Source organism: Haemaphysalis longicornis, unplaced genomic scaffold (assembly GCF_048455015.1).
Source record: "Haemaphysalis longicornis isolate Haplotype H1 unplaced genomic scaffold, Haemaphysalis longicornis Haplotype H1 scaffold_1, whole genome shotgun sequence".
NCBI classification, from domain to species: Eukaryota; Metazoa; Arthropoda; class Arachnida; order Ixodida; family Ixodidae; genus Haemaphysalis; species Haemaphysalis longicornis.
This window is the reverse complement of record NW_027526203.1, coordinates 50,946,125-51,083,240: the sequence shown is the minus strand read 5'-3', so window position 1 is coordinate 51,083,240 and position 137,116 is coordinate 50,946,125. Positions and strand designations below refer to the sequence as shown.

At 49.0% G+C, this 137,116-nt stretch overlaps 1 protein-coding gene across 1 annotated transcript; it reads left to right on the top strand.

Annotated features, from left to right (window-relative positions):
• Positions 1–15,621: 15,621 nt before the first annotated feature.
• Positions 15,622–76,469, top strand: LOC144169643 (calcium uniporter protein, mitochondrial-like). The gene is made up of 7 exons (XM_077698945.1): positions 15,622–15,660; positions 30,998–31,076; positions 54,738–54,908; positions 56,322–56,426; positions 58,754–58,914; positions 68,429–68,632; positions 74,397–76,469. The coding sequence occupies exons 1-7, from the start codon at positions 15,622–15,624 to the stop codon at positions 74,607–74,609; spliced, it is 972 nt and encodes a 323-aa protein (XP_077555071.1). The 3' UTR covers positions 74,610–76,469.
• The last annotated feature ends 60,647 nt before the right edge of the window (positions 76,470–137,116 follow it).

Genomic DNA, 137,116 nt, shown 5'->3' with positions numbered 1-137,116 from the left:
TACAGTCTATCCCAACTATCATGCACCTCTTAAAAAAGAGCAGTGGCGTTACTCCAAGAAAACCTGTCGCATAATGTTTGCAGTGCAGTGGAGTAGCGACCACTATTTTGTTTGTTCATAAGTTTTAATTAGGTTATTGCAATTAATTATCTAACTCGAGAAGTACAGTACCAATCAATAAAGTGCCATTGAGACACTTGTATAAAGTGTCATTGAGACCCACAAGCGCCTCTAACTGCGGTATTCTCAACTACTAACAAATTGCGTACTCGTTTATTCTGACTGAGCAGGAAATTCCGCGGAATATGAAAAATACCACGTGACGGCGCTCCCGCCCGCATCATAAACGAGCGCCCTCAAATAAGTTGATTGAAAGCGACTGCTTTGCCTGTCACACGCCGAAAATACAGCGCATCAACTTCATATTGACATGGGTGGGGCAGCAACAGCCAGTTTCGCGGGCCTCGTGTGGCCACAGAGCTTATTACTATACGCATACTCAGATTACGCGAAAACTTGGCAGAGATTTCTTCTTTCTTTCTTTGCTTTTTTTTTTTTTCATTCTGGCTAACTCAGAGGGAGCCTGTTCGAGGGCACTACATTATTATGCGGGCGGGAGCGCCATTGAGTGGCATTTTTCGGCTTTTGCGTGTTTTTTTTTTATCGGGGAGAATAAATATGTACGCGATTAGTACGTCAACGAAAATTCTGCAGTTCGGTGACCCTCGTGGGTACCTACAAGTGCCTCATTGACTCTTTCATGATTGGGACAGTACTTTTCGAGTTGGGTAGTTAGTTAACATCAACCAATTAAAGTTATTATGTGCAAAAAAAATTGACGATACTCCGCTCTACTGGAAAGATTATGCACTAGGTTGTGTTCGAGTAACGCCATTGGTATTTTTTAAAATCGTGGTGCGTGATAGTTTTGACACCCAGTATATACCGTATTTATTCGATTTAACGACCCCCCGATTCTAAACACCCTCCCCTACTTTCGGGGAAAATTTTGAAAAAAGAAAATGTTTGCATGCGAATCTAAGCACCCCATTTTCTAAACAACTATCGCAAGGTGGATTCCAGACGCGTGCAAGCGGGCTCGAGTTTACGCAAGTCATTTATTAAGCTTTTAATATTATGGTAGTGAAGGTGAAGGGTATCATAGGAAAGCGGTGGGTTCACTGTATGTACGTATTTTTCGGTGGAATATTGGTCAAATAATATATTATTCCCTTGCGGCCGCCTCGGCGAGATACGGCCGGGAAAAAAAGTGGCGGGGAAGGGGGGGGGGGGGTGTAATTTAGGTTTTTCGAATCTAAGCACCCTCCTAACTTTGGGCATCGCGACCTTAGGAAAAAAGGGGGTGCTTAGAATCGAGCAAATACGGTAATCGCGTTTTGTATGCGCGTGATGCACTGATAGATGTGTGGATATATATGTGGACCCAGAAAAACACACGCACACGTAGGCACACGGTCGCACGCGCACGCACGCGCACACGCACAATTATACATTGAAGTCCCGTAACTATCCTTTTTCATATTCCAAGCACGTTCCTTGAGTTGTCCCCGGTAAATCAATTTTATGTGTTATTTATTGTCCCTCAGGCTAGAAACATTTGTTACGGGAAGGTAGCAACAATACAGAATTATATTGTACTAGCACAAAAAATGAAATGGTGCTAGTGGAGATAGTAATTACATTATCTTAAACGTAATGCGCATATGAAACAGCAGCCACAATAGCACTGGCGAATACCACTTTCATTCCTTATTCTTTTGCCTTATATTGAATAATAACCGCGAAAATTACGCAAGAAACACACACAAAAAAAAACATTTTTCCTCACTCGCAAAGTATAATTATGGACGCCCGCAAATCGTTTTATTGTGCAATTCCTGGATAACTGCGACCGCGAAGTGTGCTCTGCTCGGACAGTATTACAGGCGTACGTTAAGCAAAATTGCATGAGCCTTTTTTTCAGCAAGCATTTTTTTGGGCGCACAACTATTCGGTTGTCGTTCAATCATACCCATAGTGCCTAATCGCTTTGGAACCGGCTGCGCGCTCGGTCGGCGCACGAGATGAGCAGCGAGAATCTCTCCACGAGTTTTACGAGCAGTAAATACAGTCGTGAAAGAATACAACAAAGTTCGCGGAACTTGGGCACAGGTACGTCACTTGCTCCTGACGTCGCCAACCCTCCATCCGGCCCATTTACTGCGCCCAGAGCGACGAATAAATGTTAAGTGTACCTGCATGATTGCTGTACTAAAACCAATGAAGCTGGGTGCTGCAATTGAGACGCCTGTGGGCTCCATTGACACGTCCGGGCACATCACACGCAAGATGCACAACTTCTGCAGCAGCATGGAGATGTGCAGCAGCGTGGCGACGATCATGATGATGATGATGATGATTGGGCGGTTTTACCCTTTGCAACGGGCGGGTGAGATATCTCTACCCTAACCAAAAACTGAAAAAAAGAAAAAAGAAAAACAACAACACAAAACAAAAAACAACACAAAAGGGGGGAGGGAGAGAGAAAAATCCACACGCACACTCTATACGCAGAGTTCAGGATGCGTACGACAGCGCTGTCCGAATAATTACTACAACGCTTTCGAGTCCTCCGCCATGCAGCACACCTGTACCTCCACTGCTACCGGTCTAGGGTCGCCCTCTTCCATTGTTCAAGACGGCGCTTCGTCAGTGCCACAGCGCGCATGCTCACAGACCCCCCTTCCCCCAACCCCAGTGCAACATGCAGCGGCATGTTGCCTTCACTCTCCCTGTTCGGTCCCAGCTGGGCACGCTGCAACACCACATGCTCAACTGTTTTGTCAGCTTGCGCACACGCACGACACCTCACGTTTTCCACAGAATTGTCCATCTGCTTCTGCCGCGTCAACGTGCGCAGTGCCCCTCCCCGAGCTTCGAAGAGGAGCGTGCTTCCAAGGCTGTTGTCGTACAGTTGTACTGCGCCGATCGTGGTTTTGTGTGCTCTGTACAGGGTTAGTGATGACTTTCCGGCGCACGCACGGCGCCACTCCTCCTCTTCCTGCTCGCATATCCTCCGCCGCACTTCACGTGTCCACACTGTTGCCGAGGCCGCCTCCACAGGCTCTCGGAAGAGGCCGTACTTTTTCTCCAGACTATGTAGTCTGCGCGTCCACTTTGTGTGCAGGCATGTCGCCGCCAGGTACTCAAACACACGGCGTTCCCAGCGTTCGCGCTTCATCCACATCAGGCGGCCCTTGAACGCCAGCTTGCTTCAGGCTTCCCTCGCTTCAAAGGAGGACCAGCCCAGATCGCCTTGCACAGCCTCATTGGCCACCGTGGCATGGCACCCAACGGATGTTTAGCCAGCAAAACGGATAATTAGCTAGCAAAACCACGCAACGCAAGAAACGAAAAGTATTTCAAAAATCATAATCCGTTCTAATCTGTGAAGGTGGAGGGCCAACAAAGCTTAGGGGCCAGACAGTCTTAAAGAAAGGTCCTCGCCATCAATCAATTTCGTAAATTGTCTGTAAAGGAGCGTTCGTTCTGGAGAATCGTAGGACGTTACCCTTGAGCGCAGAGTCTACGTGTTCCGCGTAGTCGGATATTTCCGACGCCCTCAGCGCCCTGGGATCCGACCCTTACGGAATACGACGAGACAGAGAAGGACAATGCAAAACGCAGGACGGCGTCTTTTTAATTTCCCCTCACGTGCTCGTGCTGCAGAGAACGTTTCTGTCCCGGCGGACATTCACCCCCCTCCAACTCTCCTTCCCCATCTCCCCCTGCGGCGATTACAAAGGTCGAGGCACGAATTGTTGTATTGAGTTTCATAAATGCATGTCACAACAAGAACGTATAAGTAGGGTTCTTCGTTTTCGGGTACACCCAGATTTTGCGCGATTTTTACGTCTCTAACTTCTGTCAGAAGGATTTCTCCCCGAATTGACCTTTTCAAAGTAGCGATCTGCACGATTGTCCGCTGACGGTTCGCCGTTCTCAACCAATACTTGCTGATAACAAGCTACTACTTCTTAAGCGCCAAAAACTACAGGGACATAGAATGAGACAGGGACACGCGCCAACTTCCAACTAAATTTTATTGAGCAAGCGTGAAATATATACATGAAAAATAGTCGATAGGAGATACAGAAAAAAATTACACACAAGAGATAACAGATAAACTCGGTGCTGTTCCACACGTGTCAGGCACTACCATGACCAGTTCTTTTTCAAGAACACTGCTTTCTTTACTGACAAGGCTATCGACGTTGTGCTGACGCATTCGAAATCACCTAATTGCATCTCAGCCGCTTCAACTATTTCACGCGTGCGTTGATCAGGATCATGAAACAACGTGACTAAATTGGAATATGGTTCGCACCCCTGGCATTCAGCACAGTGATTTGAGAGGTTCCCATTTTTTCTTTTTAGTACGTTATTCTGGTGTTCACGTAGCCTTGAGTTGATGCATCTGCCAGTCTCACAACACCAGTCCATCCATCTGCCAGTCTTACAACAAGCCTCACAAACACAGCACTCGAAGTCATTGAGTATTGGCATGACACTACCGCTCGCTACCTCAGGCTGGGAAAAGCTGCACTGACATTGTTGTTCCTAGGAAATGGAAGCCTGGATGTCGAGAGAACTTCTCCCAGCTGAGATACGCTCAACGATCGAATTTGTATCGAATCGAGACAGACACGATGCGCATACAGGTAGTAATTTGTGTAAACAGGGACGTGTAAAAATCGATGACTTGCTTTTCGTGAATAAAGTGTTTCAATTCTTAGAAGTTACCACTTCTCTGTTCTGTCATCATATATCGATTCATTTCTAAGCAAACGCCACATTTCGGAGAGTATTTGCTAGAAAATCTGGATGTCCCCCCGACTACCAGCTTGAAAGAAACAATTTTAATGTTTTAGCATTAAGTTCGCAATACCTTCTGCTTAACTAAAGTTATTGTATTACTTGTAACGTCTCTTGATTTAGCCAGTAAGAAGCCGAAATTTGAAATGGATGTACAAAAAAAGAACCCGATTTTTTTTTCCGGATTATCAGTTTGAAAAATAGCATTCGATTTTTACCCTCCGATTTTTAAAATATATAAAACCCGAAAACGAACAACCCTACATATAAGCAAGAAAGCACGCAAACGAAAACAAAGGCATATCCACGGACATTTCAGAGACTCGTGGGAAGGGTTGGCTTTGCCGCAAGGCGTATTTTGAGGATGCACAACGAGGATGCTCGGGACCCTAACCATAAGCAGCTCCGATGTAAATGAATGGACCGAACGTCACCTTCCTCAATGTCCTTTGTTCCTCCGCCAATACACCCTCGGGACTGAATGCCCTCTGTCATGAACGCGCAGGTCATACCAGGGGTTTGGTATCAAATACATACTTACATTTGCCTTTCATCATGGCCTAGCAAGTGTAGCTGTATTATACCTCCGGAAAAAAATTGTTTGCGACCTTATGGGAGTTACGAGATGACGTGATCCTAGAGGCAAGAATTTGAGCACTCGAGTTTCAGCCCGTAGGATTCGTGAACACGCGTGGATTTTGAATTTTGAATCCACATCAATTTTGAGTCCGTCTGAGTTCTGAGTCCATTTGAGTTCTGAGTCCATCCGAGTCCATCTGAGCTCTGAGCCTGGGGAAGTTTTGAGTCCGTTTGAATTCTGATCGATTTTGATTTCTGAGCCCGAGTGAGTTCTGAATCTTGCGCTTTCTGTAAGTTTGAGTTATAGTGGGCGTGGGTGAATTGATCAGCAGTGACTAAGTTTCAGGGAGCGGTGATTCCAAAAAAAAAAAAGCGAGCGAGTTTGAATGAGCCGGTTTGAATTTGCCGCGGAATGGTTGGCTGAACCTTATCTGACCACTTTCGCCCGTCGCAGGGGCTCAGTTGCTAAGCCGTTGTGCTGCTCAGCCCGAGGACACGGGATCGATCCCGGCCGTCGCTTCTGCAAAACGAAAAACCCGTCGTGTATCGAGACTTCAGTGGACATTAAAGGTGCACGTAATGCGTAGGCCTCCCCTACGACGTGGAATAGGGGACACCATTTGCAGCGAGATAGGGGCCACTTCTTAAATATTCTTATTAAACCACCATGTCCAGCGAGGTCATGACTCGTGTAATCCTCTTTGCAGAACTACGAAAAAAAAGCATGTTGTTTAGGCGAGGATGGGATTGAACAAAAACATTGTTGGAGTCAGGCATGCAGAGTGGCAGTATATATTTGCATGACTGGTTTATGGTCAGTAGTAAACCTTTACAGCGCTGCACCCATGAGCACGCACACGAGCTCCTAAAGGGAACAGCGCTCGCAATTTTCTTGGCCGTCATTTTGTGCCGTCTGAGTTCCGTTTCGTTTACGAGCCAAAGCTCTAACTATACAGTCGGTCAAAGCAAGGAATTGCACGGCCCCCCGGCCCCTGTTTCTTTTTGCGCACCCTAAATCTCCTGCTAGTACCCTGTAATTTCGGCTACCGTTGCCAAATGCTCGTATACTGCGACGGAATAATAGCGATTTCTGGCGCTCTGCGTCGCGTGCATTGTTTGTCAGTGTTGCAGGCAGTGTAGGGTTGCGCGGCCTGTGCGTCCATGTCTGCCTGCGACCGGAGCAGCTCAGGCCTTCGTTGTTCTCCGCCATTCCTTTGTGCGAGGCGAGGTTGCGCGGGTTCAGTTTCTTTGTCCGAAGCCTCTGTTTCCGAAGCCCACTGCTCTCCTGAGTGGAAGTAACCGAGTTAAAATTGAATTTCTTTCTTTTTTTTTGCCGTTGGCTATTCAGGGGTCGCTCTTTTCAAGTCCAATTCTTCTTGCCTGGTATTGAAATATGGCGGCGACTATAATTGTTCTGCAAATAGCCTGACAACAAAGTAATATTTTGAAGACACCGGTCTATAACACCGATGGATAACGGTGGGGGCTCGATACCGCCGAAACCACCATGTACAAGCTGCTGCTTATATTCCAGGCGCTCGTGTCATGTACATGCCTCCCCCCCCTAGGTAATTCCTTCGGGCCTTTAAGGAACTAATAAATGAAAAAAAAATGAAATGAAATTTCGAATTCAACTGCGCATATCCAAAAGTGTTGACGCGTACTCTTCAAACAAATGTTGGGAACTGAAGTAGTCTTGCACAAGCTTCAAAATGTTTCTGAATTTCTTCAGGCTATGGCCGCAGAATACCACAAGTACGAAAAGCTCTTTAATGGACAAGTTTCTTGACCTCTTTACACTACGTTTGAGTGATAAAATCTATAATATGGCAAAATTTTAATCATCTGGGTGCGCTGGAATTGCCTATAATCGCAGTATGAAAGCGCCGCACAAATGCGAATTCTACTTCACTGGCTTTAAAGGGAATGGTAACGGTTCGGGAAGGGCTAGCGCGGTCATTAATCTAAAACATCACATTACGTGCGTTTCCTCCTAAAATATTTCTGAGCATGTGAAGCACTATTAACACGGCTAGGTAAGCTGGTATACCCCCCAGGTAACCGGTAATTGCGCCACTAGCGCCAATTTGTCCCTTGGTGCTTGGTAGGCCAAACTGTCAAACCAAAAACAACAAAAAAATTAATGATGCTGCTATGGCAACGCTTTAGTTAATGCGCGAGGAGGAAACGCCGTGACGCTTATCGTCTGATATATGGGCTCAGCGAGCGCGACTATATTTGTGTGCCGCAAGCGTGAACAAACACCGCTTGCATTTTGCTTTTCAGGTTGTGTCGCCGCTGCACATCTTGTTTTCGACAGCTTTCAGTTGCTAATTTGCTTGGACTCTCAGCACGTGCACAAAACATCTGTTTGGATATCTCAGCGTGACAATTTTGTTTGGGGCAGAAAAAGTAGTAGGCGGGAAATGTGGTTTATTCACTGATTTTATTAGCAGCTTATCGCAAGGGAAGTTCAATACATGCCACAATAGCACAGAGCTGTGTATCTCGTATATTAAGTGCAAATGTCCGCATTCTGTGTTGGTTGCACAAACATAAGAGACATCTTCGTACAATTAATCGTATACAGAAAATTGCTACAGAGGTCACCACGTTCGTTTGCTGTACACAATGCAATTCTACAGAAACGATGTTTCATGAAAACACATGTTTGTGAATAATAAAAAGATTATGAAGTGAGATTACCAGATGCTTTCGCCACCATTAACAACCACTCGATATTGTTATTCTCATAAAGTTCCTAGCCCAAAAAAACCTTTTATAGCTAGCGCGTTTTCTCGTAATGTCGCCATACATCACACCTAGTAAATTGAAGAAATACCACCATGGATATCAATAAACAACACGTAAAAGTGAAACAAATATTGAGAGTGCAAACACGGTACAAAAAATGTGTCCTAGCACAGGTTGAAAAGCGAAGCGCCGCTCGGTCGTGGCGACGGCAACTAGAACTTCTCGTAACACGGAATGCAAGCGGTCAGCTGCCACGTAAATAATTCTGGGGGCTTCTTTCGTGTTTATAAGCATTCAAAGGTGGTAATGCCACTATAACAAACTGATCGTATACAAGTTCTAAAGCCAAACCAGTTCGTCGAAGATGCATTTAAGCACATTAGGCGAACATAATTTCCAAGCTTTTCTCTGGTGGAAAGAAAATGAAGAGCAAACGCTCACCAAACCGATACCGAAGCGAAATTTCCGTCTGCGTGTCCGCTGGCATCAATCGGCTCATGAGAAACGTCAAGTAGCTTCAGATGCTTACAACATTACTCACAAATGTGTTGTAGCAAACAAAAACAAAAAAAAAACATCACTGTAAAGCAACAGCAGAAGATTTTGCAGTGTGCCCTGGAGCTTTTCTGATAAGGATAGCGTTTGCTTCTTGATAACTTCGACTGGATAGAAAGTGTGCTGACCTGCCGTCCGCTGGGAAGCGGAAAATTTCGCTGTGCTATTCCTTCCGGGGTTGCCGCACCGCACAGTATCGAAGCACACGTTGTGTCCTTTTCTCAGTTTCCCTGACATTTTGAGCCCGATTGCACTCGCAGACACCAAAATTTTCACCTTCAAGGTGTACTACAAAACTTTCCTACACGTGCACTCTGTGAAAGCGGCAGGAGCAGACAGACAGGATGGCAGCAGAAGAGATAAGGGCGAAAGCGCCGCCCGTCGGCGCAGCGAATGAAGCGACTAAATAAATAACTAGGGTGCCAAAAAAGGAAACAGCCATGAACACATTTTATTTCTACGCATAATGACATCGCTTTACTTTATTGCTGCGTATGGTGGAAAGATAAAGCCACATATGCAAAGTTGCTGAATTTTCGCTTGGCTACCAGCGTCATGGCGGCACTTTATTTTGCGATAGCGAAACTAGCCGAAGTGTCCGGCCCCTGCTATTAAGCTGCGGAGCTGGGCACGGCGTTTATTCGCTGCTCGGTTTCATTTCTTGTTGGACAGATCAGCAGTTTGCGTCCCCCGCTCGGAGTGCTTAGGCTGCAGTGAGCGCGAGGATGCGGGTTTGATTCCTTGCTGCGGCTGCTTTTTCTGGTAGAGGCGAACAGCGCCTCTGTGTGTCTATACTCGGGGACAACTTAAGAACGACAACGGAAGTTGCCCCTGCGCCTCATCACCGCAGCTGGCTGTTACTCCGCGCGGCGCAAAAAGTGCCTTACTGCGAGCATCGTAAACGTGACACAAGGCGTTTTAGCCATTTCTCGCAAGTAATCTTCTTTTAAATTCCTGCAGCGACTGCAAAAAACTACGTATGCAAAAGAAGACGATGTTGCGCATTAAGCGCAATCTCGTTTCAAAACGAGCGCGCGCGTTGACATCCGGGTCCGTCGCTTCGGCGGAGCGGCACACTACATGAGCGATTGCCGTTCTCAACTTGAACGCGAGTAAAAAACAGTACGTCCCTGCCGCTGGTTGGTTGCGTAAAAATATTTTATATACAACCGTCCCGAGCAGCGGTTGAGCGAAGTGGGGTGGTGAAATAGCGCCAGGCACCCCGTTGGAGCGACCTCCTGCTTAACACCTGTTCGTGAGAAATCTCCCTTCTGAATACCGCGCTAGCCTGTCCTAAGTGGATGTCATTCCAGATGATGTTGTCACTACCGAAAGCTGGCCGGAACTGGCCACCTTCGGGCGTGCAAGTGCGGAATAACACTGTAGCCGCCTGGGGCAGCTCAAGAGGGTTCGCCTGTGTACGAGAGATGGAAGTGTTTGGGCCTGTTGGTTCATACTTCACACACACACACACACACAAAAAAAAGTACGAGAGATGGTATCCGTGAAATGGGTCGTTGGAAAAAGCAGCGCGAATTACGGGGACAAGTATTGTGAGCGCGCTGTCTGTCAACTGAGGTATGTACTGCGACGATCGCTGTGCAAGCGTACCGCTTCATCTTTGGTAAGTATATATCACCTGCATCGCAATAAATACACTCGCTGCAGACAGCCTCGTGCAGCGAAGTTTGTCATTTCTGCGGCCACGCACACGAAGGAAGAGCAGTGGCCGCCGCGGCATCTTTGCAATGGACTCAGCACTACAACGCATTATCCACTGGTGGAGTTGTGGTGGCACGCATGCAATCCTTCGCTGTGTTGGAATCGAGTAGAGCAAGGTTACAGATGTCGTCGCCTTTAAGCAGCCTCGACGCTTTCCAGACAATTAACTGGGGCATTTCGTTGCTAGTTTCTCTTGGAGTGGAATCGATTCCGGCTGGCGTTCCAGTGGAACCAGCCAGGAAGTGCGAGCCAGGCGTCGCCTCTCTCCGACCCGGGCTCAGCCTTATTCCTTTGCGCTGGGGTCCTCGACACTCGTGCTTCTCCTTTTCCCCCAAGTGGACGACACACATCAGTGATTCTGCCTAACCGTTTCGCCTTTGGCCTTCAGAGTCCTTTTACGGGCTCAGTGTTTTTAGTCCTATCGCATTATCAGTTCGTATTTTTACTGTTCGCCGTGCGCCGTCACGGCGCTGTGGCAGCGACCTTCGGTGCCACTGCAAATTTTACCTGTGCATTCTAGTCGTCTTTGTTTAGCGCGTAATCGATCCGTATTTTAGGATGCGCTTCTTTTAGAGTTTTGCGATGTAATAAAAATGTATGAACAATTTTATCGCGACAGTCATAACCGCGCACTTATATGACCTGCATTCTTTTCTGACATTTCTTTTTTACTCCAGTTTGCACTGTCGCTCTGTGCCATTGCTACACCACAGAGACCACGTAGGTGCGTTGGTCGCCGTGAATGATGGCTCGGTTGCCACATTGCGCGACACTGTTGACCCTCAGTGCGTCTGCTCATGCGGTCATGATTTTTTTTAACCGTAATTTTTCTCAGCCTTTTCTCGTTCCGAAAATGTACTCCCAGGAACACAACGGAGAGCAGGGGGGGGGGGGGGGTTCGGTATTTTCGCATTGTCGCGCTCGGGCGTCCGCAGCCGCTTCTTAAAAACTCCGAGACAAGTTCCTTTGTGGTTTTCCGGACTGTACAAAGGAGACCCGTTGGTCATGAAAGGGCTATGAGTGGCTGCCGCAGCGGATCAACGTAAACTTCCTAAAAGCACTTTGCTAGCTCAGAAACTGATCTGCACTATTTGAGGCGGGCAAGGCTTAGCACGAGCACGGGCGGCCATTTTGCTCGCCCATCTGAGAAAAATGGTCGTTTTTCGTTCTCCTGAGCATTATTTAACAAGAAAGACGTAAGAAACAGCATCAAGTAAGATTACTTTTATCGGATCTACCAAGCATATATAATACGCCGAGCGCACTGCATTTGCTGTAATCAATATGCGAGGGGAGGTACACTTCGTCTGCTCAGGAAGCTCGCTGACTACGGTAAAGCCTGTGCCGCTAAGTTCCTGTTCGCGGTAACTCTCGCGCATGCGCAGTCGTCTCCCGCAAACACGGTATACGGTAACATAAACACGGTAACGATATATGCTAAAACTCGCAAATTCCCCATCACCTTTTAGTGGGCTTTGCTCTTCTCTCCCGCCCCTGCGGGGAGAGACGTTGAAGTCTTCCTAATCGGATCCGGAAGCGGCGTCCCGCAACAGCCCAACAGCGCTTCGTTCGGAGTTTCGTTCGTCGCTGCTTGACACAGCGAACGGTGGGATCGTCGGCGCGCACTGGGGAGACCGCGGCGGCTTGTGTACGCGCCCTTCGGTCCAAGGAAATGGGCATTTTGCGTGCTGCCTGTACCGCATTTTGTCGCCCGATTCGGGAAGTGCTGCTGAGGTTAAATGCGAGAGTGTGTTGCTTCTCCCGCGAATCAGCACCAAAGGCGGGCCCCGGAAAACGGCGCTCCATCGCTTTCGCCGCGAATGCTGCGTGTGCACGGCACGGCCCTCCGGAGTGTGCCCCAGCTGGCTATTGCCTAATGCGTTTGCAAGATGTTCGGGTATTGCGTAGTGCTCCGCCAAATGCCTAATGGAACAACCCATATCAATCGGCAATCAGGTTCACTCATTCAGTTTCGACCGTCCTATAATTTCAATCAAATATGACTTAGCCGACGCTGAAATTCGAAGCGCTCGCCGTCCGTCGTATTGATTTTAAAAGTCAAGATGCTCCTGCCAATATTTCATTCTCGTGTGAGTTAATATGTAGTGTGATTTTTAAATGCAGAGCATTTCAGTAACTCACGATGTCACCCGCGTTGGCGTCCGTAGTCCGCACGCTCACTGCGCATGCGCGTCGAGTCGAGGCGATAGCGAACACTCACGCGAGGGGCATTGGATTGGATTCGAACACTCTCTCGCGAGGGGCATTGGATTGGATTCGATTGGCATGGATTGGATTGGCTTGGCTTGACTTGGATTGGATTCGGATTGGATTGGATTGGATTGGATTAAAGTGGATTGTGTTGGATTGTGTTGCGTCATAGCCGCGGCACGTTGCGTCATAGCCGCGGCAGACGCGCTGGGGCTGGCGCATGTGCAGTACTCTCTCTTCCGCGGTTTCCTCTCCTTCGGGCGCGCTGCGCATATAACCGGTGTGCCGTTCTCCGGCGAAGCAACATCCGCTCTTGGCTCAAACACCTAGAGTCCACGCCGCTTTACAAGTACGCCGACGTCGTCGACTGGGACCGGCTTACGCAGTCCCCTCAACGTATATAAGCGGCGGAGCGCGCGTTCGGAATTCAGTCAAGGGCGTCTTTGCTTGGCTTTCGCTTGACGTGACGCTTTGCTTGATTCGAGTAGATGCGACGCATTTACTCGAGTTCCCCCTGTGGGAAGATGCGGGCGGCTTTTTTAACTCTCTCTCTCTTTCTCTCTCTCTCTCTCTCTCTCTCACTCTCGGCGCCGGTAAATACTCCATTCGGGCATTTGAGACCATCCTTTAAGTCGCTACCAAGGAAACTACCTTGCGGAAAGCAGTCTAGTTTGCTTATTCTACCCGTAAGTGCGCGCTTTCATTGCGGCAAGGTGAAATTTCTCTTCACAGAGCGAATGTGGCGTCCGTTTTCACTGTTGCATTATTACCTTTCCTCGTCTGGTGTGTCAAAGCTTCGCATCAATGAATAATTTGAGGCGCTAAACAACGGGGACAAGGAGAAACACGTAGACACAGACAAGGCGCCACTTTCAACTAAACTTTATTAGAGAAAAACTATAGGTTAAATGCTGTTTTGACGTCATGAAAACGTCACTCCAAGAACGCGTGTAAACCCACACGTGTCCATCTAAGAACTCTAGTTCTTCAAATGAGTATAAAACCATTATGTCAGCATATGCATTAAATCTCGACGTGATCATGTGTTGGGTTCCAGGCCACTCTGGGATTGCGGGAAATGAGACCGCTGATCAGATGGCCGCTGCTGCTGCACACACAAATACACTGGACATAGCAGCAGTACCCTACACTGACCTCAAGCCACACATCAAGCAACACCTTCGCGAAACATGGCAAGCACTCTGGAATCAACAGACAGACAACAAGCTACACATAATAAAGCCACTCTTGGGACCATACAAGACTGACGTACACACACAAAAGACACACTGAAGTTGCCCTTTCTAGGTTACGGATAGGCCACACTCATATAACACACTCCCACCTGCTCACAGGATCTCGAAGACCTCTGTGTAGCAGGTGTGGAGAGGCCCTAACCGTGATCCACATCCTTATACAATGTAAGGCACTCGACATTACACGACGCAAACACTTCCCACAACTACACGCGCGACATATTCAACCACACCCGTCATACTTCTTAGGAGATGAAGCCATGTTTTCAATCAAACGCGTTTTCGAGTTTCGTACCGACGTAAAATTTTTACATCTCATTTCTTATCATGCATGTTGACAACCTGGCCCTTTACACCAGTCATCTTCATTACGTTGTGTTTTACTTTGTTTATTTTTACTGAATTGTTCTACTTTTACTTCCATGCCACTTTCATGTAATCACTATTGTTTGGCGCTCTTTGCCCTTAGTCGGCCTTGCGCCATTAAACTCCAAACATCATCATCATTAGTTCTTCAAATGAAAATGCGACCGACGGTGTACTGATGCACTTGTTTCCCGCCTTGTGAATGAGGTACGCCTCCACAATCTCTTTCTTGCCTATATGTGGCCCATTTTAAAAACGTGGCCTGTTTGAAGAGCGGAGTGCAGTACTTACCTTGCAGAGTGCACCTTTTGCAGTGCTCAGCCATGTGGCCACCAGCGTTGTTTGTTTTTACTGTCCAACAGTGCTCGCGCGCTCTGTCGTTGAAACATCTGCCTGTTTGGCCAATATAAGACTTGTTGCATCTCTTGGGAACTTCATAGGCAACTCCCATGGTGCATTCTGTGTAAATTCACCGTGCTTCTTGAAGCACGATGGCCGTTCCCTGGATTTCATCATAGGGCAAACCTTCGCCAATTTGCAGGGCGCGCTGAATACAACATTCACATCGTACCTTTGAGCAACTTTTTTGAGGTTATTTGAGATCCTGGGCCAATAAAGAATAACATAACTTTCTTTTTTTTTCTATTTTCTTTTGCACGTCACCTTCCTTCGATTTTCGTTTAAATTTTTGCAGAAGGGCTTTGCAAACGCCAGAAACAACTGCAGATGGGACTCCCGCATTGCCCACCCGGGCAATCTGCTTATTAAAAGCATATGGTACCTTGTGTGCGCACGACTTGTTTAAGGTTGCTTTGGTACATGTCATGGCCACAACCCTTTTTATTAATTTCGAGTGAGCGCTATCAAATGGAATCAGCTGCTTATTGGCGCGCAGCTTGTATTGCCAACACAAGTGCGTGTTCTGAAAAGTCAGGCTCAAATCTAGGAACCGCATACTGTTATCGCTTGGCCGATCCCATGTAAACGTAAGCGATTTAGAATTGCTGACAAATCTCTCAATGACGTCATTTACTACATCATTCAAGCTGGTTCCAACAACTTAACCACAACAAGATAGTCATCCACGTATCTAAGCATGGTGAGGTGATGCACATCTTCCAGTTTCGTCTTTACGCACTTATCAAAGGAACTCAAATAGATGTCGGAAAGAATGGGGGCTAGCGACGAACCAATACAAATTCCATGCCTTTGAACATAAACCCTGACTTCAAATTCGACCACAGTACTCTGAAGACCTCCGAGGCGCTTTGGGGATCACTTATCAGAGTACCCTAATTGCAGCATGGAGCGCGCCCTGTTTGCGTGCGTGGACGAAGTGCAGGTCTCGAAGTGCTCAACCGCAAGCCACACCGCCATGGAGGCGCACATTCCTGCTGGATTCGAGCCGGGGTGGCGAAACACTTTCTCCGATTCAGAGCGCTGGAGATTGGCCGCGCGTGCTGCTCCCTTGCGTGAATAAACGTCCGCCCCCGGCCTGCATAAATGGGCTGCGCTCCGCTCTGCCGAGCTGGGGTGATCAGCTCTATAGGGAGAAGGCGGGACACCCGTGAACCAAGGGCTGCCGAATCTCCCGTTTTCACTTGGGACTGACTCACACGGCAGACACGCAGACGTTGCATTAGCAAGGTTACGGACAGGCCGCACTCTTGCAACACACTCACACCTGCTCACTGGATCTCCAAGGGAGCAGGAGAGGCCCTATCCGTAATACGCATCCTCGCTCAATGCAAAGCACTCGACACTACACGACATAAACTTTCCAGAGCTGTACAGATGCAACATTCCGTTGCACCTGTCATATTTTTGCACCACGATCCCTGTTAGGCGTGTTCTTGAATTTTTGGCAGCGATTCAATTTTTATACCTTGTTTTGTATCACCCATAAGCATAACCTGGCCCTTCACTTCAACTCTTGATTACCCGTTTCAGCATTCGCTTTTGCATATCTCCTGGCCACTTTTTGGCGCTCTTTGCCCTAGTTGGCCTTTCGCCACAAGAAACGAACCGTCATATCGTAGCTTGGCTTTTGACCGCTCATACGGCACTTCGTCGGGAACTGTTTACTCACCTCCTTAGAAGAGTAGTGAATTACTCGGCTGGTTGGCTCATGCATGGAATCAGCGAAGAGGACGAACAGCGGAGGTACTCCGACAGCGTTCCGCCTTGAGAAGACTGTCCAAGTTGGCGGTTTCTGCCCAAGTCATTCGGCGGATCGGCTGCTCCTAAGCGGCAAGCGGTAGTGAGTGTACCGCACAAATGTCCGGCGCTGCACCGGAAACGTGCGCCAGCATGATTGGACGGCGAATGTGGCAGCTGTCAGTGGGCATCGTATGTGGTGACGGCCACTCTTCTCCTGCCGCACCTACTTTGAAACAAGCTTGTCCTGTTGCCAGTGTTCGGTTTTGTCGCATGGTCCTGGGATATACATGTCGGGTTTCCCCGTCGATCACCTACATTCCTGTCCTCACTTGCTACCTATGATGCGCCGCTGGGAGTTTGCCAATTGTTAGTCTCCACGGGAAAAGAACCCGTTTCTAAGCGGCCGGAGCACGCTGGGGCATAAGAGCCAAAGATGGTCTTTCTAAATGAGAATTCCCAATAACTGCGAGCAGAGCTTTTCACCTAAGGAAGTGTGTTTTGTACACCTTTGGGTGTTCCGCCTTCCACCTAAGATGCGTGAACAAAGCGCCTCGCCCCTGCGTCGATTGCACAACTCTCCAGACGAGCACTCGCTCCCGTCGGCACTGCGCATTCCCTGTCGCGGCGAAAGGATGCGACTGTTTTTGCTCGCCGCACCTCCGTCAAGTGTCTCGCGCATGACACGAAAGGGCCCGCGTTGGCACACGTAGCAAACGTTTATAGAACCAAGCGGCTTAAGCGCCATTTTCCCTGGCCCCGTTCCGCTCGGGCGTTTCGCAGGCCCGACAAAGCTTGAGCCAGCCTTTGTCCCTGGTCGAGTTGTGCCCGCATATGCCCGACGTGGCAGCGTGAAGAGCGCCCGCTACGTGAACGCGACCGGAACTTGAGGTACGCCTCAGGAGACACCGTCCGGAACAGGTGCCCGGAAGCGATTGCGCGCGTCGCCTGGCGCCACCAGCACTGTTCGCTTTTTGTTCATCCCCTTTTCTTGGGAGGCGCTTTTGCTTCGCTTGCGCCGCCATCACCGGAGCTCCGTTTTTTGCGAGAACCAGTCGACGAGGCTCGCGCTTTGGCTCGAGCTGCTTTCCAAACAGGCCTGCCCGACTCAGATTACTTTCAAGTGGGACACCACCTACTGCCGCCGTACTTGGAGACGGATTCGAAAATACTGCTAGCTGAATGGAAGGCGAAAACCACCGCGTCGTCCTCGGTATTCGTTGCTGCATCGGGCGGGGAGAAAGTTGTTGTTTCCTTGTGTCCTCGCAACGCCCGAAATATTGCTTTATGTGCCACGAGTCTCGTAGGGTCCTCCACTCGTGCATCAATGTGGTTGCGCGCCGAGCTTCGTTAATGCGTGAGGGCGACGAAGCATTTGCTGCGTCATCAACACCACCTACGCTGTTTGTCTTGGAGCGTCGGTTGGCTATGGGTTGACCGCGCTTCGAATGTTTTGTCGCATGTGCAGAACATTTACGCACTGTTGTGACAATTTATTTTTTAAAGAATAATGAAACGATTAAAAAGCGTTTTCGTGAGGTATCGCGAACGTTGAGTATTTTCTAACAGCTGACCTGGACCGTCAGAATCGCAGACGATCGACAGACCATCGCACACGATAATACGAAAGCAAACAGAAAATGCAAGAAAATGTCTTACTGCTGCGGCGTGTTTTTTAAATTCTGTATCTGTGCGAATAAACACTTTTCTCGTCGATTTTGGCGTACTTTACGTATGCTCACATTTGTTGAAATGTTGTGAAGCAAAGCGGAAAAATTTACGGCCACTTAAGCGTTTCAATCGAAGCCAATGACGAAGCTAAGGCGAGCGCGCAGCATGATGGAGGCCCATGACGACACAGACGGCCTTGATGTTAGCCGCATAGACGCTAGCGCCAGATTTCTCTCTAGTGTATATACAGTTAAACCTGCATGTGACTAACCTGTACGTAACGCATTCCCGGATTTAACAAAGTTCTAGTCGCTCATCTCCACTGCTTTCTGAGGTATAGGTTCGTCGGTGATGAGTTCTGCTGCCAGAAAACATAGTTTTGTCTGTTCAAGAAGAGCTGGAAATTTCAGGTGCCGTCTCCGCCGGAAAGAAAGATGAACGTTGTCCTCCGATACAGTATCACAGCTAGCACCTAGCAGCTAGCACCTTCTCAAAATATTTGAGTGAGGCAAAGAGCATCACGTTCGCGGAAAGGCGCCCTTTCAGCTTATGTTTTGGTCCTTGAAACTGGTTAAGGCACTGAAGAGGGTCAAAAGGCAAAATTGCAAATACAGGGGTAAGTGACCGTGATTTTTTTGAGGTCCGTGTACTGACTAACTTCGTGGGAAAGCAGAAGGCTCAAAGCGGGTACTTTTTTAACTGTAATAAATTCTCAAACGGAGGGGTCACTGTCCATCATGTCTAGCAGTTTGGCTTGGTTTCTGCTTCATTTACGGGAACCTTAACTTAAAACCTGCATGTAACGAAAAATTGCGAATTTTTATCAAGTTCGTTACATCCAGGTTTAACTGTAGTAAGGAACTCTGTGGCGGCGGCATGGCCTCCGAGATCACCCCGCGCGCGTTAAAACGGGCACGGTGTGATCTCGGAGGGCACGGCTGTAAAGACGAGACATGTCAGCCGCTGTTCAATGAAACTATAGAGTTCTGCCTCCCGAGAGTTCATAGAGGCTTTTTTTATTCCCAAGAACCGTGGAAATCATGTCAGCGAGCCTTCTGTTACTTTGTACGACAATGAGTTTGAATTTTTAAACAGGATGGTGCACAGAAAAAAGAAAAAAAAACTCGCTGCTTTGTGCGCACGTGTAAAAAATAGTATACATCCATGTTCGCTTTTCCCAACACAGTTAGTTGTAGTCGGCGACCGTCGTGTATCCTTTGTCCTAGTCCTCTCTTTTACACGCATTTTTTTCTGAGTAAAATATGCAACACCAACTCGCCCAACAACATGGTTTACAGCTTTGTTTCGTTCGTTTTTTTAACACCAAAGTGTTTTATTCCCGGATGCACCAAGATTTCACTGACGTCATATCCGCCACGGTAGTGACGTCAGTACAACGAAGCAAGCGGCCTGTAAAGGGTGCACCCTGGCACTCAGGGTCTTCCTGCGGGGAAGCACGCTTTAGTACTGAAGAGTACGTTATACTTAGGGTTGTTTGTTTTCGGGTTTTATATTTTAACACGACAGTGTTTTATGCCATGATACCCCAAGATTTCACTGACGCCATATCCATCACGGAAACGAAGCCAGTACACCTTTGCCGAAGCGACCCGCCAGCAGGACTTCGCTCGCCAAGCACACCCACAAAACAGCCGCCGACCCGCAAGCTCAGCTGCAGATTTCACTGCACATTTCACTTTCGTGTTTTACCGATTCCTATGACAAAGGAATCAACCGCAGTTTTTTTTTTGTACCACCCCGCAGGGCGCACCTTGTGTACTCAAGGTGTTTTGGTGAGTAGCGCCACCACGGTCCCGAGCTCCGCAGGGGTGCCTACTGCTGTAGGCACTTGGTGTCTTGCAACACCATGGACCCGAGCACATGTGGGTTGGACCCACCCACGTCCCGGGTGTGCGTGGCTTTGCCGTGTCCGGGGAAAAGGGGAACCTGGTGGCTGAGCCAGAGTTGGGGTTGTTTTGGACCTTTACGGCCCCCCAGCAGCGGCAACACCCCACTTTGGCCCCCGCTTCTCGCAGACGGTACCCCTGGTCTGACCCGCCCGGGGGGAATCAGCCAGTCGCCTTTTCCTCTTTTTCTCTCCACTCTTTCACTTTCATATCTCCTCTCCTACCCCTGTCCTGTCATCTCCTTCCTTCCTGATTTCTACATTTTTCCTGGCGGCAAGGGTTAACCCTGTGCAAGGATATCTACCTTGGTACCATGTATAGGGTTATAGCGGCAGGGTAACGGTTAGCGTGTACTTTAATGTCACGTTCCCTTGTTGGGCTCGGTGGTGGGCGACCGGCTCTGCCGCCGAATTGATTCCATGCTCATATGGCTTTTTCTATCACCCCCCAAAAAACTGATCGGCCTTCGAAAAGGGGCCGCACCGAGGTAACACAATTGAAACCAGTCTCCCAAAGTGAAACTTTCACAAAATATCTTGTTATCCACTCCGAAGACGAAAATGCACCTCTTGCCAAAAAATCTGTCTTCCTCATTGCAAAGTGCCTTGAAAGCGTTGTCGGCCGGGATTACCAAGCAAAGAAACTAGCCTCTGGTGATCTGCTGGTAGAAGTGCAACGAAAGAACCAAAGTCAGAACCTACTAAAACAGAACACCCTGGCTGAACTCGCAGTAACGGTCACTCCACATCGTAGCCTGAATACAACGCAGGGCGTGATCTGTGAGAGGGAACTGCTTCACGAGACAGATGAGGATTTGCTTGAGGGACTGAGGGACCAGGGCGTCACGGCTGTGCGGCAGATCACCATGCGTCGCGCAGGTGAGGAAATTCGAACTAAGCATGTTGTTCTGACCTTCAACCGTCCAACGCTTCCTGAATCCGTCCATGCTGCCTTTATATCCTCCAGTACGCCCTTACATACCTAGTCCTCGAAGGTGTTTCAAGTGCCAGAAGTATGGCCACGGAACTCAGTCTTGTCGTGGCCGACCCACCTGTGCTCACTGCGCACGTGCTGACCACACCAGTGATGAGTGCAAAAAAGAACAAGTGAAATGCCCAAACTGTGGTGAACCACACGCTGCGTACTCGCGTGCATGTCCCGCATTCAAAAAGGAAAAAGAAATAATCCAACTCAAAGTTACCGAAAACCTAACCTTTGCACAAGCACGCCTGAAGCATGCCCTGCTTTCAGGCAGAAGTTACGCAGACGCTGCTCGCCGGGGGGTGGAGCGTCGTCTGGTGGATGCGGGCACCCAGTGCAACCTGGTCCCGCCACAGCCCCCCGTTCAGCAGCAGAAAGTTGCTCCCGTGGCTTCTGCTGCTACACCCTCCTCCAGTGCTGTGCCTAAGGCCCCCAGTGCGAGCTACATGGCTGCGCCTAAGGCCTCCAGCACGAGCTCTGGTGCTGTGCCTAAGGCCTCAAGCACGAGCTCAGTCCAGATGAGTGATCTGGCTCCATCCCGGGCATCTGCAAAACAGCAGAAGGCTGCTCGTGCGGTCACTGCTGTTGCAGAAATGTCCAGTGCTGTGGCTGCGGCCTCTAGCACAAACAGTGTCTCCACTGACACTTCTCCTTCAGAAACCTTGGATGAGGCCATGGATGCCTCTCCAAGCACACCGGCTTCTGAAACACAACCGGAGCGCCGCAGCTCCGCTGGTCGGGGTAAATCAAACAAACCGAAGTCGTCCAAGATCACTACACCGGGACCTAACTCGGCGACCTAGGTAAACTACTGGAAGGGCCCCAAAAACAAAACTCCCTCACTAATGACCCTTTTAATGGAAAAAGAACATCTCATGATCTGTATTTCTCTTCTCTTGGTGTTTATGGCTGCTGAAAGTGTTATCCAGTGGAATTGTAGGGGGCTGTTGAACAACCTTGACGATATTTATTTTATTTATTTCAAAATACTGCAACCCAGGGAGGGTTATAGCAGGAGTGGGTACAAAAGTTTTTGTACAATGCAGATGTGGGATCAGTGTAATGTATCTACACCGGGTTAGGAAAAATAAAACAAGAAAACCAAATAATACATATTAATTACATCGAAAGCAACACACATACAGTAGCAAAATTTAAACAGTTATATTTTACAGAGGCGCCATACACTATAATACAATGGGAAGACAGTGATGACGTGAACACTATTGCGATTATTGCGATTAGACCACTGTCAAAAATTGCTGCTGCGGCTGTGCACGAACAGAGCCAGGCAGGGCATTCCACCACTCTATGGTGCGGGGAAAGAAACTGTATTTGAAAATATCGGTTCGGGCAAATATTGATGTCAGGTTAAGATAGTGATGGCTTCGCGTTGATAATGGTCTCGAAAATGTGAAGTGAGTATCGCTATAAGGGGAGTGCACGGCAGAATGTAACAATTTTAACGACTCGATGCGCCTGCGTTCGGCAAGTAGGATTAGATTAAGAGACAGCAAAGCAGAGGTGGGCGAAAAATGTCTGTCGTAACAGCGGCATATAAATCGAATGGCTTTTCTTTGAACTGATTCGATTTTATTAATTTCGAGCTGCTTGTGCGGGTTCCACACGGGTGAGGCGTATTCGATTATTGGGCGGATTAATGACTTGTACATAATGAGTTTAGTATCTTTAGGAGCTTTAGCTAAAACACGACGTAAATATCCAAGTTTTTTTAAGGCTTTAGCAGTTATGTAGTCTATGTGTTTCGCCCATGATAATTTATTGTCGAAGATAACGCCAAGATACTTGTAATTATTTACCCTAGACAGCGTGCAGTTGTTAAACGAGTAGCAGAACTGGGAAGAGGATATGCTGGTAGTGAAGGTTAGTATAACAGTCTTATTAAAATTAATTTTCATCTGCCATTTACTGCACCAGGAACAGAAGTTAGCAAATGATTCGTTGAGAACTTGGTGATCGTTTTGCGAGTTGATTACTTGATATAACACGCAATCATCTGCATAAAGTCGTATACTGGAATTTATGTTACTCGGAAGATCATTAATATACAAGAGAAATAACAGTGGTCCAAGGACTGAGCCTTGTGGAACTCCTGAAGAGACATCCATAGTAGAAGATTCAGCAGAATTAAAACAAACAGATTGTGTGCGCTCGGAAAGAAAGTTCGAAATCCATTGAACAAGAGAAGGATTTTTTAGTATTGCGTTTAATTTACACAGTAATTTAGAATGAATGACGGTGTCAAAAGCTTTTGAAAGGTCTATGAATATGGCATCTATTTGGCTTCCGGAGTCCATGCTGCGAGATATGTCGTGTGTAAATTCTACCAGTTGCGTTACAGTACTGAAACCACGACGAAAACCGTGCTGAACTTTTGAAAGTATGGAATTTGACTCAAGGTACTCCATTATATGTTTACAAATTATATGTTCGATAAGCTTACATGAGTGTGAGGTTATAGAGATGGGCCTGTAGTTCGAGAACAGTTGTCGATCGCCCGCTTTAAAGAACGGAAGTACCTTCGCATGTTTCCATGCTAAAGGGACAGTGGCGGTGGACAGCGATTTCTGAAAAATGATGGTGAGGTAACGGGATGTCCAAAGTGAGTAGCGAACGAGAAATGCATTCGGGATATTATCCGGTCCCGCGCCTTTTTTAGTATCTAAGTTCAAAATGAGGTTCAGAATCCCTTGCTCACTCACTGAAACATCGGTAATGGGAGAATAGCAAGGAGCATTCGAAAACGGAGGAATTACACTGTTGTCGTCCGTAAAGACTGAGTTAAAATACGTGTTGAAAGCGTGTGATATCTCTTTAGTATCTGAGATTATTTGGCCTCTGGAAACAAATGAGGTCTGTGTGGTGTTAGTAGGTGAAACTGTTTGCCAAAACTTACGTGGATTAGTTTTCAATAAACCCTGCAGCTGGAAACGAAAATAAAAGTCTTTAGCGCTATTAATTTTGGCATGAAGAAGCTCTTTGGCCTTGAGAAAGCGGTCAATGCTCTGACCATTGGTGGATGATTTCTTACGCCGTAGGCGGTTGACTTTACGCGATGCATGTAAAATGTCGCGATTCATCCAAGGAATGTTCGGGTTTATTTTCTTTGTTTTAAGAGGAACGAAGCGATTAATGCAATCTTGAATGACACTTTCAAAGTTTTTTACAAGAATGTTTACATCACCATCGAGATTAAGATTAGAAAATGTATTAAAATTGCCAGCTAAAGTATCGATAATAGAGGTATCGTCAGCCCGGTTGAAATCATGAAACGTTGTATAGACGGTACGAGGTTTAGGTAATGAACAGGGAATTGAAACAAGAACACCTTTGTGGTCCGAGATACCATCAATTATATCATAGGTGACATTTTGCATCAATCTAGAGTTCACAAAAACTAGGTCAAGGATAGCAGTCAGTCTTGTAGGGGAGTGTACTATCTGGGTAAGGTCAAGACTCAAAGATTGGGTGATCAACTCGCGCCCAATTGCAGTGTCGCTACCAGAGTAATTTAACGAGGACCAATCAATGCCTGGGACATTAAAATCCCCCATTAACAATAAGTTACCGTGTTGAAGGTTATGACTCAGCATAAAATGGCTTAAGTTGTGCAATGTATCAATTGGAGAGCCGGGTGGGCGATAGAAAAGACCTATTACTACAGATTGCTTGTGGAGATGAAGTTTACACCAGGCGGATTCTATGTCAGAGGGAGAGGGCAGGATTGAGAATTTAAGGCTTTGACGAAGGAGTAAAGCAACACCCCCTCCTTTCCCTATTTGACGATCAGTTCTAACTGCGATATATCCGGGAGGGGTGAATTCGGAATCGTAGATGCCGTCATGCAACCAAGTTTCAGTAATCCCAACAATGTCAGGTGAATATACGGACAGAAGAGCAAGCAAGTCTGGAAATTTATTGACAATACTTCTAGCGTTAAGATTTAAAACCACTAGCTTACTATCACAGTCATTGTTTGTCCTTCACCGGGAAGAGGAAGAAGCAACTGCAGATGCTCCAGTCATATTGACAGAACTGCTTCTGTCTTCCCTAATCGACTTCAAATGCTCATCCCACACGTAGCGTTTGCCATCGATATAGACATGGTCATATCGTATTTTGACTGTCGAACCATTTTTGCGGAAAGGCAACGTAGCGCTGAACAGATTCTTTCGTATATTACGTACCCTAAGCGAAAAATCTTCAGTTATGTGATAATCCGATCCTTTAAGTTTTGATGCATTTTTCATGACAAGAACTTTTTCAGTAAAATCCAGAATCTTCATTATGACTGGACGAGGACGTCCATCGCGTGGCTTACCAATACGATGGCAGCGCTCGATGTGCGGACAGGGAATTTCAAGTGATTCCGTTAGCAGCTTGGAAACTTCTGACAGAAGTGTGTCGCTCTTCTCATTGGGATCTTCTGGTAAACCGTGTATTAAAATGTTATTCCTACGAGAATGGCTTTCTAAGTCTTCGTTCTTGGTTTCAAGCCTTGCTAAGGACTGCTTCAGTGAAGCTACCTTGGAACTCAGTTTTTCGCACAAAGGTTTGGAGCCGTTGGTACTGATGGATAATTCCAAGGATGTTACGCGGGTTTCCAGTTCTTCAAAACGAGAATTAAAAGACTGCTTGATGTCGGCAATATCCTTCGCAATCTGGTTCTGGCCAGCCAGCAGCCTTTCAAGCATGACTGTCGTCTCCGGAGCGGGGGAAGTATCAGTTTTGGAACGAGTTGAGGGGCCAGTTACTGCGGGTGATCCATGCTTTGATTGGTTTGAAGAAGGGGCTGGTTTAGGGGGTCCAGGGTTCAACTCAACGTCCCCGCTCAAGAGAATGCAGATAAAACTGTACAGAACATTCAAACAAGAAAAACGTTTGGGGCAGTAGAGCAGCAGCATAAAGCGATCATCACAGCGAATACCGTAGGCGTTCTTAAGGTAACATACCTGCAGATAGAACAAACGCCGTTTGAGCAACATGCCGAAGCTGCTGCTGTTCTGCCCACTGAAGAGTGTTGAAGGTTTCCGGTCCTTTATACTGGGACACGAAGATGACGTAATCTTGGGGCAGTCCATCATTGGATGATCAGCGGTGACGTTGGCCCAGAACAGAGCACGCGGCGCGCCATCAGCTGCGCCAACGGACGCACCAAGGCTATCACCTCCAAGGGTGATAGGGCAGTCGGCAGGCACCCGCTTGGCACCCACGTGTCGAGGACTGGACACCGAAGTAGTTGACCGTGATGGAGCAGTACCCGAGAGCGCAGGCCCGGTGAAAGCGAAGAAAATCTGCAGATAGAACAAGCGCCGTTTGAGCAACATGCCGAAGCTGCTGCTGTTCTGCCCACTGAAGAGTGTTGAAGGTTTCCGGTCCTTTATACTGGGACACGAAGATGACGTAATCTTGGGGCAGTCCATCATTGGATGATCAGCGGTGACGTTGGCCCAGAACAGAGCACGCGGCGCGCCATCAGCTGCGCCAACGGACGCACCAAGGCTATCACCTCCAAGGGTGATAGGGCAGTCGGCAGGCACCCGCTTGGCACCCACGTGTCGAGGACTGGACACCGAAGTAGTTGACCGTGATGGAGCAGTACCCGAGAGCGCAGGCCCGGTGAAAGCGAAGAAAATCTGCAGATAGAACAAGCGCCGTTTGAGCAACATGCCGAAGCTGCTGCTGTTCTGCCCACTCATATATATATGATATACTCTCAAATCACAAACCAAACATACTGTGCCTCCAAGAAACACACCTACGCCCATCTCAGACAAACTTTTTAACACAATACACTATATTTCGTAAAGACAGACTGAACTACCACCATCCGTCTGGTGGTGTGGCAATAATAGTACAAAAATGTGTTCCCAGTCAACACCTGCAGCTACAAACTTCACTTGAAGCAGTTGCCGTTAGAGCCATAATTTTTGATAGACTAATAACAGTGTGTTCTCTTTACATTCCACCGGACTATCATCTATCCAGCGTCGAATTCGAAAACCTCACCAATGAGCTACCTGAACCCTACTTAATTATTGGGGATTTTAATGCCCACAACCCTCTCTGGGGATCTGCGCGAGCTGATGCGCGAGGGCGGCTAATTGAAAAGTTCATCACATCATCTGGCAGTTGCATCTTTAATAAGAAACATCCAACATACTACAACACGGCCCACAACACATATTCTGCAATAGACCTGGCAATTGGCTCCGCAATTTTACTGCCCACCTGTGAGTGGAAAGTAATTAACAACCCCTTTGGCAGCGACCATTTCCCTGTGAAACTATTAGCTACAAGCAATAACTCCCAAGACACCGATTCGCCTCGAACTTTTAAACAACATGCAGCTGACTGGAAAACATTCAAAGAACTTTCCAGGCTAACCCCTTCACTAATAAGTCATTTAGATGTTGAAGCAGCCAGCTCACTTATTACGGCCCATATTCTTGACTGTGCTCAAAAGAGCATTCCAGAGACCACTTCTAAAACCCTCCCCAGACCTAGACCATGGTGGAATGAGGAGTGCAAGCGTGCACGTTCCGAACAGAATAAAGCATGGGCACTCTTACGCCGCTATCCTACGGCAGCCAACCTGCTTAAGTTCAAACGGGCAAAAGCCAAAGGAAAGCGGACACGGCGCTTAGCAAAAAACGAAAGTTGGACAAAGTTTATATCGTCTATAAACTCTTACACAGACTCTCGCAAAGTATGGACTAGGATAAAGAAACTAAAAGGCTACAATACCAACCCTACTCCCCTTGTAAATAGTGTCGGTAACACAATAAAAGACCAAGCAGATGCTCTCGGCAAACATTTTGAAAACGTATTCAGTTCCTCTCATTACACACAAACATTCTTACAGCACAAGAAAGCAGCTGAGCGCCAGCCCCTTTGTGTGAACAAACGCTCAAATGAAGGATACAATGCACCATTTACGATGCCCGAACTAATTACTGCATTGTCCACATGTGGTAAGTCAGCCCCTGGAGCTGACAGAATCAGCTATGAGATGATCAGGCACTTACACATTGACACACTTTACACAATACTCTCTCTCTTTAACAAAATATGGCAGAAAGGCCGCTTTCCAAAAGCATGGAAAGAGGCAATCGTTGTACCTCTTCTAAAAGAGGGGAAAGAACCGTCCTTTGCTGCTAGTTACAGGCCTATTGCCCTGACCAGCTGTTTGTGTAAGCTCCTTGAAAAAATGATAAACCGGCGACTTTTTTACTTTCTGGAGTTTCATGGTGTTCTAGACAAAAATCAGGCAGGGTTTAGGTCTGGAAGATCAACTACAGACAATCTGGTTGCGTTTGAATCGTATGTTAAAGACGCTTTTGTCCATAAACAGCACTGCTTCTCTGTATTCTTTGATATGGAGAAAGCCTACGATAGAACGTGGCGATATGGCATTCTATTGGACTTGCAGTCGTTTGGCCTTAGTGGCAACATACTCAATGTTATTCAAGACTATTTGTCTGATCGCACATTTCGTGTCCGTGTGGGGACTGCCCTGTCTAGAACATTTGTTCAAGAAAATGGCGTACCCCAGGGAGGAGTGCTGAGCTGTGCACTGTTCATTGTTAAAATGAGTTCTCTTAAAACTGTGCTGCCTCGGACTGTTTCATACTCTGCCTACGTTGACGATATCCAAGTTAGCTTTAAATCCTGTAATCTGTCGATATGTGAACGTCAAATCCAATTAAGTGTCAACAGGCTGGTTACATGGGCTGAAAGAAATGGTTTTAAGTTTAACGCTGATAAAAGTGCTGTTGTTGTCTTTTCTAGGATACGCGGTGTAGAGCCTCTTCCTTGTATCACGTTAGGAGGTCAGCCCATACCAGTGAAAAAGGAACACAGGTTTCTAGGTATTTTGCTCGACCACAAGCTCACATTCATACCACACATTAAATTACTAAAAGTAAAATGCCTGAAAACAATGAACATTTTAAAGATACTATCTCATCAGTCCTGGGGTACGGATACAAAATGTCTGCTAGCACTTCTTAATAGTGTCGTTAGGTCAAGAATAGACTACGCCTGCATTGTGTACCAGTCTGCAACCAAAACAGCACTCAAAATGTTGGACCTAGTATACAACTTGGGGCTTCGCTTGGCCACAGGGGCATATCGAACAAGTCCTGTTCCATCCCTTCATGTCGAATCAAACCAGTGGTCTCTAGGGTACCAGCGCGCCTACACTGCTCTGATGTATGCCGCAAAGATAACTTCTTTGAAGGAACACCCTCTGAATACCATAATGAAAAATAACACAACTGATCATCTCTTTGAAAACCGACCATCCATAGCTCCACCTTTCCCGCTGGCAGTTTCACACCTCGTCAGCGAGTTCCAAGTTCCTCTCACTGATGTCTACTGTACCTCAGTTTATGATTTGGTCGCTCCGTGGGACACTTTCCCAATTCACTGTGACATGTCCTTTCGAGAAATACATAAGAAAAATGTACCAAACTTTGTGCATTTTCTCTTCCTCCAAGACAAATACAAGGCAGCTGAATTTTACACAGATGCCTCAAAAACTACCACAGCCGTATCCTGTGCTGCAAATGGCCCCCTACTTAATGTGACCAAAACGATGAACACGAACACAAGTATATTCACTGCAGAGGCGTACGGTATACTACTGGCTTAACCACATTCTTCAAAACAAAATTAAGAACTCAGTTATATACACGGACTCTCTGAGTGTCGTCTCAAATCTTTCATCTCGGAAGGTCAGTAGAAACCCCACTTTTAATTGTGTTTTAAGAGCTCTCTACTCGGCTTATGGCCTGAAACTCGTTGTCACAGTCTGCTGGGTTCCTGGCCACTGCGGCATTGCTGGAAATGAAGCTGCTGACCGTAGTGCTGCAGCTGCCGCCCTTCGAAGCAGCATAGACGTAAACGAGGTCCCATATCAAGATCTGAAACCTTTTGTAAGAAGGAAGCTGCGGGACCACTGGCAGCAGCAATGGGACAGAGAAGTAGAGAATAAACTACATATCGTTAAGCCCAAAATAGAAAAGCCCCCTGCTGAAAAACATGACAGATTTGTAGAGGTAGCATTATGCAGATTAAGAATTGGCCACACACACATCACACACTCATACCTTTTAACAGACGCAAACAAGCCACAGTGCCATCGATGTGGGGGTCAGCTTTCTGTCCTTCATATACTTATTGATTGTGATATGTGCATCACTGAAAGGAAACGTCATTTTAATGAAGCTTACACATATAACAGTCCCTTGCACGCTTCACTATTTTTATCAGACCATCCAATGTTCCCATACAAAAAAGTTTTTAGTTACCTAGCAGATGTAGACTTTTTAAAATACATATCATATAGACCATAACCTCACCTGTGTTCATTATGTGTTTTAAAACAGTGGTGGAACCTGAGACTTTACACCTTAGGTTCTTGCACTCACTGTTTTAATATGACCCTATACACTATTTATCTTAGTATACTCACTATGCTTTAATTATGGCCCTATACACCAACCCCCTGAGTAAAGCTTTTTAAACTAGTGCCTCCTTTACAAATCTTTCTAATCTCTTTCATCATTGTCATGGCGCTCTTTGCCTTTGTCGGCCTTGCGCCATTAAACCCAAAATCATCATCATCATTTTTTTAATGTACCACAGAGAGCCGCAAGCTATCTACCTTGAGCACCATTTCTGACGCTTGCCATTGACGGTGATTTGTCCTTTGGCAGCGTGGCGTTAGAGGCGCCCGATTCACGTCCGCAAATCCAGTAGTTTGCTCGCAGCTGCGTTCTGTGTACGGCCTGTTGGTTAGGCTGTGCGCGAGAGTCCGTGCTTTCCCGAATGCTAACTCATTGGTTTACGAGGCCCGCCTTCTCCGAAGCGAGCGGGTGGGAGTGCTTCGGGACTTGGCTGACTCAACCTCGTCGGGACTTCCTTTTCTTCTCGCAGGAATGGAGCCTGCAGCCGTGGCACTGCCTCCCGGCGTGCGGCGTCCACAGCTCCGGCAGCAGCCTGCCCATCAGCGGAGGTGAGGGAAGCGATCGGTCGTACCGTCTCGGTCCACCCAACAAGTGCCGCTTTTCTTCGAAGCACTTCACTCTTTAAAAAAAGGTCGTGGCCCTTACTAACAGAACACTAACCATTTACTTGTCGCAGTGTCCACTAGGCACTTAGTGGTTTTACTAACTGACCATGAATAACCTAGTAAAAAGCTACGCGTGACAATGTGTATCGGCTGAGCGCGCAGCACGTCATAAAAAAATTCAACAGGCACATATCACACTTAGAACACAAATACATTGAGCAAGAAAACCAACGGGATGCACGAGGAGAGCGAGTGTAACTTACCCCCGTATTCTGAATCCCTCCTCCACTCAAAGTGCTTCCTCCACTCCGTCGAGTGGAGGATAGGGCAACACCTCCACTCGAGGTCTTCACGCATTTCATAAACGTGGTGACGCCGACCCTGCGAGGAAATCCTTCGTTTGGAGGGACCCTCGAGATCGCACTTTTGGAGGAACAGAGAAAGGCATCTGGGGGCGAGGTTATTGAAAATTTCTTTATTCAAGACATGAAAGCACGCTTAAGAAATATAACTTTTTAATGTTTTTATTTTTTGTTAAGTAATTATACCGGTATTTTAAGAAATAATAGTTTCTATGGTTGAGAGGAGCACGATATAACATGAACCAGGTGGACACAACTAGAAATAACTGTTCTCTGGTCTGGCCACACTGCACACACACTTCGGCAGCAGACGATAAATCTGTTTTGTTTTTGTGCACGCTGCTCCATGTCTTCACGTATCCCGTTGTGTCTCCTGTTCTTTCTGATCCTATCGATTACTATAAGTTTCAGGGCCCCCCCTCCGGATGACAGTCAAGATAACGATATGTCAGCGGAAGGGCTGGAGGTATAGGGCGGTTTGCTTCCATGCGTGACGAGCGCATATCATAGACCGGAATTGCCGACACAGTGAGCGTCTAATTATTTGTTCTTTTCGGTTCACGCCACTATCGGCAGCTCAAAGCCGACATAATGTTCAAATTACAAAGTAGTGCGTGTGTAATTTTACAGGCACCACGGTGAACCCGGTAGAAATGTCCCCCTTCGACAGCACGCAAGCGCGAGGTAGCAGGCGAGCACTAAGCGACGGGCACTTGGAGAGGGGCGGAGCCTCGCAGCGCAGGCGGCTCGAAGAAAAAATAAAAAAAGCAAACTGGGCTTTGGAGCAGACGACACGCTCGCTCGTTTCCCTACGGCGGTCGTCTGTTTCATACGCACTGTAAGCAGCTTACGGTAGCCGTGTCATAGGTTAGTGTGACACCTTCATTACAGAGCGATGACTTTCGGTACATGACAGCGACAACCTTGTCATTGCGAGGATAAAGACAAATCCGCACGGATATCTCGGAGCTCGCCCGCCGTCGCAGAAAACATCACTACGCTTCGAATTACGAGTTCCAACCAACGCCTGACGACGCGGCTTGTCGGCGGCGAAACGTTGACGAAGGCACCCATCACAACTTGAAATGTCCCGGCGCCATAACATCGCAACGTAACCAGCAGCCGGAACGCAGGGAGCAGTGGGTGGCCGCGGTTGCTGGCGTTTGGCTCGGCAGCTCGGCGTTTGGCTCGGCAGCCACCTCGGCAGCTCCAGCAGTGACCGATTTGGTAAAGAGGCACCGCGACACGAATTCGCCTTTGCTGGAGTGCTCAAGCGTATTCAGCCAGTACCTTATGCACTGACATGGCAAATTCACGGTGCGGAAATCCCCTGAACCTTCATTATATGCCTCGCCAATGCGGGATACATGCTCCGGAAAAGAGGCGAGCGAGCACAGCCTGCTCGAACCGAGAGGAGAGTAGGCGGCCATCTTGAAAATAGTACTGGAGGGCTGCTTAGACGACACCTTAGAGTTGCTCCTCCAAATCGTGAGCGGCTCCTCCAAATCGCCGAGCGGCTCCTCCGTTGGAGGAGACACTCGAGTGGAGGTTAGTTTATGAAACCGAAACTCGCTTTCAAGGGTCCTCTCGAGCGGAGGCTCGAGTGGAGGAGGGACTCAAAATACGGGGGTCATCCCCTCCTCCACTCCATTTGCTCCCTCCACACGGCTGAGCGGAGGATTCCGCAAGATTAATTATGCATGGGGAAATCGATTTCAAGGATCTCCTCCACTGGAGGCTCGAGTGATCTGCTCTTCTTGCTTTTATAGCCAGAAGCGGGAAGTCCTCTGATAGTCAGTGGGCTTGTCCTATCGCAAAAATCAAATATTTTAGCGATAATTTTATAATTATGAATTTTAATGCGAGCAATACAAGTTAGCATGCTGATTTGAAAAAAAAAAAAAAACGTTTTAATGGTGAGGTGGAGTGGGAAAAGTGGTGTAGCTGTTATGTTCAATAATCCATATAATTTTGTTACTATCAGTGAATGTTAGTGTCAAACAAGCAGCAGCTACTAAGTGCACGGTCTAGACTAGTAAAGATAGCATATAGGTTCCATACTTAGTGGAAGGACCTACGTACCGTTCTGGGGGTAGTCAGGTTCGTAAGGAGTTAGTAAGTAAACCCGTTGCTACCTTTTTGCTAGCATTTTTGCTAAGTGTGTTCAGCGAAGGGCTCAGAAACAGAACGTGACGGCTTATTTTGTCACTTAGTGCGTTGCACGCGCAGACATTAAATGGACGCGCATTTTGGAAGTGAAACCAGTGTAACTGGCTGTATGATTGATTGATTGATTGATTGATTGGTTGATTGATTGTTGGGTTTAACACGCCGATGCAACGCAGGCGATGAGGCGCGCCGTAGTGGAGGGCTTCGGATTAATTAACTGGCTGTATAATCGAAACCACGGTTAAAGGACATCACGAAAATTTATAATTAACATTGATAATCTGTGACAGTAAACAGATTTAACTGGGAAAAACTCTTGCAGATTTCTTTTTTGCTTCTCGCGCAGTTTACGTTGTTATTCCGTGCGAGCGTGAACAACATATATTCCTACTAGTTGGGGAATTATCCGACCTTTAAATTTTTATTTGACGATTCCAAGGTTATTTGACATGCTACGCACTCATGCTGGTCGTCATAGCCAAATGCGGCACCGAAGCACCACTGCATCGACTCTCCGAATTCCGGTCCCTTCCACGATCGCCGTCGGCAGCGCATTTTGCTGATATGGTTCCCATCTCCCGATGATCGGCCACCTTCCGTGGGATTGCCAGGGGATACGGCAGATCCAGAAGGTCTGACGTAACCTTAGAATGATGAACGATTCTAAGCATAAACAAGAAGTGGACGTCGTTGTCGATATGGGGTTTCACTTGCGAGGAGGCCGTAGCCAGGCCTACATGGCGTTCCTCCGTTTCCACTTCACCGCAAGTCAAAGGCTACCCCAGTGTCAAAAACTCTCTGCCTTCCCTCATTCACGGCGCATGCGGCCGCCTCGACATGGACGCGTGCCCTCAGCATCTCTACGGTTCTACCATGAAGGATTGTTTTTAATGCGTGAGTGCCGCGCATCGCGATTCCCGGTCAGTTTCCAACTAGAACTCCGTACCAAGAACGGTACTACAGGACGATTATTAGCACAGGGACGCTCGTCAGCATTGCGAGCTCAAGTTTACCGCGATCGCCAAAAAGTTCCGACCGCACTCCTGCTCTGTTCTGTTCACGCCCTAATGCTGAATCCCGTACATTTAACGAAAGGTGGTGCTAACAACGGGGCATTGCAGGGGCTGACGATCACTGCGAACAGCGAGCAATGAATACACTATTAAAGGGCAAATAATTTCGTTTTTTTTTTCGGCTGACGGCATCTGCCGAAACACGCGAGAAAAAAAAAACATTTTAATGATTTTTCGGCGGAGGGACCGAATCTGACGACAACGGCCAGCTCCTTCGTTCAAACGTACGAAACATTCTTTCTCCCCTACTGAAAATGTAGACTTGGCAGACGCTATCATACATAATTATAGTGGATTATATTAGTCGCATTAATGATGACATGACGGTAGACGACGGCATGCTAGTACACGATGGCAAGCTTGTAGATGCCAGCATGCTGGTGGGCGGCGTCGTGCTGGTAGACGACGGACGCTATGTGTGTAGACAATGGCAAGCCCCCGCAGGGGCCACCTCGAGTAATCAGTGTATCGTGAGTAGCGAAACCACGGTCCCCAACTCCGCAGGGGTGCCTACATCACTAGGCATGTGGTGTTTGCGGTACCACGGACCCGAGCACATGTGGGTCGTACTCACCCACACTCCGGCTGTGCGTGGATTAGCCGTGCCGTGGGAAAAGGGCGTGCTGGTGGCTGAGCCAAGGCCAGGGTTGTTTTGGGCCTTGGCGGCCCCCTGCTAGCGGCAACATGTCACTTTGTTTCCCGCTTGCCGCAGACGGTTCCCCTGGTCTTACCCGCCAGGGGAGAACCAGCCAGTCGCCTTTCCCTGTCTTCCCCTTAGCTGTTTCACTTTTCCATCTGCTTTCCTACCTCTATCCTGTCCTATCCTTTCTTTCTGAGTTCAACGGTCTGCTAGGCGGCGAGGGTTAACCCTGTGCAAAGACATCACTCGTGATTCCAAGCGCAGAGTTATAGTGTCAAAGTTCGGTTAGCGTGCGCTGCAACGTCACGCGACCTTGTTGGGCTCCGTGGTGGGCGACTGGCCTTGAAACCAAACACGTGCTTTTTGTATGGCATCTTCAAACCCTTTCTCTGTCAATCGCTCTCTCAAAAGAGGGCGCACCAAAGAAACGTTTGAAATTTTTCAATGCCAAGAAACCAGAACTGTTTCCACGTTTGCGAAAAGTGGTGCGAGAACTGTGTCAAGCGGTCACCTCGAAGCGGCCACCTTTCAGAGGTCGGTGAACTCACTCATGAGTCCACTCACTCAGACTCATTTGGACTCAAACTCACGCGTGAGTTTGAGTTTGAGTGAGCGCGAGGCTAGTGTGGCATGGTGAGTTGGAGCTTGAGTGAGTTTGCGCCGAGTGATCCCGACTGAGTTTGAGTCCGATTGAGTTTGAGTACGCCTGAGACCTAGTGAATTCTGAGTCCATTTTGAGTTCTGAGTACATTTTGAGTTTGAGTCCATTTTGAGTTTGAGTCCATTTTGAGTTTTGAGTACACTTTGAATTTGAGTCCATTTTGAGTTCTGAGTACATTTTGAGTTTGAGTCCATTTTGAGTTCTGAGTGCATTTTGAGTTTGAGTCCATTTTGAGTTTGAGTCCATTTTGAGTTCTGAGTACAAGTTGAGTTTGACTCCATTTTGAGTTCTGAGTACAAGTTGAGTTCTGAGTACATTTTGAGTTCTGAGTACATTTTGAGTTCTGAGTACATTTTGAGTTTGAGTACATTTTGAGTTTGATTACATAGAGAGTTTTGAGTACATTTTGAGTTCTGAGTACATAGATTTTTTAGTCCATTTTGAGTTTGAGTATAAATGAGTAGCCTAGCAGGCAGCTATGGTTGGCTGTTAAGTTTCATGCGTCACTGTGGGCTCGGAATTCAGGTTACCTGCGGGTATGGCACCAAGCGCGATCTGCATGATCGGTTGGGAGGGAGGGGTGTCTGATTTTTTTTAGTTTCTTGTTGGATTTTCATGGCCATAAGCACTTGCTGTATACCTAATTTTCGCAGCTGGGCGCGTGAGTGATAATTGTCTGGTGAGGTCATAAAAAAAGTTGTCTTAACTTTTCCTCCTGACGGTTCCACTAAGAGCCTGGGAAAGGGTGGTGGGAAAGCACACGGCGGCGCTGGCGTGCTGGTTGTTCGCCTGCTACTGTTAACGGCTTGATATACTAGGGGTCACAAAGGAAGAGGTGAGAGCCGGGGGGAAATGGGGGCGGGGGCTGTCCTTTCTACTGTTTTAAATGAATTAGCTGAATGGACTGGGCAGCGCCCCTTAAGACAGAATAATGACCACATTAGATTGGGTGAAAAGGGAAACTGATGAGGCTAAGGCGTGTAATGTATCAAATGAAAGGTCCGGATTAACGGAATCAAGTGGGGTAAATGAAAAAATGCTTCCTGATCGTAGTTATCGGGCAGTCATAAGGGGTCATAGATTGGGTTGAAATTCAAAATGACGCTGGGAGGGCATGTGGGGAATCAAATTCAAGGTCTCGATGTGGGGAATCATTCGGGACGAAAATGAGTTATGGATATATCATGACGTAGTCATGGTAAGTAACAGATTCGGTTAAAATTCAAGTTCATGACGCTAAGGCGTGTGGCCTATCAAATTAAAGGTCTCGATGGGGGTAATCACGTGCTTCCTGATTATTATCATGACATAGTCAAAATGGGTCATAAATTAGGTTAAAATTCACAATGATGCCACTGGGTGTCCGGGGCATCAAATTGAAGGTTCCGATAAGGGAAATCACGTGGGACAAAAGTGTGGTAGGGCTATATCATGAGATAGTCATGGTTAGTCATTGATTGGTTTCATTTCAAATTGATTCCGCTAGGATGTGATGGGTATCAAATTAATGGTCTTGATGAGCGGAATCACGTGGGAGAAATACAAAAATGCTTCCTGGTTATAACCATTAGATTGTCATGGGGAGTCTTATATTGGGGTAAAATACGAAATTACCCCGCTAGGTCGTGTAGGGTATCAAATTTACGGTCTTGACGAGAGGAATCACGTGGTACAAATAAAAAAGGCTTCGTAGTTCGAATAATGAGATAGTCATTATGAGTCATAGATTGGGTTAAATTCAAGGTGAGGCCGCTGAAGCATGTGGGGCGTCAAATTGATAGTTCCAGTTAGGGGAATTACGTCGGACACCTAAATAATGCGTCCTGGTTACTGTCATGAGAGTCATGGTTATTTTGACTGGTATGAATTCCATATGACCCTGCTAGGGTGTGTGGGGTATCAAATTAAAGGTCTCGTCGAGGGGGATCATGCGGGACAAATATAAAAATGCTTTCTGTTTATAATTATGAGGATATAGCAAAAGGTATATAGCAAAAGGTACACACTCACACTCACACGCTCACTCACTCACTCACTCACTCAAACTCACTCACTCACTCTCACTCACACTCTCACTCTCTCACACTTACTCTTACTCACACTCGCACTCACACTCGCACTCACACTCTCACTCTAACTCTCACTCATACTCATACTCATACTCACACTCTCACTCTCACTCACACTCTCACCCCCTCACTCTCACTCTCACACACTCACACACTCTCACTCACACTCAACTCACACTCTCACTCTGTCTCACACTCTCACTCTCACACTCTCTCATGCTCACTATCACTCTCACTCATACTCATACTCTCACACTCACACTCTCACTCACACTCTCACTCTCACTCACTCGCCCTCTCACTCTCACTCACACTCTCACTCACACTATCACTCACACTCACTCGCACTCTCACACTCACACGCTGACTCTCACTCACAGGCACACTCATACTCACACTCGCACTCATACTCTCACTCTCACTCACACTCACACTCTCACTCACATTCTCACTCAACTCACACTCTCACTCACACTCTCACTCTCTCTCTTACTTACTCTCACTCACACTCTCACTCACACACACACACTCTCACTCTCACTCACACTTTTACTCTCACTCTCACTCACTCTCACGTTCACTCATACTCTCACACTCTTACTCTCACTCACACACTCTCACTCTCTCAGTGTCTCAATCTCTGTGAGGCCATTTGAGTTCTGAATTCATTTTGAGTTCTCAGCCCATTTTGAGTTCTGAGTTCATTTTGAGTTTTGAGTACATTGTGAGTTTTGAGTCCATTTTGAGTTTGAGTCCATTTTGAGTTTTGAGTATATTTTGAGTTTTGAGTCCATTTTGAGTTTTGAGTCCATTTTGAGTTTCAGTACATTTTGAGTTTTGAGTCCATTTTGAGTTTGAGTACATTTTGAGTTTTGAGTCCATATTGAGTTTTGAGTACATTTTGAGTTCTGAGTACATTTTGAGTTTTGAGTCCGAGTGCGTTCTGAGTTTTGCGCTCAATGTGAGTTTGGGTTTGAGTGAGCGCAGATGTGCTGCTCAGCATTGAGTCTGAGTTTGAGTGGTGATTCGAAAAAAAAAATTGTGAGTGAGTTTGAGTGAGCCGCGCCAACTTTGCCGAGGTATGTCACCTTTACCTTACGGTAAAGGACAAAGCGCAATGCAACGAGCTGCAAAAAGTTGCGTAAATAGGTGACGTATCCCTGTCAGCGTAAGCCCTCACCGCTCCATGAACACTGTTCGTGGGGTGATCAGTGAAGTCCATTTTATTGACCTGCCTGAAAATGAGCTCCCGGAAGTACTCCATTAACAAAATGCTGCGAAAGTACCACAAATAATAATCCGCCGGGAAAACAGATACAAACCAAACACATTGTCTTCACCTTTGTCAGGACAGTTCTTCCAGACACTGTACAGCCGGAAAAACGCTTGTCTATAACAGCGATTTCAACTTCAACCAGCTACATCGGAAAACTGCCGAAACATACTCGTTCCAAACATGTCGGAGGCGAAAGCGAAGGGCTAAGAGTTCAGAATTCAGTAGTAGTTTTATTCAAATCCCGCTCCGGCGGGGCAGGATAGGGCTGAGAGTACGAACGCTGTGTTATAGACAAGCCTTTTACCGGCTGTACAAGCTGTATATAAAAAAAATTAGAGCCAGACGTAACATCCTCTACCCGCGCCCGTGCTGCACTTGCCATGAATTCCGCCATAGCTCACCGAGATAACTGCAGGGGCAAGCAGACGTGGGCACTATGCAGCAAAACCGACCATGCGTCGGAAAGCTGCGTCGCACCAATCCACTGCGTCAACTGTAGCGGTTGCCACGCCACATACTCTCGTTTGTGCCAACAGTGGAAAAAAGCAAAATAGATCATTGCACTTACAGTAACAGAAAATATCGCTTACCCCGAAGCACGACAGCGTATAGCTACCACGCACAGGATAGCATAAGCCGACGTGCACGTCAGGGGGCGCCGCCACGTGAGGCACTGGTCTCATCAGGGACCTCCTCGAGAGGACCTGAGGGGAAAGTTCCAGCCCCCCAGGCTTAAGAACCTTACCTAGCTGCTGCACCTCTATCAAATGACGGCCAGAAAATGGCCAACAACGCGTCAGCTGGAGCCTTGCACAGGTGACTGCTGTCACCGAGAGGGGGGTACCCTCCAAGGCGAACCTGAGGTCTGCTAAGCCCGCAGTTCGAATTTCTCGATTAGAAAGCCTTCTGAGGAGGCTGTGAACACGAGTGAGCTATCCTTGGCGTAAAGTACTCCAAAGTATCGTTTCAAGCCACTGCAGCGCACAAGCTCACAAGAACTTGTCAGAAAACAGCTCCCTAAAACGACCCCGCACGGGGCACCTTGAGTAATCTTGGTGACGGTATTGGCGACACCGCGGACCCCGAGCTCTCAACATAAGGTGTAACCTACCGTGGTGATGTGTTTTTAAGGTGACAGGTAGAAACCTCAAACGGTAGCCGTCGGAGCCCAGGTCAAGCTCCGGCGGATGGGCTCCCTGTCTGTTTACCAGGCAAGGAGCTCCGGGACGTCTCAAGCTATCAGGGTAAGGTTTTAGAAGAAAGTACCCCCGTCCCCTGCTTTTATACTGCTCTTATACTGCTCTTATTTTATATGGTATTTTCAACGCCCCCCCCCCCCCCCCCGAAACGTGATCGGTCCCTCAAAAGGGGCCGCACCGAAGTATCTTTTCCCCCATTGCCATCGGTAATCTTTCCTGAACCGGGAAGCCATAATATGAAAATCGTATAAGGCAAAAAACAAAGGTCTGGTGAACTCCTCATCGAGGTAACTGACAAACAGCAGTCCACAAAGCTTCTAGCTCAGACTAAACTTGCTGATCTAGACATGAGGGTCACATCCCATCGGAGCCCCAACAGCTCGCAGGGTGTGATATCCGAGCCAGATCTTGCAGGCTTGAAGGATCAGGGCGTCACTCCCGTGAGATGCGTCATCATCCGCAGAGACGACAAGGAGATGCCCACCAAGCACATCATCTTGACTTTTGACCGCGCAGTTCTTCCACAACATATAAATGCAGGCTTTATCCGGTACTCCATCCGTCCATACATCCCGAACCCACGGCGCTGTTTTAAGTGCCAGCGGTTCGGGTACAGTACAAACTCTTGCCGTGGCCGAATGACCTGTGCAAAATGCGCGGCGCACGATCACCCGAGCGACAACTGCCCATCCGACACCCTCACTTGTGTGAACTGTGGGGGGCCTCATGCAGCGTTCTCCCGCAAATGTGAAAAAGTTCAAATTGAGAAAAAGATTATCAACATCAAGGTCACTGAGAACATCACCTTCCCAGAGGCGAGAAAGAGGTTCGCTTCTTTCTCCCTGGGGAGGTACGCCGACGCAGCTCGCCGGGGGCGGAGCGGCGTCTGGTTTCCACAGGGTCCCAGTTCAGCGAGTCTGACCTGATCCCTCCACCTCCCCCCGCTGGGTTGCATCAGGCAGCCGAACCTATCACCACGCCGCTTGCTGAGGCAGCAGCGGTTGCGGTGCAAACCGCTACCGTCAGGACCGGTGCCACCTCCGCCTTTGCCTCCCCGTCCTCCAGTGCGTTGGAGGGTGTGGAGTTGAGGAAATGGACACCGGGGGCCCCGCATCGGCTTCCACCGCCACCGCACCGCCTGTACCACCTCTGGTGTCCCCGACGCACGCGGCGCTGGCGGCTCAAACTAAGGGCACCTGAAGAGAGGCCAAGTCCAGGGGCCCGTTGCGTCGGGCACCCCTCTGACATCTGACGAGGAAATTGACGTCGGGCTGTTCCTGCCTGCAACGCAGCGCAAGGAGCGGACCCCGACGTCCAAGTCAACAGAGAGACCTAAAAAGCCCCTTGCGAGACTGCAAGCCCTGAAAGATGACACATGAACACACCCACACACACTCTCCAGTCATCCTAAAATGTAAATAATGGGAACAGAAAACATCATTCAGTGGAACTGCAGAGGCCTCCTTAAAAATCATTACGATGTGTATGAGATGCTGCAAGCCAATCAGCAATTTTCATGTGTCTTCAAGAAACTCACCTCAATTCCAAACAAATTTCTTAAATAGGTACATGACATTCAGAAAGGACAGGGTTGGCTGCACGCACTCTTTGGGTGGTGTGGCCATTGTCGCCCAGAAATCATTAGCATGCCACCCTCTCTCTTTAAACACTGTCCTTCAGGCTGTAGCAATCCGTACGATAATATTTAATAGGTTGATAACGGTATGCTCCATTTACATCTCTCCTGATTTTGCACTTCTGAGCTCGGATTTCGAGGCACTGGTTGACCAGCTACAAGAGCCATACATCCTCACAGCAGACCTTAATGCGCACAACTGTCTTCGGCGCTCCTCCCGAACGTATGCCCGAGGTCGCCTGTCGCATCTTGACTTGGCTACGGGTTCTGCAGTTCTCTTTCCATGTATTGAGTGGGGTATGGGCACGGACCCATATGGTAGTGACCATTTCCCCACTTCATTAACATATATAAGTAGAGGCCCAAGCAGTCCATCTTCCCATAAGAGGTTTAATGAATCAGAAGCAAACTGGAGCACATTCACAGACACATCTAAACTACACCACCCATCCATAAAACACCTATACATGGAGGAAGCCGCCCAACTCATCACGGCGCACATCCTCGACGCTTGCCAAAAGTCCATTCCCCAGGCCTCCAGCGCGTCCCGCAACCCAAGGAGGCCCGGGTGGAACGAGGTCTGTAGGAGGGCGCGAGAAGCCCATAACAAGGCGTGGGGTGTCCTTCGCCGGTACCCCACGTCGGAAAACCTCATCTAGTTTAAACGGGCAAAGGCCTTTGGAAAGCATGTGCGTCGTGAGGCGAAAAGGGAGAGTTGGCGCGCTTTCCTTACACCCATTAGCTCATACACAGACACTCACAAGGTATGGACAAGAATACGTAAACTTAAAGGACAACATACACATAGCCTAAGCCTGGTTAGTACAAGAGGGGACACACTCGAATACCAGGCTAACACACTTCCACAACACTTCCAACACGTTTACAGCTCTGCACACTACACAAACACTTTTCTAAAACATAAAAATGCTTGTGAAAAGAAGTCCCTACATGACAATAACAGGTCCAAGTCTGGTTACAATTCGGAATTTACGCTCTATGAGTTGAGGGCTGCCCTGAGCACATGTAAACGTTCATCTCCAGGCGCAGATAAAATTACATACACCATGATACAACACCTACACCCAGATACTCTTGAAACACTCCTACACCTATACAACAATATATGGCTTTCGGGGCACATTCCAAAATCTTGGATGGAGACTATTTTAGTGGCGTTCCTGAAGGAAGGAAAGGACCCTTCTCCAGCCAGTTATCGACCCATCGCCCTCACAAACTGTCTGTGCAAGCTTCTCGAGAAGATGATTAACAGGAGACTCGTGTACTTCTTAGAGTACAATGGTCTTCTCGAGAGCTGCCAGGCCGGCTTCAGGGTGGGGCGATCCACAAACGACCAACTCGTCGCCCTTGAGTCGTATATCAGGGATGCATTCGTTCACAAACAGTTTTGTGCTATGGTGTTTTTTGATCTTGAGAAAGCCTACGATACCGCTTGGCGATACGGGATACTTAGCGACCTAAAATCATTCGGTGCTTCGGGTGTTTAACACTCTTTATAGCTACCTGGCGGAACGAACCTTTCGTGTAAGAGTTGGCACTGGCCTTTTAAATATTTTTGTCCAGGGAAATGGTGCGCCTCAAAGTTGGCGTTTTGAGCTGCACATTGTACATGAGATTAACTCACTTCGACAGGCGCTGCCACGAACCATTTCCTGTACAATGTATGTAGATGATGTCCAAATATCTTTTAAATCGTGGAATATGTCAATTTTCGAACGCCAAGTCCAGCTTGGTGTCAATAAACTAGCTGGCTTTGCTCATCCAAACGGTTTTAAGCTGAACCCAGTTAAGAGCACTGGTGTGTTCCCCAAAAGGCGTGGGATCAGGCCAGATCCAGACATCAAACTGAATGGTGTCTTGATTCCGGTCAAAAAAGAACGCAAGTTCCTAGGTATAGTCCTTGATGAAAAACTTTCCTTTATCCCTCATATCAAACAACTAAAACAAAAATCTCTTGAAGCAATAAAAATTCTCAAGGTCCTGTTGCATTACTCCTATGGTGCTGAGAAACAACTTTCAGCTGTGGGTGTTTACCAGCCTGGTAGGCTCGCGGTTGGACTATAGGAGTGTTGTGTATGGTTCAGGAAAGGAAACTGCTTGGAAAATGCCCGACCCAGTGCAGCACTTGGGCCTTCGACTTGCGTTTGGTGCTTTCCGGACAAGCCCTGTGCAAAGTCCGTACGTCAAGTGTGACAGATGGTGCCTAGGGTACCAGCGCGAGTATGTCGATTTGCTATATGCTTTTAAAGTTTCATCAATGTCTCACCCTCCCATTAAATGTATAATGATTGATGCATCTACATCCCAACTGTTTTAAATCGCCCATCTATTTCTGTGTCTTTCTCGCTCAGGGCGAGAGAGGAGGCTTCTGAACATTCTGTCTCGTTTTTAGACACTTTCAAAACATCTCTCATTGATTCTGTAGCCCCATGGAATCTTCGCCCTGTATTGAGTGATTTGTCGTTTACGCAATTTAAGAAAAACACGGTGCCCAAAACTGCCATTTTGCAGCATTTCATGTATCTCCAGGCGAAATATGGGGCGGCAGAATTTTTTAGTGATGCATCAGAAACATCCACTGCGGTGTGTTGTGCTGCACACGGACCCAACTTCAATGCTTCTAAAGCCATGAATGTGAATTCCAGCATCTTTACGGCGGAAGCATATGGTGTATTTCTTGTTTTAAATCACATTATCGAACATAATATTGCTAAGTCCATCATTTCCACAGATTCACTTAGCGTCGTGCGCACATTATCATCCCAAAGGTCTTGCAAAAATTATGTTATCAATCTCGTTTTTAAATCTTGGATGTCAGAATATGCCACAAACCTGAATGTGATCGTCTGCTGGGTTTCAGGCCACGCTGGGATCGCTGGCAATAAGTTGGCTGATGGAAGGGCCGGTGCTGTTGCACTCAGTAACACTCTAGACATAGCAACAGTACCTTACACTGACCTCAAGCCACTCATCAGGCAACACCTGCGTAAAACATGGCAAACACACTGGAGTGAACAGACAGACAACAAACTACATGTAATAAAGCCACACTTGGGACAATACACAACTGACTCACACAACAGACACACCGAAGTGACGTTAGCAAGGTTACGGATAGGCCACGCACACGCAACACACTCGCACCTGCTCACTGGATCTCCAAGACCCATGTGCAGCGGGGGTGGAGAGTCCCTATCCGTAATCCACATATTCATTCAATGAAAGGCACTTGACACAACACGACGCATACACTTCCCACAACTATACAAACAACACGTCCCGTTTCACCCATCGTACTTTTTAGGAGACAAGCCCATGTTTTCCACCAAGCGTGTTTTTAGGTTTCTCACTGATGTCAATTTTTTGCATCTCATCTCTTATCATGCATCATGACAACCTGGCCCTTTACACCAGTCATCTTCATTAGCTGGTGTTTTACTTCGTTTATATTTACTGGAATTTTCTACTTTTACTTTCATGTCGCTTTAATGAAATCATTTTTGTTTGGCGCTCTTTGCCTTTAGTTGGCCTTGCGCCATTAAAATCCAAATATCATCATAGCTCCCTAAAGGAGTCCTTGGGAAAAGCTCTGGTAGCTAACAGGCTTAGCTTGGCCATAACAACAAAAGTCTTAATGCTAGCAATGGATTTTTGTGGTGTGCTGCAGCAGAACGTCGTGGGGCTTATACAAATCTTGAATAACAGTAAGGAGTTGCTGTGGGAGCATGCGCCACTGGCGGTGGGTCTCCAAAAAATCCACGTAAGCAGCGAGCAGTCAACTTTTTGCCTGAATACATCATATACAAAAAGGACAGGAAAAACACCAACCAACCGTCAGGTGGTGTGGCGGTTATCCTGCAAAGGTCAGCCACAGCTAAAGAAGTCAAGCATCAGACTGGTCTAGAGGCTGTAGCGGTAACAGTTGTATGTCTTTAGAGTTGTAACAATATACTCACTATATATTCCCCTGACACACGAATAAAGAAATCAGAGCTTGAAAATCTTAATAACCAGCTGCAAGAAACATACGTTATAGCAGGAGACTGCAACGCCCATCATTTGCTTTGGGGTTGCGAAAAATAGGATGCCAGGGGCGAATGATCCAAAAAGTTTTACTTCCCACCGGAACATGCATATCAAACTAAAAGCAGCCTACATATCGTAGTCCCAACCACAAAACATACCACTCAGTAGACTTAGCTCTCTGCTCAGCTAATTTTTTCCCGCTACTCGGTTGTCAAGTGCTGAAAGACCCGATGGCTGTGACCACTTCCCTGACATTCTAAAGGAGAAGGGTCAGGCTTCCGGCATTCAGAATAGTGTACCACGATGGAAGATAGCGTCTCGCCGACTGCAACAAGTATCGTGAACTTACCTGTCTTCCACATGGTTATCTAGATTTATATGAGAATCGATAGTGTTTTGTGCTTTATTGCAAATCACATAATTGAAGCAGCTACTGAGTATCTCAGAGTTCCAGCAATTCAAACAGGAAATCAATACCTTGGTGAAATACAGACTACCAAGATATAAGAAAGAAGCAGAATGCGGCATGGAGCCTTTTCGGTACCTCCCCAACATCCCAGAACTACGTCCACTTCAAACCCTTCTAATCGCAACCAAGACGTATAATGCAGATAGCAAAGAGTCAGAGCTGGGAGAGATTCCTAGAAGGCGTGAACTCATACACTCACGAAAAAAGGTATGGAACAGGATACGCAAAGTGCAAGGGCAGCAAACCTTTCTTCGACCTTTAGTTGACAATGCTGGTAACACTTTGCAAGATCTGGCAGATGCACTGGGCTCGTACTTTGATGTATCACGTTCAGCTTACTACTCAAGTAATTTTCTGAAGTTCATGCACAGGGAAGAAAACCTACAACTTCACCGAAAATCGTCTTCAAATGAACCATATAACAGTGATGTTAGTGCTGCCGAGCTCCAAGCTTGCCTGAAGACTCTTGGTAAGGTAGCGCCTGGGCCAGATAGCATCCACTACGGTTAAGTGTAACAGCGCAAACAGACGAAGGACGCAGAAGAACTCAAAAAACGGGCGCTGACTCTCAATTGGTATTTTATTTAAAAGGAGCAGTAATGTATATCCGACGCGTAAATCTGATGTGGTGAAAGCAAACATAATTCGAAACATCAGATAAAACTGAGATAAAGGCATGTGAACCTCTGGCATAGCTAGCTGGCATCCAAAAACGCCTTTTCCTCCTGTGCAGCGTCAGAGAAGGCTGGCTTACATATTTGCCCCAAATTCTTGTCGATATGATAGGCTCCTACAGCTACTAGTGTCACCTGGTCCTTGTAGGTGAACAAAACGTCGTATTCACCAAAACACGGCGCGCAGCCACATGCTCGGCAGTGCGCTGATTGGCGGAAGGATGTGTATTGAGTTAAATTATTCAAGTGTTCCTAACTTCGCATTACGCCGTTGAAAAGGGTGTACCACAACGTGCCGTACTAAGTCCGTTGCTGTTCAACCTGAGCCTCATTTCACTCAAAATAATCCTTCCACGTGGAGTGAAGATAACGCTGTACGCAGATGATATCTGTGTGTGGTGTGCTTCTTGTTCACGACGATGTACACAGCAACGATTACAGAGAGCCCTGTACAACATTTCTAACTACCTCGCATCCCGCGGCCTTCAACTTTCTCCGGATAAGAACGTGGCCATGGCCTTCACAAAACAAAATATGGATTGCTTTCCACTGATACTAGGCGGGCGCATAGTTTAGTATGCACGTGTTAAAAAAATTTCTAGGAGTTTTAATAGACCGCAACCTGACCTGGTCACCCGAAGTCAAACGAATACAGAGTCGCATTTCTTCTGCCGCTCAGGTCTTTAAATGTCTTGCAGGTCCGCAATGGGACAGTGATTGCCATTCAATGGTTATGCTGCACAAGATCTATGTAGATGGAGTGCTGCGTAACAGCCTCCGTATCCTGCATAAAATATCTGAAACAAGCAAGAAAAGCCTGGAGGCGGCCAGAAACAACAACCTACGCACCTGTCTTGGACTTCCTAAGGGATTTTCGAGCGTTGGAACCGTGACAGAGGCACGTTGTTTGCATTTCGAAGTTATTAGACAACAGGAGACCCTTCGAGTGCACTTGAGGCATCGTCTACACGCAAGAAATCATTTCCTAAGTCGTCTCCCCTCCTAGTGCAGCAACTCCGGATTCGCCCAGACCATTCACAGCATACCACTGTCTGTTCCAACCCAGCACTCACCAATAATGCCGCCGCATTTCCCTCCGTGGAACCTTGCTTCCCTACAAATTGAATGTGGTATCCCAGGAATTGGCCCCAAAAAGACCATGCCTCAGTCAGGAATCCTCCACATCGTTTTAGACTACATGTATAGAGCGCATTCAGCGAGAACATTCATATTCACCGATTGTTTATCAAGCATACAAAGCTCTTCTTCTAGTCTATACATTCCACAAACTGGTGAAGTGCTTTCGTTTCGTCTGGAGCGACAAACATCTTCGACAGCGGCTGAGCTCTACGCTGTGAAGGAGGCAATCGTTTACATCCTGCGCCATGAGCCGCACCAATGGAGTATCTTCACGGACTCCAAGGCAGCTCTGCAAATTATATCTAGGAGAAGTAGATTTCCCCCCACCTAATCGCAGCCTGTGATATATCATACCTTCACCATCTTGCCTGGTCTGCTGTACACAACTTTAAATTGCAGTGGATACCTGGACACACCGGCATCATAGGTAACCAAAAAGCCGTCGAAGTGGCCCGTAAAGTCCTTCTGTACCGAAAATATCGCAAGGTGTATTTTACGAAAACAGAAGCTTCTGCCATGGCTCACCACTTTGCGGTGACTGAAAGAAGCCGTCTATGGAGCAACTTACAAAATACTCGCTCCTTTTTGCGCATAATTGACCCAGAATTAAAGTCGAGACTCCCGAGACAGTTTCCTCGTAACCTGGAAACGTTGTACCATCGTCTACGGCTGAACTGTGCATACACAAAAAGTTACCTATCTGGCTACCTATCTGGCGTCGCCTTCGAGCGACGCCAGATCCGCTATTTGACACTTGTGCTTGTGTCGAAACAATTGAACAAATTTATTAGAATGTGCGGCCTACATGGAACCGAGATCCCACTTCCTTGAAAACATTGAACGTCTAGAACAGGGGCCAATTACTCCCAGAAATATTTTAGGACCATGGATTCGTCCGTCGCAGCAGCGCCAAGCTCTACGGAGTTTGTTCTCTTATTTGGATGATATTGGCCGAGTTTCAAAATTGTAAATTATGTGGCCCAAGCTCACAACAAAAATATATATGTAAGTCCGTTACCGCGCCAAGACCACGACAGTTTTTTTTCTTTTTCTTTCCTGCCCAGCTCTTTCTTGGGCCTTTTCTTCCCCCATCCCCAAATCACAGCAGAGAAGCATGTAGGCGACTGTAAATGCCGGCAAACCTCTCTTCTTTTCCAATAAAGAGCGTTCTCTCTCTTTCTCTCTCTCTGTCTCCTGTAGGCGCGTGTTCACACATCTACCCGATTGCCCAATTTACACATTTTCGCAATGTGCTGTCATTAAAATGCATATGTATGTGCGGTCGTATGTGCTGTCATTAAAATGCATAATTCCAAATATTTGATTTTTTGTTACAATCCCACCGACTCTATCAGAGGACTTTCCTGTGCTGGCTATAAAAGAAAGAGCAAATGTAGTTTTAAGGTAAGTAAATATGTGGTCGTTCGCACGGTTCATCCCGTTGATTTTCTTGCTCAATTCATTTGTTGTCCAAGTATGACTTGTGCGTGTTGAATGTGTCTGTATGTCCTGCTGCGCGCTCACCCGATCCACATTGTCACGCATAGCTGCGCGGCGCACACCCTGGTATTAGGGTGCTGAGCAGCCTTACAGCCTTATTTTAGGGTGCTCACAAGCACACCCCATTTTTCATCGTTATATCTTTTTTTATTCAGAACACTTTTTAAAGGTGTGTAGCGTGGGACAAGATTTTTACGCCCTTTTCGACCTTTTCGAAAAGGATCTAAAAAGTTTACTGTCTAGAGTAAAAATAGGTATATGCAGACGAATATGATAGGTTGTAAGCGTGCTGACGGAAGTGCTCATTACCCAAAGGTTCCGCCCCGACCCACAGACGCTGAGCAGACAAGCAGACGACGGTTCTCTTCGCCGGAAGTGCGAGTAGAAAGCCGTCCAATAGAAGGATCTCTCCTTCGTGACGCACATAGGAGAATCGATGACGTACATGCGTTTTGAAAAAAAAAAAGGTGCTTAGTAGCACGTCGCCCTGTATACATTTTATTCTAAGTTGCCGTCTTTTTCGCGGCATTTTTTATAATCTATCAACACCAACTCGTCCAACTTTCGTTCGCGCTGTACATGCGTTTAAACGGTGGCGTCCAAAAATACCTTCATTGTAAATAGCAGCATTTTTACAGCGGAGGAATAGGGTGTTTTTCCTCGAACGCCACTTTGTTGAACATCATTAGCGTAAGTCCATCTTTTACACAGGTTCTGTGAGTGTGGTACGTTCATTGTCATCCGAAAACTCGTCCAGGAACCATATCATCAATCTCGTTTTAAAGCAAAGCTTTTTACCTCTACCCCCCAAGGGTTCTTTCGCGACCGTTGGTGTCACCAGAAAACTCTACCGAACAAATAAAAATTTACTGGCACCGCCAAGAATCGAACCTGGAACTAATAGAGTAACAAAGCGAGAGCCCGTTGTCTTACCGATTTAGCTACGAGCCCACGCCAAGACGGGGAAGACAGGTGGTCTACTCACAAAGCGCATCTACGGGTTTACCCCCTTCGTTCTCGTTGAATGCGAAGTGAAAGCGTCACGCGACCACTCACGCCCGTCTAGCGGCCCGGTGCGCACCTTGCTCATGTGCTAGGAGTTACAAAAACTTAAAGGAAGCTCACACCAATTCATGGCATCTCACTTCTAGTACGCCAATGTGCTAAAGCATGTGGCCTCCAGTGTTCACGTAAAAAATCACAGCTCCTTGTCGTCAGCCCTCACACCAAATCAAGGAATACATTCAAATACTTCTTGATGGCCAGGCCATCACTCCAAGCAACAGGGCCTACATCTCAAGGCTAACACCAAGAGTGACGTCTCCTTGCAGCGCCTCAAAAAACAGCATTAATCAAATCATACACATGATCACGCGAATTGCCACCAAGAAGCGAGGCCTAAAGGAATCCGGTACCTTTCGATTAATTGAAGCTTTTGTCCTCTCGAGAGTCACTTACGTAAACCCCCTGTCTTCTTCTCGACAAGGAAGACATAGAGATGCTTTATATAATGATTAGAAAGGCGGTCGAGCAGGCCATTGGTCTTCTCATGAGTGCGTCCACACCGAGGCTGCTTAGCACGGGGCTCCACAACACCATGGAAGAGCTGACAGAAGGCCATCTTTCTAACCAGAAGGTCCGACTCAGAACTGCGGTGGGTAACCGCATGCTTCACCAGATTGGCTTGGCAGTACAGAATGTCACTCCGCTTGACGTACTCCCAGACTCTTGGCGACTAAAACTAAATATGCTCCCTTTGCTTAGAAATATGAACCTCTCACATGACGAGGGTCACCGAAAAGCACGGGCTCAAGCGCTAAACACCACCCTCGGTGGGGATCATGCAGTTTTCTACACAGACGCCTCCAAACATCGAGGGCAGCAATACGCCATCATCGTGGCTACCTCCAAAACCAACCTCCTTCTTTAAGTGTACCTCGATAGGACCCCAGAAATGACAGCAGCAGAAGAGGCAGCCATCACCTTGGCTCTCACTCAACCAGGGGTTCGGAGGGTAGTCACTGATTCCCAGCAAGCCCACTGGAATTACCCGTCGGGTTGGGTGTCCTGACCTGCACTGCGCGTGCTAAAAAAACACTCCCCAAACGGTTCCATTCAGCTAATCTGGACACCCCCTCACGCTTCAATGGAGGGAAACAAATATGCCCACCCAACAAGCCTGCGCTCGTAAGCTCCCGTGCTATGGTGCTGCACGAGGACAGTCACCCGCTTGTCACGTTCAGGGAGATAACCAAGCATTATCGCCTTCTGAGACAGACCGTACCTTCGCCTTACCCTGACCATTCGAGAGAACAACAAACTACCCTACGGCTCATATAATCCCGGCTCGTTCCCACAGCCTACGCGTCTTCACGTAATGCATACGAATCGCTACGACGCTGAATGTAAATTTTGCTCAGAAGTAGGAACACTCCGCCCCGTCATCGGGATGTGCGACGTTAGCCCTGAGCACCCTCCTCTGTTTCCGTCAACTACCCAACAAGAGCAATGGGATACGCTGCTGTCCAGGTCCTCTCTACCTACCCAGCTTCAGCGGGTGGACAGAACACAGGCCGCGCGGACTGCATATGGGCCCCACAGAAGAATGAATCACTCCCCAGGGATGCACTCTGGGCCATTCAGAAATCTGAACAGAAGTATTTCTTCCGCCTGTTCCTCCCTCTCTGCAGCAAATCTCGTCGCCTCCGTCCGCGGCGCAGAGACGGCGAAGTCAGATCGTCTAACACCGGGTTGAAGCTTACTTTAATTTTATGAAAAAAGTTTCCACTCTTGTCCTACACCAATACAACTCAACCAAACACCGTTCATGCATCAATCATGGATTTAACCATAGCAAGAATTTCTTTTTGAAGTAATAAATGGTATGGTTAGGTGCATTTCACTTCTCTCTGGTTGTACTATTTGTAGAGCGATGTGAGTGAATTTAAGTGACGTCGCATGGGTAATCGTTATGGGCGCCATTTACAGCTTTGCTTTCCAACCACATTCACGGGGTGGATTGGCGCGATGTTTTTTTTAAAGGGACAGACAATTGATTGTTGTCGAGCATATTTTCTTCATCCCAAATGAAAGGGCTTCACTTAAAACACCTTAATCGGAAACAGGTTTGCTGGTAGCGTCCTGGAACTTTTTTTTAGGTCTACCAGCCGTACGTGTCCCGCCAGAAGGAATGCTGGCAACCATCACAGTGAGCCGTGCCGCAACTCTTTTAACTGCACGCGAGATTAAGAGGGAGTTAAAAACTTGTCCACGGCTAATACAACAATAATCTTCGACCCCTCATATTCCTTCATGCGCTTTTTGTATTACGCGTTAAAATCGACGGAATTGTTTGGACACGTAACTTAGTGTCACATTCACACGCCACATGGCGCCTCCTTTCAGTCTTAAGAAATTTTAGGGCAAAGTTAAAATTATTTCCGCCTCTTTTTTTAAAAATGCCTTGTGGCTACCCGGGTATATAAGACGCTAGACGCAGTATGTGAGCTAGACGACATGCACTCCACAAGAATCGGTTGTTTGTCTCTAAATGTTATCCGCGCTAGGAGTGTGGACAATTACAAAATTATTCGCGATAAGAGTGCGGATAGTGACAGCCCACCAAAATAACAAGCGAAGGCAGTGCCGCTTTAAAATGTCAAAAGAATGCTTAAGGATACATATAAAATTTAAGCTTATACAAATATTGGTGTTAAAAAGTTTTCAATAAGTGAATAAACGTTTCTGCAGTTTCAGTAGCGCGCAAGGTTTGCAGGTCACGCGACCAGTACACGTAATGCAGTGTCACGCTTGTGTACTACGAACCGCCACCTTTCTGATTTCGGGAAGTGTAACGCCAATTTCCGCCAATTTGTGTATAATAATTTGTGGTTACCCGACCGTATAAAACGCAGGCTTTCATATGAGCTAGAGAACATATACTCGAAAAAATATGTTGTCTGTCTCTTTAAGACTATTATGTCGGCATAAGTCTTGAATCTGGAAGTAACTGTATGCTAGGTTCCAGCTTACTCTGAAATAGCCGGAAACCAGGTTGCGGATGAAAGCGCCTCAGCTAGCGCACTTCGCAACACAGTGGACGTGACAGTGGTACCCTGCACCGACCCTCAGACAACAGATTCGTAAAAATGTGGGAAGCAGAACGGAGTAACTGCACGTAATAAAAACGCATTTGGGGCCATACACAAACGACTCGTTTTGTGTATGACTTAGCCACGTTGCCGATAGGCTACACTCACGCTGCACACTCACCGGACCTTAATGACCCTTGTGTAACACATGTGGACTGTAATTCACGTCCTCATTCACGGCAAGATATTCGACACAACACTGCGCAAGCACTTTCCAGAACGTTACAGACAACACACCCATCATGTGTTCTAGCTGACGACCCCATGCAGCGTGTTTCTAAGTCTTTCACAGAAATCTAGTTTTTGCGCCTCGTTTCATATCAGCCATGGTCATCTTATTTGTCATCTTATTATCGGCCATGGTCATCGTATTTGTCTTTTGGAGAGTTTTAGCCTCCAGCCCTGCCCTGTATCGTCGCGTTTGTATTTCAAGCACCCTTTTACTGCCACTCCGCACGAGTTCGTGAGTGGCGCTCTTTGACGGCGGTGAAAGCCAACGCCGTGCATGGCCAATGTGACGCCGGCGCCGGCTGCGCAGAGGTGACGGTGGCGTACAAGGACGGCCTGCCCGAGATCACGGTGCCGCTGCCGTCGAGGCGGGACCGGTGTCGCTTCACTCTGCGGCCCCTGGGCAGCACGGTGGGCGACCTCTTGCGCAGCATCTGCGTCGAGGACCGGGGCGTGGACCACGTCAACGTCACCTCTACCGGTGCGTGTTTTCTCCACTCAAGGGACGCAGGGTCGCTATTTCTCCCCGTTTTTCTCAAATGTGTCACACCAACTCGCCAACACCTCAGGCTCCTGGTGTTCAGGCGAGTTCTCGGCAGCAAGTCAGATGCACATCGCTACGTTTTCTGGGGCCGGTTTGGATTTACGGCTTAGCTGGCTCACGTTTCGCGTGAGAGCTGCATATAGTCCTATGAGGTGCCTGTTTTTAAGCAGTAGTCTTTCTTAGGAGGAGTGTGTCGTCCTAGCCTTTGAAATAGTAGCTTCGGAAGCAAGAAAGTACAGCGAAGGAGTTCCTTTTTAATAGTGAACCTTTATTTTAGCATGCGAACATTTGCGCATCATCTTTAGCGGAAAAGACGTCGCCGTATAATGATACATCCGAATCTAAAATTACGCCATCTCTGTAGTAGTACGACAAACTACATTCGGAGCGTGTTTAGTTTAATGTCCAGCGTTAAACACAACAGCATTTTTCTCACTCAGAAATATGTGATTGACGTTGAGGTTTTCGAAACCGCGTGTTTTCCGAGATTTCGAAGAAGCTGTATACCCAACTGTCGAGATTTCGGCATACTGTCCGTTTTCGAATCGGTTACAATTGTACTGGCGGCGGCAGTGTAATTTTAAAACCTCTGTACTTGGCCCGCTGCGGCGGCTCAGCCGTTGTTCTGCTCAGACGAGGATACGATCGAGCATTCGGCGCTCGTTAACGATTCCCGTGTGTCCGAGTCATTCTGTACAGCTCCCGTACTGCACACCTCATAGTCCAGGTGTAGCTTCGACGCGTAAGGCCAGAATATACATGGAGCGAACTTTCACGAGTAAGTTCGCGCGGCAGAAAAATCTTCCGCGTCGGGACGCCGTATACTGTACGTTCGTGGGGCTGACTACATGGAGCGAAGACCGGCGCCCGCCGGCGGTCTGGAGCCATGGAGGGTAAATCGGAATGCCTGATTGGTGCCTTCGGTTTTCCGCTTCGCCGCCGCTTCGCCACCGACGAAATTTTTATGGCCTAGCTATATCGGCGGCGGACGACGATTCCGCCGGACGTTGTTCGCCGAGTTTTCGTCGCATTTCGCTCCATGTATTCCGGCCTTAAATCCGCAATTTCAACTTGAACTCCAAAACGTAGGAAGCGGTGCCTTGTGTTGTATCGGAACAAGGAATTCTAATCGTGCAGCATTATCGGGCTTTTCGAACCCTATGGACGTGCTCACACATTTGCCAGATGGTTGGGCTCTTTGGTTGCGAATGTTCAGCGCTCAGGAAGCGCCACCGACAGGCGTGAGTGGCATTGCGTGGCCCCCATGATCAGCTGCCGGCGCGCCGTTGCTCGGCAGCTGATCACGGAGGCCATAGGCGTTTTCATGTTGTTTGTCCTTGTTCTCCCCAGATGGTGTTCGCATCGCGTCGACGTCGACCATCGAGTCTCTGCTGCGAGAAAACTTCGTGCTCACCCTAAACAACCAGGTCTACCTCGTCGAACCCCCATCTATAGGTGGGCAATGTTTGTTTGTTTGTTTACACAACCGAAATGGGTATACCGACTCCATATCCCCGCAACGAGTTCATATCCGTGCGTGCGGGCTTACAGTAGAATGGGGGTGTGGATCTTGAAGCGGCATTCATTCGTAGCCCGTTGACGCGTACGGACGTCTCGCGCGGTATACTCACACTGGTGAAACGGATCCACTTCTATTAAGCCATCGCAGTTTAGTTTAGCCGCTCGTAGCTTATAACTCGTCTGAATGTCACGCTTATTTATTTGTTTTGGCTATATGGACGTGTATCACGGTTTATTGCGCACAACGTAATCTGAGCTCTCTATCAAGCAGTGCAGGAACGCTCGCGTGCTTGCTATCTGCCTTGTAGGCCTTGGTTACCTGCGTCGCCTTGGAAAGGAAATATTAATGGCTGTGGTGCAGGCGGTGCTGCTGTGAGCGAACACAGCTCTGTCAGACCCTTACTTGACCCGAAGGCGCCCGCGGCGATGGCTCGAAGGCTAAGGCGTTGCTGCTGAGACCGAGCACGCGGATGCGATCCCGGCCACGCCGGCTGTCTTTCTGATGGATCCAAAAAACGAAAAAGCCCGTATGTCGACATTTCTGCCTTGTTCGAGGTCCCCAGATGTCCGAAATTAAATCGGAGGCCTCCACTACGACGCATTTTATAGCCAATGCACAGCTTCGGCGCGTAAAAACTCGGAATTTGTTTACTGTAAGCCGGATGATATCCGACATGGTCTTGTAATAAGTTTCAGATGTAGTTGCATCACCTATGGTGTAAATGTGGTGTGCAACATCTGTGCTGTTTTCTAACTGTGAAAGCAAGTCAGTACAAGTATTTTTTTTCTCAATGGTTACGTCTGTTTCCGGGGAGCTGGCATTGCGTAAATATAAAAACACATAATAAATATTGCCATTTTTAGTTTGGCCTTTGACTGCGTGTCCCAATACGGCAGCAGCTGCCCGAACTGTCAAGTCGATGGGGCCTCGTGTTTTTCGGTCGGTTTTTATGGGCGGCAATGAAGTCTTTAGACAACGGGGATCCTGAAAAAGGCCACGAAGAAATTACAATTTCGTTCAATTTGAAAGAACTAGTCTTTTGTAACTCACGCAGCTCCATTCTACAGCCGCGAAAGATGCCTTTTTAGCCGAAGAATCACAGCAAATAAGAATAACTTTCAAATTTCGCGCTACAGTGACGTAATATGGGCAGGAGTGGCCTATTATGGACCAGCACAACAAACATAGTTATTGGTGTGTGAACTGCACGTTCGCATTGAAGTGGTACAGACAAATGGAACTCGAGCCTCCCTACAATCGGCCACTCAAGCTGCTTGGCGGTGGCTCAGGTCGGCGGCCGTCAATAGCGCAATCGCGATTCTGTGACGTCATGCAGACGTCGCCGAAAATGGCTGGGAGTAGTTGCGGCTTCGTGTGTTTTTTTTTTAACAGCGCTGCTGTTTAAGCTGGTGGTTGGGCCGGCGAAGGTGCGCAGAAAAACCTCGCCTAGCGGTGACGTCACCGATTCACCGTAGTTTTGCATCGCCGCGATAGGGCGGGACTCGTGTCGCCACCTGTCGGAGGCGCGATACAACTGGTACAAGCACGGCATTGGAAACGCGTTGCGGGGTGGCTCGCTGTATCGCTTCTCGCGACGGGTGGTGGAGTTGTGACGGTGCAAAGCGACGAATTAAAGAGGCCGAAAGGCGGAGAAGCGATAATGTCAATCAACTTCGTAATTAGAATCCCACACGCGAGACCACACAAGCGGAACGGTGGCCACCGAACGAGTTCGAAAATTTTGAGCAAACGCTCGTCCCGCTGCACCCGCCGCTACTCTTCGAGCTTGACCGCAAAAAGCCGGTGCGCAAGCGTGCATTGTACATATTTTAATGGCCGAGTGTTCATTTCCCCTTGGGGGGGGAAGGGGGGGGGGCTAACGACGACACCACGCAGAAAACTTGAGCGAGGCTCGAAGCATAAACTCATTAGAAAACTTGGCCGAGTCTCCAAGCATAACTACGCATAAACTTAGCAGAACCACGAATAAGCTAGGTGGGGCCGCCAGATTCGCTGTTTGCCCAGCGTTCGCTCCCTAGGGCGAAGCTTCCCCAAGTTTTCTTACTATCTGTGTTTTTCCTTTTTGCGATAAAATTGGCACCATCGATCGTTATCGGGACAAAGGAGTATTTCGAATGAACCACACTTGCGTTGGTCTTGATGGTCTTCAGCTTTTTAATCTGCGATGCTCCCTTGCCGATGCGACGCGGGCATTTGGTGCGGTGGCCCTCTTGCAGCGTGAGCCTCTCTCCTCGTGCAGAGCGGCTGACGAGCGAAGAGACGCAGACGCTGTCGGACCTGAAGATGCTGGTGGCCCGGCTGTACGAGAGCCTCACCGTCAGTGAACACCAGCTAGAGCAGGAGCGCAGGCTTCTCGACCGCCTGCACACCGTCAAAGAGCAACTGGGACCACTGGAGCAGGTATCTCCCGCGCTGCGGCTGCACTCGAGCAGTTAGCTTGCCACGGCTGGGCTCTCAAACATGGCAATCCTGTCACGCAATTCTCCTCAGCTGTGCAGTGAACTGTTAGTGACCATTTAAACGTACTACAGAAAATACTGCGCCCATGCACTCCGTTTAGATGGTTAAAGGGACACTGAAGGCAAAACTGAAGTCGGTCTAAATATATATATTGGCGTCTGCAATTCGAGCGCGCGGCGCAGCAGCACAGACGAGGGTCGGGCAGAGAACAACAACGTTTATTGCGACAAGCGCGTTTTTAACCCCCGGCATCCATGGAAGGTTACACAGGTGTGGGAGAGGGGGGGAAGCGCCGAGGCGCACCCGTGGCCAAACGAAATGGGTGCGTGCTCAGCTTGTTTCGCTGGCCGCCATAAAACAAAACAAATACAACATTTCTTCTCTCTTAAAACTGGAACCACTGTACCAGCTTTCTAATTCTTGTCGATCGCCTGAGCGTGGGCTGAAGGGGGACCGTCCCCGGAAGAGGGTCGTCCGCGATGACCGGAGGTTCCGTCGTAGGTGGTGTTGGAGCCTCACTCCGACCATTTCTTGTTGGCAGTTCCGGGATTCGCTCTTGCAGGTTCTGCCTGGGGGGTGTCAACGCAGGGGACGGGACAACAGTAACCCCCCCCCCTCCTCCCCCCCCCCCCCCGTCAGATTCACGATCAGCCTCCGTGCCTGCAGTCGCCTCCGAGCACGCAGTCTCCTGGAACGGCTCGGGACGGTGACGGATTTGGTCGATGTGACGCTGCGCTACTACCGTCGATGTCTCCACTGCCATCATTCTCGTGCCTGCAGTAGTTTTCACACGTCCGGGCGTCCATCTTTGACCAACGCCATAGTTGCGCACGTAGACGCTGCTGCCTGGCGAGATGGTGCAGTCATCGGCGCCCGGTGCGAGCTGGCATCCCTGGGCGGCAGGCATGTGTCCGGACGGGACTTGAGCTGGTAGCCGAGAAGCATTTCCGAGGGATACTTTCCGCCCTTCTGTGGCGTTTACCTGTAATTTAATAACAGGCGAATGAGGTTGTGTTCCAGCGGTCCATCTTGCATTTTCCTCACTTCGTCTTTCACTGTTCGAACTGCTCTCTCCGCTGCTCCATTTGACTGGGGGTGGAAATGCGCCGTACGCAGGTGCACAATATTGTTTCTTTCCACAAACGTATACCGAATTACTGGCTTGTGAATTGTGTTCCTTTATCGGACACTATCGTACGTGGCACGCCGAAACGACAAAACAGGCTTCTTAAGCGGGGAATAGTACTACTCGCGGTCGCGTGCTTCATGGAAACTGCTTCGATCCACTTTGTGTGCGCGTCTACGAGCACCATTACCATTTTGCCTGCTAACGGTCCTGCAAACTCGATGTGAATGCGCGACCACCTGTCAGCTGTTTTTGGCCGGGCTACTGGTGGCGCTGACGCAGGCATGGGCAAGTTTTCCACACAGCTCCTACATTGTGACAACTCTTCAATTTCCTTGTCCATTAGCGGTCACTAAAACAAAGACCGGGCCAGGGCTTTCATTGACGAGGAGCCTTGGTGCGTTTCATGCAGCAGTTGAAGCATTCCTTCCCGCGATTCTCGCGGTATCACCACCCTGTTACCCCAGTATACCAGATGATGAGCCAATGACAGCTACGGTTTCCCATCGAAAAATGGCAACAAGTCATGGTGCCATTCAACCTGTGGTTCGAGGCCAACCATGCAATATGTATCGCTCGACAAGGGCTCACAACTGGTCCTTGGCAGTGAGTTCCTGTAACCCGTGGGTCGTCACTATGCCTTCGTCATGAGCTTCCAACGCCAGGACGTCTTCAGGAGGTTCGCCCTCGGTTACCGGTGCCGTTGTCTATGCTGGAAGCCTGCTGAGCTCCTCTGCTGTCAGTAGTAGTTTCCCCGGCACGTACTGCTAATTGTACTGGTAGCCATCCAAGAACAGTTCCCACCGTTGAATGCGCGCGGCGGCCATAGGCGGCGTCTGACAGTCAGGCCGGACCAGTCTCAGCAGTGGCTGATGGTCGGTGAACAGGGTGAATTGCCGACGTAGAAGATAGCCACGAAAACGAGAAATGCCAAAAATGAGTGCCAGTGCTTCTCGCTCTAGGTGAGAGTAGTGTTGCTCTGCTTTTTTTGTTAGCGTTCTTGAGAGGAAACCTATGGGCCTGTGCTCATTTACCCTCGGAGTGAAACAGAACCGCACGCACACCATAAGAGGAAGCGTCACATTCTAGCTTGAGCTCCTTGCTAGGCTCGACATGAACGAGAAGTTCCGCATCCTTCTGTATTTGTTTCGCTCTCTCAAACGCTGACTGCCGTGGTTCCAGCCACTCCCAACGGGCTCCCTTTTCCATGAGCCGATACAACGGTCTGGGCGCAGTCGACATGGTAGGTAGAAAACGTGCGTAGAACGTAAGCATGCCAAGAGATGAGCGTAACTCGCAAACGTTGCGTGGTGGCGGGGCTTGCATGACGGCGTCTACGTTCTTTTCAATGGGGTGAAGACCTTGCCGATCTATACGATGCCCAAGGTAAGTGACGGAAGGCTGCCGGAACTTGCATATGTCAATCCTAAGTTTAACGCCGTGCTCTCACACCATTCCAACACACTCTTGATCCGCTCACTGTTGTCCCCTTTGCCTTCAGACACTAGTACATATACATCGTCAAGGTAGGCTTGGACGCCTGGTAGCCCCAGTGGCGTAACTAAGGGGGGTGCAAGTGCCCCGGGCGCCACTAGGGAGGGGGCGCCGATCCGAGTCCTCCCAACATGTGCCCGAGGGGAAAAAGCGGCAGCTGGTTACCGTATGTCACCGCAGCGGGGCGGCACTGCCGCAAAAGTCGCTGTTCAAGAGAGCGCCAGTATGGGCTTGTTGGCACGACATTGCAGCAAAAGAACAGGGCTCAGGAAGACAAGGACGACTAGAGCGGACCACACATGGGGCGCAATATCGGAGGACACACACGGGGCGCTAGCGCCCTGCGCACCTCCCCGCATATATGGCCTCCTCTGTCCGCCCTTGTCTTCTTCAGCACTATTCTTTTGCTACAATGTGGCTGTTCAAGCAGTTTCTTTCCTTTCTGATTTCCTTTCTGCTTTCCTTACTGCTTTCCTTGTCACAAAGTGGCGCGTGCACCTATGTGTGAATACTTGGGTGTGGAGTCCAGGAGGCAACCCTAGATGATATCGAGTGTGTGTGGGTGCTGCACGTATGCATGTGCTTTCCGTTTTCGTTTGTATTCCAGAAGCGGGCGGTGGGGTGGGTGGCTCTCTTAAAATTGGCACCCTTACAATTAGATTATTCCTTTGCAGGTATTCTTACAAGGCGAGCTGGCGAGGTGAACCACGTGCAGTAGATCTTGGGGACCCTCTTTTATATTCACTCCAAAGCATTATGGTCGTATTCCATCAAAAACTATACCCGCTTCGAATGCGCAGTGGAAGGCGTTGCGCTCCTGAGCTTGCGCGGTTGCGTTCTATTTCCTGCCGCAGCCCCGAGCTAGCACATCAGGATGGCTAGGTTCCGCTGTCTCACACTTCGAAAGACGCTCCTCACCGTTTTCTTTCCGCCGACTCACGGCCAGGCTACAGCGGCGGGATCCGCCGCTCTAGCCCTGGCCGTGGCTGACGCTGCTACGTTCGTGACGCCGCCCCGCGAATTTTAGGTAACGGCTGGCAGAATCTCTTGTTTCACTCCTTGTAGAGCCATGTGTGTGAATTCAAGTGACGTCGCATTGGGCAATTCTTGCGGGTGTCGTTTAAAGCTTTGCTTTCCAACCACCCTCACAGCGTGTATTGGAGTCACTTTTTTTTCTTGGCAACTTGCTGACGATGAGCATCAGCACTGGCGTCACAAACGGCAGTGATATGCGACGAGGAGACAACAGGGATTCCCGGGATGAGTATTTTATGCATCATTAGCATTAATAAAAAATGTGGGCATAGTATGCAGATATGAAGTTGCAATAAATCATTTGAGCAATACATTTCATAGTCCTACTTTATGTAAAGCGAGACGAGAACCGGTTACCGAGAAGGTCCATTTTTTCTTTCACTTTTCTTTCAAACTATGTGGACCTCTGGCGGATGGGACTATGAATACATATACTATGATGACTACAGTCCACTGCAGCCAACAATCAATCCAACAATCACTCATTCGCTTTACCAAAACAGCCAGATGGCCTTTTTTCAACATATTGACGACAATATAATAATAATAATAATAATAATCACTATCATTATCATCATGAGGGGTGCGAAAATATATTTGCCCTGGGCGCCGTCCTATCTAGTGTGGGATTCTACATTTCACACACTAGTGATTTCCCACCCCGCAGCCATCCGCGCTCAGCAAACATGCCTTGCGAGCGCCGGCTGCGGACGGGTCCGTTGTTTGCGGACGGGTCCGTTGTTTGCGGAGACAGACAGAGGCAGGAGGCGGCGAGGGCAAAACATCAATGGCAGCATTTATTGCGATGTGCAAATCAAATATACTGCATACAGACTAATCGTAGGCCATAACGGTAACACTGGGAGCGAGACATTAAACAACGCTTGAGATCGAGATGGTTCGACTCACCGATGGCATACCGGAGCAGCGGAGCGCGGCGGAGTGCGAGCGCGGTTGCAGTCTCCCAGCTCGTCCGGACGCGTCCCACTATGGCGCGTTCCCCAGGTCAGGACAAGCGCGCCGAAACGTCCGCGCGCTACCGGATCCCCAAGACAAGAGAGCGTCCTCTCGTCATACGACAACCCACCAGACCTCGTCTTTTGGTGGCGCTAGTATCGAGGAGGAACTGGTTCTCGGGTAAGGCAGAGGGGAAAAGGGTCAACGCCTCCACCAGGGCGACAACAAACCGTCCGGTCGCTGGCGCCCTCCCGTATCGTTCCCGTCGCGTGAGCAAGGCGCGTTGTGCGCCGGCCGCGATGGGAAGCTAGCCAGAAAGGGGTTCGCGTGAAAGCCGCGATCCCCACACTTAGTTACGCCACTGGGTAGCCCGCCCAGTATTGCATCCATCTTGCATTGAAAAATGGCTGGTGCAGAAGCTATACCAAACTGAAGTCTGAAAAGCCCGCGGTGCATGATAATGACACAGAGCCGGCGGGATGCTTCGTCTAGGGGCACTTGGTTGTGCGCATCCTTCAAATCCAAGATGCTGAAGCATTCTCCGCCATTTAGGCTTGCGAACATGCCCTTTACGACGGAGGGGGTAATGCTCCACCTCGCATGCTGGGTTAAGCGTGACCTTAGAGTCGCCACATATCCTTACGGTGCCGTCTTTTTTTCAATACGACTGCAATTGGCGTAGCCCATTGTGCGTGTTGCACGGGTGATAGGATACGAAGTGACACTAGCCGATAAATTTCACGAGAGACCTTATCGCAGAGGGCGTAAGGAAGTGATCTGGGCTTACAGAATTCCGGTGTCGCTGTCGACTTGAGTTTCAGGCTGGATGATGCCCCTTTGATTACGGCAAGGTCTGTTGAGAAAACGTCTTCATACTCGCCAAACAGCCGGTTCACCATATGGTCGCCTTACGTAATTCCTGTTGTCGGGTCCGGCGCAGTCAGGTGTGCAATCGTAACGCCCGCCTTGCCAAGCAGAGCAATGAGTTCGCGGCCGCAGAGGCTCGGTCCTGCACAGTCAAGAACGAATGGACAAGCTACCGACAAATCTCGATACCTCACTGGAAGTTCCAGTTCGCCCAACATCGGCAGCTGTCCGGCGTGACACAACTTCACTCGTGGTGGTTCCAGGCGCGGCCACTGTGCGTGGTGTCGATCGTACACTTGACGCCATGCGGCACACAATGGAGATGCCGTGTCCACTTCCAAAGACAAATCAACGTCTGCCCACCGAAATCTACGACGCATTGGTGGCTGCAAGCGGCTTTTCCTACCCGAAGTCTGCGTCCAAACGTCCGCGCTCACAAGACCACAAAGAAACGGAAAATTTTTCTTTCGACGTTAACTTTCATAAGTCATAAACAGTTAGAAATGTACAGGTTTAATCGAAGTCGTGGCCTAGCAGCTTGCGAACGTCAGCACGGCTTGGATTACACCTGTACATTTTTAACTCTTGCGGCCGCGATGATTCGCTTGGTAGGTTTTGGTCTTCCTCCTAGACCAAACCGCTCTCTCACTCGCTTCCGGCCTCCGTTTACGTCACGCAGAATGTCATGAAATGACGCGAGGGACAAAATGCGTTTCTGAGTTGGTAATTTCTTGGCAATTAAAGCATATTTCGCGGCCGAATAAGCGCTAAGAGCGCTTCGGGTACTTATGGTTCATTATAGCCTGTTCTTGTGCCCGCGCTGCGGCATCGGCACCGCGTAGACGAGCCCGTTCCTCTTCCTGGTCGGGGCTGCTGATCGCAACTTGCCTGCACCTCGGGAGTACGTATCGCGCGTGTCGTAACCATATCCAAGTGACGTGCGGCCAAGCCCAAACCACCGCCGCCCCTGCCGGCCGTTGTTGCTTCACGGAGCAGCTCGCTGCGCACGCGCTCTGCTGCGAGAGGCTCTCTTTCGCTTCTTCCTACATACTTCTAACTCCTCTGCAACCTGTTTTTTTTTTGTGCGTGTGCGTGTGCACGGAGTTGTGCCGGAGGAGTTTTCTGCGCACAGGGGAACGCCAGAGTTTCGCTGTGAAAAACTGCGAGAAGGGAGGGATTAGGGCATTGCAATGACATGCTGCATCGTAATTGTTACTGCTGGTGAGGCTTGAAAGCTACTTTGCAGGTGGCTTTGAACCAGCGATTGGGATTAATCAAGGAACGTTAATTTGAAATCTCTTTGGAACCGGAGATGAGCCAGGTTTCACATTGGAACTCTTTGCATCGATTGGCTGGCGAACTGTTATTGTTTTGCTTGTTTAGTTTCATTGTGCGCGACAACTGAGGTGAATTTGCCAGTACAGCAAGACGGCTGCAGACATCAGAGCCTGGACTTTATGTGCGCCTCCTTAAACACGCTGTGGATACGTTGGAGCATGTACATGCACCGGCCATGGCCTGATTGTGGCTATCAGGCCGCACTACAGCCGGCGCCGCATAATTTTTTGTCGTGGGAGCTGTGATCGGAGAGTGAACGCTAACGGAGTGAGGGCTGCACGTAAGCAACTGCCCCGGGACCCGGACCGGGCCGCCATTGTAAGGCACCAACATCGCTTCAGCGAACAGCGCCGCCCGTGGCGAACCACTCGTCAGTGGAATGCTGGTTGCGGTCAGTGCGGCGTACCTGTGCATGGCTTTCTGTCGTCATGCCGAGGTGCAACTTGCAAAGTGTAGATAATCACAAGGACATTTTCAGATTGGTAAATCTTCAAAGTGGAGGCAATCTTTGCGAGGCATGCCATACGCATGATTTTCGCCCATACTCAGTAATTGCAAATCGCCAACGATGCTTAAAGCGCCAAGTTGGAAGTCGAGCTGGAAGTGCAAGTCCGTTCTTTCGTGCAAACTTTTCGTGTAGTATTGTTGCCTGTGTGCAGTGTGGCGCATGCAGTAATATATTGAAACTAAATGCTCCTGCAAAGCCGGAGTGGGCAGCTGATCCAGTTATGCTTCGGAGCTCGCCTTTGGCAGTTGAAGAAACGGCGTCGTGCGCGAGCGAAAGACAAAGCTGGGGCTACTTTCTAAGCTATACCCCAAAACAAAAAGAATGAGGAACGACGCGACATAATTTCATTATTTACGGTAGAAACGTGGTTAATTTGACAGAAATATGTTTACAGCAGCCATCGGTAATTGCTTCCAGAATAAATACCGCATGATAGTAGATAGTTATAGCTCGCCGAGGAAAAGCAGTGCTTTATGCCTGTAATAAGACTTGGTTCCTGGCTAGTTGGTTAATGGTTTTTCGAAAAACAATTACTGTGTGACTGAAGGACGAGAGACAGGAGGGCGCCAAAAACGTACCCTCAGTTTCACAACTGAATAATGCGGTCGCGTTTTACCACAACCTGCCACAATTACGCTTGAATAAACAGAAATAGCGTCGCTTGCGCTGCACTGAAACCGATGTCGCAAGTTGTAGGGCCAAACAAGGTCCACAGCATCAGAAAATTGCAGAAACTTTGAGAATTGTCAATTGATGCGTAAACATTCTAATGCGGATTTTCTGTTTCACCAACCTCAGAGGCATTACATGCCTAAATCCAAACACCATGTTACGTCAGTGCGCGTGATCGGAACACGATGATTTCGTCAGTTTGTCCTCAGTTATTTTTTGTATCTTTTTAGACACCCATGAAAGCGCACGATTACGTAGAGCTTTGACTTATTAATTTTCAATATATTTTTATTTTCGTGCGTTTCCTGCAACGGACGATAGTTGGCAGATTTGGCTGTCACTATCCAAATTGGGTGACTTGTTCCGTTTTGTTATATTTTTGTTCTTGGTTTCTTGCAATGACTTACATTTACTCTTATAAGGATAAATGTATTGACAAGGCATTACGTGGTTTTCGTTGATGCACTCGGCAAAGAGTGCTTACGCATTAAAAAACACAGGCTGACGTTAACACTCTGCCACGTTTATTCCGCCTTGGCCGTCTGTCGGTGCCAGTGTTTATTGCATAGAGGTGGTAAAATGGGGAGAGGAGGACGAGGGCTTGTAGCTTGGTCTGTTGAGTGTTTGAATTACTTTAGGTCTCGCTAAAATGAGAGCTACAAACGTGGGAGTTACAGTTCAGCTTTCAGGCTCCCATGCTGTCACTCATGGAAACAGAAGGTACAAAGCGCACGGTTACAAAAAGAAATTGTAAGCTTCCACGACGTTTCCACGGCCACACGGCAATCGAACTCGTACGTAAGTGCCTTTCTCTTCAAAGCACACGTATCGAGGTATCCCATCATCAAGGCTAGTGTGGAAACCGGCCATTGAAACCAGTGAAAATAATTTCAACTTGTAGAAACGAATAGCAATGCTAATGATTTTATTCGCACTCAAATCAAATGAATCGATCCAGGCGTACAGCGCCGCAAAAAGCGCACATTTCAATAGCGAATTTTAGCTGACCGTTTTTCACTGTCCGATCCTCTCCGATAGTGTGCGGGAGCACCATTGCGCATGCGTAGCGCGCTTGGCCGTGAACGGCATTGGCTCCGGTTGCGCTGAGCGGGCCGCTGGTACCGGAGCGGACCGTCGAAAACGGTAAGCTGAGACTCTATCATTAGGCTCACAGCCAACCTTAAAAGCGCTCAACGAGTGTACGCAGTCGTTAGTGCACCAAAGAACTCAACATATCTGCCTAGACTTCGCTTGACCCCACATATCCACTCACAACACCAACTTAACATTAAAAGCCCCGAAGCAAACATGACGAAAATAACGGAAGGCTGCGTACTGCAATACACTCGTCCATTCCAGTAACGACGGGAGCGCCGAGTGGTGGCGCCACTCGACCAGCTGCACGGTCCGTATATAGATCGCTTTGTTAAACATAGCCACCTCTATAACCTTCGCAGAAGAAGCACGAGTTGATGACGCTGTCCCAGCGGCGCACGACGCTGCTGTCGTGGCTGGGCCTGGGCCTGATGGGCGTCCAGTTCGGCATCTTGGCCCGGCTCACATGGTGGGAGTACTCGTGGGACATCATGGAACCCGTGACATACTTCATCACTTACGGCACCACTATGGCAATGTACGCCTACTTCGTCGTCACCCGACAAGTGAGTAGTCCGCTGCGGCGCCTTTCGTTCCCACGCATCGGTGGGAATCAACGTAACGCGGCACATAGCTGTGTGGAAATGGGCTTGCCCATTGCATATGCATTGCTTGGCGTAGTTGCTGATTTTTCAAGACGGGATTGATCGAGCGGTGCACGATACTTCTTTCGAGGTCTCCGTTTCCCTGGGTAGGACTACACCATCTCTGAGCGCAGAGAACGCGATGCGGTTTCCCGTCGGTCGCTCTCCTGGCACCCTGGGCGTGATGCTCCTTTGGCCGGCGTGTAATATGAAAGCCAGCCGCAGGCTCTCTGAAAGCTCTCGATGCACAAACTAAGACCCTACGGCGCAGCCAGCCAGAAAGTTGAACCACCAACAGCAGCTCCAGCAGGTGACCACTTCCACGGCCGCTCACCTGCCTGGTCGCCCCGCTGAAATTGGGCGAACACGTCTCGGTGAAGTTGATAGTTGTGGCCGCTGTTTTCGGTGAAGGCGCCACCGTTTGTGGACGAGCTGGAGAAGCCGGTTGCGCTGTTGTCCGGAACTATCACCTGCTGTATTTTGAAGGGCGATAGTCTTTCTTAGCTACTTGAATACCGGAATTTCGGTCTGTCCCTGTGGGTATCCCTTGCTTCAACCGCCCGACCTAGTAAAAGAGAGTTGTTGAACGAGACATCTATTTAGGCAAAGCCATTTCTAAATATCTCAGTCCGGTGACAGTGTTCATACTTGTCAACATTGTTGAGCAAAAACAAAACATTACATATGTCTGGGGCAAAACATTGTAGTACACAACTGGTGTTTGTAATGTTCTTTTATGAACAATTACATAGATGCTTGATTTTTCTGATAGCGATTGAAACAGCGCATCTCCGAGTATAGTGGTGGCGCCGTCTGGAAGTGGTCGTGGGTGCGCATGTCCGTGTGTTTTCCAGGGTCACTGCCAGGTGTCGCCACTAGTATTTTCAGCGTTGCCATCTGCAGTCCGTATTTGCTTTCTCTGTTACTGTATTATGCGACAAAATAGTACTCAGTCGTGCAGTAGTGTATCCATTGCGAGTGAAGTGCACATAGCGCTGGAAAGGACGGCTCCAGATCACACGGTTTTCGACCTCTGAGGGACCATGGTAGTGGTCATCCAAGACACGAAAACATGCCCAGAAAACGTAAGGGAAACACCGAGGACGAAACCAGGGCAGACAAGCGCAGGCACGCCGACGCTCATGCAGCAGGGCCGACGGAAGACTATCGTCGTTCGGCGATATTCGCAGCGAAGCAAGTAGACAGCCCAAGCGCGAAGACATGAACGACGCCTTTCCAGGGCTCGCTGGATTGATTGGTGTGCTTCAATCGGTCCCTCAACAAACACAGCCTCGATATGGCGTACATTTCAGGCAAGGGAACGAGGCCGCAAGCCGCAGAACCCCTGGGGCAATGCTTACCTTGCATCGGGTCTCTCCTTGCAAGAATTTGCGGAGGAGGCAATGAAGGCTTTTTTCCCCAATTATGACACGCCTCCTCTGTCCTTTGGGGGACCTTCACCCCTTACCCCTGAGGCAGCCGACCCCTTACCATGGAAGAGGCAGCTGGTCTTGTTTCCCCCTTCACCATGGCGGAATTGTTGGCAGCTATCGACTCAGCAGGAACACATAAGGCACCGGGCCCCGATTGTATACAGTACGAAGTGTATAAGAACTGCACAGAGAAGTATCTCCAGGTCATACTGACCACTATAAACGAAGCTTGGGCCTCTGGATGCGTACCCACTTTCTGGAAGCACGCAGAAATCATAGGCGTCCCGAAAGCAGGAAAACCACCGGATAGGCTCAGTAATCTACGGCCGATTGCTCTGACGTGTACCTTATGCAAACTGGCTGAGCGTATGCTAGCATCAAGGCTCACATGGTGGCTTTAGGGCATGGGTTGGTACCATCCCTCTCAGATCGGCTTGCGGCCCCACATCGGCGCAGATGACTGCCTTGAAGCGTTCACTACTGCCGTACTTATAGGAGGACGCACTTGTCGTATTCCTTCTATTCTTGCCCTAGATGTGAAGAAAGCGTACAACAATGTGAGCCACCAAGCAATCCTACAGATACTGCGATGGCTTGGGTGCCCGGCGCCTGTGGTGTTCTTTATAGAGTCGTTTTTAACACACCGCACATTTTCAATTAGAGTCTCAGGACAGGCGGTTGGCTCCTTTTCAACATGCCGCGGGGTACCACGAGGCTCGGTCCTGGCACCCATACTGTTCAACCTTGCCCTTCTCCCGCTCGCTTGGACAGTAGGGGAATTGAAAGATCTAAAATGCGTCATCTATGCGCATGATATCACGCTCTGGTCGACACTTCCAGACATTGCGGATCAAGAAAACGCTCTTCAGAGTACTTTAAATACGGTTGACACGTGGTGCAAACGCGTGGGACTCATGCTATCCCGAGATAAGACCGTGTTATTTATCGTCGCCAATCGAAGGGCTCGACAAAAACTGCAAAACCGACCCATTTTACTAAATCTTGATGGCGAGCCAGTGACGAAAGTTACTTGTCACCGCATCCTTGGCCTGGACGTTGCGGCCTCCGGTTCGGCTACGCCATGGCTCCGGGAAGCTCGCCGGCGCGCCCTTCAACTGCTACATCTGATTCGCCGGATTTCCATGAAATCGGGAGGAGCTCGCACAGAGATGGCTCGGCTTCTCGTACGTGCAATCCTGCAGCCACGTATCACGTACCAGGCTCAGTTTCAGTACATGAAAAGGGCGGAATGGGATCGTCTAGAGGCCATCAATAGAGAAGCCATCAGGACTATTACCTGCCTTCCTCGCTTAACGTGCATCTCCACAGTACAGGAAGAAGCTGGCCTTAACACGATAGATGAGTTGGTTCACCAGCGGCGACAGGCACGATCTCTGAAAGCGCAGGTGTACACATCTGTGGCTGCTTTAAGGTGGTATATGGGCCTCCAGACTAACACGCCGCCAGATCCCTCTCCAGAACCCCCTCCTTGGACCCGAATATTAATTACTGACTGCAAGCCTCTGGGTCGGTCAAGCCGTGTTGCGCCGCAACTCTCATCCAGCGCTGGCCAAGATACGTTTTACGTCGACGCCAGTATTTCAGGAAGCCTTATTACCACAGCCGTCGTAAACCCAGCCTTGCAGTTTTGTCAAACCTGCCATTACTACGCCCCTCAGAGGCCCCCGTCAACACTTGCTGAGCTCAAAGCGATTTTTCACGCATTGACGACTATAGAGCTGCTGAGGCCAGACCAATCGCAACCTGTCAACATCTTTACAGATTCAATGCAAGCAGTCCGAGACCTCCGGAAAGTACTTCATCAAGTGCCGATATCCCAAACCAACCACGCGAAGGCTGCGGCCCTAAGTTTCAGAGTGAAGATTACTTGGGCCCAGAGGACATCGACCCCTGGACAGCAACAGGCGGATGCGGCGACTCGTATACCTCCAACGACGCATCCACAGCCCTTATTTCCAGTTGACATAATGTCAAAGTTGGCCACCGACAAAGAAGACCTTCGGCGCTCCACACGCGCACTTATTCCACCGTGTGGATCACACCTCCCTGGTGGGCTCACCCGCTGTGAGGAGGTGGCGCTACGAAGGATTCGCGTCGGGGCTGCTCTTACACCAGCGGTCACCCACACCTGGCCCCCGGATCGACGGGCTCCGTTTGGCCGGACATGTCCATTTTGCACCACGTCGGCATCGACCGCAGACATTCACCATCTTCTGTGGACTTGCCGTGGCCTCCAACGCTCCCGACAGCGAGTACTACATAGTGTGGGACTCAACCCAGGCCGGCCTCCCGACTACAGACGCTGGCTCTTTGGGCCGTATCACCGGAGCCTTTTAGACTTTTTCAGTGAAAACTTCCTGTTCACGTACATTTAAACACACTCGCCTCCACCGTTTTATGCTGCAGAGCGAACTTTCGCAATAAAAAAAAGTAGATACGCGGCCAATTTTTTCACTGCCAAACGCATCGCCCACTTCACAATGGGAGTGATGGGGACGTCTGTTTCGGGCACACTCCGCAAGGTGGGGCCTCAAGCAAACCGCAGTCACCCGACCATCCGGAATTTCGGGAGCGGCTTGTGCCTGGTTGCCAAGTCAACCGATGCTTGATACCGCTGAAGTAGTGGCGCTCTGGCCAGCGATAGAAAATTGAGCGCCGTGGTGGAGCCCGTTATGACTATGTTGCCGCTTTCCATCATGCTCACTCCAAGAGTAACCGGTCACGTGACCAAAGCACTGGGAAGGCAAGCAATTGGGGGAGAGCGTCAGGAGTTGAGGAAAGGCTGTGGTCTGCCGCTCGGGTAATGCGTTTGGCACTGAAAAAATTGACTGACCATTACGATACCCCCAAACGCGAAATTTGAGCGCAGCGGCGACGGCGCATCGCTGCTTCCCGGCGACGGCGCATCGCTGCTGTGTCTCAGGAAGTAATCGCGTCATCAGCGACCGCATGACGGCGAACGCTATTTTGGCGTTCTCTCAGCGCGTCGCTGCCACCGAGCATGTCTCGCACGGCCTCGGCATACCGCCGTCCTCCTCACGCTTTCGCCTTACTTTCCTCCTCCCCTTTCCTGCTCGCTCTATCTCGTCTATCTCCGGTGTCGTCTTCATTCGCTCGGTTACACCGAGGCCGACGGCTACGCGAAACAACAGGAGAGGGCGCTTAAGAGCAGCGCTCTAAAAATGCAGGGGGCGATACTGAATCAAGTGTATGGAAGAATGCGCATCGTTAGCATTCGTACGTGCGCGGCCCCTCAAACGCCTGTCGTGCGGGTATGGAATGTAATAGTCATTGTTACTTAGGCCTTTTTCTGTGTGCGCTTTTATGGTAGTAAGTTTCGGTCATGCGGCGCTGTAGCGCGCAACTGGTGTGTGCCTCCTTGCGACTCGAACGCTAAAATTGACCCGGGAGTGCGGCAGCTAGCTCTCCCAGAACGGTAGCGCCGCGGCGGCCGCTGAGAGAACTGGATCCAGGACGCCGTTTTCGTGTCACGTAGCACGCCGCAGCTTGAGTGCCCTTGATCGAAAGGCCGTGCCAATTCCATCGCACGTTCCTTGATTAGGAGTGCACCAAGTCTAGGCAGCGGTCACGTTTGATCCTGTGCAATCGGCAGTGGTACATTGGTACTCCCGTTTACCCGTAAGACGTGGCTTCCATTCCCACCAGTGGCGACCCGCCGCGGTGGCCCCTAAAGGCCTTGTGCCGCCGATCCCATGGACCAGGCCGTTTTTCATGTGCAGGCGACAAACGAAAGCTCACGTCAAAGTCCCCCAGGATTCGGTGAAGATTATTCCTCCACAACGGCGCACATAGCCCAGGTCTCTAAAAACACGAAAGAAAAGTGGATTGCACCAGTGACTCTGCTGCAATATCTTTTGTGGCTGTTACGTTTCCTTTTTCCGCTGGTTCGGGTGACAGGAAGTCCGGGCGGGATGTCCGCGTTTACCCAGCCCAAAAAAGAGTGGCGTACGTGTTAAAGAACTCTGGTCTGTATGAGGTTTTCCAGCAGCTTCTTCGCGCAAGCTTGTAAGTGCGCTGTTGGGCCGCATATTCAGAGTACTTCTCACAGGCCGTTGCAATCTTACCGTGCTTCAAACAGAGGTGCAGGAAGCATCTTCCACGGGAGTTGGGGTCTTGCAAATGATGTCGCTAAAAGAGCGAAAGATGTCGGGCAGCGGCGCTGCACAGTTGCCGATGTAGAGTGTCCGAACTATGCCTGGTGTTGTTCGCAGGACTACGTGCTTCCGGAGGTTCGCGACCGGCAATTTCTGCTCGCCTTCTACAAGTTCGCCCGGCGCCAGGGCATGGACGTGTCCCGCTACAATGAGCTGCGCAACCAGCTGGAGGAGATCGAAGAGGAGCTGCGCCGCCTCAGGGACCCGCTGCAGAAGCACCTGCCCGTGCGCGAGCTCGGCACCCCCGTCAAGAGCGACGACAGCAGCTAGTCTAGCTTCTCTTCCTCTCTGGCTCCTCCACACGCGTCTCCGCAGCGCCAGCTGCCTTCAGTGGCACTGCTGTTCCGCAGAGTTTGCGGTCTTTCCGAGTCTTGAACTGAAGGTTGTCATTGCCACTTTGTGGACACGCTCACTTCGCGCCCCTCGGACGCTCTGCAGGCTTTCGAGTTTGGCAAAGTCCCTTGCAGGGTGGGTGACGAAATGGTGCCTCCTCGGGGACGCTGAGGGCGTGCGATCGCACTCCTTCGAAGTTTGGGGGGGATTTCGCGGATCCTGCGGTATGCAGTGGGCACCGCTGATTGTAAGAGCTCGGGGACGTATCCCGCGTGCGTTTGGTGCCTCCGGGGAGACACAGCCGGTTAAAGTTACTCGCGATAAGAATCGCTTTCCAGCTTTAGGGCTTTCGGTTTCGAAATGGGCGAGTTTGTTGGCACCGAGAGAACTATTTCACGAAAGATGAGTCTTTTTCTTGAGCCGCACTACGGGCGCTGCGCTAGCATGAAAACGTCGCTTAGACGGAGGCTGGCTAGCCACTGCGTTGCTTGGACGAGGCTGTAGTTCCTCTAACTCTTTCGCGTACTTATCTCATCAGAGAGCCTTTTTGTAAAGGCGCGTTCATAAGAGTGGCCGCGTCAAAGCGGGTGCTGGGAACCGTGCTGCATGCAGACTAATCGTTTCCAGTCTACATCGCAACCAGAAAAGCTTCGCTTGGGGCAATTGATACACTGAGAGGAGCTTCAAATTCAATAGCTTGTCGTTTCGTGGTACTTATGAGATTTTTTTTTGCATTGTCCCATAAACTGTTGACTGTGAACGTGCTGCTTCTGCGGTGGGTCGTCCAGATACAAAGGCGGAGACAGCGCACACTTTCGAAAGAGGTGAGCGCACAGCCCAAGCGCTGACTGATCGTTTAAATGCGAGTTGCAATAATAAACGCCACAGTGACATGGAAAGGCATTAACTGTTAGCGTGCCTTCAGTGACGATTACGCAGAAATCGCGTTCTTGGAGGCGGGCAGGGCAATGCAGAAGCGGCGATATAAATTCGGCAACGAAACAGTGGTTGTGCAGTATGGGTAATCTTCGTTTCTTTTATTATCGCAACTTGCATTCAACCGATGAGTGGGAAGTCAGCGCTTCTGGTACGTGTCCTTCGTCAAAAATTCGCGCGGTTCACACTTGCGCATCTAGCCACCAGCTGTCCCACCATGGGTCGTCTAGTCTTTACGTCGGTCCACCACCCGCTTACTGCCTTGGGAGAACGTTGCGGCTGTGCGAAGAGATTTTTATCGCGTTGTTATTGTAAGAGATTCAAGCGATCAGTGAAGGGTTTTTGTGGAGAACGGTCAGGGGTTTCACGAGTAAGCTGCTATATTTTTCATGTGGAACTGTCACAAAAAACAAATGTCTGGTTGATCGTGGCCCGCGGAGTTTCTGCTTTGGAGATTAGTTTATTTGTTTTACGAACATTATCACTTCATTGCTACGAATTTCTGAAACCTGTAAAAACTGAATACATTCAACGCGTAATTAATTATTTGAAGCAGAATTCTATTTATTTTTAAAACTACAACGAATGTTTTTACCACCTATAGAAAAATTACGCCCGAGAAGCCGTAGGTCGAAAGGGATCTGTTTGAAAATTCGGTTTTACAATAAACTGTTGCGGAAACGTTCCCATCTTTTGTAAGTTTGATACGCAACAGGTAAAACTGTGATAAAATATGCCCCAAATAACTTGGTCTAATCACGCCTTGTGGAAATTTCGCGGTACTCTGGGCGTTGAACCCAGGTTTTTAACACCAACTTCTTGTTTCGAAGAGTGTTCCTCCCGCTGTCGCAGATTTTTTTTTTGGGAGGGGGGGGGAGGGGGGTTGGTTAAGGGGGGAAGGAGGGTGCCTTGCGGGCTTCTTCCTGGCCGCATCAGCTTTCAACAACTTCTGTGCGAACAGTTTTGACAAAGCCTGGCTCGTCTGGCAGTGCTTTGTAAACCGAAGAATGCTTATACAATTAATCCAGGGTTGCACCCCCTATCCTATAGTTTTTGGGGCTGTGCCGTCTGGTAGGCCTACTAAACAAGGTATGTCTTCACGCCGGTTTTGCCGGACGTCCAGCGCTAGCGGAATACACGGATATCGGGTGTATACTCTCTGTAACCGGAATGACCTTTTAGGTTCACGTGTGTTTTCTTTACCTACAGTGGGACCCTCTCACTGTGCCCGTACTTATTTTTTGTGCGTTTACGCCCTGTTTTGTTGGCCCCGACGTTGTAACACCTGTGGACTGCCATATCTATGACATTGCAAGAGGCCTGTCGGAGTTGTTTGTGGGTTGGTCCCTTTTTGCCTCGTTTTCCTTCGTACGACTGGAGTGTTCCTGTTTGGGGGTGTTCACTGCTGCTTATATTCAGTGAAAGCGTAAGGGGCGCCACCTGAGCTCTTGTGCTTTTTTCGCTTGTAGAGAATCACTTGGGTGCTAAAGGCAACAGGCCGAGCCGTGGCCGGGAGGTACACCGGGAAGGGGTTTTGCAGCATGCCAGGTGAGCAGGGGCGCTGTTTAGGTTCATGCCGCTGCAATGGCTCACGGCGACCGCAGAGTTGATGATGTGTGGCTCCCAGGCGGAAAGGGATACAGTCTTTCTAGCTGAGGTTTGCTCACAGTCGCACCTCTTCATTCACTCTGCTACTAATCAATTATTCGAATGCACCGTTACAGCGAGTCATGGCTGTTTCCTCCGCGTGTATCATCTTTTGCCACGCACGGTGGAACTGCTGTACGCGAAAACACTGCAAAAAGCGCCACTTTATACTCGCCCCTTCGCGCACTCATAGGCGAAGGACGAACAACTTTTACAAGCATCCGCGGAAGGTGTTGCAACTACTGTTCACATGTGCCAAAACCTGTCCGCTTGTATCCTGCCTAGGAAACACTATTTTTCCCCCATTGTTTTGTGAGTAGGCCCGTGTGGGTTTTGAGCGGGCAAGTCGTGCCACCTGCTTCGAACGTTGACAGCGCCTCTACGAATCCACATCACGCACAGCTTGTGAAGTGCCGTTGTTCTTAATTGAGCCGCGGGTATGGGGACGATGCTCGGATCAATCTAGTCACTCTCTTCACCTCACTAACAGGACTGGAGGTTACTCTTCTGATCGCCTGCCGCGTTCTTGTCCAGTTACGACCACGAACGCTGCAGACTCAGTCAACACCCTAACGAGCATGATGATCTGCGTGCAACCAGGTCTGTTTTAATTGCTGCTTAAAATAATCTGTTCGCTGGCACCATGAGTAAAGGGAGCTGAAAAAACATTGCTCTACGCTGGAAAGAATTTGCGTTCTCTGGCGTATTGTTTTGTCCGCGGGTTTCAAGACTATTTACATGTTCGTCGCTTAGACAAGCAACAAGAACAAGTATGCATGAAAAAGCGGTTTGGTGGGACCGAAACTATTTATATGTTCGTTGCTGAAAGAAACAACAAAATTGTATGCAAAAAACATCTTTGCTTTGTGACCGGCATTTTCGTTCGCTGTTTGCGACGTGTCTTTTGGGCGTTCGAACTTTGTAAGCTTTTGTTTGTTGTGTCTATCGATGACTGTTATTTTTTTGGCAGGCGCTGCCGAGAGCTGTTGCCGTGGCTGTGTACTTAAGGCCAATGCGAGAAAAGCTCCCAGATTACTTACATACTTGCCTTTCGCCCACGATTACCGCGACAGGGGTTTCACCCGAACACAGTTTAACTTTTTGAACGTATACTTTTCTTTGTCATATGCCAACTCAGTGCTCTTTTGCCCGAACTTCATTCTATGCTGCTCTTCCGACCCTTTTCCTGAGACACTACATATACGCACGCATATAGAGGCTGAATTTGCCGCTTGTTGAAAACGAGAGCACAAGTAAACTTAGCTGCTCTCGCGAAGGTCCAGTTATAAAGGGTATAATGAAAGTTTTTGTAGACGACGCAAGTCTCCCATAGCAGCGCAAATGAGGCGCTGAGCTTGGTAAGGGGACGTGTTAGTTTTTACATTTCATGTAAATAGCATACACTGCAGTGCGCTCTCCACAAGTTACGAGGCCGATCTATCAATCTATACATTCTTCCCGTTACGTATACAAAGTATAGGCGTAGCGCTTACGCCAGGTTGGCTCCGTTTCCTTGCTTAACACGGGTCACCGATGGGCACGCTTTTTCACCTGGTGGGCATTGGCAGCATTTCGCATCTGAAAATGTGCCGTTCTTTCTGTTATGCCTTATTCTGTGGCGAGGGCGTTATACGACGCCTATTGCTTTACGCGCCGCCTCTTTCTGGTAGTTAGCATTCTGCTGTGTGCGGGCAGCTCGCTCCGCGCGGCTTTGGCCGTCGCCATTGTTTCCGTTTCGTGAGTTGCGTTCTGCAATCGCGTGTGCGTTTTACACTGTTGGTGCTCTGTACACGCGCGCAGAGTTGAGATGCGACTGTGTTAAGTTTGACTGCTTTTTGAGCCCTGTTAAGCACTTGTTGTTCGGCATGCGAGGAAGAAATACAAAGAGCTTATACCCCATACTTTCTCTCCTTCGAGACTTGTAGCAGCCTTTATTCCGCATTGCAGAATACCTTGTTGCGGTGAATCTTCCCCTCTCCTGTCCGGCTTTTTTTTTTTTCAGAGAAAGAAAAATAAAAAGAGGATTATTGACTACCCACGCGAGTCTCAGTGCCTGAACGCAGGGTTTACATGTTGCTGTAATGACATCGCTCGACAGCAGCGTTGCACTCTGTGCAGGAGCAAAGGCACAGCGCATTGTCCCTGTTCATCCTGTGCTATTTGTTTACATCGTCAATGTAAGTCACGCTTGCCGTTCTTGGCTTCGTAAGGTCGTATGCATGTAGGTGAACCTGCGCACACTCTACACTGTGCCCGCGGTCGCAACGCATGCGGCGTCAGCAACATTGAAGGCGGTGCCAATTAGTAGTCGCTTTAAACGGTAAGATAGTCGACACCTCTTTGTTTACAGCCTGTCTTGGGGTATTTAAAAGCCTTGCTTGGGGTGGGTTGGGGCATGGCTATATCGGGAATTCCCGAGTCACCTGAGATTTCCCCCAGCACTGGGCACCTTGAGTAAACTTGGTGACGGTATTGGCGACACCGCGGAACCCGAGCCCCCATACTCATGCCGTAACTACCGTGGCTAGGAGTTTTAATGTGAAGGGCACTAGCCACAAACGGTGGCTGTCAAGCTCCGGCGGATGGGCTCTCTGTCTGTTTACCAGTCAGGGAGCTCGGGGACCTCTTGGCATCAGGGTAAAACCAGCGAAGGAAGTACCCCCGTTCCCTGCTTTTTATCGCATGTTTTTTTTTCTTTATTCCCCTCAATTAAATGATCGGCCCCCCAAAAGGGGCCGCGCCGAAATACTAGCTACAGGTAAATCGAAAAATTGCCACAAGTTTCTCTTTATTCACTCTGTAGAAACCACTACTGTTGAAAAGAAGTCTGTCATTCTGTTGGCGAAATGCATCGAGTCTGTTGTTGGATCAGACTATAATGCTAAGAAACTCGCATTAGGTGATGTACTGGTCGAAGTAAGAACGAAAAATCAGAACCTACTGAGACACACCACGTTGGCTGACTTGACTGTCCCTGTGACACCACGCCGGACCATCAACTCCTCGCTAGGAGTCATATCAGAAAAATGTAGAGTCTGAGACAGAGGCGGATCTTCTTGAGGTGCTCCAACCTCAAGGAGTAACTGCAGTGAAACGACTTGCAATCCGGAGAGGGGATCAAGAAAGTCCGACAAAGCACATAATCCTAATGTTTGATCGCACAACGTCACCAGAAAAGGTCAAAGTGGGTTATCTTAGCCGCAATGTACGGCCGTGTGTACCAAATCCGAGGCGCTCCTTTAAGTGCCAACGATACGGCCATGGAACTCTATCATGCAGAAGAAAGTTCGTATGTGCCGGATGTGCCGACGCTCATCACTCCTCAGAAGACTGTGAAAACACCACACTGAAGTGCTCGATTGCAGGGGACCGCACGCTGCTTATTCGCGTGCATGCATTTACAACATTCAAGGCGGAAAAGTGCATCACCCATATTACAGTGAATGGAAACATCACCTTTGCAGAAGCGCGCCAAAGCGCAAGCTGCTTTTCGTACGCAGACGCTGCCCGCCGGTAGTTAAGGTGGCGTTTGGTCAGCACGGCAACACAGTGCAGCCTTCTTGCTGATGTGTTGCTGTCCCAACTCCCGGTTGTGCAGCCACCTGCTGCCTCTACAACAACTGTAGGGGCTGCGGTGGCCCTGTCTCTTGCCGGACTGCCTTCGGCAGTCCAGAATCGAAGAATCGCCGATTGGGGCGATTCCAGCGAATGTGGCGATTGCGATTGCCGCTGGGAGTTCTGCCGCTTTGTTTCCCCTCCACCGGCCCCAGGGACACCTGAGGGCACGGAGGAGATGGACACGGGAGGGCCCGCAGCAGCGCCTACCCAAGCCTCACCGCCTGCCCCGCTCGTGGCGTTCTCGACGCCCGCGAAGGTGGCGGCTAAAACAAAGGGCACCCGAAAGGGTGTAACGTCCAGGGGTCACGGTCCGCCGGACACCCCCGGGCATCTGATGAGGAAGTGGACGTCGGACCGTTCCTGCCTGCATCGCAGCGCAAGGAACGGCTGCGGCGTCCAAACCAACAGAAAAGCCCAAAAAACCAGCTCCAAGAATACAAGCCCTGAAAGACAAAACATGAACACACACGTTCCAGTAGCCCTTAAAGGTACGTAATGGGAAAAGAAAATATCCAGTGGAACTGTAGAGGCTGTAGAGGACGCCACCTGATGATTGGAGTAACTGGGAGGCGGCGCCCCCACTCTGTATAAAGGCGTTGGTGTGCCCTAAACTGGGATTATCCTGTTCGTGAATTGGGCGTTATAGGTTCATTCTTCGGGGGCATCATGCCCACATTCGGCCCCCGGCTTGCGGCGTCCGCGCCACCCGGTCGCGTCTCTACATGGTGTCTCTACATGGTGTCGTGACGGCGCTGAAACACAATGATGAAAAATGTCAAAAACACGAAAATATATGAACACCCAAAACTACACATAATAAAAAGGAAAATAAAGCCTCAAAAATTAGTTACGAGAACGCAATGGAAAGCTTCATCATGGTGCCTTAATTAAATATCCAAACAAATGTTATGCAGAACCGTCAAGACTTCTGACGTTGTCTATTTCTGTTCAAGCACCCTGAGAAAAATGGGTCTAATTTAAATAGCTTTCGCGCTGCTACTGAGCAAGGCAAGGTGTTTTTCACAGCAAAGCTGTTCTAGGGCAGGGCTTTACGACTGTCGGGTGTCGTACCGCGCCACGCTGCTTCCGGAGCACGTTTTTCCGCGCGGAAAAAACCGGATCCCTGTGTGAAAAGAACTTCCTAAAATCAAAAAAGCGGTCCTACGGCCTTCATATATAATAGAAGACGGCTGATAGTTTCCACAAAAGAAAATGTCTCCTAACAATGCATTTCCGCTTTGAGGTGAACCGACTTTCAAAGGACGTGTAAGTTTGGTTTTTTGTAGGATGGCCTTTTAACATTATTTTTTTACGCCGCGAAGCATGGCCACAGAGAAATAACTTTATTTTCCGAGCAAATTGGCTTAGAAACGCGAGGTGGCCGCTGGCAGAAGGTTGGCGGCGATGGTGGCAGATCGGTCAACCATTCTGTTGATTTACTCATACTGTTGGCCGGTGAGGCCGATACACGGTGGGGTTACAAAATTCTCGTAATAACATATAAGCGTGCATAAGCACGCACAAAAGCAAACATAATCGTGCATACCTATATTATTGCACAAACAATGCAAACAAATAATGCCAAACAAACGCAAAAAAGTGCAGACAAGCGAATGAGTACAATAAAGAAATCTATGCATATACATATACATATACACACACATGTGTGCAAACATTCATTCTGCACTGCTAACAACGTAGGTTAGGTTCATTTGTACTTGGGCTCGCAAGAAGGCGGTTCTTAAATTCCGAAGCAGTCTGAGATAGAACGACAGATTCTGGTAATGCGTTCCAGTGACGTATTGTACGTGGAAAAAAATCGCGCCAATCCACCCCGTGAATGTGGTTGGAAAGCAAAGCTGTAAACGGCACCCATAACGATTACCCATGCGACGTCACTTAAATTCACTCACATCGCTCTACAAATAGCAAAACCAGAGAGAAGTGAAATGCACTTAACCACACCACTTATTACTTCAAAGAGACATTCTTGTTAAGGTTAAATCAATGCATGAAGCATGAACGGTGTTTGGTTGAGTTGTATTGGTGTAGCACAAGAGTGGAAACTTTTTTATAAAATTAAAGTAAGCTCCAACCCGGTGTTAGACGATCTGTCTTCTCCGTCTCTGCGCCGCGGACGGAGGCGACGAGATTTGCGGCAGAGAAGGAGGAGGGGGAAGAAATACTTCTGTTCAGATTTCTGAACGGCCCAGAGTGCAGCCCTGGGGAGTGATTCCTTCTTCCGTGGGGCCCATATGCAGTCCGCGCGCCTGTGTTCTGTCCACCCACTGAAGCTGGGTAGGTAAAGAGGGCCTGGAGAGCAGCATCTCCCATTGCTCTGGTTGGGTAGTTGACGGAAAGAGAGGAGGGTGCTCAAGGCTAAAGCCGCACACCCCGATTACGGGGCGGAGTGTTCCTACTTCTGAGCAAAATTTACATTCAGCGTCGTAGCGATTCGGATGCGTTAAGTGAAGACGCGTTGGCTGTGGGAAGGAGCCCGGATTGTATAAGCCGTAGGGTAGTTTGTTGTTCTCTGGAAAGGTCAGGGTAAGGCGAAGGTACGGTCTGTCTCAGAATGCGATAATGCTGGGTTATCTCCCTGAACGTGACAAGCGGGTGACTGACCTCGTGCAGCTCCATAGCATGGGAGGTAAAAGCACAGGCTTGTTGGGTGGGCGTATTTGTTGTCCTCCATTGAAGTGTGAGGGGGGTGTCCAGATGAGCTGAATGAAACCGTTTGGGGAGTGGTTTTTTAGCACGCGCAGTGCAGGTCAGGACACCCAACCCTACTGGTAATTCCAGTAGGTTTGCTGGGAATCAATGACTACCCTCCGAACCCCTGGTTGAGCGAGAGCCAGGGTGATGGCTGCCTCTTCTGCTGGCGTCATTTCTTGGGTCCTAAGAGAGGTACACGCAAGGAGGTTGGTTCTGAAGGTAGCCACGATAATGGCGTATCGCTGCCCTCGATGTTTGGAGGCGTCTGTGTAGATAACTGCATGATTCCCATCGAGGGTGGTGTTTAGCGCTTGAGCCCGTGCTTTTCGGTGACCCTCGTCATCTGAGGGGTTCATATTTCTAAGCAAAGGGAGCATCTTTAGTTTTACTTGCCAAGAGTCTGGGAGTACGTCAAGCGGAGTGACATTCTGGGCTGCCCAGCCAATCTGGTGAAGCATGCGGTTACCCATCGCAGTTCTGAGTCGGACCTTATGGTTAGAAAGATGGCCTTATATCAGCTCTTCCACGGTGTTGTGGAGCCCCGTGCTAAGCAGCCTCTGTGTGGACGCACTTATAAGAAGACCAATGGCCTGCTCGACCGCCTTTCTAATCATTATATAAAGCGTCTCTATGTCTTCCTTGTCTAGAAGAAGACAGGGGGTTGACGTAAGTAACTCTCGAGAGGACAAAAGCTTCAATTAATCGAAAGGTACCGGATTCCTTTAGGCCTCGCTTCTTGGTGGCAACTCGCCTGATCATGTGTATGATTTGATTAATGCTGTTTTTGAGGCGCTGCAAGGAGACGTCACTCCTGATGTTAGCCTCGAGATGTAGGCCCAGCTAGGATCTCGATGCTGGGGCTTGGAGTGATGGCCTGGCCATCAAGGATTATTTGAGTGTATTCCTTGGTTTGGCGTGAGGGCGGATGACAAGGAGCTGTGATTGTTTACGTGAACACTGGATGCCACAGGCTTTAGCACATTGGGGTAGTAGAAGTGAGATGTCATGCATTGGTGTGAGCTTCCTTTAATTTTTGTAACTCTTAGCACATGCGTAAGGTGCGCACAGGGCCGCTAGATGGGCGTGACTGGTCGCGTGACGCTTTCACGTGGCATTCAGCGAGAACGCAGGGGGTAAACCCGTAGATGTGCTTGGTTAGTACACCGCCTGTCTTCCCAGTCTTCGTGTGGGCTCGTAGCTAAATCGGTAAGACAACGGGCTCTCGCTTTGTTAGTCTATTAGTTCCAGGTTCGATTCCCGGCGTTGCCAGTAAATTCTTTTATTTGTTAGCTGGAGTTTTCTGGTGACACCAACGGTCGCGAAAGAACCCTTGGGGGGTAGAGGTAAAAAGCTTTGCTTTAAAAAGAATATGCGTAAGTGTTGATGCGGAGTTGTGGGACCGTGAAAGCGCGGCTATTTGTATTTCGCATGTCTCTACCTTGTCTCGGAATTAGGTATTGGGTTGTTTGTATTTTAAAGGCATTCTGGGTAAGTAGAAAGAAAAACTTCAGGCGCGCATGAGTGCGGCGATCTGCTAGTGTTGGCAAGTTAAGAATTTCAAGCATATCTGAGACAGACTCAGTGCGTGAGTAACGGATAATATGAACCGAGCCGCCTTTCTTTGCACTTTTTCAAGCTTATCAATTAAACCTTTATGATGCGGATCCCAGATGATGCTAGGGTATTCTAATGTTGGCCTGACAATTGTGAGATAGGCAGATAGCTTCACCGATTGGGGTGCCAGTTTTAGTTTTCTACGCAGAAACCAGAGCTTTTTTTCGGCAGCTGAACAAACATTAGTAATATGAGAAGCCCAACTTAGGTCATTGTTAATAGTCACACCCAAATATTTTACTGCGTTGACTATGCTTATCTCGCCAGTTTTTAGTGTATATGGGAAATTATGGACATTTGTGGTTTTGTTAGTAACACGTAAAGCAACCGTTTTTTTCTTTATGTAGTTTCATTTTCCAACATTCACACCACTTTTCAATCGATGGAAGAGCTTTGCTAAGTTGCGCGTGGTCGTTGCTGTCATTAATTTCCCGGTATATTAGACAATCGTCTGCAAAAAGACGTGCAGTAATTGTCTCATCTATGTCAGAAGCAATATCATTTATATACGTTAGAAAAAGGATGGGACCCAGAACTGACGTGTGGGGTAACTTCTAGCTTGCGAGGTAACTTCTAGCTCGCGAGATTTGATGCCATGGTCCTCTACAAATTGAGTCCTTCCTGAAAGATAAGCGGTTATCCACTTTACTACAGTGCAGTTAATTCCTAATTGTATTAATTTGTGGATTAGGTGATCGTGTGGTACCCTGTCAAATGCTTTTGACATATCTAGAAATACTGCATCAATTTGCTTTTTATTATTTAGGCCTAATGAAAAGTCATTTATTACCTCGGTAAGTTGTGTGATCGTCGAAAGCTTTTGACGGGAGCCATGTTGATTTTTGAAAAAGGCACCAGTGTTTTCGAGATACGTAGCAATGTATTTTGATATTATATGTTCAAAAAGCTTACAACACACGCAGGTTAGTGAAATGGGCCTATAGTTTTCAGATTTGTGGCGGTCACCTGACTTATGCACCGGGACAACTTTTGCCACCAGCCAATCTTTCGGCACAGAAGATTGGGAAAGCGATGCGGAAAAAATGATTTCGAGATACCGAGCAACCCACTCTGCATATCTCTGCAAGAATGCAGTTGGTATGCCATCCGGCCCGACAGACGTTTTATTATTGATGTTTAGTAGAAGCGATACGATACCTTCGTAGCTTATTTCGACCGCAGGCATGTTCGACATACATGAAAAGCTTAATGTTGATGCGCAGCCATTGAGCTTCGATTCTTGTGAGAATACAGATTGGGAGTATTTGTTGTAACAAGACGCCATTGTCGCATAGTCAGGTATTAATTCGTTGTTAACAACAATATTTTTCTGTGCTTTGTCAGTTTGTGATAGATGACGCCAAAACTGTTGAGGACAAGATTTCATAAAATTCGTTAGCGTGTCTTCATAATATTTTTGTTTAGCTTCTTTAAGCTGGGTTTCTAGTAACGAAGAAAGCTCAGTTATCTTTTGACGGTTCCTTAGTGGTTTCCTTCTTAGACGCCTTATTTTACGCTGAAGGTGTATGGGCTGACGAGTAATCCATGGGTTTTGTTTGTTTATTACTTTCTTCCGTACAGGCACAAACGCCCTGACGCAGTGCAACGCTATATTTTTGAACCTTGACCATAAAGTGTCAACGTCATCCTCTGAACAAAAACTATCCTAGTGAAAGGCTAGGTGATCTATAATACTCGTGTCATCTGCATTTTGAAAGTCCGGAACATACGCGATACTTTTTTTAACTTTTCGTTGTTGTACATCAGTCTTAAGTAGAACAGAGACAATTTTATGGTCAGACAGTCCGTTTTCTAACACAACATCATATTCTGCGAAACGGCCATCAAGAAATACTAAATCTAGTACAGATTGCGCAACTTCTGTTACCCGTGCGCTGTCTTTTACGATTTGCGTTAGTTCATGACAGAAAACCAAATCGAGAAGAAGTTCGCTATCTGCCCGTTGGTAGAAACTAATGCTAAGTGTGTCCCAATTTATTTGTGGCAAGTTGAAATTTCCAGCCAGTATCAGTCACTGGCTGCGCGTTTTAGCGCTTTTCAAATACTTCTGAAGTTCCACGAAGTACTCGACTGGAGAGTTAGGCGGTCTGTATATTGCACCTAGTAAAATGTTTCCAAAGTTAATTTGACACCAAGCGCTTTCGTGGTTTGGGATGCCGGGTAGCTGGATGAATTCGATATTTTCTTTAAGTAATATCGCCACTCCACCTCCTCTAGATCCTCGATCAGTACGTATTACATTATAACCCGGCGGTACCAACTCGCTGTCGAAAATTTCCGGCCGTAACCACAACTATGTGCGGATCATGACTGAGTAGCACAAGCTCTATTAAAGCGAAGCTTTCTACCTCTACCCCCCAAGGGTTCTTTCGCGACCGTTGGTGTCACCAGAAAACTCCAGCGAACAAATAAAAGAATTCACTGGCACCGCCGGGAATCGAACCTGGAACTAATAGACTCGCAAAGCGAGAGCCTGTTGTCTTACCGATTCAGCTACGAGCCCACGCGAACACAGGAAGACAAATGGTGTACTCACCAAGCACATCTAGGGGTTTACCCCGTGCCTTCTCGCTGAATGCCACGTGAAAGCGTCACACGACCACTCACGCCCGTCTAGCGGCCCTGTGCGCACCTTGCTCATGTGCTAAGAGTTACAAAAATTAAAGGAAGCTCACACCAATTCATGGCATCTCACTTCTAGTACGCCAATGTGCTAAAGCCTGTGACCTCCAGTGTTCACGTAAAACATCACAGCTCCTTGTCATCCGCCCTCACGCCAAAAGGAATACATTCAAATGGTCCTTGATGACCAGGCCATCACTCCAAATCCCAGCATCAAGATCCTGGTCCTAGATTTCCAGGCCAACACCAAGAGTGACGTCTCCTTGCAGCGCCTCAAAAACAGCATTAATCTAATCATAAACATGATCAGGCGAGTTGCCGCCAAGAAGCGAGGCCTAAAAGAATCCGGTACCTTTCGATTAATTGAAGTTTTTGTCCTCTCGAGAGTTACTTACGACAAACCCCTATCTTCTTCTCGTCGAGGAAATCATAGAGATGCTTTATATAATGATTAGAAAGGCGGTTGAGCAGGCCATTGGTCTTCTCATGAGTGCGTCCACACTGAGGCTTAGCACGGGCTCTACAACACGGTGGAAGAGCTGATAGAAGGCCATCTTTCTAACCAGAAGGTCCGACTCAGAACTGCGGTGGGTAACCGCATGCTTCACCAGATTGGCTGGGCAGCCCAGAATGTCACTCCGCTTGACGTACTCCCAGACTCTTGGCGACTAAAACTAAAGATGCTCCCTTTGCTTAGAAATATGAACCCCTCACATGACGAGGGTCAACGAAAAGCACGGGCTCAAGCGCTAAACACCACCCTCGGTGGGGCTCATGCAGTTCAGACTTCTCCTAACATCGAGGGCAGCAACACGCCATCATCGTGGATACCTCCAGAACCAACCTCCTTGCGTGTACCTCGCTTAGGACCCAACAAATGACGGCAGCAGAAGAGGCAGCCATCACCTTGGCTGTCACTCAACAAGGGGTTCGGAGGGTAGTTACCGATTCCCAGCAAGCCTACTGGAATTACCAGTCGGGTTGGGTGTCCTGACCTGCACTCTGCGTGCTAAAAAAACACTCCCCAAACGGGTCCATTCAGCTCATCTGGACACCACCTCACGCTTCAATGTAGGGCAACAAATACGCCCACCCAACAAGCCTGCGCTTTTACCTCTCGTGCTATGGAGCTGCACGAGGACAGTCACCCGTTTGTCACGTTCAGAGAGATAATCCCGCATTATCGCCTTCTGAGACAGACCGTACCTTCGCCTTGCCCTGACCTTTCCAGAAAACAACAAACTACCCTACGGCTCATACAATTCGGCCTCCTTCCCACAGCCTACGCGTCTTCACGTAATGCATCCGAATCGCTACGACGCTGAATGTAAATTTTTCTCAGAAGTAGGAATACTCCGCCCCGTAATCGGGGTGTGCGACTTTAGCCCTGAGCACCCTCCTCTCTTTCCGTCAACTACCCAACAAGAGCAATGGGAGATGCTGCTGTCCAGGCCCTCTCTACCTACCCAGCTTCAGCGGGTGGACAGAACACAGGCCACACGGACTGCATATGGGCCCCACAGAAGAAGGAATCACTTCCCAAGGCTGCACTCTGGGCCGTTCAGAAATTTTAACAGAAGTATTTATTCCTCCTCCTTCTCAGCCGCAACTCTCGTCGCCTCCGTCCGCGGCGCAGAGACGGAGAAGTCAGATCGTCTAACACCGGGTTGGAGCTTACTTTGATTTTATAAAAAAAAAGTTTCCACTCTTGCTACACCAATACAACTCAACCAAACACCGTTCATTCATCATGCATTGATTTAACCTTACCAAAAATATCTCTTTGAAGAAATAAATGGTGTGGTTAAGTGGATTTCTTTTCTCTCTGGTTTTACTATTTGTAGAGCGATGTGAGTGATTTTAAGTGACGTGTTGTTGAGTTAATTTGGTGTTGTTGAGTTAACAATGAAGTTGTAAACGAGACAGACTTACTGTCTGCTGTCAATAAATGACCATCTACGCAGGGAGCGCGTTTACAGAAAACGACGGTAACTTGTTATGCAGGAAATACCAGGAAATAAATTAAATTACAATTATCCGCTAAGACGACTCTAACATAACGCAGCACATAACAAGACGACTCTAACATAACGCTGGCCATCCTTTTTCACAAGGTGGAAGGGCACTGAATTTTTTTAAAGGCGCGTGTGGAAGCATCAGCTAATTAATATTTTCTAATTACCATCGATATAATAGCGCCATAGGGCTTAAAAAGTGTAACATTTTCTTAGCGAATAGAGGGTGCTCGTTTAAAAAAACATCGTCGGTTTGAACCCGTTCTGTACCGTGAAAAAGAAAGAAACATGTACGACATTTACCAAAAAATGCTTTTCTCCCAATATGTAAAGCTTTTCGTACTGAATAAAATGGCAATAATATTTTGATGAAATAACGTTCGTTTATATCTTTACAAGTGTAAAAATGATTTCTCAAAGATGGCTTCACGGCATGGCCGCAGTGTCTTGCACAAAAACGCCGTCAGGCCTGCAAAATGACCGATGACGACCACACTCGTCATCGGTCATTTTGGCACGAAATCTTGTGACGACTATACTTGTCAACGGGAGCGAAATAGTTAATGCGACAACAAAATATGCGCCCTATGAGGCCCACTGTAATAGAAGACAACGATTGTATCTATTCTTGATACAGTGTTCTTTAACACCGAAAATTTCCATCGCTCTGGCAGTTTGTATTTTCCTTTCTTCAGAACAGAACTGAACTGAGTGGCAGCAGTAACTTCGGAGAAACGCAAAATTAAAAAAGCAATGTTGAAAGCGAGATTTTTCTTTCTGAATAACAAAAAAAAAAATCGCGCCAATGCACCCCGTGAATGTGGTTGGAAAGCAAAGCTGTAAATGGCGCCCATAACGATTACCCATGCGACGTCACTTAAATTCACTCACATCGCTCTACAAATAGTAAAACCAGAGAGAAGTGAAATGCACCTAACCATACCATTTATTACTTCAAAAAGATATTCTTGCTATGGTTAAATCCATGATTGATGCATGAACGGTGTTTGGTTGAGTTGTATTGGTGTAGGACAAGAGTGGAAACTTTTTTCATAAAATTAAAGTAAGCTTAAACCTGGTGTTAGACGATCTGACTTCTCCGTCTCTGCGCCGCGGACGGAGGCGACGAGATTTGCTGCAGAGAAGGAGGAACAGGAGGAAGAAATACTTCTGTTCAGATTTCTGAATGGCCCAGAGTGCATCCCTGGGGAGTGATTCATTCTTCTGTGGGGCCCATATGCAGTCCGCGCGGCCTGTGTTCTGTCCACCCGCTGAAGCTGGGTAGGTAGAGAGGACCTGGACAGCAGCGTATCCCATTGCTCTTGTTGGGTAGTTGACCGAAAGAGAGGAGGGTGCTCAGGGCTAAAGTCGCACGGGGCTAAAGTGACGGGGCGGAGTGTTCCTACTTCTGAGCAAAATTTACATTCAGCGTCGTAGCGATTCGTATGCATTACGTGAAGACGCGTAGGCTGTGGGAACGAGCCGGGATTATATGAGCCGTAGGGTAGTTTGTTGTTCTCTAGAAAGGTCAGGGTAAGGCGAAGGTACGGTCTGTCTCAGAAGGCGTTATCTCCCTGGTTATCTCCCTGAACGTGACAAGCGGGTGACTGTCCTCGTGCAGCACCATAGCACGGGAGCTTACGAGCGCAGGCTTGTTGGGTGGGCATATTTGTTTCCCTCCATTGAAGTGTGAGGGGGTGTCCAGATTAGCTGAATGGAACCGTTTGGGGAGTGTTTTTTTACCACGCGCAGTGCAGGTCAGGACACCCAACCCGACGGGTAATTCCAGTGGGCTTGCTGGGAATCGGTGACTACCCTCCGAACCCCTGGTTGAGTGAGAGCCAAGGTGATGGCTGCCTCTTCTGCTGCTGTCATTTCTGGGGTCCTATCGGGGTACACTTATAGAAGGAGGTTGGTTCTGGAGGTAGCCACGATGATGGCGTATTGCTGCCCTCGATGTTTGGAGGCGTCTGTGTAGAAAACTGCATGATCCCCACCGAGGGTGGTGTTTAGCGCTTGAGCCCGTGCTTTTCGGTGACCCTCGTCATGTGAGAGGTTCATATTTCTAAGCAAAGGGAGCATCTTTAGTTTTAGTCGCCAAGAGTCTGGGAGTACGTCAAGCGGAGTGACATTCTGGACTGCCAAGCCAATCTGGTGAAGCATGCGGTTACCCACCGCAGTTCTGAGTCGGACCTTCTGGTTAGAAAGATGGCCTTCTGTCAGCTCTTCCATCGTGTTGTGGAGCCCAGTGCTAAGCAGCCTCGTTGTGGACGCACTCATGAGAAGACCAATGGCCTGCTCGACCGCCTTTCTAATCATTATATAAAGCATCTCTCTGTCTTCCTTGTCGAGAAGAAGACAGGGGGTTTACGTAAGTGACTCTCGAGAGGACAAAAGCTTCAATTAATCGAAATGTACCGGATTCCTTTAGGCCTCGCTTCTTGGTGGCAATTCGCCTGATCATGTGTATGATTTGATTAATGCTGTTTTTGAGGCGCTGCAAGGAGACGTCACTCTTGGTGTTAGCCTTGAGATGTAGGCCCAGAATCTTGATGCTGTTGCTTGGAGTGATGGCCTGGCCACCAAGAAGTATTTGAATGTATTCCTTGATTTGGTGTGAGGGCTGACGACAAGGAGCTGTGATTTTTTTACGTGAACATTGGAGGCCACATGCTTTAGCACATTGGCGTACTAGAAGTGAGATGCCATGAATTGGTGTGAGCTTCCTTTAATTTTTGTAACTCTTAGCACATGAGCAAGGTGCGCACCGGGCCGCTAGACGGGCTTGAGTGGTCGCGTGACGCTTTCACTTCGCATTCAACGAGAACGAAGGGGGTAAACCCGTAGATGCGCTTTGTGAGTAGACCACCTGTCTTCCCCGTCTTGGCGTGGGCTCGTAGCGAAATCGGTAAGACAACGGGCTCTCGCTTTGTTACTCTATTAGTTCCAGGTTCGATTCTCGGCGGTGCCAGTAAATTATTTTATTTGTTCGCTAGAGTTTTCTGGTGACACAACGGTCGCGAAAGAACCCTTGGGGGGTAGAGGTAAAAAGCTTTGCTTTAAGAACCATAAAGCATAGGGACAAAGCAGGGGACGGGCTACTTTAATCTGCAGCCTTATACCCTGATAGCTGAAAAGGTCCCGGAGTTCCCTGCCTGGTAAAGAGACTAGGGAGCCCGTCCGCCGGAGTTTGACCGAGGCTCCGGCGGCCCCCGTTCGTGGTTATTTACCCTCCACCTATATACACATCGTCACGGTAGGTTACAAATTATGTTTTGGGGCTCGAGGTCCGCGGTATCGCCAATACCGTCACCAAGATTTCTTTTCAAGGTGCCCCGTGCGGGGTTGGGTGCTCTGGGCAGCGAAGCGTTTAGAAACACGCCTCCCGGTCACCCCTTGCATGATCATCAAGTGGACCGGCGCTAGCACGTGCGGAACAGTGGTCGGCGCAAACGGCTGAGCATGTGGGGTCGGTGTGAGACGCCCAGCAGTGGGCTACATTACTTTTAACAGCGAAGGTGTTGGGCGAATCGTTTATGGTGACGGCAGTTTTAAAAATACCAATAAAATGCCGAGCGCTCGTGCACGCGCGTCTCGAGCGTAGTACGTTCGTCAAGCTAAGCATACCCGCTTAGGGAGATTTGCAGACATTGGCCACAGACTCCAGCGTTCGCCGTAGCGTGGCAAGAAATACAGGGTACGCCCCTCGTTCGTTCGTCCCCGTGTCGTCGTGCGCATGCGCTCTGTACCGTAGAAGAGCTGCGACTTGAATGTTGAAGGTGCTGTAGGCACACGGCGCGGCCGTGGATATTCGAGAGGCTCGAAGTGCAAAGGATCCGCTGTAGACGAGACAATAAGTCGCGCTTGCAGAGTGGCGCACGAAAACGTTGAGGTAAACAACCAGCCCACTCTTTCCTTGCTTAACATAACGTCACTGATATGCCATGCCGTAGACGTCAACCACGACACTACAACGATACAAAAACTCAACTTTGTGTCCGTCAATGATTCCCTACAACAGCTTCGCCATTTCAAGTCTTGCGCGCGAGTGCAATATTGATGATTGATTGGAGGTTTTAACGCGCCGACGCAACGGAGGCGATGAGGTGCGCCGTAGTGGAAAGGTCCAGATTAAATTTGACCACCTGGGGATCGTTATGGTGCGTCGAAATCTCGCACACACGGGCGTTTTAAATGCAGAGCATTTCAGTAACTCACGATGTCACCCGCGTTGGCGTCCGTAGTCCGCACCGCACCCCTCCCTACTATATATAAAAAAAGAAATACTATCCGGCGCCAGGTTTCGATCCCTCGACCCTGCGGGCGGAACGCAATGTACAAGGTACTATAACCACTGCGCCACAAAGCCGACACAGAATGCAAGTCTATGAACGCGCCTTATATCGTTGACTCATTCAAATTACTGCTGACGAGCGCTCTCTCGTCAGCAGTTGCCACAAGTGCAACAACGTTAACGTAACGCAAACTACTTAACGTCGTGCGCCCCCGGAAATGCTCTGCATTTGATCGTGCCCCTCGCGAGGGGGATGTTTCAATGTGTCTTCCTACTGGCCAGTACACTCGTCGCCATCTGTCGGATGTTGTGCGAACCCTTTGCGGCTGATGGCGCGCGATTTGAAACGACATTTGCATATGATCAAACTGAAAGGCTCTCCAAGAAAGACGACGACCAAAACATGGACATCTAAGGATACCTGCAGCGTGCAAAGCAGGCCAGTCAGTTTGCTTGCGTCCGCAGTACGAACCAGCATCCGGTGGATGCCGCACGGTACAACCTACGACGCCAAGACACCGAGTATTAACGAGGTGTTCTTTTGTGCTCCAGCACAATGGCGATTTGGGCTAGTGGGTGAAATTGCATGCCGAAACCTTCATTAAGCGCAACACTTGAAATACTACATCCACTGCAGAAACTCTGGCCCTGGTATTTGTTTCATTTCGCTAGTAAATAAAGAGCTCGAAAATTCATTTACATTGGCTCTGGACCCCTTCTTTTCTTGTATTGCCGCTCAACTCTGTTAAAACGTATCGCTTTCATACGCACTTTTTTATGCTAACGGCTTAATATGAATCTGATAAAAAATTGCCCATGGCAAGAACAGGCGTTGCGTTAGACCTGTTAATTCCATGTACTGCACTGCAGTAAGTATTGGTTGTCCGAGCTTGGCAAAACATGTTTTGTCACACGTATCATGTATCATTAGGAAGTTGGGCGAGCTAGTCCACGTTTTTAATAGAATTCGGCCGCAAAAAATGGACACGGGTAGGACTTTCAACGTGGACTCCTAGTTCTTTTTATGGTCCGCATCACCACCTCCCCCCCTCCCCCCCCCCCTCCATCTCCTGGGTGGATGGCCACGTGCTCCGCGTGCCTGTTTGCGTATATATGCCACGCCTAGCACGCCACACAGGGCGGTCCCTCTTTCTCGGTACTTCACCTCTCTCCCTTCGTTTCCAGTGCAATAAAGATTATTACATATTTGCCCTCAGTATTATTCTAACAAACTTCAGAAGCGTGTTAGGCAGCGCCTAATTGCAGTGGAGCAGGCCGTTAACCTTGGCCCTCTTACTGGCATACAGGTGTTAGACAGACAAACCAAAATCAGTTTTGTGCATTTACTTGTCCTGATGCAGTGCATGCAATTTGCTTTTTTAGCTTTCAGTGCACCTACGCGACAGTCACCGAGTATATTTATCAATTTCTTCATAAGCAGCGTCGTGTTTGTGTTTGCTCTATCTCTGTTTTCGTCTTTCCTTGCGCTGTTTTCATCATGAATTCTTCCTAATGGCTGCCACACTTCCCTTGTCGGCTTCTTGATCTGACTTTAATGGTTCTGAAAATGAAGAATGAAATAATTATGAAACAAAGAGATAAAATCAGAGCTATTCATATGCAGACCTGCCAACTCTCCCGAATTGTCCGGGGGACCCTCGAATTTCCGCCACATCTTCATTGTACGCATGCTATCTCGAATCTCCCGAAAAGTGGCCACAGTACACAGGTCGTTTCTAAAAAAAAAATCGCGCGCGTACATTAGTCTTTCCTGCTGCTGCAGTTGTGGTGCTGCGAATGAGCACTCGGCATTATACTTATAATTCATTGTAACCATAATGTAGGGTACCACTAAGTAGCATGACTAGGAGCTGCTGGAATGTTGTTTATGGCTTACAAAAGCCACTCGCGGGACGCGCTCACAACCGTACTGAAAGAAGGTGTGGAAAAAGGTGCCACGACTGCGTCCACAGCGTTGAATGCATATTATCGGCAGGAAGAATTGATGCAAGTTCAAGGGGTGCGGGAGGGGGTCACACATGCACTACGGCGGCAGTGCCGATCGAGGTGGCTGTGTGTGCGTAAATGCGTGCCCTACTGATGGTGAAGAGTCACTCAACCGGACAATGTTATCACAGATGTATTCTGACAAGTTATGAAAGAATGCAAAGCCTACAACCGCTACCGTGAAATTTCGAGCATGTGCTCGAAATTTCACGGTAGCGGGCAAGTCGAGATCACCTGCAGGCAAGTCGAGATCACCGGCAATGTGGGGAAGGAGCGCTATCCTGGAACACCGAAATTAAAAGATTGCAGCAAAAATCCCCCACCAGGAAAAAAATGCAGGATGCACATGCACCTAACACTTTGTCAATGTTAGTCATCGCTTTCAAAACCACCAAAAGGCTCCTGAGTTGGCCCCAAGGAAATGTTCGCAGAATTCCCTTTGAAGTCCTCGCCCAGCCTCCCCATGCCCTGCCAGTACGCCATGCAAGCTGAATTCCTCCAAACCATCCAGTCCATTCCTTATGCCACAGCCCCCGGAGGACCGTGCCAAAGTATCTTCGGCAACAAATTCTAGCACATGCATCCGCCCAAATAAACCGACACCATCAAAAGAAAAACGAGAAATGGTGCGAGATTATCGGGCTATCACGCTGGTAACTACGGCTGAATTGGATTAGAGACTGGCTGTGGCACGCCAGTATTGCCTGGGTGATGTGGGTTTCGGGGTGTGGACACTGTGGAGCGAATGGGGGGGGGGGCGGGGGGGTTGAGAGGGGGGGTGCTACCCAAAACGGTGCGGAAATGTCTAATTAGCAGTAGATCTAGGGGGGCCCTTGCATGGATGGGGGAGCTTTGGAATTTTACGGTAGGTACCTCCACAAATAAACATGTTCGGCGCTGTCCGCAACAAAAACCAGGAGTAGACTTTCTTGTGATGCAAGAAAAAATCAGCTTAAAATAAACACCTTCACCCCTTCCTGATGTCAGTCTTCAGTCCTGGTAATTTCCGAAATGCTAAACTAAACACAAAACCTAGCCCCCTTACTTCAGTCTCCAAAATTTTCATTTTGCTAAGCTAGCAGGTCTGAATAAGCACAGCATAAGCAGTTGCACTCTAGTGTGCATGGAGTTTTGCTTGAAATTTTCACCCTCCTTGCTGCAACTTGCAAAATTTGCTGTAGCTGTGACAAAGGAACCAGCCCTATATAAGAAGAAGAATTCACAAAAATATTCAGGTGCTTTCTCTGATTTTAATAAATGTGGAGAACTATGCCAGCAAAGGTTTAGCAGTGAAAGTTTCGCCTTAAACTAACGCGAATATAGAAAATACTTGAGAGCTTTCCTTCAAACTAACTTGCAAAAAACTTTCTTCATAAAGCATGAGCATCACAAAAAGTATGGTGACGTGAGAATAGATAGTTATATATGCATCAATGCATGCTCTCTACGAGCTTCCTCTTCTAAATAAAACCTGCTATGCGAAACAAAAATTGTTTGTTTGTTTGTTTGCCTTGCATTGTATGAGTATATGGATTACGGAGAGGCCCTCTCCACACCCGCTGCACATGGGTCTTGGAGAGTTAGTGAGCAGGTGCGAGTGTGTTGCTTGTGTATGGCCTATCCGCAACATTGCTAAGGGGACTTCGGTGTGTCTGTTGTGTGAGTCTGTTGTGTATCGTCCGAATTGTGGCTTTATTACATGTAGTTTGTTGTCTGTCTGTTTATTCCATTGTGCTTGCCATTTTTTACGAAGGTGTTGTCACATTTGTGCCTTAACGTCACTATGGTAATGCTGTTATGCCTACTGTGTTCCTGAGTGCGGCGGCAGCGGCCCTCTCATCAGCAACCTCATTGCCAGCGATCCCAGCGTGGCCTGCAACCCAGCACAAGACCAGAAAGAGATTTTGGGCATGTATAGACATGATGGTGTTGAGAACCATATTGACAATTCTGTTTTCGCACGGCTTGTGTTGTGCCAATGCGCGCACAACGCTCAAGCAATCAGTATATATGGTGGACTTCGTAATTTTGTGTTCAAGAATGTGTTGTGCAATGGGTAAGATGCCATATGCTTCAGCTGAGTAAATTGTGGTGTATGTGCTCATGGTTCTGCATGCAACAAAGTTTGGCCCATGAGCAGCGCAAGACACCGTGGTTGCAGTTTTTGATGCGTCACTATAAAACTCTGCACATTGATAGTTATACTGCAGGGACAAGAAGTGCTGCAAATTACCAGTTTGTGTACCCTAGTTTCCTCAATTTTCATGAAGGACAAGTCACAAGATACACGTTGAAGCTGCCAGGGTGGTAAAACGTCAGTAAAAGATGTGTAAATGTTTAAAAAGGAGATGTTGAAACCCGATGCTTCCCGTCTCACCCTAAGTGAGAACGGGAAAGAAACGGGCGGGCGGTTTACAAACACTTCAGCTATGGATATATCAAGGATGGTTATTCAGCGATGAAATTTTAAAAGCGTAGAGCAAGTCCGTGCACGCTCGTTGGTCCTCAAGGCACCACTTGTTACACTCAACATACAAACTTTGGACGGGGCTAGTGCGGAAAGCACCCGATGCAAGGCGAAGCCCCCAAGTGTAGCAGTGAGTCGATCATTTTTGTCGCCTACCCATACATCACACTGCCATAGTCAAAACGTGACCCAATCAAAGCAGTATAGAGACGTAGCAGGAGTTTTTTGTCGGCACCATACGATTGGTGTGAGAGGGCCTTAAAGGAGCCATGAAGAGAAAACACAAGTTTGGTTCATTCAAAAGATTGCCTCCTTAGAATCATACTGACACCACTTTTAACGTAAACTTCGGTCGAATAAGCCACATAATTAGGAAAAAAGGAAATGGCCATGCGACCCACTAGCTCATTTCCCGCAACAGAACCTATGATGTCACACGAGACAGCTCTGCGATTGGCGGAGGGCGGCAAAAGCAAACGAAAATTAAGCAGAGTATAAGCCTGCCGAACGAGCTATTTGCCTTAAATTTAGGGCACATTCTTTTTAAAGCCGTAAGAATGGTGGTAAGTGTAAGTTACGAAAGCACATGTAAACATAGAAGTACCGCTGCGTACTGCTGCTGTTGGTACTGCGCGCACTATTCTTGTTTAGCTGCACAGGACAGCGGGGCTTTGGGGTTGTCTCAGACGACACTGGCCGATTGATTGACGCGACGGTGTCTTACGTGAACATATTTGTCGAGCAAGCAGTATGTTTCACGAAAGGATTTTCTCCCAGAACGAAAAAAAAGGCAGAAAACGACACGCCGTGGTATGGTGGCGCCATCTAGGTTGAGTAACGTAAAGAAACGCGCGAATACCTCGATACCAACTCTGCCGTACAGGGTGGAGACACCCTTTGAACGGTCCCGTGCCGCTGCAATTGGGTCAATGTGCTCAGCGCGTTGTTCGTTTCGTTTCCCACGCGACCCAGCAACGAGAAACAGATACGTTGATTCAAACTTTGCCAGTTAACCGCGTTGCGGCGATACTTTTAGCGCGATTTTGATACAATGACTTGCTTCAGCGGCGAGCGAACGATCCACAATGGCGGCCCCAGCGTGTACAGTGCGCGTCAGGCTTGTCTAGGGCAAGCGAGCGCGCGGATTGGGAGTGTGCGAGCGACATCTGCTGATAGCGGCTGGGTTGGAGATAGCTTGCCATTGCGCGTGCGCCGATCTCGGACAGGGTCAGGCCGGTCTTCGTTTTGCATGTGCCGCTCGAATTTGCAGGCGCCACCACCCTCGAGGGGCGATGGTCTTTCACAGTGGCAGCCGGGAGCGTTGACAGGCCAGATAGACGCGTCGTTCGACGCGGTGCAATAACCCATCAGGTGGTTCCGCAATGCTAGAAAACGACCTTCGGTAATCTTCTGAATCTCACGTTTCGCAAACGAAAAGCACGCAACAAGAACACACTGCAGCGCTTTCCGTCAAAAAATTTGTGCGATTAAGTAACGGCTGCACTGATAATGCATGTCATCAAATTACGCGCTTACCCCGTGTCACCGCCTACGATTGGCACTTCAGAATAAAAGCGCCCCTTGTGGGGCGTGGCGCCTCTAAGTTTGAGAGGCCCATGCTATAAGACGACCGACCCGAGCCTGTCCGAGATCCACGCACGCGCAATGGCAAGCTATCTCCAACCCAGCCACTATCAGCAGATGTCGCCAGCTTGCTCGAAAGCCGCGCGCTCGCTTGCCCTAGACAAGCCTGACGCGCACTGTACGTGTCTCTACCCTGTACGGCGGACGCGCGAATCAAGGGATCCTAGGCTGCGGAGCGGTCTGTGATGTCATTGCAGCTACGAAAACACACGATTTAGCGGGAAAATCAAAATTTTAACATAAATTGATTAATTTCTCAGTGAATAAAGCAGCGTTTGCATGCGAACAAGCGCTGGGGGCACTACAAAACACGAAATTTTTCGAATAACACAAACTTGTATTTTGTCTTCATGGCTCCTTTAGGGATATTCATTGCTTTTAGACATTTATGCTTCAGCTGCACGATTTGAGGAATGAATGCGAGTTTGCGGTCAAACACAACACCTAAAAACTTGCGCTCCTTGTTGACAGGAACCGACACGCCATTAAGAGCAATGTCTAGGTCCGGGTGGACCCCACGCTTCCTTAAGAACACAACGCAAGAGCTTTTACAGGATTCAGTTTAAAACCATTCTTGTCTGCCAAGCCGGCAAGTTTCTTGACACCAAGCTGGACTGGATGTTCGCAGATTGACATATTACATGATTTAAAGGATATCTTAACGTCATCTACATACATGGAATAAGGGACTGTATGTGGCAATGCCTTTCCAAGAGAGTTCATCTTAATTATGAAAAGACTGCAGCTCAACACTCAACCTTGTGGCATTCCATTTTCTTGCACGTGAACCTTTGAGTGTGCACTACCAACTTTCACGGGAAAGGTTCTCTCCGACAAGTCTCTAATAAGGGTGATGTTGTCTGGGCCTGGAGCTGAGGGTTTAGTGAGCACCCCTAAGCTTATGAAGTAAAAACTCGAAGTTATAGGACGTGGTTGGTCTGTCATTGTCATGTAAAAACTTCTTTTAGGCCGAAAGTTTGTGTTTCATGAAAGTGTTTGTGTAGTGTGCTGAACTGGACACGTGTTGGAAGTGTTGTGCAAGTGTGCCAGCCTGGTCTTCGAGTGTGTCCCTTGTTGTGCTGACTGTGTTTTTGTTGTCCTTTGAGTTTCCGTAGTCGTGACCATACGTAGCGTGTGTCTGTGTATGAGTTTATTGATGTTATGAATGAGCGCCAACTATCTCTTTTTGCCTCACGGCGCACACGTTTTTTGTATGCCTTGGCCCGTTTGAACAAGAGGAGGTTTCCCGACGTGAGGTACCGACGGAGGATACCCCACGCCTTGTTCTGGGCCTCTCGCGCCCGCCTACAGTCCTCATTTCACCACGGCCTCCTCTGACTACGCGGGGCACCATAGCCGTGGGGAATGGACTTTTCGGCGGCATCGAGGATGTGCGCTGTGAGGAGTTGAGCGGCTTCATCTACATGTAGGTGTCTTATGGTTGTGTAGTGTAGTTTGGATGTCTTTGTAAATGTATTCCAGTTAGCTTTTACTTCATTGAACCTGTTTTGGGAAGATGGACTGCGTGGGCATTTACCTATATATGTTAGTGAGGTGCAGAAGTGGCACTGTGATATGGGTAAGTACCCACACCCCACTCGAGAAGAGGAAAGAGAACTGCGGAGCCAATAGCCAGGTCAAAATATGAGTATGTGTTGTGTCCTACGTTGTTTTATGTAGGCTGTTTCTTGTTCAAAAGGCATGCTCCAGAGGATGTTAAAAACTTCTCGATCAGGTGACCTCGGGCTTCCGTGTGAGAAGAGCCCCAAAGAGAATTGTGTGCATTAAGGTCGCCTCTGAGGATGTATGGTTCGGGCAGCTGGTCAACCAGCGCCTCGAAATCAGAGCTCGCAAGTGCAAGATCAGGAGGAATGTATACGGAGCATACCGTTATCAACCTATTAAATTTTATTGTGTGGATTGCTACAGCCTGAAGGAAAGTGTTCGAAGGGACAGGGTGGCATGCTAAGTATTTCCTGGGGATTATTGCCACACCGCCCGAGGAGTGTGTGCAGCCATCCCTGTCCTTTCTGAATACCATGTAACTATTCAAGAAATTTTGTGTGATTGGAATTCAAATGTGTTTCCTGTACACACATTACACTTGGCTGATTAGCATGCAGTATTTCGTATACATCATCAAGATTTTTAAGAAGGCCGCTGCAGTTCCATTGGATTATTTTCTCTTCCCTTTATGAAGTCCTCGGAGCTACTGGAGTGTGTTGTTTATGTATTGTCTTTCGGGGCTTGGACTCTTGGAGGGGGCTTTTCTGGCCTCTCTACAGGTTTGGATGCAGGGACCCGTTCCTTCCGCTGTGACAGAGAGGAACGGTCCCACGTCCATCTCATCCCAGGATGTTCTAGGGGTGCCCGATGAACCAGGCCCCTTGGACTTGGTACCCTTTCCGGTGCCCTTTGTTTTTTGACCCGCTACCGCCAAAGGTGTCGATAGCACCACAGGTGGCACGGGCGGTTCGGCAGGGATGGGAGCCGATGCGGGACCCCCGGTGTCCATCGCCTCCAGAGCCTCCAGTGGAAGCAGGGAGGGCGAGGAAGGAGGGGCTGGCGGGGCATCGGTCGCGACGGTAACTGTTGCTACCACAGCCGCTGCTGGCTCAGCAAGCGCTGTGGGGACGAGGGGGGACCAGGCCCGACTCGCGGTACTGGGTTCCCGCCGAAACGAGACGCCGCTCCGCCCCCTGGTGAGCCGCGTCGGCGTACCTCCCCAGGGGGAAAGAGGCGAACCTCTTTCGCGCCTCTCTCTCTGGGTTGGTGATGTTTTCCGTGACCTTGATGTTTATGACTTTTTTCTCTAGTTTGAACTTCTCGCAGGTTCGGGAATATACGGCGTGAGGAATTGATTTCAAGGACAATTATCAGTTGGATGATCGTGTAGCGCGCACTTGGCGCAAGTTAGTTGGCCCTGTCACGAACTGCTGGCACTGCGAGCACCGGAGCCTGCGTTGATGTGGTCTGGAAGAGTTGGTCGGTCAAAAGTGAGGATTATGTGCCTAGTGGGTATTTAATTGTCATCTCTTCTGTCATCTTTTCTGATGGTAATGCGCCGAACTGCCGTGACACCTTGGTTTCGCAGGCCTTCAAGGAGATCGGCTTCTGTCTCGTTTGCCAGATGTGGCTCCGAGATCACGCCCTGCGAACTGTTGAGCCTACGATGAGGCGTGACCTTGATGTCCAGATCGGCAATTCGGTTTTGGCTCAGGAGTGGTGGACTGAAGCTCGGTGGTGATTTCCACTGGGACTTCACCAGTTCGTTGTTTCTTAGCTTTGTAAGCCCGATTACACTTTCCAGAAATTTCGAAATAAGGAACACAGACTGTGAGGTGACAGGCGTTTCTTTTTTAAAGGAGCCATGAAGACAAAATACAAGTTGGGTTTATTAGAAAGAAGAGTTAGTCCCGATAACAATGATACCAATATCATCGCAATCTTCGAACAAATAACGGAGATATTAAAGAAAACGTGTGAAGCAGTCGCGACTCCCTAGCCACTTTCCCGCAACTTTTCTATGACGTCACGGAACCTTGTTTGTGCGATTCGCGGCCGCCTAACTGACCTGTCGCGACGACACATGACTGGACGTCTGTAGTGGGGCCTCTAGTTTCATATGACCGCATCACTTGAATGCTAACGTGCAGTTAACGCACTAAAAATTATGTTTTATTGTTGGCCCGCATGACGTGTTTCTTGCTCATAACACGTCACTGTGGCGCAAAATTTGAAAGTTTTTAAATACTTCTTGCTTTTTTTTCGTTAAAAATACATCTTTTGTGGCTTTAATTGAGCTGAGTGAGATACTGAAACCTAGTTCTTTCAAAATTAACGGAGTTGTATTTTCTCTTCATGGCTCCTTTAAGGGACTCAGTGACTAGGAAACGTGAGTAGTTGTGAAGTTTTGGGAACAGAGATACTAGGAAAAGAAGGGAATGCTACTTCGGTGCTGCCCCTTTTCAGGGAGCGATCACGTTTGGGGGGTTTAGAACATACCCTATGTTATAGTGTAGAAGCAGGGCACGGGGGTACTTTCTTCGCTCGGGTTACCCTGATAACGAGAGAGGTCCTGGAGCTCCCTTCCTAGTAAACATACAGGGAGACCATCCGCTGGAGCTTGACCTGGCTCCGACGGCCAACGTTTGAGGTTTCTACCCTTCACCTTAAAACACATCGCCGCAGTTGGTTCTAGCTTATGTTTGGGGGCTCGGGGTCCGCGGTGTCGCCAATACCGTCACCAAGATTACTCAAGGTGCCCTGTGGGGGGATTAATTAGCTGAAAGTGCCTCAGAGCACTCAAGAATCCAATACTGGCGACTGAAAGTTCGCAGGGCATGAGGGAGAAAACCCCTCTGCAGGTTCTTGGTTACTCTGTGGAGACTGAGACTTTCGTCAGTGCCATTAACCAGACAAGGGCGTTTCCAAAGAACATACCCGAAAATATACATTCTTAAACAAATACGCGCATGGTAGCCAATTACAAGTCAAAGCTAAACAACACGTACATACCCTAAGGAATGCCGAACTTGAAGAAAACCCAATGAAAGTCCCCAACAAATGTTCAGGGCAATGAGGCGCTGTCCTCAGGGCATAGGTCGGCAAAACAGAAAGAACTCACTCAAACTCAATCACAATTTTTTTCATTCACGCTGTACTCAATCAAACTCAGACTCAAAAACTTTGTCTGTTTAGAAAATCACTCGTACTCACTCATCAAATACTCATTTGTAATCGTACTCACTTGTACTCAAACTCATTTGTCCTCACGAGTATTCGTACTCAATCTGTACTCATGAGTACTCAATCTGTACTAATGCTCAGGAGTACTACTCATGAGTACTACTCATTTTTCACTCATGAGTACTACTCATTCTGCACTCATGAGTACTACTCATTCTGCACTCATGAGTACTCAATCTGTACTCATGAGTACTCAATTTGTATTACTCGCGAATAATCAACTTATCTGCACTGTTAGCTAGGTCGTAGCTCGAATGAAAGGCTAAGTAGAAAAAATAAATTGTTTAATTGATTAGAAAAACACAGGTTACATATAAATCAGGACAGAGGAAGAAAACCTGACGCGGTGCACTGTCGTTGGGCGACTTATTGCGCGAAGGCAAGTGAGAAAGCGAAACAGAACGTAAGCACTCGCGTTGCGTCTGGCGTCTCCTCTTGTTCTCAGGCCGAATCGGGCTCAGGGGAGCTCGGGGGTTGTCGGTGCAGCCGTGGCCGAAAACTGCGTTTTTCTGTGTGTCTTCGGGTGGCAGCTTTTGTCGTCCGTTTTCTTGTTTGCACTACTGTTTGCACTACTGTACTCAGGAGTGCATATACTCAAGAGTGCAAGCACTCGCAAAAACAGTATTCATGAGTATTGTACTCATGAGTGCTGTGTACTCACGAGTGCTGTGTACTCATGAGTGCTGTGTACTCATGAGTGCTGTGTACTCATGAGTACTGTGTACTTATGAGTACTCATATTCATTAGTACTCAAACTCATGAGTACTGTACTCATGAATACTGTACTCATGAGTACTCATACTCATGAGTAGTGTACTCATGAGTACTGTACTCATGAGTAGTGGACTTACCCCTGTACTCACTCGTCATCGTACTCACTGTTTTTTTCTGGGTGTGTGATCACTCATCATCGTACTCACTCGTGAGTTTGAGTACAAATGAGTACAAATGAGTGTACTCACGAGTGAGTACGCCGACCTATGCCTCAAGGCGTCGTGGGTTCTGGTAATGATGCAAGGCGAGGCATCGTGGAGCTACGATGAAGTCGGCGTGCGTGCCAGAACGTCGACGAGGAAGACGCACTGCTGTCCTCGCATACAACGGTCTTCTCAGCACCCACTCACGATCAGGCAGGCAGGACGAAACCGGCCACCGCCGGTCGAGTACGGGCAGCAGGTCGTCCAATAGCGGAGCACGGTAACGTTGCGCGCCTCTACGATTCAGGATCAGGAGTCGCACCTCGGCTCCAGGATGCCAAGGTGTCCGGTAGACCCCTCTCGACTGGAATCCCGAAAACCCGACCAGCTTTCAGTCTTCCACCTGCACGTGATGTCGCGCTCCTCGAACTTGCCCCATCCACTCCTTCTCGCATTCTCCCACACTCCCCAGCCTGGCCTCCCCAGCTCCTTGCTTGTGGCCTCCTCCCATTGGTCCAAGTACCTCCCCCCTCGTGTGTCTTGCGGCTTCTTCTTTGTCGGCGCAACCACACTAAGGGAAATCCCCGCAGGCCACAATCGGGCCACGAGTACTGCGTTGGTACGTTCGTTCTACGTTGTCGTCGTCGTCAACACGAGCTTTCCACCTCACACAGGGTTAGTTAAGCTGCAAGAAATGCATGTCCCTCTTTTTATACGGACACTGACGGCCTGCTTACACAGTCGTCACCAAATCTGAATTTCTGCTGCCCCCAATTCTTCGCAATGCCTGCCAATAACCAAACACCTGTTAACTTCGTCTCAAGACAGCGCTTACGAAGTCGCACCTTTTTCGGCTTGGTGTCATGAAAAACCCTTACTGCAACAACTGCGGATCGTTGGAAACCGTGGAGCATCTGCTGTTGGAATGCCACGTATATATCAATGCAATGTGCAGTCTCGAGCAGGAGCTAGAGCACCACATCCCAGGACCAATTACCTCGAACGCACTCCTTGGTCCATGGTCATCCCCAACAGCTCAACGCAAACAACGCAATACCATAGCGCAGCTCAAGTCCGGCAAGGCATCGGGCTCTACGACCGCTACGTCAACGCAGCAACACGCAACCGGCGTCATGGGGACTCCGAAACGGACCCCAACCGACGCGGCGACGTTAACAACTATACCCAGGGCCTTCCTATTCACCGCTACGACCACGCCGCCCAAGTGTAGCGAAGAGAAAGTCGCGGTTGAGAAGATGGCAGAAGAACACGCAGATGAAGAGGTGCTAAGCCTAGCGACAGCGGTAGCGACGCAGAAGAGGAGGAGAACGCCATTGCCGAAACGCCCAGATTGTCGGCGACAATGGCCAAGAACACTGAAATCACGGCCACGAAACAGCCCCTCGGCTATGCAGGCTTGAACAACCGTATCCGACAGCTGAACAACATCACGAGCCATTGGGGCAAGAATTTCGAGAGCCTAGAGCAAAGACTCTTGAACAAGATCACCCAGACCATGCAACAACAGCAACAGCAGATGCAGCAGCAAATGCAGCAGTTCCAACAACAAATACAACAGCAGCAACAACAGATGCAACAGCAGATTGAACAACAACTAAATCCCGAGAGGTTGCAGACACTCATCGAGGCAGTCATGCAACGTTACTGCAACGTAACCGCCACACCACCATCATCGCCATAATGGGGGGACAAAGACTCGAAGAAGGAATACTACGCATCTGGCACTGGAACGCCAACGGCTTTCGGTGCCGGAAAGCGGTGCTACAACAACACCTACGCTCGCTGGATCAGAAGGAACTACCTGACGTGATAGCGGTGCAAGAGACGCACGTGGAGGAATCCAAGACGATGACTCTGCCCGGCTATTGTGCACACGCCAGCCCGCCGAGCGCCCGCACCTGAGGGAAGGGAGCGGCGCAAGGCGTGTGCACCTTCGTCCGCAAAGGCATCGCGTGTGTAAAGCACGACAGATTCCTGGGAACCCGGGACACGGCGATCGAGCTCTGCGTCACCCAGCTGGCCATTACCGGCCGGAGAAGCAGAGGTCGAGGCAAGAACGGCAAGAACAAGCAGAAGACGTCCACGACCATCCTTGTCGCAAACGTCTACAGCAATCCACAACACAGCAAGCAGAAATTCAAGACGCTGCAGCATAAAGTCAGGGACGCGACCCACCAAGCAAGCAGGGACGCAAGGGGAGATGGAGACGCGGCAGCCATAATCTGCGGCGACTTCAACGCGCAACACATGGAGCTGGGTTACACGCTCACGACGGCCAAGGGGAGAAGCCTCCTGGACGACGCGAGTGATGCGAACTTCACGTTGCTGACAAACCCGGCACACCCATCACGCATCGGGACATCGACTGCCAGAGACACCAACCCGGATCTCGCCTTTGCACTCCTGCCCGACGGCGGGACGGCGCGATGGCGGAATACGGGCTACAATCTCGGCAGCGATCACTACATCATCGAAGTAACGATACCGCTGGCTGACTCCCGAGAAGAAGGAGGCGGCTACGGCACAAACGTGAAACATCGGCTGACCGACTGGAACAATTCAGGAACGCGGATTTGGGAGAAGTCGGCGACATCAAGAGGTGGACCGCCGACATGGTGGCCGCAACGGAGGCCGCTACGGAAGAGATCGAAGCGCCCAAAGACACGGAACGAATGGATCCTTGACTGGCCCAACTCTTAGAGGCCAGAAGATCGCTACAACGCCGCTGGAAGAAACAGCGCCACAACCGCACGCTGCGCAAGCGGGTGGTGGCTCTCGGTCGCGAGATCGAGAAGTACAGCCGTCAACTGTGCACGCAGCGGTGGTTCGCGCTGTGCAGCGAAGCAGACGGACAGCTACACCGCGGCGGCACGTGGAAGCTGATGCGTCAACTAATGGACGAAACCAAGAGCAAGGAATTTCAACGCAGCCGCATGGCGCAGATACTTCACACAACTGCCAGACAGCTGGGAGAGGACGAAATGCACAAGCGTCTCAACGATCGCTACCTACCCTCAACACCGCACGGAGACCATCCGGACTACGCTGGCCCGCTGAACCTCGCCCTCGACCGAGACATCGAGGAGTGGGAAGTCAGGCAGGCCACGCAGTCCCTGAACTGTCGATCGGCCGCGGGCCCCGACAGGGCGACCAACAAGGCGCTGCGTAACTTGAACGACGCTGCCATCTCGTCGCTGACCCGGTACTATAACGAGTGCTGGCGAAGCGGAAACCTACCGAAGCAATGGAAGACGGCAAAGACCATCCTGCTGCCTAAACCCAACAAGCCACCGGGCATCGAAGGGCTGCGTCCCATCTCGCTCACGTCCTGTGTGGGCAAGGTGCTGGAACATGTCCTCAACACCAGATGGCAGCGTTTCCAGGAGCAAGAAGGGCTATACCCGGACGCCATGCTGGGATTCCGCGCGAAGCTCGGCACCCAGGACGCGATGCTGTTACTGCAGAGAGAGATCTTGGACCCCCCGGGTGGAGTTCCGAAGAAAGACAACCGCGCGATCCTGGGCCTGGACCTGCAGAGCGCATTCGACAAAGTGCGTCATTCTGCCATCCTGGCCCAGGTGTCGCGCCTCGGCCTCGGACGAAAATCGTACGAGTACATCAGGTCCTTCCTGTCCCGACGCACGGCGAGGCTGGAAGTCGGCGGAGTCAAGTTGGAGGAGCGGGAGCTGGGCAGCGTGGGCACCCCACAAGGCTCGGTGATCTCGCCACTCCTCTTTAACATCGTCATGATCGAGGTGGCGCGAAGACTGAAACAGCTCGGACCGACCATCAAATACTGCATTTACGCGGACGACATCACCATCAGGGCGACGGGCGGCAGCGACGGAGACGTCGAGGCCGATCTGCAAGCCGCGGTGGACGCCGTGGAGTCCGCGCTCAAGGATACGGGCCTCCGGTGTTCGCCGCAGAAATCGCAGCTCCTGATCCTGCCCCCGCCCGGCCGGTGGAGGAAGAAAGCCGCCGCGGAGGCGGAATGCAACATCGTGGTCCGTACCAGCGACGGGGCGCCGATCCCGCACGTTCCTGGCCTCAGGGTCCTGGGGATGTTCGTGGTCGCGACCCAGACCAACGGTACGGCGGTCAAACATATCGTCACGAAGATGGGCATCGCCACGCGCCTGGTGAAGCGGGTGTCCTCCCGCTCGCGAGGCATGAAGGAGGCGAGCTTGCTACGCTTGCTGCAGGCCTTCGTGGTCAGCCACGCGGCGTACGCGGGGGCCTTTCATCGTTGGACCGAAGCGGAGAAGCAGCGCATCGACGCCGCCATACGCAAAGCCTACGCGGGGGCCCTCGGGCTCCTGCACGGTACGAAGACGACGGCCTTGCTGTCTCTGGGGGTGCACAACACCCTCACGGAGATAAGCGAGGCACAACGAACGTCGCAGCTGGCGCGACTCGGCTGCACCCCGGTGGGCCGGCGCATCCTGGCGAGAGCCGGCCTACTGCCCCCCGACTCGGGAGCGGGGACCGGTGCAACGATACGACAAGGGGCCGGAAACGGCTCGACGACGGACGAACTCGTTCCCCTCCGGGACGACATCGTCAGACGACTGGTGGTCTACCCGCTCCCCAAGAACATGGACCCGGAGCGGGACGGCGGAAGAAGGGCGGCGCGAGCGCTCGCGCTGGCCAAACAACACCGAGAGGACGACAGCGCGGTCTACGTAGACGCGGCCAGGTGCAGAAGCAGACCGGGCACGTTCGTGACAGTGGCTGTTCGGGCATCCACGGGAGAACTACTAACGGCGAGCAGCGTGCGCGCCCGGACGGCGGGCCAGGCGGAGGAGATGGCGATCGCCCTGGCCATGGACCTACCGGGCACGCGCACGGTGCTGAGCGACTCCAAATCGGCCGTCCGCAACTTCGCACGCGGAGTGGTCTGGAACGGCACTGCGAAGCTCGCGGAGTCCCAAGGGGCGTCGAGGGCGCTCGAGCAGCAAGCCAAGAAGAACGACGTGATCAAGTGGTTCCCGGCCCACGCGGGCCGAGACCTGGCACCCGACACCAGCAATCGCAACGAGGAGGCGGACGCTGCGGCTCGTGATCTCGCCACGTGCCGGGCCGCGGCCGTCCGTCCGCCACACCTCGAAGACGGCGACGAAACGACCGACGAAGAAGATGAAGTGGAGCCCTTGTCCGGCTACGGCGGAGTGCTTCGCTGGCATCGAGAACAACGGAGGACCTACCCGCCGCCGCACCGGGAACTGTCTCGGGCGGAGGCGACGAGGTTCCGACAACTGCAAGCGGAGACCGTTCTGACGCCGGCTCTCGCGCGACACATGTGTCCTGACTATTACGAAAGCGACCTGTGCAGTGCGTGTGAGCGAGAACCCGCGACTCTGAGACACCTGATGTGGGGGTGTGAAAGTGCTGTGCGCGATGGGGGGACTTTAGTGCCGTGCCCGACGGACACGTATCCGCCCGAAGTGCGCGTGTGTGTGAACTCTACCGAGCTCCAACATCAACGACGGGCCATCCAGCGGCTCGAGGCGGCCCTGGCCAAGCAAAGGCGAAAGGGAGCCCCGCGTCTGCCGGTCCCTCCCGACAACGGGAACCGATCGGACCGACCGGGGACCTCGAGTAGTCCGAGCGACGGCCGGGCACAAAGCCTCGGGGTCTAAGCCCGAAGTCTTAGGACTGAATAGCCTAGACTGATAGACAGGGGGACGAGGCCGAGCCCTGCGTGGCCGGACCGAGTCTCTTGCATGCCGGATGTGATCAATAAAGTCTTTTCTCTCTCTCAACGCAAAGTACGGTTGGCCTTGTTCGCCTATCTGGACAGGATTGGCGTCATTGCAGTGATTTAGAGTGAAAAAACAGACTTTTGAATCCCACTACTGACACGAGCTGAACTTCATCTTTCTGTTATTTTTCTCTTTTATTTCTTCTATTTCTTCCTCTTTTTTCTGCCCTGTAATCTATAGGTCCTTTTCTTTCCCCCTTCCCCCGCCGAGTAGCATGTCGGTGTCGAAATTCCGGCAAACATCTCGGCTTTCTGCTGTAATAAAGAACCTTCTCGCTCTCTCTGCAGTTAACTCTCTTTATAGATACCTTAAAGGGGCACTGACACAAAAATTTTGCATCTTGTTTTTTTTTTTGTTGCGATAAGTAGCTAGTGACCTACTTATAACCTGTAGAAACCTCGTTTGCTTCAGCGTGCGACGGTTGTTTAATTAGAGGCATTTTCAATGCGGCCAGTTGCAGTTTCGGTTTCAGCGAGTGCCGCGAAACGATGGATTTTGTCGATTTTGTGTGAACGTGACCGACCACGTGACCGTCGGAGGGATATCACAGAGCAGAGCCGCCGTAGCACTGTCGAATCCGCATCGACGGCAGTTTCTGAGAATGCCCCCACGTACTGATCTCGTGAGGCGCTTAATTAAAAAGCGACCGTGTATGTGGCGCAGCCGCTGCGAGTGCAAATGCTACCGCGGCTAAAGAACGACGCGCGACGCTCGAGACGGTGGGTGGCAAGACGCGCGCTGGGAGCAGCCGGCCGGTCTGCCTACAGGTCCACCTACAGATGTGTTCGGCTCAGCACTGCGGCGGATATTCGAGTGCCGCTCCCGTAAGCGGTGCAGATGACAATTTTTAATGCAACCCGCCATCGCATCATTAACTCCTTTCTCATGTAAGCCACCATGGTCGGGACTTGGGGACAGTTTCGTGCAGCGGTAACACGCTATCACTCGAGCTACCTGCGCCGGCCTGGGCCACTTCGCGGCCGTGGCCGCCGCCTGCACAGCGACCGTGCGGATAGCTCAGTGAGCTTTTCGTGACTCCGGCGCGTTTTCGCTTACAATGGTAATAAACAGTAATAGAAACAGAGTGCCTGGAATCGCTGTAGAACTTTGGTCGCGGCCAGCTGCCCGATTAGCTGACGAAATCACGGCGCTTCCGCCGCCAACGATCGGGTCGTTCGTTATCGAGAGCAGAAACTCCGCCCTCCGGCCCTCCGATTGGAGCGGCGAGCCGGGTGAGCCGGCGAAAAACGCCGGTAGTGCGGAAGCGGCAAACACAAACTCGTGACGTGTTTGGATGTTGTTTATTTACAATTGATGATGATGGTTGGATGTTTATGGCGCAAGGCCAACTGGGGCAAAGAGCGCCAAAACAATAGTCACATATGAGGGGTGAAACCTTAAACACTAAGTAAAGTCAGCAAAAACAAAAGTGAAATCACGAAACGACAATGAGGATGGCTGGTGTATAGGACCAGATTTCATGATGCGTGATAGGAAATGAGGTTTAAAAACTTGACGTCTGACAAGTACTTAAACACACGTTTCACAGAAACAATGGCATCGTCACCTAGAAAAAACGATGGATGTAGGGGAATATGTTGTCTGTAGAGTTCTCTGAAGTGTTTGTGTCGTGTTGTGTGAAGTGCCTTGCATGTGATTAGTATGTGCACCGCGGATAGGGCCTCTCCGCACCTGCTGCACTGGGGTCTAGAAGATCCCGTCAGCAGATACGAGTGCGTCGCATGGGTGTGCCCTATCCGCAGCCTACCCAAGGCGACTTCCGTGGGTCTGTTGTGTGCGTCAGCTGTGTACCGTCCCAAGTGTGGCTTTATTACATGTAGTTTGTTGTCTGTCTGTTCGTCCCAGTGTGTTTGCCATGTTCTGCGCAGGTGTTGTCTTATGTGTGGCTTGAGGTCTGTGTAGGGTATCGTTGCAATGTCTACAGTGTTCCTGAGTGCAGCAGCAGCGGCCCTCTCGTCCGCCAACTCGTTCCCAGCGATCCATGCGTCTCCTGGGACCCAGCAGAGGACCAGTTCATGCTTTGGTGCATACACGGACATGATATTGTTGAATACAAGATTAACTATGTGGTTTTTGGGGAGCTTCTCCGATGACAGTGCGCGAACAACACTCAAAGAATCTGTATAGATGACGGAACTGGGAATTTGATTTTCAAGGATGTGTCGTACAATCAGTAAAATTCCACACGCTTCTGCTGAAAAAATTGTTGTGTGCACGCTCATGGTTCTGGCTGCATTGAAATTTGGAGCATGAGCAGCGCACGACACCATAGTGGAGGTTTTAGAAGCGTCACTATAAAATTCTGCACATGTGTATTTAAACTGCAAAGACAGAAAGTGCTGCAGTATTGCAGCTCGTGGTACACGATTTTTGTCAAGTCTCATAAAAGAAAGGTCGCACGACACAGGGCGAACTTGCCAAGGCGGTAAACTGTTAGAAAAGGATGACCCGTACACATCTAAAAACGAAGCCCTGAGATCCGAGGCTCGCTCTCTCACTCTAAGTGAAAAGGGCAGAGCAACGGATGGGCGATTTACAAAGAGCAGTGATGTTGATGTATCGTTAAAGACAGGATAAAAAAATCGCGCCAATCCACCTCGTGAATGTGGTTGGAAAGCAACGCTGTTAACGGCAGCCATAACGATTACTCATGCGACGTCACTTAAAATCACTCACATCGCTCTACAAATAGTAAAACTAGAGTGAAGTGAAATGCACTTAACCACACCATTTATTACTCAAAGAGATATTCTTGGTAAGGTTAAATCAATGCATGATGCATGAACGGTGTTTGGTTGAGTTGTATTGGTGTAGCACAAGAGTGAAAACTTTACGTTATAAAATCAAAGTAAGCTCCAACCCGGTGTTAGACGATCTGACTTCTCCGTCTCTGCGCCGCGGACGGAGGCGACGAGACTTGCGGCTGAGAAGGAGGAGGAAGAAATAATTCTGTTCAGATTTCTGAACGGCCCAGAGTGCAGCCTTGGGGAGCGATTCCTTCTTCTGTAGGGCCCATATGCATTCCGCGTGGCCTGTGTTCTGTCCACCCGCTGCAGCTGGGTAGGTAGAGAGGGCCTGGACAGCAGCATCTCTCATTGCTCTTGTTGGGTAGTTGACGGATAGAGAGGAGGGTGCTCAGGGCTAAAGTCGCACACCCCGATTACGGGGCGGAGTATTCCTACTTCTGAGAAAAATTTACATTCAGCGTCGTAGCGATTCGGATGCATTACGTGAAGACGCGTAGGCTGTGGGAAGGAGCCCGGATTGTATGAGCCGTAGGGTAGTTTGTTGTTTTCGGGAAAGGTCAGGGTAAGTCGGAGGTACGCTCTGTCTCAGAAGGCGATAATGCTGGATTATCTCCCTGGACGTGACAAGCGGGTGACTGTCCTCGTGCAGCTCCATAGCACGGGAGGTGAAAGCGCTGGCTTATTGGGTGGGCGTATTTGTTGCCCTCCATTGAAGCTTGAGGCGGTGTCCAGATGAGCTGAATGGAACCGTTTGGGGAGTGGTTTTTTTAGCACGCACAGTGCGGGTCAGAACACCCAACCCGACTGGTAACTCCAGTAGACTTGCTGGGAATCGGTGACTACCCTCCGAACCCCTGGTTGAGTGAGAGCCAAGGTGATGGCTGCCTCTTGTGCTGCCGTCATTTGTTGGGTCCTAAGCGAGGTACACGCAAGGAGGTTGGTTCTGGAGGTAGCCACGATGATGGCCTGTTGCTGCCTAGATGTTTGGAGAAGTCTGTGTAGATAACTGCATGAACCCCGAGGGTGGTGTTTAGCGCTTGAGCCCGTGCTTTTCGTTGACCCTCGTCATCTGAGGGGTTCATATTTCTAAGCAAAGGGAGCATCTTTAGTTTTAGTCGCCAAGAGTCTGGGAGTCCGTCAAGCGGAGTGACATTCTGGGCTACCCAGCCAATCTGGTGAAGCATGCGGTTACCCACCGCAGTTCTGAGTCGGACCTTCTGGTTAGAAAGATGGCCTTCTATCAGCTGTTCCACCGTGTTGTGGAGCCCGTGCTAAGCAGCCTCAATGTGGACGCACTCATGAGAAGACCAATGGCCTGCTCAACCGCCTTTGTAATCATTATATAAAGCATCTCTACGTCTTCCTCGTAGAGAAGAAGATCGGGGTTTGTCGTAAGTAACTCTCAAGAGGAGAAAAGCTTCAATTAATCGAAAGATACCAAATTTTGTTAGGCCTCGCTTCTTGGTGGCAACTCGCCTGATCATGTGTTTGATTAGATTAATGCTGGTTTTGAGGCGCTGCAAGGAGACGTCACTCTTGGTGTTGGCCTGGAAATGTAGGCCCAGGATCTTGATGCTAGGGTTTGGAGTGATGGCCTGGTCATCAAGGAGTATTTGAATGTATTCCTTGATTTGGCGTGAGGGCGGACGACAAGGAGCTGTGATTTTTTACGTGAACACTCGAGGCCACAGGCTTTAGCACATTGGCGTACTAAATTCCATGGATTGGTGTGAGCTTCCCTTAATTTTTTTAACTCTTAGCACATGAGCAAGGTGCGCACAGGACCGCTAGACGGGCGTGCGTGGTCGTGTGACGCTTTCACGTGGCATTCAGCGAGAAGGCAGGGGGTAAACCCGTAGATGTGCTTGGTCAGTACACCATTTGTCTTCCCGTGTTCGCGTGGGCTTGTAGCTAAATCGGTAAGACAACGGGCTCTCGCTTTGTTAGTCTATTAGTTCCAGGTTCGATTCCCGGCGGTGCCAGTAAATTCTTTTATTTGTTGGCTGGAGTTTTCGTGTGACACCAACGGTCGCGAGAGAACCCTTGGGGGGTAGAGGTAGAAAGCTTTGCTTTAAAAGGATGATTATTCAGCGATGAAATTTTAAAAGCATAAAGTAAGTCCATGTACGTTCGCTGGTTCTCAAGGCTCCACTTATTATATTCGACATACAGACTCTCGACAGGGCTAGTGCGAAAGGACCCGATGCAAGCCGTAGCCCCAAGTGTAGCACTGGTTCAAGCATTCGCAACGCTGTTTTAGTCGCCGACCCATATACCACACTGCCATAGTCTAAACGAGACCCAACCAAAGCAGTATAGAGCCCTAGTAGGAGTTCTTTGTCGGAACCATACGATTGGTGGGAGATAACCTTAAGTATATTCATTGTTTTGAGACATTTATTTTTAAGTTCCTTGATGTGGGGAATGAATGTGAGTTTGTGGTCAAACACAACACCTAAGAACTTGTGCTCCTTGTTCACAGGAAGCGACACGCCATTAAGAGTAATGTCTGGGTCCGGATGCACCCCGCGCCTCCCGGAGAACACAACGCAGGAGCTTTTTACAGGATTCAATTTAAAACCATTCTTGTCTGCCCAGCCGGCAAGTTTCTTTACACCAAGCTGGACTTGACGTTCGCAGATTGACATATCGCATGATTTATAGGATATCTGGACGTCATCTACATGCATGGAATAAGAGATTGTAGGTGGCAGTGCCTTACCAAGAGAGTTCATTTTTACTATGAAGAGAGTGCAGCTCAACACACCACCTTGTGGCACGCCATTTTCTTGCACGTGAACCTTTGAGAGTGGACCACCGACTCTTGCTCGAAACATTCTGTCTGACAAGTAACTAACAAGAGCGTTCAACATGTTACCCGAAACACCGAATGACTTGAGGTCACTAAGGATCCCATAACGCCAAGCGGTGTCGTATGCCTTCTCAAGGTCCAAAAACACAGCTAAACAATACTGCTTATGCACGAAGGCATCCTTGATGTACGAGTCAAGAGCTACCAGTTGATCGTTCGTCGATCGCCCCACCCTGAAGCCTGCCTGGCTGCTCTCGAGAAGGCCGTTGTACTCAAGGAAGTACACGAGCCTGCGATTTATTATCTTCTCGAAGAGCTTGCACAGGCAGCTCGTCAGGGCAATAGGACGGTAACTTGAGGGGGACGACGGGTCCTTTCCCTCCTTCAGGAAAGCTACAACTATAGCCTCCTTCCAAGAGTTTGGAATGTGCCCCGAAAGCCAAATCTTGTTATATAGGTGTAAGAGTGTTAGAAGAGTGTCTGCGTGCAGGTGTTGTAATATTGTGTATGTGATGTTGTCTGGGCCTGGAGCTGAGGGTTTACACGTGCTCAAAGCAGCCCTCAGCTCATGCAGTGAAAACTCTGAGTTATAAAAAGATGTTGACCTATTGTTATCTAGTATAGGCTTCTTTACGGCCGTTTGTTTGTGTTTCATGAAAGTGTTTGTGTAGTGTGCTGAACTAGAAACGTATTGAAAGTGTTGTGCGAGTGTGTCAGCCTGGTCTTCGAGTGTGTCCCCTGTTGTGCTGACCAGAGGCAGGCTGTGTACTTGTTGTCCTTTGAGTTTGCGTATCCTCGTCCATACTTTCCGTGTGTCTGTGTAGGAGTTTATTGATGTTATGAAGGAACGCCAACTCTCTCGTTTTGCCTCACGGCGAACACGTTTTCCTAACGCCTTGGCCCGTTTGAACAAGAAGCGGTTTCCCGATGTGGGGTACCGACGAAGGATACCCCACGCCTTGTTCTGGACCTCTCGCGCCCGCCTACAGTCCTCATTCCACCACGGCCTCCGCTGGTTGCGCGGGGCACCAGAGGCGTGGGGAATGGACTTTTCGGCGGCGTCGAGGATGTGCGCCGTGAGGAGTTGGGTAGCTTCTTCGACGTGTAGGTGTCCTATGGATGTGTCGCGTAGTTTGGATGTCTCTGTAAATGTATTCCAGTTAGCTCGTGCTTCATTGAACCTATTATGGGAAGATGGACTGCATGGGCCTTTACCTATATATGTGAGTGAGGTGGGGAAGTGGTCACTACCGTATGGGTCAGTGCCCACACCCCACTCGAGGAGAGGAAAGAGAACTGCTGAGCCAATCGCCAAGTCAACACATGAATATGTGTTGTGTCCTATGTTATGGTACGTAGGCTGTTTATTGTTGAAAAGGCATGCTCCTGAAGATTTAAGGAATTTCTCTATCAGGCGACCTCGGGCATTCATGCGAGAAGAGCCCCAAAGAGAGTTGTGCGCATTAAGGTCACCTGTCAGGATGTATGGTTCGGGCAGCTGGTCAACCAGCGCCTCGAAGTCAGAGCTTAAAAGTGAAACATCAGGAGGAATCTATATGGAGCATACCGTTATTAACCTATAAAATATTATTGTTCGAATTGCCACAGCCTCAAGGACAGTGCTCAGAGTGACAGGATGGCAGGCTAAAGATTTCTGGGCAATTATGGCCACACCGCCAGAAGAGTGTGTGCAGCCATCCCTGTCCTTTCTGAAGACCATGTAACTATTCAAAAAATTTCTGTGCTTGGAATTCAGATGTGTTTCCTGAACACACATTACACTTGGCTGATTAGCATGCAGTATTTCGTATACATCGTCAAGATTTTTAAGAAGGCCTCTACAGTTCCATTGAATTATGTTTTCTCTTCCCATTATTTAGTGTGAGAGCTACTGGAGTGTGTGTGTTTATGTGTCGTCTTTCGGGGCTGTGACTCTCGCCTTTTTTGGGTTGTCGGGAGGCTTTGGCGTTGGGACGCGTTCCTTGCGGTGCACCGCAGGCAAGAACGGCACGACGTCCATCTCATCGTCCGATGTCCTGGGTGTGCCCGTCGAACCGGCGCCCCCGGACTTGACCCCCCTTCGGGGGCCCTTCGTTTGACCCGCCACCGCCGCAGGTATCGGGGGCACCAGAAGTGGCACGGGAGGTGCGGTGGCGGTGGAAGCCGGTGCGGGGCCCGTGGTGTCCATGGCACTCTCCAACGCACTGGAAGACGGGGAGGCAGGGACGGGAGCGGCACGGGTCCCGACGGAAGAGGTTGCCACCACAACCGCTGCTGCCTCAGCAAGCGGCGTGGTGGCGGGTTGGGCTGCCAGAGGCAACCCAGGGGGGGGGGGGGCGGGGAAGGGACCAGGTCAGACTCGCTGAACTTTGTCCCTGTGGAAACCAGACGCCGCTCCGCCCCCCGGTGAGCTGCGTCGGCGTACCTCCCCAGAGGGAAAGAGGTGAACCTCTTCCGCGCCTCTGGGAAGGTGATGTTTGCTGTTACCTTGAGATTGATTATTTTCTTTTCTATTTGGAACTTTTCGCATTTCCTGGAGTAGGCCGCATGTGGGCCCCTGCAGTTTGCACAAGTGAGGATGTCAGAAATACAGTTGTCGGTGGGGTGGTCCTGCGCGGCGCATTTCGCACACGTTGTTTTGCCGCGGCAAGAGGCTATACTGTGCCCGAACCGCTGGCACTTGAAGCAACGGCGCGGGTTCGGAATGTAAGGACGAATGGAGCATCGAATGAAGCCTGCGTTGATATGTTCAGGAAGTGAGGACCGGTTAAAGGTCAGGATAATATTGTTACAAGACGACGACGAGGATGCGATCAACGAAGAAGAAGCGGAGGAGGCGCGCAGACAGCGCCGGTTCTGTCTCATGGCCGACATCTTGTAAATAGTGAAAATACATCGTTCCCCCATCTCATGGTTCACGTCCTTTGTCCTGCCACCACGTAACATTTGGTGGAGTGTGCGGGACGATCATCTTCATCCTGGCCCCCACCTTCGCGCAGTCTTGGCTCGTGAAGCTATCTTCTCCAGGCTCTTGGACCGCGTCGGCATGCCCCAGCCCCGGTGAGCCATCACGACATCTGATCCCCAGCCCGTTCCCCCAGCCTATGACGAGCCGAAATCAGCTGAGACATGAGAAGCCGCGACCAGACAAGACGACGACGCCGTCCCCCTGCCCCGTTCGCTGGCGCGTCTTCTCAAGAGCTTTGGACATTTCTTCATGACGTCGGCGGGTATGGCTGTTCCGGGCCAGTGTTCACCAAGCTCTTCATCCTCATCCGTGGGGCCAACGACGTCTTCACTGTGTGTTATCATTTCATCGTTCGTACTCACTACACTCGCTCACCTACTAAGGCGTCGACCGGGACGGTCTCCATCGACGGCGGGGTTATGTTACAAGACGACGACGAGGATGCTGTCAACGAAGAAGAAGAAGCGGAGGAGGCGCGCAGACAGCGCCGGTTCTCATGGCCGACATCTTGTAAATAGTGAAAATACATCGTTCGCCCATCTCATGGTTCACGTCCTTTGTCCTGCCACCACGTAACAATATGTTTCGTGGGATTATGTTATCGTCCCTGCGCATCGCGATGCGGCGCACAGCTGTGAGGCCCTGATCCTTTAAACCTTCAAGCAGGTCGGCATCTGTTTCCGTAAGAAGATCTGCCTTAGAGATCACACCCTGGGAGCTGTTGAGGCTCCGGTGGGGTGTGACCCTGATGTCCAGATCATGGATGCGGGTTTGTTCAAGAAGAGTGCGGGCTTGTTGTTCAGCATGGAGTTCTATAAGAATTTCTCCCGTCCTAAGCTTTTTAGCTTGATACTTTCCACCTATTGTGTTTTGCAGGAATTTCGAAGCCAGGAATACAGACAGGGAAGCGACAGGTCTTGCTGAGTCAGCTGACTCTATCACAAGGAAACGAGCATGTTATTCGCAGTTGTTAAAAAGACAGTTGTTGGACGAGGTGGGGATGATACTTCGGTGCGGCCCCTTTTCATGGACCGATCACGTTTGGGGGGGGTTTGAAAATGCCATATAGCATAGTATAAAAGCAGGGAGACGGGGGTACTTTCTTCTTTGACCTTAGCCTCGTAGTCAAAGAGGTCCCGGAGCTCCCTGCCTGGTGAACAGACAAAGAGCCCATCCGCCGGAGCTTGACCTGGGCTCCGACGGCCACCGTTCGTGGTTTCTAACCCTCCACCTATAAACACATCGCCACGGTTGAATCCTGCTTATGTTTGGGGGCTTGGGGTCCGCGGTATCGCCAGTACCGTCACCAAGATTGCTCAAGGTGCCCCGTGCGGGGGTTTATTAACAATTGCGCGTGGTCCTCTGCTGGCTGCTCGGTTGCGTTTCGCACACTTCAAAATTGATTTTAAATATGTTCTAGGCTGTATTCGCCGCTGATATTTTGCAGATGATGTATATGTGTTCCCACCAATCTATCTCCGAAGTTATCTCGCCTTCAAAATTTTGTGTTAGTGCCCCTTTAAAACACAGCAAAACTGCTGGAACTTTTTGAACCATTTGCTTGGTCTCGTCATGCACATTCCTTGTAATAAAATTTTGTGTTGCTATGTGCAAGGATGCAAGAGCCGGGAAATTTTTGCACTATCCCAGGCACTCAAAAAGCCCAACCACCCATACGTTGCAAAAATTGATTGATTGTAGGGTTTAACGCGCCGACGCAACGCAGGCTATGAGGCGCGCCGTAGTGGGGGCTGTGGATTAATTTTGACCACCTGGGGATCTTCAACGTGCGCCGAAATCTCGTACACACGGGCATTTTTGCTTCTCGCCTTCATCAGAAAAGCGGCCGCCGCGGCCGGGAATCGAAACCGCGACCTCGTGCTCAGCAGCGTAACGCCTTAGCCACTGAGCCACCGCGGCGGGTACGATGCAATAAAACATTTCCTGGCACTTCCCCGAGGGGGAGAGTGTGTAAGTGTGAATGCACGGTTGTTGATTGCGCGATTACGGTGGATATCGTGATCTTGGAGTGGAGAGGAGGCGCCCAACACCCGCAGTCACTGAGCGGGGAGAGGAGGAGGAGAGTAGCGCCCGCCGTTACGGCGAGAGCTACACGAGCGCCCTCACGCGTCGGAATGCGGAGCGGCCGCGACGCGAGCGAGAGCTCTCTCGCCCGAAGTGGAGAGGAGGCGCCCAACACCCGCAGTCACTGAGCGGAGAGAGGAGGAGGAGAGTAGCGCGCGCCCATCTCCCCCCGTTGCTAGGGAAGACGAGGAGGAAGACGAGGAGCGCGCGCACAAGCAGCTGTTGCTATGCGGACGACGGTGGCGGACGATTCAGGCTCGCTTAAGAAGTGCATTCGCACTTAAAAGACAACTGCACAGTATTTTAAAAAGGTCGCCTTGAAATGCTTGCTGAACTTGGTGGCCCACTTCACCCTTTTTCTGCACTACTTACTCGCCGTGACTGCCTCGGACTGACCCATGGTGCTGGAAGGTAAAATTGCAAGGCATTACAGAAGTGCACAACACTACTAACGTCAGCAACCCCCTTGCTCAAGCAACCAACCAAAGTAAAAAACCAGACACATCACTGAAGCGGCTCAACTGCCATGCCTACAAATCTGTGCGTGATAAAATTTCAAGGAGGGAAACAGGGTACATGTGTTTGGGAGCAGTGAAAATTGCCTTTTGTAACAGGCTTGGTGCAGCCAGAAATACCTTGTGGAGCAGGTTTGGGCATCCAGAAAGGCCATTTGAAAATGGGCTGGCACAGGCTCCTGTACCAGCCACCTCCCAATTAAGTTTAATCTATGTATCTTCTATATTAGGCGTTCTATCGTGCACTAAAACCTACTCCAAACCAGGAACGTAGTCCTTGTACCATAACTGGAAATTTACAATATGTGCGGTTTTCTACCTTCGGCCCCGGCGAGTGCGCCGCGTTACCACAGTTCAAAGAGTCACGCACAGAGTTGAAGGGGATCAGATAACAGGCTTTGCTTCATGTCCAGTACACAGCCGAGTTCAGAAAACACACAGCAGCAGGCAGCATTCTGTAAAAGAGAGAGAGAGAGAAGAAGGCGTTTGCTTCCAGTTTTTCTATCGAACAGCGGTTTCAGTGCGTGCGAGGCACAACGTGTCTGTCTTAGCCCGCCACAGGGTTGCGAGAGTCGACGAACGTACGCCGTTGGTTACGTAACGGAAGCTTCTTAGAATACATAATTAATGCTGGCCCATGCTCCACATAAGAGTCGACGAACGTACGCCGTTGGTTACGTAACAGAAGCTTCTTAGAATGCATAATTAATGCTGGCCCATGCTCCACATAAGCTAAGCTCACCTCAAAGTTCACTGGCTAAAATGAGTACTTATTTCACAAAAAAGGTGAACTAATTAGAATGTAAAAAACCAATACCCCTTTTCTTCAATACGTGCAGTTCCGCTCGTCAAAAAAAATCGCGCCAATCCACCCCGTGAATGTGGTTGGAAAGCAAAGCTGTAAACGGCACCCATAACGATTACTCATGCGACGTCACTTAAAATCACTCATGTCCCTCCACAAATAGTAAAATCAGAGAGAAGTGAAATGCACTTAACCACACCATTTATTACTTCAAAGAGATATTCTTGGTAAGGTTAAATCAATGCATGATGCATGAACGGTGTTTGGTTGAGTTGTATTGGTGTAGCAAGAATGGAAACTTTTTTTTATAAAATCAAATTAAGCTCCAACCCGGTGTTAGACGATCTGACTTCGTCGTCTCTGCGCCGCTGACGGAGGCGACGAGACTTGTGGCTGAGAAGGAGGAGGAAGAAGGAATACTTCTTTTCAGATTTCTGAACGGCCCAGAGTGCTGCCCTGGGGAGTGGTTCCTTCTTCTGTGGGGCCCGTATGCAGTTCGCGCGGCCTGTGTTCTGTCCACCCGCTGAAGCTGGGTAGGTAGAGAGGGCCTGGACGGTACCATCTCCCATTGCTCCTCTTGGGTAGTTGACGGAAAGAGAGGGGGGTGCTCAGGGATAAAGTCGCACACCCCGATTACGGGGCGGAGTATTCCTACTTCTGAGAAAAATTTACATTCTGCGTCGTAGCGATTCGGATGCATTACGTGATGACCCGTAGGCTGTGGGAAGGAGCCCGGAATGTATGAGCCGTAGGGTAGTTTGTTGTTCTCTGGAAAGGTCAGGGTAAGGCGAAGGTACGGTCTGTCTCAGAAGGCGATAATGCTGGATTATCTCCCTGGACGTGACAAGCGGGTCACTGTCCTCGTGCAGCTCCATAGCACGGGAGGTAAAAGCGCAGGCTTGTTGGGTGGGCGTATTTGTTGCCCTCCATTGAAGTGTGAGGCGGTGTCCAGATGAGCTGAATGGAACCGTTTGGGGAGTGGTTTTTTAGCACGCACAGTGCAGGTCAGGACACCCAACCCGACTGGTAATTCCAGTAGGCTTGCTGGGAATCGGTGACTACCCTCTGAACCCCTGGTTGAGTGAGAGCCAAGGTGATGGCTGCCTCTTCTGCTGCCGTCATTTGTTGGGTCCTAAGCGAGGTACACGCAAGGAGTTTGGCTCTGGAGGTAGCCACGATGATGGCGTGTTGCTGCCCTCGATGTTAGAAGAAGTCTGTGTAGATAACTCCATGAGCCCCACCGAGGATGGTGTTTAGCGCTTGAGCCCGTGCTTTTCGTTGACTTTCGTCATGTGAGGGGTTCATATATCTAAGCAAAGGGAGCATCTTTAGTTTTAGTCGCCAAGAGTCTGGGAGTACGTCAAGCGGAGTGACATTCTGGGCTCCCCAGCCAATCTGGTGAAGCATGCGGTTACCCACCGCAGTTCTGAGTCGGACCTTCTGGTTAGAAAGATGGCCTTCTATCAGCTCTTCCACCGTGTTGTGGAGCCCGTGCTAAGCAGCCTCAGTGTGGACGCACTCATGAGAAGACCTATGGGATGCTCAACCGCCTTTCTAATCATTATATAAAGCATCTCTATGTCTTCCTCGTCGAGAAGAAGATAGGGGTTTGTCGTAAGTAACTCTCGAGAGGACAAAAGCTTCAATTAATCGAAAGGTACCGGATTCTTTTAGGCCTCGCTTCCTGGTGGCAACTCGCCTGATCATGAGTATGATTAGATTAATGCTGTTTTTGAGGCGCTGCAAGTAGACGTCACTCTTGGTGTTGGCCTGGAAATGTAAGCCCAGGATCTTGATGCTGGGGTTTGGAGTGATGGCCTGGTCATCAAGGAGTATTTGAATGTATTCCTTGATTTGGCGTGAGGGCAGATGACAAGGAGCTGTGATTTTTTTATGTGAACACTGGAGGCCACAGGCTTTAGCACATTGGCGTACTCAAAGTGGGATGCCATGGATTAGTGTGAGCTTCCTTTAATTTTTGTAACTCTTAGCACATGAGCAAGGTGCGCACAGGGCCGCTAGACGGGCGTGAGTGGTCGTGTGACGCTTTCACGTGGCATTCAGCGAGAAGGCACGGGGTAAACCCCTAGATGTGCTTGGTGAGTACACCATTTGTCTTCCTGTGTTCGCGTGGGCTCGTAGCTGAATCGGTAAGACAACGGGCTGTCGCTTTGTTAGTCTATTAGTTCCAGGTTCGATTCCCGGCGGTGCCAGTCAATTCTTTTATTTGTTCGCTGGAGTTTTCTGGTGACACCAACGGTCGCGAAAGAACCCTTGGGGGGTAGAGGTAGAAAGCTTTGCTTTAAAAATTTCGACTAAATGTAAGTTCACTTCCAATAAATTCCAACCTTTCATGTGAATCTGCTTGCGATGTGACACAACAACATTTCACTTACTTTCTGTAATTTTCTATATGTGTCGGAGCTCCGGCAACGGCAAATAAAACCGTGCAAATGCGACACAAGTAAATCCAAAATGAAAGCGAGTGCATGCGGCCCTGCAGCTAAGCAAAAGCCAACTCATAGCGCTGATGAACACAAACCCATAACCGTATTGAAACCGAAAACACCATGCTTCAGCCACGTTTTCGGGAACGGGGCATCATGGCAGTCATATCTCGAAGGGCAGTGGCTATTTTGCCGGCAGCCGGCAGATTAGCCTGGGAGAAAAGTTGCCGGCAGGTCCTTCACATTGGCTGGCCCAGACAACGTGAATATTCTGCCGGCACATTTCCGCGCGGGCTATTTTACCGGCGGCCAGCACATTTCCGCGGGGTCTATTTTGCCGGCTGCCCGCACATTTCAGCGGGTGCTATTTTGCCAGCTGCCAGCAGATTAGCCAGGGAGAAAAGTTGCCGGCAGCCGGAGATGTCAACTTTAACGTTGGTGACAAGTTTTCAGGTTTGCCGAGATTGAGGAGAAGATAGATTGGTACTGAATTACGTCAAGTTATAGAAAAAGCGAGTCGACAAGATTGCGGTGGGCATGTCGAACTTTGGCTCAGCCCGCCGCGACCTTTGACACTTTGATTGCCGACAGTGAATGTTCCTTGGTGTTTTCTTTGTAGAATCTCAAGCAAAGTCGCACAATAAAGAATGATCAGTCAAAAAATCAAGATTGCATGGCTAGAATTCGCCGTTGTTTATTTCAATGATGAAAATATAAACGCGAACCTCAGTAAAAACAATATTTCTGCATGGAATTATGCAAAGCAGGCAGGCGTCCAAAAACATCTGATTTTGCGTTCATATACCAAACGCAATCAGACAGATTAAAAACAGCAACTCACAATCACTACACTGCGAAACTTTAGCTCTCGGCTGCTTGCTGAGACGCACACACAAGTGGTACCACAACAAGCACCAATCACACATGACCAAATCATTCGTTTCAAGATCATTTTTACACGTGTTACACTCCCACTGCTGCAACTGTTGTTTATATGGCAGGACACTCTCCACTGCCAACCAAGCATCTTCTGTAAAATAACTTCGCACAGCGTTCACGTCAACGTTTCTATCCAAAATGCCGCAGTGCACATGCTCGGGCCTCTTTTCAACGTCACTTTCATCGAACGGTTTGCCGTGAATTGCAGCGTTTGCAACACCCTCACCCACAAGCCATATCAAAATTCTTTTTCTTTTTTCTCGCAAGGAGAGAGACTTCAAAGGTGCTCGCTCCTTGATACGATGCTTTCGCTGTTTACGCAGCCCGACTACCGTTAATGTGTGGCCTTTTGGCCTCCCGCACTGCCGCATTGCTGGTGCAACTTTTACGTTGCTCAAAACAAGAGAACCTGAGGTTCCAGTAGTAGCAGCAGCAGCAGCTTCATCATTTGCATGACTATTGCTATCTTCTGCAGCAGCCTTGTCTTCTCGGTTGCCTTCATGCAATGGGAGGGGAACAGAGTCCAGTGTGCCAGGTGAGTGGTGTAATTCTGCAGCGTCGGGGAATTCGCACTTTCTTAGCTCTACATCATGATTATTCATCCAATCGGCAAGGAAGTCTTTCAGAAGCTCGGTTCTCTTCAGAAACTCTGCCATAGAACACTGACGCTAAGCTTGAAGTTTTTGTGCGATTGTAGATGCATTCCTGTACTTCTGGTGGGCTGACAAAATTCTTACATCTTGTTGCCTGTCCACGTGCACGACTTGTCCACTTGCAACATTTTCATGGTTAATGTGCCTTGTTAGTTTCTGACTGTATAGCTCCGCACACCAACGGTCACTGCATAGGTCTGGGTCTTATTTGCTTATGCCACAACTGTGCCGGAATGCAAAGATGTGTTGACACGGCAGAAGCATCGCAGTCCTGAAACCACAGGAGCAGTCACTGGCAGATGTAGTGTGTGATTTGCCATTAGTGATCACCTGTGCCACTTCGCCGCCATCCCATTCCACAGCTACTTTACTTGCGAGGTGAAGCTGTCTCTCCACATGCTTGTAAGCATAGGGCGTCAGAAACCCACAGTAAAGGACATGTTCCTCATCATTGCTTAATGTTACCTGCCTTTTCTGCAGCATCGTTGCTGCCTTGTGCGTGACCTCTTTCCTTGTGGAGTGCTTAAATGAAAAAAAAATTCCGCAACAAGTTTTCGAAGGAGCTGTACCTGTCGACAATGGTCTTTAGTTTCCCGTTGATGTCCTCTGCGCGATTGTTCGTGAAGTTCATAAAATTACCGCATGACCACTTACTTGCCATGATCCATTCTGCAAGAATGTTATGCCATGTGGGTGATAAAATAGTCCACGACAGCTGGTGGCGACGAGGACTTAAGCGGTCTGTATAAATGGTCGTACTCCTCCTCACTTTCGGCGTACACCATTCGTTGGAGCAGGTCAAGAGCAGTCTCTTGCACAGGTCTTGATATGTCAAGTTTTTGTACGCTGACTTCTCTTCGAAAAGCTTGAAGGGTGTGAAACGCACATATGTGAAGTGCAGATTGAGGAAGGAGCTCATTCGCACCCTGGCGTTCTGTGAGGTCTTTGTCCGCCATTGTAACCCGCATGCGTTCTGTGAGGTCTTTGTCCGCCATGGTAACCCGAATGGATGCCCAGCTCTTGTTGAGCTTTTTGAATGTGCTGAAAAACCAGCGGAGAGTTTCCTTGTCTTCCATAGCAAAGAGGCCAGCAGCCACAATTTCACTTTGCCCATTGCCGTCTTCAATGATGGCTAAAAAGCACGCCATCCTTATCTCTAAGAGTTTGTAAGTGGCATCTATGAATATTACCTGGGGGTAATCATCAAATGATGCTTTAATGGGTTCGTTCTGAAAATATATTGCCCTGCGCTCGTCCTTCTTGTTGACTAGCAGACGGACAGAAGCCCCATACCCATCTCAGAGCATTGAAACTGTTGTCTCCAGGTCATTTCGCGATGTCTGGCTCTTAGCCTTGGTCACAATGTTGTAAAGATCTTTCCGTGTAACCATCTTGTGGCTTTCTTTCTCAAGCTGCTCTCTGACAAGCTTTTTGTTTGCTTTGATTTCGAGCATGAACTTTGCCTTCTCTTCTAAATCAGGCGGGAGCTTTCGTTGCTGGGGAGAGTGTTTGAACAAATCTTAAGATATATCGTGATTATGGCCGAGAGAGAGGCTTCTGACCTCCAGGTGTGCGCTATCCTTGCTTGCCGCCACGTAGATGAAGAATGGACAGTCCTTCTTGAATGTCCTGCATGAAACGCCCTTTTTAACAAAATGCAAAAGAATCCTGCAACAAGTTGTCTACCCGATAAAATGAGTGCGTCGCCCATTTCGTATGCACAGGCAGTGAGGTTGACGTTACTTAATTTCGTCACGCCAGCCTCGAGCATTTAACAGTCAACTTCACTGCCCAAGAGAAATAACAATGACAAGCTGTGCGAAATCATCGAGGTCTTGAAACATCGTGCAAAAAATAAGCTACGTAGCGCAAACCAGCACACGCTTAAAAATCATTAATAAGTTCGTATTAAAACTCCGCTCGAGCGAACAAGGTACGCAATAAGCATGATCAGCGCAAATGCTGTGTGAACGCTCTAGGCAAACGCTGGGAGTTTCCTTACAAAGAACGTCGATCAGTTGCTTGCGTCGTGAACTTCTTTCCTCCTTGAATGCAGCAGAATTTCACTGTATGGTACATCAGTGCATCGGACATGCCCGCCGCAATCTTGCCGACTCGTGTTTTTTGCAGCTTCGATTGTCCGCGTGTCCCTTTTCCATACCTTGACGTAATTCGCTGAAAAGTACCAATCTGCTCTTCAAGCTCGGCAAACCTCGAAAACTTGTCCCCAAAACTGAAGTTGACATCTCCTGTCGCGGCAGCATTGGAGCTTAAGGGATACACTGCCGAGGCCATGGCCGGAGGACTGCCTAAACAGCGAAAGCACCGTATCATGGAGCGAGCACCTTTCAAGTCTCTCTCCTTGCGAGAAAAAAGAAAAAGAATTTTGATATGGCCAGTGGGTGAGGGGGCTGCAAAAGCTGCAATTCAAGGCAAACTGCTCGATGAAAGTGACGTTGAACAGAGGCCCGAGCATGTGCACTGCGGCATTTTGGATAGAAATGTTGACGTGAACGCTGTGCGAAGTTATTTTACAGAAGATGCTTGGTTGGCAGTGGAGAGTGTCCTGCCATATAAACAACAATTCCAGCAGTGGGAGTGTAACACGTGTAAAAATGATCTTGACACAAATGATTTGGTCATGTGTGATTGGTGCTTGTGGTGGTACCACTTGTGTGTGCGTCTCAGCAAGCAGCCGAGAGCTTAAGTTTCGCAGTGTAGTGATTGTGAGTTGCTGTTTTTAATCTGTCTGATTGCGTTTGGTATATGAACGCAAAATCAGATGTTTTTGGACGTCTGCCTGCTTTGCATAATTCCGTGCAGAAAGATTGTTTTTACTGAAGTTCACGTTTAAAATTTCATCATTGAAATAAACAACGGTGAATTCTAGCCATGCAGTCTTGATTATTTGACTGATCATTCTTTATTGTGCGACTTTGCTTGAGATTCTACGAAGGAAACACCAAGGAACATTCACTGTCGGCAATCAAAGTGTCAAAGTTCGCGGCAGGCTGAGTCAGTTTGACATGCCCGCCGAAATCTTGCCGACTCGCTTTTTCTATTCGCTCTTTCCAGCGACGCTAGTGACGCCGCGCGGAATTTGTCCGAAGCCGGGAGATGGTGATCGGCGGACCGGTCGCCCCGGCGGAGGCGGCCGGCGGCATTTGTGCGGCCTCGCAGAAGCGAAAATAAAACAGTAATCGCTATTATTGTAAACGAAAATGCCATATAAATAATCGGAAAAGATAGGCTGAACGAGCGTTCATTTTCTCTAAACCTTCTTGAAGCAATAAAAGCGGCGCGTAAATGAAAGAGATTTTTCTCCGCAGCAGACACCTCATCGGTGTCTGCTGCGGAGAAAAACATGTCTTTAGGACCTACCTGTGCGTACGTGGTGCTTAAATTATTCCTTGCTGAATTACGGCTCCATCATTTAATGGCTAGTTCCTTGCTGTGAGCGCGCCGAGTTTGTAGGCTTTTTGTATAACCTTGTGATCGTCTTTTTCAGATACTATTCACATTCACTACCGCATAATATGTCAACCTATTGGCTTAGGTGTTGTTCGCTCAATTCTACTGCAATCAAGCATATACGCAGCAGAGAGTTTCCAATTCGCTTGCTTTTTTTTTTCAATGAAGAAACAAATGCTAACTTTTTGCACGCGAAGGCGAAAAGCAAATGTGGGGATGCGTTTATTGATTATGACTGTATATATAAATAATTATGTTGAAGCAAGATGTTTTAGCAATGCCAGTAGTATTATAACATTGGGTCTGCCAGTTAAACGCGAGCTCTTGAAAGCATGTGGTAGGTCCCTCCCCCCCTTTTTTTTTGGTCACAAGCACCAACGCACTTAAAAATCTTACCGGCAGCCAAATCAAAAGTGCACCAAAAGTGCACCTGTAAAATACTGCCTGTATTTTCATGTACGCTTCATATCACACGCCAGTGTATGCCACATGCACGAGTAAATACGTAGGCTTATTTTTTTTTTCATCAAATTCTAACACGTTCGTTTGTATACTTCTTGATACGACGTAATGGGAACCTTGTCGTCACGGTTTTACTGCCCAAAGTCATAGATACGTTTTTCTACACCCAAGCAAAGCACCACAATGCGCACTTGTCGCCCACGCGGGGTGCGCATGGGCTTCTGCTTAGTGTGCACACAGTGAAAAAATGAACACGCCTAAAGTAAAACGTACACTGCAATAATGTCCTAAAACTTAACGTTGCACATTCTGCAGCAGGTTGTGTGCCCAATTAGGCAGGATTGTTCTCAAACCACTTCCGTGTGGCCTGAGCAGTACACAGCGGATTGCCTTGCACGCAGCACTTTTTACACGGCAGCAGACACACCGTGAAACGAATCGAATGCTGTCTCGTAATCAGCAACGTATACCTGTGTTCATTTTTTAAAGAAAGTAGTTGTTTCAAGCGGAATTATGGCCTTTAAGGCCGCTACTTATGCTGGCACGTATGTTGCTACGGGGGCCCGATCACCATCTCGTCCGCCATTGCCGTTCTCCGCAGCGCCACCTGTAGGGGCTGGAAAGAGCGGATAACTTGACGTAATTCAGTACCAATTTATCTGCTCCTATCTTCTCCTCGCTTGTACTGGGCAGCATTAGAAGCTTTTAAAAAGTCCTGAAATTGCAAGACGTACCCCTGGCTCGTGCCTGCTCGAGCTAACAAAACGGATTTTAAATCAGATATCGCTTGAGGAAACTGGGCTTGCAACGAGTGAAGTCTACTCAATTCTGATAAGTCAACCGAACATGGTCACGACCACAACCACTGTGGATGACAACTGTAACGTTTACCTCTGTTTTTGTATTACTGCTTGATATGAAAAACGCATTCTAGTTGAGCAGAGTAAAGTACATGCGATCAGTATAGTTTAACCCCCGTATTCAGAAAGCATACATAACTTATTCCATAAGGAAGCCTTTCGTAAGTGCCCGAAAAGTACAAGTATAAGAAAGGCATGGAGGAAAGAATACTCCATGAAGAAAACGCTTACGCGCAATTCATAAGGCGTAATTATTGCAACTCAAGTCGTCCTTACGAAAGGCTCCATTTTCCGCATAAGTGAGGCCACTGGTAGCGATGCTAGAAGAAAAGTTAACCTCATATCACGCGCAGATGCTTGTAATAATTTTGTTTTTGCGAAACATCAGAAATAACGAATAAGGGAGCATTTTTGAAGGAAGAGTTAACAAGTGTAACAAGTGTTCGGGTTACAACACCAAGTGTTGTACAATTACAAGTGTTCAATTACAATTACAAGTGTTCGGGTTTCAGCGTCAACTCTATTTTCCATGCTAGAGATTTCGAAAAATCTCCTGTCGTTATATTGACGGCGTTCTTTTTGTTTGTGTTGAGCAGCCGCGTTCATGTGTTGTTCGCGATCCTTTGGCATTTTCTAGTAGCATTAGTATAGTAACGTTTTTTATTAAGAATGGAAAGAAAAAAAATTAATTATATGGCCGAAGAATGGGGCTTGCTTATGGAGCTCGCCATGAAGTATCGGGTCATCATCGAAAACAAAAACAAAAAAGTCAGCATGTGGGTGCATCGCAAGAAGGGGACGTGGAGGCTCGTGGCAGAAGAGTTCAACAGCCAACACGGCGTCCGCCGCAGGACACAGGACCAACTGAAGAGGTGTCGGGAAATTTTAAAAGCGAAATACCGCAAAGGAACTGCCTGTGACACCAGGGAAAGGTTCAAGACAGGTGAGCTTCGTGTTTCTTGCGTTTGCCTGCGTTTTGTAGTGTTTAATGCCGTGCAATGTTAGTGCGCTTCGTTCAGCTGCAGGCGCGCAGAAGAAACGCGAAATGACGTTGCTTGGCAGGCCGCCGGCCGTAGTGCCGGACGTTATCTGTTAGTGATATGGGTGTGACAGGCTGACGACATGAACATTGATTTGATTGATTGATTGTAGGGTTTAACGCGCCGACGCAACGCAGGCGATGAGGCGCGCCGTAGTGGAGGGCTCCGGATTAATTTTGACCACCTGGGGATCTTTATCGTGCGCCGAAATCTCGTACACACGGGCGTTTTTGCTTTTCGCCTCCATCAGAAAAGCGGCCGCCGCGGCCGGGAATCGAACCCGCGACCTCGTGCTCAGCAGCGCAACGCCTTAGCCATGAACATTGAATTGTGTGCCACTAATTTGTTTTGCTCTAGATTAGGATTGAATGCGCACAGCCCGTGTTACTGTAGAAGCGGGTGAGAACAGCGGTATACGCATGACATCATGTAACCGTGCCGTGAATGTATGTTCGTGCGACTGCGCACTTGAACAGCGGTGACGCTGTTCAAGTGCGCAGTCAACGTGCGGCTTCGTAATGTCAAGGTACCGCCTCCAACTTGTTTTCAAAGTTTCTCGGCTTTTGCATAAGATATCTGGGAAGGTTTTTTTATGGGGGGGTGGGGGGCGCAGATACTGGTTTGTGTTTTCTAAAAGCAGTCACTCCATTTATCATATTTCTACGTTATATTTTTTGAAGGTGGAACCCAGTGATACGTTTGATGTCATTTTCAGCTCAGGGCACATGAATCACTGCATTTGAGAACTCTTTTTTTCAAGTCAGCCAACGCAATTTATAATACGTATGCGTTATTACCTTGAACTGGGTGTAGTGGTGTTTTTTATCTGGCGGTAGACTCAGCATGCATAACCACACAGATTTTTGTAACCTCACCAAGTCGTGTGTGTAACAACTAAGGTAGGAGTGCAAGACGTGCATTTAGCATCAGCCAGCTGATTATTAGTATCTGTGCTTTTCCAGGAGAAGGCCGCCCTCCACATAAGAAGCTCACAGACGAGCTGGAGCAAGTAGGCGCCATTGCGTCCCACATGAAAACCCGCCTCGACAACCCTGTCGGCGGGGACCGGATGCGGCACCAAAACGGCACTGCCGCCTCCAATGATGAAGTCCCACCCAGGACGAGCAGCATAGGTTGCAGCTTCCCCCAACCTCACGAGACCTACACACCAGGAGTGATGGCACTACTGCAGCCATCACAACTGATTCCACACTCTCAGACAGATCGTATGATGTTACAGCTGTTTTATAACCGTGGATAGTTCTTCAGTTTACTTCAAAATAACTTTGCATTTTAGCATGGTCTTATAAAAGACAACTCGATTTCATGTTCCATAATGTAGCCTGAAATTATAAGCAGTACAAGATCACAATACACGCTTTGACTACTTCCAAAAACAGCACAAAGACAAGTGACAAGGAAGAGCGCTCTAGTTTTTCTCTCCATACGTCTTCGTCTGTGCACTGTATTTGAAGTAGCCAAATTCTGCACCTAACTAGCCCAACATCAAGTTTATCACGGAACACGCTCGGTCATTAGGGAACCGTCGACAGTAACGAAAGACAGGAGGCATCGCATGCATGTGCATTCACCTCAAAATACTCATAGCCTGGGTTGAGTCTCGGCGCCCAGTCAGGTTTGTCTCACCGATGAAGTTCGCCGGCTAGCTCAATTAGTAAACATTCCAAGCACTACGTAATGTTTCAAGCATGTGACGAGGTGTGAGGTAAAAACTTCAACGCCATGTTGTCCCTACCTGAAATGAAACGGGCGTAACAGATCCGGTACTACTTAGCTTCATCATATATAACTTCTTTGCGAATTCGTTGCACGATGTCAGTGTCCTCAAGCACTGCCCTAGACCCGAAGCCTTCTCGTCATAACAGAAAAAAACCACTGTCACGCTTGCTTTCATTGTGCGGCTTACTTTGGGTCTGCGGTTGTAGGTAGCGTGAACAGCGAAGTCCGGAATTTGGAAGCAAAAACAATGCTGGATACTCCTTACGACAAGGCATTCACACACCCAAGAGTCACGCAGAAAAAACAACGCCCACACAAATGTTCTTGCTCATACCTCCCCGCAAACCACGTTTCGCGTTGGCAAATGTGCTTCCCGTGTGGCAGAATGCAACCATACAAATGGCGTCGACGCCACCACACAGTGCACAGGGATGCATGCACTGCGGCTTGGCTGTGAGCGGGCCAAATTTCTAGCCACAATGATGCTAATCTCGTTGCCTGGGATTCCACTGTGAGCTGGTGCCCACACTATCTTTACTGGTCTCGTCGGTTGTCTCTGACTGATTATCCGAAGCACCATGACGTGTAATCGGCCACTTGCAAAGTGGCACCATGATAAGAGAATCATACAAAACAAGAGCTATCTGCACTTTTGAAACAAACAGGATGTTTTCAGTTATGAATTTGGCGTGTGCTTTTCTCTGCAAAGCTGACATGGGTAATTGTTATTGGAGGCGGCTATGGCAGCTTTTGGATGTCTGACCCTCCAAGTCCTCCTGCTGTGGGCTGAGGGGGAGGACATGGGTGATGTCCCAGCTGCATGCACAGCCGAGGTAGAAGACGCGTCACCGCCTATTCTGGACTCTTCCCACTCCAGCAGGCCAGCAAGAAGGAGTGTTGCCGCTGCCTCCCCACCCATCATAAGCCAGGCAAAGCAGCAGCTGAGTGTCAGCGATGAGCTACGCGCCCACATGGCTTCAGTGACGAGAGTAGATAGCCGGAAGAACCGGGAACGTTTGCTCCGGATGCGGCTTCTCAGCGCTGAAAGCCGTGAAAACGCAGAGAAAAGAAACTGCACGACCTTGAAGTAGAAAATCTCAAGGCAAAACGAATTTTAATTGAACCTAAGATTCAACTGGCAAAAAAGAAAACGGAATAAAAATGGCCTATCTTCGCTGCTTCTCACTCTTTTCCTCTAACAGGTGGAAAGAGAAACAGCGCATGTTGTGAATGAGATTATTGGTGGTGGATCACTACAACAAAGCACATTGCAGGAGTGTGGTACACGCTCTTTATGCTGAAAACGTGTAAGCAAAAACAAAAGCTGAGTGAAATAAATAGCTAGTGCCTTACAACAAAGGCCAAAACAAAAGCTGAGTGAAATAAATAGCTAGTGCCTTACAACAAAGGCCATAAAAGAGCCTACTGAAAGAAATCTGCTCATACATCCTTGGTACGCTTAAAAAACGTGCACTTTCTTTATCTGGTGAATTTTCAGGAAAAGTATTCTTCAATCAGCCGTGCCCTGCTTCTGTAACCATAAAGGCGGGCATCTTGCCCATTGCGCACTGCTGGGGCTGGCTGGTCGTGGCTGCTTCTGATGTGGTTGTCGGCTTCATCTGGACACGGCTCGTTCATTTGGCGGCTGAGGTTGTGAAGGGCGGCACATAATGACACTAAAATTGGCACAGTTTCGGTCTTGATTTGCAGCGTCATCTTCAGGCATGGAAACCTTCTCTTGGAGACGCGAAATGCCCTCTCAATGAAGTTTCTGGTTTTGATCTGTGCCCTGTTGTACCTGTAACACATAATTGAAATGTATGCAC

What these genes read in the sequence shown, in the direction of transcription:
- LOC144169643 (XM_077698945.1), top strand. Translation starts at nt 15,622, where the DNA reads ATGGAGCGCGCCCTGTTTGCGTGCGTGGACGAAGTGCAG. An exon ending in CAGCCTGCCCATCAGCGGAG is followed by an intron (nt 31,077 to 54,737) that starts GTGAGGGAAGCG and finishes CCGGCTGCGCAG; the next exon opens with AGGTGACGGTGGCGTACAAG. An exon ending in CGTCAACGTCACCTCTACCG is followed by an intron (nt 54,909 to 56,321) that starts GTGCGTGTTTTC and finishes TGTTCTCCCCAG; the next exon opens with ATGGTGTTCGCATCGCGTCG.